At 28.1% G+C, this 144,179-nt stretch overlaps 9 protein-coding genes and 1 non-coding gene across 13 annotated transcripts; 7 read left to right on the top strand and 3 right to left on the bottom strand.

The window, feature by feature from the left end:
- Window positions 1-355: 355 nt before the first annotated feature.
- On the top strand, window positions 356-8,899 carry LOC112691676 (histone deacetylase 6). Of its 2 annotated transcripts, XM_025566025.1 has the most exons (19): window positions 356-590; window positions 1,369-1,375; window positions 1,976-2,098; window positions 3,862-3,992; window positions 4,052-4,235; window positions 4,353-4,450; window positions 4,535-4,708; window positions 4,760-4,952; window positions 5,010-5,069; window positions 5,146-5,235; window positions 5,294-5,400; window positions 5,470-5,681; window positions 5,745-5,826; window positions 6,470-6,557; window positions 6,626-6,808; window positions 6,893-7,050; window positions 7,124-7,319; window positions 7,386-7,515; window positions 8,502-8,899. In XM_025566025.1, exons 2-19 carry the CDS (start codon window positions 1,373-1,375, stop codon window positions 8,804-8,806), a joined length of 2,517 nt encoding a protein of 838 aa, XP_025421810.1. In that variant the 5' UTR covers window positions 356-590; window positions 1,369-1,372; the 3' UTR covers window positions 8,807-8,899. The 2 variants fall into 2 exon arrangements, with proteins under 2 accessions (XP_025421810.1, XP_025421808.1); XM_025566023.1 differs by lacking the exon at window positions 356-590 and having other exon boundaries at window positions 621-1,375.
- Window positions 8,900-24,700: 15,801 nt separating this feature from the next.
- LOC112691646 lies at window positions 24,701-27,880 on the top strand. Of its 2 annotated transcripts, none has more exons than XM_025565986.1 (7): window positions 24,701-25,405; window positions 25,740-25,914; window positions 26,448-26,491; window positions 26,554-26,617; window positions 26,689-26,819; window positions 26,919-27,023; window positions 27,289-27,880. In XM_025565986.1, the coding sequence occupies exons 1-7, from the start codon at window positions 25,355-25,357 to the stop codon at window positions 27,463-27,465; spliced, it is 747 nt and encodes a 248-aa protein (XP_025421771.1). In that variant the 5' UTR covers window positions 24,701-25,354; the 3' UTR covers window positions 27,466-27,880. The 2 variants fall into 2 exon arrangements, with proteins under 2 accessions (XP_025421771.1, XP_025421769.1); XM_025565984.1 differs by having other exon boundaries at window positions 24,714-25,405; window positions 26,683-26,819; window positions 27,289-27,878.
- A 2,823-nt stretch (window positions 27,881-30,703) lies between these two features.
- Window positions 30,704-35,320, bottom strand: LOC112691647 (sodium/potassium-transporting ATPase subunit beta-2-like). The gene is made up of 7 exons (XM_025565987.1): window positions 35,017-35,320; window positions 34,261-34,401; window positions 34,060-34,173; window positions 33,805-33,986; window positions 31,420-31,524; window positions 31,115-31,283; window positions 30,704-31,028 (listed from the first exon to the last, which is right to left on the bottom strand). The coding sequence occupies exons 1-7, from the start codon at window positions 35,150-35,152 to the stop codon at window positions 30,922-30,924; spliced, it is 954 nt and encodes a 317-aa protein (XP_025421772.1). The 5' UTR covers window positions 35,153-35,320; the 3' UTR covers window positions 30,704-30,921.
- A 2,465-nt stretch (window positions 35,321-37,785) lies between these two features.
- Window positions 37,786-39,910, top strand: LOC112691665 (28S ribosomal protein S18b, mitochondrial). The gene is made up of 5 exons (XM_025566011.1): window positions 37,786-37,901; window positions 38,627-38,765; window positions 39,106-39,203; window positions 39,262-39,392; window positions 39,766-39,910. Exons 1-5 carry the CDS (start codon window positions 37,818-37,820, stop codon window positions 39,896-39,898), a joined length of 585 nt encoding a protein of 194 aa, XP_025421796.1. The 5' UTR covers window positions 37,786-37,817; the 3' UTR covers window positions 39,899-39,910.
- Window positions 39,911-53,036: 13,126 nt separating this feature from the next.
- On the top strand, window positions 53,037-66,715 carry LOC112691645 (sodium/potassium-transporting ATPase subunit beta-2-like). The gene is made up of 7 exons (XM_025565983.1): window positions 53,037-53,506; window positions 61,961-62,101; window positions 62,702-62,818; window positions 62,909-63,090; window positions 63,230-63,331; window positions 65,163-65,331; window positions 66,449-66,715. Exons 1-7 carry the CDS (start codon window positions 53,356-53,358, stop codon window positions 66,556-66,558), a joined length of 972 nt encoding a protein of 323 aa, XP_025421768.1. The 5' UTR covers window positions 53,037-53,355; the 3' UTR covers window positions 66,559-66,715.
- An 11,062-nt stretch (window positions 66,716-77,777) lies between these two features.
- On the bottom strand, window positions 77,778-84,979 carry LOC112691619 (Golgi apparatus protein 1). The gene is made up of 17 exons (XM_025565934.1): window positions 84,377-84,979; window positions 83,466-83,783; window positions 83,150-83,395; window positions 82,900-83,080; window positions 82,626-82,846; window positions 82,437-82,558; window positions 82,105-82,366; window positions 81,854-82,023; window positions 81,662-81,785; window positions 81,343-81,564; window positions 79,953-80,153; window positions 79,703-79,888; window positions 79,162-79,362; window positions 78,980-79,099; window positions 78,626-78,875; window positions 78,429-78,538; window positions 77,778-78,238 (listed from the first exon to the last, which is right to left on the bottom strand). The coding sequence occupies exons 1-17, from the start codon at window positions 84,551-84,553 to the stop codon at window positions 78,077-78,079; spliced, it is 3,273 nt and encodes a 1,090-aa protein (XP_025421719.1). The 5' UTR covers window positions 84,554-84,979; the 3' UTR covers window positions 77,778-78,076.
- Window positions 84,980-93,408: 8,429 nt separating this feature from the next.
- LOC112691692 (probable DNA primase large subunit) lies at window positions 93,409-97,450 on the top strand. Its single transcript, XM_025566051.1, has 10 exons — window positions 93,409-93,565; window positions 93,958-94,112; window positions 94,202-94,317; window positions 94,671-94,889; window positions 95,600-95,818; window positions 95,986-96,126; window positions 96,383-96,565; window positions 96,636-96,831; window positions 96,892-97,089; window positions 97,154-97,450. Exons 2-10 carry the CDS (start codon window positions 93,968-93,970, stop codon window positions 97,219-97,221), a joined length of 1,485 nt encoding a protein of 494 aa, XP_025421836.1. The 5' UTR covers window positions 93,409-93,565; window positions 93,958-93,967; the 3' UTR covers window positions 97,222-97,450.
- A 5,624-nt stretch (window positions 97,451-103,074) lies between these two features.
- Window positions 103,075-133,127, top strand: LOC112691628 (protein artichoke). 2 transcript variants are annotated; one of them, XM_025565963.1, is made up of 11 exons: window positions 103,075-103,811; window positions 118,982-119,175; window positions 123,874-125,293; window positions 126,619-126,742; window positions 126,824-127,020; window positions 127,084-127,220; window positions 127,303-127,894; window positions 127,971-128,124; window positions 129,167-129,373; window positions 129,438-130,289; window positions 131,655-131,908. In XM_025565963.1, the coding sequence occupies exons 2-11, from the start codon at window positions 119,018-119,020 to the stop codon at window positions 131,813-131,815; spliced, it is 4,002 nt and encodes a 1,333-aa protein (XP_025421748.1). In that variant the 5' UTR covers window positions 103,075-103,811; window positions 118,982-119,017; the 3' UTR covers window positions 131,816-131,908. The 2 variants fall into 2 exon arrangements, with proteins under 2 accessions (XP_025421748.1, XP_025421747.1); XM_025565962.1 differs by having other exon boundaries at window positions 103,081-103,811; window positions 131,669-133,127.
- Window positions 133,128-133,997: 870 nt separating this feature from the next.
- On the bottom strand, window positions 133,998-134,071 carry Trnat-agu. Its single transcript has one exon. It is a non-coding gene; the product is annotated as a tRNA-Thr (tRNA).
- A 2,924-nt stretch (window positions 134,072-136,995) lies between these two features.
- On the top strand, window positions 136,996-140,523 carry LOC112691633 (calreticulin-like). Its single transcript, XM_025565969.1, has 5 exons — window positions 136,996-137,378; window positions 137,569-137,877; window positions 139,327-139,787; window positions 139,859-140,053; window positions 140,123-140,523. The coding sequence occupies exons 1-5, from the start codon at window positions 137,276-137,278 to the stop codon at window positions 140,282-140,284; spliced, it is 1,230 nt and encodes a 409-aa protein (XP_025421754.1). The 5' UTR covers window positions 136,996-137,275; the 3' UTR covers window positions 140,285-140,523.
- The last annotated feature ends 3,656 nt before the right edge of the window (window positions 140,524-144,179 follow it).

Genomic DNA, 144,179 nt, shown 5'->3' with positions numbered 1-144,179 from the left:
CGTACTCAGAAAACTATGTTTAGTGGAATTTCGTTCAAACATTCGCATACTTATATAATCCATTAAAACATATTTGATAATTTTTCTGAATTTCTTGGGAGGGGAAGGGAGGTTAAACCTCCTCGTACACGTCCGAATGTAACTATTAATTCGTTATTCGTATCATTATATTTGTTATAAAATCGTTTAGAGAGGTTTTCTTCTGTCGGAACAAGGATTTTAGTGATGCACGATGCAATGCAGTGTGTTGGTGAACATTTCTCGAAAAAAATATCAACACTGCTAAAAATAAATATTTATTACCTATATATTCCACAATAATCTCGCAGTCGTCTTCCTTATCTCTCTCTCTCTCTCACTCTTCCTCGATTGTTGAATAACGAACACTATATCATATCGTGGTAATTGGGCCCCACTTGACACTTGTCGATTCCGTGATGCGCGAAGTGCGTCACACCGCACAACGGTTTAATTAATCAATCACTGCGATCGACGACGCCACCGTTGGCGATCCTAAGATTTCCGTTCGTTTGCCAACACCGACTGTACGAGCTAAGGCGTCGTTGTTCACGGGCGACATAACACCACAGGTATACATCCGTACGCTTCGTATTGTTTTATCGTTACAATTATCGTTGTTATTTACGCGCGACGACCATGCACACCCCGTACACTCGCGAGGGGTGACCTAGTGTGCCTGTTGTTGCACGGCCGACGATGTTTTTGCGAAAACGCCGACCGGATCGGGCGGACGCGCCCCGCGCTACGTTTTCCGTTCGTTTCAAAACCGCGCGTAATCCATGGCGGGACGGTTTTTAAAAAAAAAAAAAAAAACGCGTTCGGCAAACGCCTCCAGCGGGATGTGACGTTGACGCGTGCTGTGGCGACGAACGTTTCCCTCCAAATCGGCCGGACCGGTCTCCGAACGGTCACCGGAAGAGAAAAAAAAAATATATTAAAATAAAAAAACCCCAGTACTCCGACGACCCACCGCTGGCCCCGGCCTGTGTTATCTGTTCATTTTCCTCATGTCGCGATCGAGTGTTAACGATAACCGACCGCAATACCGATCGTCCAAACATTACTAGTATTATTATTATTATTGTTGTTGAATCATATTCCGCCTACCGCTTTTTGGTGCGTGATAGTGCACTGCGTTTGAACAGCGCGAACGATCGTTCGACCGTAAAAGGATTTCCGTCCGTGTTCGTTTGTATATTATTTTTTTGGTTTTTATTTGGTTTTTTTGTTGTATTTTGCTTTGCGTCACTCTTTTCACGTGTTCCTGACGGGACATCGGCATCGCCGGACCGCTTTCCCGCAACGATCAAATGGTATTGAATGGTGTCACGACCTTTGGCCATCTAGACTAATGGTAAGAGTTTTTCATCACCAACACCAAATCTCACGGGTGTGCGCCTGACTGATATCCTTTGTGTGCCTTGTTCAAATCTTGTCCTTAGCTTAGTCGAGTCGTATAGTAATATAATATTGCCAACTACCTGTTTTGTCTAACTGCGTTTCATTTGACTTTTTCCGATCTAAGTAATAGCTCTACCCTCATTTTTTTTTTAGAGCTAGAATCATGTAGCAGCTACTGAAGTATTATAGTGGTGAATAAACAACCACTTACAGTTTGGTTACGCTAATAACTGCCAATAACTAACATTTTATTAACACATAATCAAATCGCAAATTGTTTATGTTGTACCATATTGTTATTAATACTGTCTGAGATTTTTGGATACTATAATCAGCAATGTAGCAAATATGTGCTTTCCCTCTAGTATGTCGGTTATCATTAGTTTGGACTAGGACTACCAATGCATCTGGAGAATATTGTCTACAATTTACCGTTTATGAATTGCAAAATTTTTATAAAGTCAATGTCTAAAACATTTGACATTTATAAATTATTGTGATATTTTTATTTGCCAAATCAATTCTCATGTAATGATTTATTTTTCTATTCCAGGAAAATCCAACTAAAACTAAACTCACAACTAGTGATCTTATTGCTGCAAGGAAAAAAGAATTTTTGGAAACAAATATGAACAATCGTAAGATGTATGATCATGTTCAAGATAATTTCAAAAATGTAAGTTCTATTCATAGTATTAAGTCATTTCTTACTTAATTTTCATTTAAATTCACATTTTAGATAAACAAGTATCCAATTAACTGTTTAATTACTTCAATATAAATACTAATCAAGTTGATTTTTATATTAAGATTATTATTTACATATTTTATATATGTGTTCAATTATTATTACCAAGGTTATTACCTTCTACTAAATGTTCATGTTTTTAAATATACATGACTTTAAACTAGGTTATCAAATTTAATACTATGGTATTAACAATTTTTAAAAAAATTACTTTTTATATTATTCTATAATTTTAAAAATAAAAAATGAATATTGAATTTCTATTACTATGAGTTCTATAAATCTCTTGTTTATTAAATTATCTAATTATTCTAAATATTATGGTTGTGTATCTAAAATAAATATAATTTATTATAACATATCATGATTCATTATTTATCTTTAAAAATAAACTACTTAATAGGTAGGCACAAAAAAAATGTATCTTTAAATTATTTATATAAATATATATATATATATATATATAAAATATATCTTTTATTAATTTATCATTGTTTAAATTATAGTAAATAATTAACCCTTCTCTATCTTAAATAAGCTGATATATCATATACAAAATAGATATACTGTAATTTATTTTATTATTTTTCCTAAGAAAATAAAAATAAGAGTAAAGTATATTATAATACTTAGTTTTGAATAGTAAAGAATATTTTAATATTAAAACCTAGACTTTTAAACCTTTTGAATTATAATTTTTATTCAATTTCATATTTTTTTTTTTACCAATATTGGAGTTATTTGAAATTATTGAAACCAAATTTTTAATAAAGATCAATCAATTTTATCATTGACATTCAGTATACATTTTAAAAATGTTATTAATTGTATATTATTGGCTCACATTATATGTAAATGGTTAATTTTCATAAATAAATATTATATAAATATAAATGTAAATATAAATAAAATTAATAAAAATAAACAAATAATTTATATAGGTATAGAAATAAATAAATAAATGCTTACCCTGAAATATTATTATAAAAAATAAGTACTTTATAAATATAATACTCCTTGCTAAGCATTTATTTATCAGTTTTTTTATAATGCCTATCAAATAAATTAATTGTTTTTTGAGTTATATGTTTTTACTTTAATTATTCGAATAATCTGAGTTCATAATTTTTTTTATTAATATTTTTTTTTTATTTTTTTATATTTTATTTCTAGATTATTTTAAAATGGGTGTTCAATTTTTATATTAAAATAAACATCATATGATGTACTAAGTAATTATATAACTATCATAATATGTATATTAGTGTTTCCCAACTTTTATGCCAAGGTTGCCCCAAAATGTTCTTTATGTTGTGTAAACGACATCCCAGAAAAAAACCTAGTAAGCTTTAATATTTTAATAACTAATAATTTTATTATATATAAATAATTCTATACTTTAATGCAATACTGCAAAATTGAATTCTGATATAAATAATATAAATATAATTACATTTGATAACTAAGATATTTTTCTTGTAATTAGTTTGTAAACATCAATCCATCAAAAGTATTTTCCGACCCATAGATTAAGAAACACTGATGTATATTGTATTTTACATAAGACAATATATAAAAAAAAAAATCTTGTCACCTTAAATTTATAATATGTATTTCTTGTTACTTAATATATTAAGTAGAATTGTTTTTATTATAAATATCTATTATATACATTTTTTTTATATTTATAGGCTAGAAGTTTTATTGAAAAAATAATTAAAAAAACTGGTATTATATATGATGATCAGTTTAGTAAACATTTATGTTATTGGGATCCTAACTATATTGAAAATCCACAACGATATGAATCAATCATAAAAAGGTAATTATAATATTTTAAAATGCAGTAACATTTAAACTTATATGTTTAAATATGAACAGGTGTAATGAGTTAGGATTGATTGAAAGATGTACTAAAATTCCATGTCGCCTTGCTACTAACGATGAATTGTTAATGAAACATACACAAGAAATCATTGACATGTTAAAATCTACTGAGGATTTGAAAGATTTTGAACTTTTAGAAGCATTATCTTCTAAGTTTGATGCAATTTACTTTCATCCCGTAAGTAAGGTTTAGATTAGAGTAACTATTCAAAAAGTATAATTTTACATGAAAATAATGTTTACATGTACAATTCTTTATAAATTATAAATTTTAACACATAATTCAATATTTCAGAGTACATACAAACAGTCTTTATTAGCAACAGGAAGTTCGATAGAACTTGTTAAAGCAATATGTGAAAACAAAATACATAATGGAATGGCTTTTATCAGGTAGGAAATTATGTAATTTAATTACTTTTATTAGATTATTTCATAGTTAATAAGTTATCAAAGTATTGAATACTTTTTGTTTAGACCTCCTGGACATCATGCTATGAAATCCGAATTTTGTGGCTATTGTTTTTTCAACAATGTAGCAATTGCTGCAGAATATGTTCTTCGCCATTACTCGGTTTCCAAAATTTTAATTGTTGACTGGGACGTTCATCATGGACAAGCTACACAACAAATGTTTTATGATGATTCAAGGTTAGATTTAAAAAATATATTTTTTACTTTTATAACTAATAATTTTTGCAGAGTACTATATTTCTCTATTCATCGATATGAAAATGGAGAATTTTGGCCCAATTTACGAGAAAGTGATTGGGATTATACTGGTAATGGTGATGGTCAAGGTTTCAATATAAATGTACCTCTAAATGCTACTGGTATGAGAGACACTGATTACCTTGCTATTTTTCATCAACTCTTATTACCAGTTGCCTCAGAAGTAAGTGCATTATTAATTATTTGAATACTATCAAATCTGATTTACTGTTTATTTTAGTTTCAACCTGATCTTATTTTAATATCCTCTGGTTATGATGCTGCATTAGGATGTCCAGAGGTAAACTCTATATGCTATATGCTCGAATATGTTACATATGTTTTATTTATTGAAGTGTATATTTGTTTATATTTAGGGAGAAATGGAAGTAACACCTGCATGCTATGCTCATTTAGTTAATTCTCTTATGGGTCTTGCATGTGGTAGAGTTGCTGTTTTTCTTGAGGTAAATTGTATTTTTGCTCCGAGCTGTTTGAAAATTGTGTACTAACAAAAATTTTAAGGGGGGCTATTGTATTAAATCTTTAGCTGAAGGTGCTGCTTTAACACTTAAATCGTTACTTAAAGATCCATGTCCTTTGCTTGACATGACTAGCAATCCGTGTATTAGGTATAATTTAAATATTTTATTTAAATTTAGAAGAAAAAAAAATTATATTTATTTTCTTTTAAATTTTAGTATTGTGCAAACAATACAGAATGTAATTTTTGCACATCAAAAATATTGGAAATGTTTTCAAACGGACTACATATTAAGTCCAACGTATAAGGCTGTATCAATGTATTCATATGATGGTGAACCACAAAGTGAGTTTCCAACTTCTGATTGTTATCCACTTCAAGATACTACAAAAATTGATGAATTTTCAGTTCTTCAGCATTTAATTTCTGGTAAAGATATTTAGATTGCATTAATGTTTTAATTTGTGTTTAGATGTTTAGTTTATTTTTCAGAAACTGAATTGTTAAATATAAAGAACAAAGTTTGTGTTTCATTTGATTTGATCATGGACCGAAAACACGTGAGCAGCGAAAGGTAAAATCAGTTATTTATACATATAATTAATGACCAAATTTTGATGGCTCCATATTTATTTTATTTTTTTCATTACAATTAAATTTTTGATTAAAAGTTATTTATTTTATGCAAAATTTGGTTTTAATTACTATATAACTGGTTGCAATAGTATGAATGAATGAGGTGATGTAAATTATTTTTTAATAGATGTTTCTTTAAATTTAGTGATTTTCTATATTTCTTTAATGTATTTCAATACTATAAAATAAAAGTTGTTAGTTAATATTTCCTTTATCGATTTAAATTGAAAATATAAACACAAGTTAGTTAGAATTGTGTGTTTTAAAAATGTATGTCATGTGTGATTTTATTTTATGCAGTTCTTATACATTCAATTAATTCTAAATAGATTGTATTTCATTTTTTATATTTAAGTGTGTAAATGTAACTAACAATTGTTTTATAAACTATTGAATTTATATAAATGTGTTATATAAATTTCATGTTTAGAATAAATATTTTGTGAAAATATAGTGATATATTTTATTGTATTTATAAATGCATATAACGTATATGTATAATGTATATAACTTATAAATACATTTTGATATTTAACAAATGTGAGTTATTAGTATTTGATTGTGTGTTTTTATTGTTATAGTGGACATCCAGAATGCCCAGGTAGAATAAGTGCAATTTTAAATATGTTCAATGAGTTTCAATTGACACCTCGGCTTTTAGTTTTACCAGTATGATATTTTTGTTATATATAGTTACTAAATATCTTGATTTCAGAAGTTTTATTTTAAATGTTTAGTCTAGAGAAGCTGAAGAGAGTGAAATACTCACTGTGCACACTAAAGAACATTTTAATAATATGGCCAATTTATACAAATTATCGCTACAAGAATTAAGTTCATTAGAAAAAACTTTTGACTCTGTATACTTGACTCCAGATACATATAAAGTTTCAACACTTGCTTCTGGGTGTTTGTTGCAAGTATTTACACAAATTAATTTCATCACAAACAATATAATTATGAACTAAACTAAGATATAATAATACTTTATATTTGATTGATAGGTAATTGATTCTGTTATGAATAATGATAGTGCATCAGGTGTGGCAGTGATACGGCCTCCTGGACATCATGCTGAAGATGATTTAGCTTGCGGTTTTTGTATTTTTAATTCTGTGGCTATTGGAGCAAACTATGCTTTAAATAAGTTTGGTCTTAAAAGGTATGTTGATGATTGGACTGCTTAAATGATATAAAATAGTGCATGTAATAAATCTGTATAAATGTTAAATTAGAATATTGATCTTGGACTGGGACATACATTTTGGTAATGGCACAATGAAAACATTCTGTTCAGACCCAAGAGTCCTGTATATATCAATTCATCGTTATCATAATGGAAAATTTTTCCCGAGTACCAAAGATGGGTCCCATAAAGTTACTGGCATAGGAAGTGGAGAAGGTTATAACATTAATATACCATGGAACAAAGTAAATATTATCTAGTTTTACTGTTCTTAAAATGCATATATTATGAAATGTTTTTAATGTTTTTAGAATGGCATGGGAGATGCTGAGTATATGTCAGTTATGCAAAATATAATTTTACCTGTAGCTTATGAATATTGTCCTGAACTTGTTTTAGTATCAGCTGGATTTGATGCTGCTGTAGGAGACCCACTTGGAGGTGAATAATTTTATTTTTTTATGTTTACACTATATTTGTCATTATTTACTCAATAAGTGTTTAATTTTTTTTCAAGTGCTTTAATATACACTAAATACCAATAGTTTATAATTTAATTGTTTTAGCGTATATAATTCTAGTGTGTTATATTATGATTTTATTTTAAAGTTAAATGTTGATTATTGTGGTACAAATTATTTTTCTAGATCTAATATAACTTACATCCGTTATTGTAGTATATATAAATTATTATACAAAATTCTTAAAAGTCTTAGCAAATTTATGAACCAACCAATACAAAGTATTAATATTTATAATTGCTTATTTATCTATAATATTATTAAGTTAATAAATAAATACAATAAAATAATAATAAATAATAATATTAACTATATTCTATTGTTAAAAGAATAATAATTCTATGTGTATTACTGATTAATGTGATGTAAATATACTTAATCTACAATTAGATTTAAATTTTACACAATAATCTTTTTTGTTTGTCATAATTTGAATTATGATGAAATTATTTATTGTGAAGAAATTTTTTTAAAAACCAATCTCCGGATTAAAAAAACAAAAAAAAAGTATTCAAATTAGTTACCTTTTGTATCTAATTTTAAAATAGTATATTGCATTTGCGTTTTATATTTATATTTACAAACGAATACATTAGAGGATTAATTGGTATTTAGATTACTTTGGTTTTTAAATCTATTAACTTTGAACATTAATATATCCGATAAGGAATCTTAAAATTAAAATATATTTTCCTCTTTTCATGTCAAATTATTTATAATTAATTTACTTTTAAACACTCAATTGTTAGTACTCCGATCAGTTTTTAATTTTTCTGGGCTTGGATAAGTTTAAATGTATGAATTATGTATACTATGTATTTATCTTATTCCAATTACTTTTCAAACATTAAAAATTGAAAATATACTTTTATAAATTTAAAAATTATATTTTTTTTTTTTTTTTAGGTTGTAAAGTAACACCTGAATGCTTTGGACACCTCACTCATTTACTATCATCATTGGCATATGGAAAAGTCATACTTGCCTTAGAAGGAGGTTACAACATAGATGCAGTCTCATACTGTATGACAATGTGCACTAAAGCTTTACTTGGAGATCCATTACCACCTTTAAACTTAGAACTTCCCATTTGCAAAAATGCTCAAAGAACATTGAAAAGAGTCATCAAGGTACAGAAAAAATATTGGTCCTGTTTAAATGTTTTTTCTTCTGAAAAGAAATATAGAAATTCACTTAGTGTTAATGATTGAATGAATATTTGTAATTATTTTGTTGATAAAATATATTTATAACAATTAGAATCTCTTTAATTTAAGCCAATCTTAGAGAATCTAAATATTTATTACTTTCAATATATATATATTTTTTTAAATATATTTTCTCACTAATGTTATTTAATTTTTGATGTAATTTTTACTATAAATTAAAACCATTGTTTTTGAATTGTTATTATTATACATTAATTAATATTTAACAAATAGTTATAAGAACAGCAAAGAAAATATGACGTTTATACTAAACACTTGTTTTCTATCGCTTTTTGCTTAATATACTGATGTTAGTTGTAATATAGTTGGTTATCATTACTTAAATTATTTTTTATTAGCTATACAATGATGTTTTTATTTTGGTCGTGCTGATTTAAAGATTGTTACCAAAGTTATATATAAACATTGTAAATCATCCTTTAACCTTTTTATTTTATTTTATCAAATACAAGAACTTGTTTTTATATTTTACAACTGTCCAAAAAACGCTTTCAAAATAATATTTTAATTATAATTTCTCTCAAACAAAAGACCACTGTAAAACATATACACATTCCTTATTTTACATTCAGATTTAAAAATACTGCAATTGATGTTTTATTTTTTAAAAAAATGTTATTTTAAAATTATTAATTACTTCTATGTCTGTTGTGTAACCTAAAGTTAAATATTTTAACATAAGGACAAATGTAATATATTTTTATTAAATTTGGTCTACAGTACATTTATCATTATTTATGTTAAACATGTATTAATTATTGTATACAAATGCTCAAATTCTGATTTAATATTCATAGTATTAATTATTCCAAAAATATTTCTTAAGCTTCCAAAATTATTTGAATCTTGCCATTTATCTTCATCTTCTATATTACTTTCACTTGAACCGCTTTTATATTCTTCATAGTCTTCTTGTAATTTAACTGATAATTTTGTTAGTAAATTTAGATCTAAATACTTGATAAAACTCTTGAATAGTATGTAATAATTGATACCAATCAAATCTATGTCAATAATTTAGTTAACACAATAGTAATCAGTAGCTAACCAGTAGTGTGGACATGGTTATTTTACTAATCATTTATTTGTTTCCTTGTACGTGTTGTGAAACTATTATTAATTAATATACAGGGTGTTTATAGTTCTATTGTTATCTAAGTATGCTGTACGCAACACAGAACAAAAATTGTAGTTAGAGATGTTTTTTAGTAAGAGTAGGCTTTAATTTTATAATGAAGCTTTCATAAAAAAGGCATCCAAGTATCAACCTAATATGAGCGACCCTATCCTATAATTTGAAAAGATGTCAGGCCAAGGCCTGACTTCAATATAGAAATCGGCGCCACTAATTCTTTAGGTATATTTATGTTATTTTTGCTTTAGATCGCGGATCAAGCCCATATTTAGGGGGGAACACGGGTAGGCACATACCCGGGGGCGTCAAGTCTCAGGGGTGGCAAAATATTTTAGTAAAATTAATTTTAAAAATGATGTACTTAATGAAAAAAAATAAAATAGCATGTTTTATTATGTTATTATTTGTAAATTAAAAATTAAAATTTTATTTTTATTTTATTATAATTTGTTATTTAAAAAAAAAAAGGAAATTGTATGTTTCATTATATTATAATTTGCTTAATTTATTAATTAAAAAAAGTATTAAACGATTTTCATTTATAAGTTATATTTTAATATTAAAGAATCTCGATTATGGACGAAATAATAAATGTTATATTATTTTTTTTTTTTGAGGGAGCATAAATTTTATGCCCGGGGGCGCCAAATTTTTAAATACGGACCTGTCGAGGATGGAAACATTTTTTAAGTTTTTAATATTTTAATAGTGAATAAATTAAGCCATAATGAACCACTTTGAAAATAAAATAATACGAATTTTATCAAATAAGATTTAAGCAATTGACCAATGGAAGAATACAGTCGATATTCTTGAATATACTTTAGTAAAGTTATAAACCGAATGTCAATGAATTATAATGTGATTCTCTTAAATGAAATTTCCATTTTGTCTTCTAAATAAATGTATTGAAATCAATTATCTAATGGCATGTAGAAAGATGAAAAAAATATCAGGTAATTTTTAGGACGTAGCTTTAAAAAAATTTCCCACCACTAATATAGATTTGCAATGAACTTGTATAGGTCGTAAGCGATATTTGTAGAGTTGAATGAGTTTTGTTTTTCGATGTCAAGTTCAAAATTTGGATATTTGAATTAGGCCGACTACTTAAGAAAAAATTCGAGTAGTTGAAAAATGTCAAGTATGTGTACTCGATAAATGTGGTTGCCTATCTGTATAAAATGTCGTTATTGTGATAATAAAATATCAAAACAATGACAATTTTTGTTATTGATTAATACCATCAATCTTCCTGATATTTTCTATTGGAAATATTTCGACCACAGTCATTTATAATTTTAATATTTATTTTTCAATTAAGTTGTGAAATAAACTCGAGTAATTAATTCAAGTCAAATACTCGATTAAAGTTAAATAAAATCGACCACTCGTATTTACGAGTGAATACATTTTTTTGTATCGAATAGAGTCGAGTATTTGTACAAAGCCAAGTACTCGTCCAACTCTAGATGTTTGTAAAGTAATTAAGTCTGTTCGTTGTTCATGTAATCGTCAGCCATGTCCATATCATTATGTATGATGTTTATTGATTAAAAATATTATATAAATTAAAATAGGTACCATCATTACGCTGCACTGTACACCGTATTTAATGATATAAGTTTAATAAAATTCTTTATAATAATCTAATAAATTATAAAGAATACGATGATTCTTTAATGTGTTTTGCATACTAATTAAAAAAGTAAATTACTTTTTGAAACTGAGGTGAGTTAATATTTTTTTCCATATCAACTTCTAACCGAAAAACATAAAACAATTGAATGTGCACCATCAAGATACATTAAATGTTATTCAGCAAGTTATACGCTATCGGAAGAATGACTTGAAAATTGAACTGTATTGTTAAACAGACCTTGAGCCCTCGTCATAATCGATATAATTGTTCACAGTGAAACGAATCGAATAACCCAGTTCGGCGAAATACGATTACGGAACGCTGTTCATCGGCTCCAAAAACAATACCTACGATAGCCCTTATCGTGTAAGTGTACTTATAAACGGTTTGACCGTGATCAAAACACGAGTAGACGTGGCAACCTGGCACGGAACATTTGAATGTATAGAAAACGAACACGGGTATGCGTTTCCCAGTTTAATCAAGAGTGCAAAAGTTAACCGCATTAACTTGGAGTTTCGAGCAAGCCCGAAAAGCCCTAGACACTGGTCCGAGGACCGTCATGAGCACTTCACGACCGGGCCCGAACTGACCCATCGGACAATCGGATAAGAATTATGTTAACTTTATGATTTTTGTACTTTTTTGTTACCTATTGACTTCCATTATTCCTCTCATTAACAAGTACTAACCCGATGGTCTTCAGGACTACGTGATTGAAAGTTTTTTTATTGTTTTGTGAAAACAATTATTTATACGTTACACTTTACACTGGTTTTTGTCAATAGTGCGTTTCTAATGTTTAGTGTTCTAAAAATACCGCGCTATTACGCAATGGCGCACCAGTATAAAAAGAAAACTGATTTTCAAACTTCTAGTAAAATATTTTAAATATTCAATATTATAACATACCTATATAACCTATATAACCTATATAACCTATATAACCATTTATAATCGAACATACAAATCAAAATTTATTCATTCGCTCGGAATGTCTATATAGGTATTGGTAATTGATATCGTTACGCTAGAATGTATTAATTAATATGATTTTTTGTTATTTTTTCCGTAGATACTAGTATAATCGTATTTTTTACTTCCTAATAAAACATGTATTGACATTTGATATTGGCAAATTTCGTGTAATAATATTTAATTATACGTTATATGAACTTTTGAAAAGCATAGAAACGCGTTTTTTATTACATAGAATTGCGTTTTATTTTAAATACACTAAAAAAAATCTGATATGTAAAACAGATTTGCATAATACATATAATAATTTAGTTGACGTTAATATTGAAGACAAATAAATAATGGTAAATCTCGATAAACCTAAAAAATCTAATAAAGACGATGTAAATGGGGTTTTAAATAAGGTTTAAAATGTACCTAACATATATTAACAGAGTTTAATAAATGTTATATACAGTAAAAAGAATTGTATATTGTTTATAAATATCTACTTAACCTGCCACTCACACGAGTGACATATGAACGATCATTCTCGATGCCAAAACTTTTAAAAACAAGATTGAGATGTGAACGAGATTTTTTAAACCTAGTCGATAGAAATCAAATAGTTTATAAAATGTGTTCTTCAAACCAAGAAATAAATCGATTAAATTCACTCTAAATTATAATAACCTTTTTTTCTACATTTATTATTTTAATATTATGTAAAAATTAAATGTTAATTGTATTAAACAAAGATTTACATACTACACACACACACACATTATTTACACTATATATATGTATATTAAAATTATATTTATTAATATATATATATTTAGTACGAAAAAGCTAGCACAGTTTAAGTTTTTTTATTTTGTTATCTATTGTACCTTAACCTAAGAATTAAATAACAAAAATTTAGACACCCTTAAATGCTTTTGAAACCACCCTATAAGAGCAACCACGGCAATACGGGGCTGCTCACGACTGTTCGTTCCTTAACAAAGTTTATACTACTACAGCAATACTGAATTGATATGTAATATTAATCTTTTTGATGTAGATACAACTATGACTTATGACTCTATTAATGAAAAGTAGGTATCTATAGTATATTTCTATTAACAACGTGCATTTATTCATTGACCGCATTATTTATTGACCGAACCATAAGAAGTAATAGTAAGTAATAGTTCCGTATTTCGGCGGTAAGAATTTGTTTATTCATTATAGACTAACTAATTTTTTTTAACTGAAATAAGACAACTTTATCAATTTCTTGTCTGAAATTTCTTCGTTATATTCAATTGTACAATTTAATACTTCTTATTATAATACTGATAATTTTGTTTTTTTCTACACAAATTAATTGAAGTATAAAACAAGAAAGAACATTTTCTGATAAGACACGAATAAAGTTGTCATCTTTACAAATTTTTTTCTAGGATCAACCAAAAAATATCTACCGATGAAATTCGATGTTAAGGTTATATAAAAAAAAAATTAAAATTATTATTAATTTCAGTACGAGCGCTCGGCCCACGTTGGATGCAAAAAATCTTGGCGTGGCACACAAATGAACATTTTATGAGGAAAAAATACTTCAAGTATTGCTAACACTTTGTATACTAACGGCAGTGATCAAATCATAATCTCTGATACATTGTTTTCTAGAAGCTCATATTATGTACGCCGTAGTTTAGATAAATCTAGAAATATGTTGGTCACATTTTCTTATGAATGTTTACCTACATTTTAGAATTGTACGCATATTTCAAAAGTGTTACATAACATTATTGTTCACAGAATTCGTGATCTTGTTCATAAATATTAACTTTTCTACTAAATCTAAAATGATTCGGAATCGATTACTAAGAATCTTTACATGTAATTATTTTTGAACGTCGTTTCTATTTTAGGATTTTGAACTGTTATGTTACATGAATCATAATCATATACGTTTTTATATGTCAACGTACCTATAGTATTTTTCCAATCGCCTTGAACGCGTCAAAAGTACAAAAAATTATAAGCGCGAAAGTTGTAATGATCCATTTTCAAATCCAGTGTATCAGTCGATCTAATTAAGTGTATTGGATAACAGTCCTAAAGCAGCACAATCAATTCATTTTATCGAAAACAATTTTTTCGTAAAATATGCGTATATTCACAAAAACGCTATAAACAAAGGAAACAAAACAATGTTAATAAAACGGCGAGAAGTTTAAATATTTTTCTAGAATTCTTATCTCCTCATTATATCGGTCCATTTTAAATTTAAATATTCCTATTAATTTAGCTCAAAAATAGTTTCTCTTGTGATCTTTCTGATCAGTATTACATTTATATAAGAAGTCAAATGTAGTTTTTTGGATTCAGGTATATATATTTAAAATAGTCCTTACATTTAAAATGTTATAACATAAATAGGAACAATTGTTGCATGTGAGTGAGAACACATCATTTTTGGAATTCGAATAATATTTTTTAAAAAATGGCATTTATTATTTATGAAAAATGTAATTGTTACACAATTCTATAGGAATATGAATCTTAAAATGATTTTTATCAAAATATGCAAAAATAGGCCATTACAATAATTAACCTCCAGAACTTGTACATTACGTAACGTCGACATTTGAAATTAAATTTATGCATTTATAGAAAAAAAATCGTGTCTTACTAATGATACTGAGTTGAACGATTATCATTATTTTTATATTTTTTACAATTATATAATACATAACGTTCGTCACAACACATAAAACATTTATAGAAACTTCAAACTCGAATTTACATAGTGCACGGTCCTTAAAATAAATGTACCTATGTAAAATTACACTAATCTACCTAATATATCGATCAACATTATTTTTACATGTTTTTGTAAACGCATAAATATCTCGTCATTAAAACTATTACGACCAATATATCTTCCGTTAATATGACAGTTGTCCGACATAATGTACGAGTATATATATATATATATATATATATATATATATATATATATACATCTACTCGTACGTTATATAGGATTTCATGAGTTTTGTTTTAACACATTATTCTCTGAATAGTTGTATGATGTGTCCAGGACCTTTTAACGTGACCACACAATATCATAAAAAAATTATATTCATCACATCCATTCGTCAATACTACAATTGATAAGATTTTACTTTTAAAATGTTTTATTTTGAAAATCATTATAATCAAGATCCGTTTGTGGGGCATTCATGGAACAAAATGGGTACATACCGTTTACTTTTCAGCACAAAACATTTTGATCATATGCAAATTTGAATTATACAAACGCATTGAAGTCATACGAAATATAAAGGTTTGAAACATCTGTTTACTATAACGCTTTTATAAATATAAGATCGTATAATAATTGGTTGTTTTTATCACACCATAGCAAATAAATTAAAATTAGTAAAATGTATCCCATATTTTTTGGTTTTTTTTTTGAAATTATTTTTACAGTTAACCAAAGTTTAGTTATAAAGTAATAGACAAATTTAATATTATGTAGTAAGAGTAATTTTTTTTATAATATATTGTCAATTGAATGACCCATTTTTTGTAAATATATTTATTGTTTTTTATTTTATGATATTAGATTATAGATGATATATTCAGTAGCGTATTTACGAAGGGTGATATAGAGGATATTGAGATTTTTTCTTCTATTTATAACATGTTGGTACTATGATCTCTATCAGGGCAATCTAATAAATTATTAAAAAGACTTCGACGTTTCAACGGTCGTTATTTATACCGATTTGCTGGTGAACGCATATGCAACGTGATTTTAAACAAAATTTTTTTATTTCTAAAATCAAATTAATCTCTTTTCACCCGGAAACCAATGAATTAATCTACATGCGATAATATTGAATTGGACATATGCAGATAAAAATGTGTATTATAATATAAAATTTTTGATTAAAATATTTTTACGCCATATATTTTACTTAATTAGTCGCTATTATTTGTTTGGAAAAATTAAACTAATCACTTTGTATATGTAATAATAATATTAATCACTACATTCTTGAGGGTAAGGGAGCGAAGCCCTCTTCAGGTCGATGAAATATTTTCTAATTAATACCCCGTTCCTTCATAAAATCCTATATACGCTGAATATATTTGAATATAATTTGTAGATTTTACAAACTGTAATTAACATTACTACGAGTCATTACTACGAGGAAAAAGGAAATATAATAGAGGCAAGATTCTATTGGGTGATCATAGAAATGCAAATTTAACGGATGACGATAGTTCAAACTCAGATTTTGATTCTGAAAATATTCCTCCTAATAACAGTAATAGAAATTATAGCAAACGATTAGAAGGACCTTGGGTTTTTAGAATGTGTTGGCGGCATGATAGTTTTCTTGAAAAATGTTTTTTTGTTGTTGAACGTCAAGATAGAACTACACTTATTCCAATAATTGAAAAAGATATACTTCCAGGAACAACAATCGTGTCAGATGAATGGAAACCATATAAATTTCACAAAATTTAGGTTATAATCACTTTACTGTAAACCATTCTGAGAACTTTGTCGACCCGCTAACAGTAGCCAACACCCAGATAACAGAATGCGTTTGGTCACATCTTAAAATGAAAATACTTCGAAAAATGCATAGCACTACATCAGAACTTTTACATCGTCACCTGATGGTGATCATTTAATCCTCAAAATACTTTTTTAAAATTTTTAAATGATACAAAAAATTTTTATTGTAATTAAAATTATAATTACCTACATATGTTTGGATAGTTATTTTTTATTTTTATATTTGACGAATATTTGTATAATATGATGTACTCGAGTAAAAAATATAATGTGTTTTTATACTATTAAAACGTAGATCATCTGCTACACGAATGCCCTAATATGTATGTAAATGTTTATTAATGTATATTTATATACAATATTTTAATAAATTGCCATCCGCGCAGAATAATATCTGAATAATACGTCACATACAGCAAGGTAAAAGCGATATACGAAAATAAACACATAAACTGTATCAATAATGAAGAAACTGATTGTAATAATATTTCTTATACACGTACAATGAACTATATAAATTATACTAATTGATAGTATTTTCCCTCGAAAAAGTTAACGATACTGTAATTTTACTGCAATAATAGTTATAATTTATAATACCAACATCATTAAATCCAAATTTCAATTTCACATAATTTACATGTATTTCTACCAGTTACCTAGAAACAAAGTATAAGTATACTTGGTATCTGATATAAAAGCAATAATTGTTTTTTTAATTTAAGAGTCAAGATATTGACAAAAGTGTGCTTAACATATTATTATACTTCTAATCCACAATCAAGAGAAACGATGATTGCGCTTTCATTCTTTAATTTTTTATATGTCGTATATGGTGTATCGTATCATGTATTTTAAAATTCCTATTTCATTTATTCATTAGATATTAATTAATAATTATTTTAATACGGAGCGTTTGTTGTCGACCGAGACAATTAATTTTAATAAATCGCCTACTATAGAACAACAATTATTCCATTTATAATATTATATCCATATTATAATGTCCAAAATCATCGAATAATCTATAGATGACTTTGTGATGCGTTTAATTCAGTTAACTAACCAATATTTGTTGAACTATGTTTTTTTTTTATCGATAAAAATAATGAATATCCACAAGAATAATTATCAGAATATTAATAGTTGTATACGTTACCTTTTCTTTTGGATTACAATTTTTCATTTGCAACACACCCCTGTCTAAAATCTATTATTTTCTTTCACTTTTTGTTTAAATTTCACTTGATAAAAATAATTTCAGAGTCTTTTTCTCTTTCAAAAAGCAATCAGATTTCAATAAATAAATAATACAAATTTTAGGGATAGACAACAATATAATTTTGTATATGGATATCGTATCGAAAATATTAAAAATACACATTTTAAGTATTATCTACCTACTTAGTACTTATTAGTTATTACTTATTGATAATTATTAATTTACAAATTTGTTTTATCTAGCTAATTTAAGATAAGAAAAAACTAATTACATTCAGACAAATAAATATAATGTTAATTAATTACTAGGACGTGGGTTTTAATGCCCTAAAAAGTACCTTAAAATGCCTTAGAAAAATGTAATTACTACCTAAAAAATGTACTGAAAATGCTACATTTTTAAGAAATATGAAAATTATGTCCTTAAAAGTAGTGCTTATAAACTGGTTCGAATATAGCTGTTTGATAAATATTATTTTATAAATATTTTTTTATTTTTTTTTCACAAGTCAATAGTATCAGTAATATTAACTATTACATTTAGTGTTATAATCTCAAATGTAATTAGTCTTTATAAAAATAAACTTAATCGTTGTACCTTACACGGCGGAAGAAACTTGAATTATAAATACTAAATAGGTATTAGTTAAATACATCGGTGTAAAAGTGTTATTAAACGGCTTCACGTACTATACCTACGTATTATGTATATAAATAAAATATTCATTGTACATAAACCTTCTACCGGCTTTATATAATTATTACACCGTGATACTTTTGTGTGAGATACGTGTCAACTGGTATTTTGATCACATTTTAATAACTGGTAGCCAATAATGCACAACCAATTCCTGTGAACATATAACAAGCAGATAAAAAATTTAATGCAACACTAATTACAAACCACTGTATTTGGAGTTAAAACTAGGTGATGAGCTCTTCAAATGTATTTTTTTATTTTTATTTAAGTTTTAAAGTTTCACGAATATCTTATTCATGACGTTAGAGAAATTCGATTTTCGATTTAAAATTCATACTGGTCTTCGCTTGTAATTTTGAACCCGAAGATTTATCGTTGTTATTTTCGAATTGTACGGTATTTCACGAAGAACATGACACAGAACGAGCTCTTGGAACAAGTATCTTATGGTAATTATTTTGCTGTTATTTGGATTCAATAGAAATCTACTGGTGAAATAAACGAGTCTACAAGTGACAGGTTTATATAATATGTTTTTTAGTTGCAAAAAAATAAAAAATAAAAAATAAAAAAATATTTCAATTATCTCAATGCAGCCTAAACGCATCGACCAGTGAGTACATAAAATTCTGTACGCTGTAACATTAATCTAAACGGTAGATACGTATGACGTGGTTAGGTTAAACAGAAAACTGGAAAACAGAATTAGGAAAAATTATCAAGTGACGACTTTCCGTTGTAATCGTTCGTCGTGCACCGACGTCATACACGATTTTCGGCCTCGCAGTCGATTTAACAACAAAAGAAAATCGTGTCAGTACCTGTACATATCTACGCCGGGTGCAATGCCAAGTGTACTGCGCGCACTTTCCCCGTCACCGTTCGGTCGTCGACCACTGTTGACGTGTTGTTAAAATTACAACCCAATGCCTAGGCCTAGTTCACACCGCGTCAGCATTCCGATCTACAAGCGGAACGTCAAGTGCGCGCGAGCGAACCGACCGAAATGTCAGACTCTAGTAGTTGCGGCGGAACACAATTTCGTAACCCCGACGGATCCGTTTCGTTTGATTTGTCTACGTCTAAGCAGTTACAGTAGGTTGTAAGTGGTACGTAGTTGCTAAACCGTACTTACCGGAGGATTCGAGTGCGTCCGGCTGTTTTCAGGGCCGTAACCGGACACTTTTACGCTCCTCCTAAATCGTTCGGATAGTTACCGTCAGTGACGATGGCGCATTCGCGATATACGTATTTGAATTGAACCCTCGAAAATCGGAGATTTTCAGTCGGCAATTACCCACCGTAACCAGGGACGGTGTGAGGGGGTGGAAAATAGGGACAGTTGCCCAGGGCCCTGCGCCTTAAATTATAATTAAGGCCCCGGGATTCTGATTTAACTGAACTTAAAATATTTTATTAATATAAATTATAAGACCCAACGTTAATTTTGCCCAGGGCCTCGCAAACTCTAGCACCGTCACTGACCGTAACACACCTACGATTCTGTTTTATTTGGTTTAAGAGTCTGCACGGAATAGAAAAATTTTACCTTCTGCGTCCGATTCGCCATTCAAACCGTCTTCTAAGCTGCAGCGCCCGAATCGTTGTTGCGCATTTTATCATTGGACCCAAAAGCTTGATCGCAAATTAATAACAAACGAAAACAACAAAAATCTATCGAACATTACTAATTATTCCATCGGGTTGGCACACAGATCTTTGACAGATATGAATTGCGATACCATAGGGGAAATGGGTAAAACGTTTCGAAAGTTTTTAAATCAACTCTTTGGTGGGGAAAAAAAACGTAGACGGAAACAAAACTAATTTTTGCTGATGAAACGATAAACCACCAAATATATATATATTATATTATATATTTTATATATTATACATATTATAGTGTTGAGACTTATTTAGATATAAATATAAACTTTATCTTAAAATACTTTATGTATAATATTTATTGTGTTGAATGCAACGAGGACTTGGGGATTTTTCCGCACATCGCCTGGGTAGTTGAGATAAAAACATTCAATAATAAAAACGTGTAGTTAAAATAAATATGATTAATTACGTACCTATATTATTTTTTCCGACGAATGCTAATGAGTATTGCCCAAATGAAGCTATTATTTAGTGCAGGTATATACATACAGTGTATATATAGTGTATATTTAGTGTATATATATACAGAGGCGGAACTAGGGGTGGAAGACGGGGATAAATCCCCGGCCGTAAAATTTTAGTGAAAGTAATTTTTGTAATAATTAACAACTAATTTGATATTTTTAACTTTGTTTAAATACTGATATTAGTTTAAAACTCAATAAGTTTAATTGTATATTAATTATTAGAAAAAAATGATCAAGGATAGTATTTGATTATTGGTCTATAATAGGGTGTAATTTTAACATTTTCTCCGGGCTTAAAAATTCCTAGTTCCATCTCTATATATATATATGATCTTCACCAAAAAAAACCATGTATAATAATGACAATTATAGCTTTTTAGGTAAAGGATAATTGTTACAATTATCGTTGTCGTCTACTATTTCTTGGTAAAAACTATTAAAATCTTCTTGAAAATAAATTCTTTGATTTACACGTAGCACATTTATTTTCTTTAACTTTATACTAATAAAATATAAAATATCATGACGCGCTAAACGCAGTGGCGTAGCTATACAGGGAAGGGCCCCTTATGCAGTATGGCTCTAAAACTGATATTATCCTTACATGAAAATTGAAAGTATACACGTTATATTGTTTTTTTTCTTTTAATGTGAATAATTATTTATTACGAAATGATAAATAAAATTAATTGCCAGATAATTAACGGATGTGCAGAGTAAAAAGAAAATGCCGTTTATTAGGAGGTACCTATTATAAAAAAAAACAGTGTGTGTTTTATTATTATTCTGCTTCAATACTAATTGTTACTGGAACCACCACGTACAATTAGGAAAGTTAAATACCATCAACATTGTTAATTATTTTAGGGAAGTATAGTTTCAGAAATATTCAAAGTGCCCCCTGTGCTCCGGGGCCCCAGGGCACTGCCCCGCTTCGTCCTATGATAGCTACGCCACTGGTTAAACGGCCAAATGGGTAAACTTATTACCATCGCCGGTGGCGTATTTTTCGGGGTGGGGGGGTGTCCAACATTTAATGAACTTCACAAACGAACATTTTAGAATTATATACTGATGTAAAAAAACATCAAACTAACTTTTTTTAAATTACTAAGAATTATCAAGTAATTTGTAATTTGAGACTTAGATACATGGTATAATAGACACATTGGAGGTTATTACTTAATACTAATCACTAAGATTTATTCTAAAAATTATTTTTAATACTATTGTACAGATACTAAGATATTAAAATCTATTGTAATACAGTCAACTCGCGATATAACGAATTTTAAGGGACCGAGCAAAAAGTTCGTTATATCGAAAGTTTGTTACATCGAAATTCATTATATCAAAAGCATAAATCAACAAAATTTGTTTAAACGATATTTAAAAGAAAATTTAGATTTTAATAGATCATTATAATTACATATCTACATACAATATTAGATTATTATTAAATATTTTATTAGATACATTCATACATTTTTTGTTTAATACATACATTCTTATTTATTTTTGTAAAAATAAGTTTTTTTTTTGTGTGTATTAATGCGCTTACGCGATTAATAGTGTTGTCCAAATTTAGAATATTACAAAATACTCTGTCGTAAATATCATGTCTTTATAAAAAACTTAAGATGACGCGGAGATCTAATTTTGCTTCATTCGAGCTTACGGGGGGATCTTCGTCATCAGCTTTATTCAAAATCTCATCGTCATTGAGAACTCCACAGATAATCAAATATTTGTCGATAGCAACAAATTTTAATTTATATTTAATACAATTTACATTCAATATACATGTATCATATAAACGATAAATGAACATCATTTTATCGCATAAGAATGGCCGAAACAAACTCGTAAAATGTGCAGTATCAATCTCCAAAATTGTAAAAATTCGTTACATTGCGTGAACTTAAGCTAAAAAATCTTCGTTATATCGAGGTGACCAAAATACATTTGATTTTTTGTTATAGCACGAGGTTTTCAAGGGTCCGGCAGTTTTATACGTTATATCGAACTTTGTTATACCGCGAATTGACTGTATTACAATAAATTACAATATTATTATTATTTTTATTTATAATAAAAGATCTAAGCGCCTCTTCTTTAAACTAAGTTCGTCAATCACTTCATTGACATCAATTATAAACTCTCTGTGGACAGCTAAGCTCTAGCATAGCTCAACTATTTAACCACCCTTGTATAAAAGAAAAAAAAAACTTAAAAATTCATAATTAAAAAATAATAAATTAACCAATATTGAATTACTTGTGAAATTATGTATCGCAAGTATGTTTTTATTCTTTTCAAATTTGAAAACGACTTTTCACTAGATGCAGTTGATTCTTAAATAGCAATTTTGTAGAGTTATTTATAAGTTACTCGGAGAGAAAAAAAAATTGAAATAGGTTGAATTTTAAACGAATAAAATAAATTTGTGATTATAATACATAAAATAACATATTATCACCATATTGTGAATAGGAAAGGACATAGTCCTCAGTTTGAGCAAATGTGGTTTGATATTAATCATTACTTAAATACTCGTATATTTATTAATTAATTTACTGTCACAATATGGGCCTAGTTATATTTTTTTGTTTACTTTGTTGTACTAAAATTAATTAATTTAATTAATTATATTCAGAATTAATATTAATAGAATACACAATATCAAACGGGTGATTGTTAGTAATGTATAAGGACAGCGCAGGTAAAAGGAAACGAGTAAAAAATCACTAGTTTCAGTAAAATATATTAATATTTATATATTAATACTTTTTGTAGAATAGTTAACTGAAATTCTTATACTGATCAAAGTTACAAAATAAAATAAACTTTTACATAGTTATAAATGGCTTTTTAAAATTTACTTATTTTGTAATATGTATTATATCGAAACACATTTTAACGCCTCAGACAAATACAAAATATATAAAGAAATAAACAAATATTTTTTTTATATAGAAATAAATAAATAAAAGTTTAGCCTTTTTTCATACTCGGTCGCAATTTTATTAACTCTGTATTTACCTGATGATGAACTTTTAATTCGAAACCAGTCTTACTATGCAAATGTAATAATACTCCAGGCTAAACTTTTATTTATTTCATTTAATTTCTATTCGTAAACTACATGTTTATTTATTTATATGTTTAAATTTTTTTTCGCGATGATCCTGATACTTTTTTTTTTTTTTGATAGTCTATATATAATAAAAGAAAATGTATTAAACCGTCGAGTTTATTCTTATCGGTGTCTGAATAGATTTTCGGTGTATTACGGTGTACAACGCGCGTGTACGGAAAATGAATCCGGTCGTAAACCAACGTGTCTTATAACCGGACTTTGGCGCAAACGCTTGTGTTGTAACCGCGGTTAGCGTAACCGTGGTAGCGCCGTGGTCCGTTCGAAGTGTCGTGGGGCGCCGAAAACGCGGCGGACAAGTGGAAAGCTTACCAGGAGCAACGGTTCGTGGACGGTTAGGCCTGCGGTAAAGCCGTTCTCGCGCTCCGGTGTAAACTCGGCTTCGACGACGGCACGTAATCGGTGGACAATATTGGTCCGGAGTGCGCTCGTCGCGCGTGTACGCGAGTGTTCACACCGCACCAGCCCGGGAGCGCGCTCTCTTGTTTTTGTTGTTGTTGTTGTTGTTATTGTTGTTATTACCATTATTATTAGGCTTTCGTTTGCCGCCGCCGCTAACTCGACGGTCCGTCGCCCGTGACCAGAGAGACACACACGGTCGTCGACGATTGTTTTCCGCTAGTCGAACACCCGCCGCCGCCGGTCGTAGTTGTGCAACGCTCCGAGTGCGCGTGCCCGCCGCGGAACGAAAAAACGGGTTTCGCCCGGAGGAAAACGTACGACGACCGCAGAGTTTTAGAACCGTTTGAGTAGGGGCGCGCTCGAAAGGTTTTCGTAATATTATCCTCGCGCGCGGTTCGACGTCCGCGTGTCGCAACTTGTTATTCGCCTGGTCACGTCGTCGTTTTCACGTACCTACCTCAGCGCTCCCGCACGGAGATCGTTTTTTTCTTTTTTCTTTTTCTAATTTTCCTTTCCGTTCCCGGTTCTCGTAAAAACGCTGCTGCACGGCGCCGCCATCGCCGCCGCCGCGACATTCATCCGCAACCACCATGTCGGCCGAGTCCCGTGAGATGGAAGAAAACTTCGAGACGATAAAAGGGGTAAGATATTTGCGTTATACTAAACCGTTGATAATAATACGATGCTGACACCCGCGTTGTTCGGCGCGATGCGATTGAATACAAGTATATGACATCCAACCGTGAACATTGGGTACTATCCTACAACGTCTGATTTTCGAACGTACGTTCTTCGACGGAAACCGAAATGTAAAATCGTGTGCGATTCGAATTCACGCGAAACGATTGTAATTGAATGACTCAATATTGGTATAATCGTATCGTTCCAACACCACTTGTCTAGTGCTCAGTCGTACCGCGTGTTCGCGCATTTTCTACCTAAATATTATTAATCCACGTTTGTTTTCGTCGATAGCTATTCGTCAACATGACCCAAGCAATAATGCAGAACGAAAAGCAACAGCAAAAATTGGAAAAAGACATAAAAATGCTCGAAGACTCTAACAAACTTCTGCACGAGTCCAATGACAGATTGTTGAGAGTGAACGAAAAACAGCGGACAATGCTTGACACTTTGGATAAATACAAGGGTGAGCCGTTTTTTGAGATTCGGTAAATTATTAAACGTCGAGATACTGTACATTTTTAACTGTATTAGATGTATTTGATTGAGTATATATATTAATGTTTTCGTATCGGGTATTTGTACTTTTATTTCCATAAATAATATTTTGATTATGCTTACTTATTTGTCATTTGATCATGGCTAAATAACCAATTATATTTTAAGGATACACAAATAATTAAAATTATCAGATTGTTAACAATTTCACAGCAAAACAAAATTAATATAATATGATCTACACATTTTTAGATTGTTCACGATTATTTATCAATTATTTTAATTAATAGAGTTGTTTTTAATTCAAAAGATTTCAGATCCATAAATTTTTTTCATTTGCCGACTAAATTTAAATTATCGAGCTGTAGCCCCTACCCTCCATTCACCGGAACGGCCCAATCATATCATTTCTAAAATAATACTTCGATGTAACCATTTCTTCACACTCATTATTACCTGTTTATAATTGATAACTGTATTAATTTTAATCCTACATTACAGATAAAATTAATTTGCTAAGCACTGAATTAGATGATGTGAAAAAGGTATTTATAATGAAAATGTTTACGGAACTTAAGTATGACTATTTAATTTGATTAATTTTAAGGAAAATATACGATTGAAAGACTCGATTAATAACAGACCTCAATGTGTACCACAGCCATGTACCGGTAAGTAAATATTAGCACAAGACTTAAATACAAATTTTAAATTTATCACAAATGATTGTGTTAAGTTTTAGATGCATGTTCGTCAGACACATTAAAAATCTACAACGGATTACTTCAAGACAAAATTGTTGATCTTGAAAAACAGCTTCTGGATAACCAAAATACATCATGCCAACAAGTCTCTAATACTCGTATTTATGATGCAAGTTGAATACTCACACTATGTGTAGTACACGTTGTGTACCTACATTTTTTTTTTTTTTTTGATAACTGTTACCTCTTAAATTATTTTCGATTTTAGCTTTTAAATCAAATTTCCAAATGTAACGTTAGAATCAACACATTACATATGGAAAACAAATCGTTGAAAGAACAACTTTCAAACTTCCGAAACATGCATACTCAGGTAAAAAAAAATATATTAATTGAACGGATAATGTTAAATACAAATTCCATTAATCTAATATGGGTATACTAGGTAGGTTAGGTTCATTTTATTGACAAAAATAGCTATAACTATAATGTAGTACATTTAATTATGATGAGACATTCAGTTGTTAATAACTCAAGTTATTAAATTGATTAATAAATTAATATTACATTTCAACATTATTACCACGATTAAAGATAGTATAGTTGTGGCTAGTTATTTAATGTAATTATTATTTTAGATAATAGCTGAAATGCAATTAAATAATATCAGTAATGCTAATGGTGGTGGTCTACTGGAAAGTACTAGTGATGAAAGCATTCATCCTATGATAATTGATCAAAATGATGAAAACGAACTAAAACCACTTCAAGTGAATATTATAGACAGCGATGCAGATGAGTCAACAAGTCCGTAATTTTCATAGAAGATTTGATCGGTACCATTTTTTTTTTTTTAACTACTTTCTTAATTTGTTATTCATTACTATGTTAATTTGTTAAAATAAATGTATTCATTAGCTTATAGTTATTCGAATAAGTAGCTTCATAAAAATATATATTAATTATATCAAGAGATTTTTTTTTTTTTGGTTATTCAATAATACATTTTCTGCTCATTGTTTATTTTTCGACAGAAACCTTTAACTGAGGAGTGTTACTTTATTAGCTTTATTAACTTAAATATCAAAAATGTTTCAATGGTCATAAATAAATTTTATTACTAGATATTGTGTTGTTAAGATGATTATAACAATGTGAAATTTATATCATTGCTATTAAGTAAAAGGTTTGCGCCATTTTTAAATATTGATGATTATTTGCACCCATTTATAATGATTCGATTTCGATTCATGTTTATGTTATCCTAATATTGCAGTAATATATTGATTTTGATTTAAATTGATATTATTGGTGTTAGAAACTTGTAATTATTAATAACTTACATACATTAAGTTATACAATTATAATTGTACGCTTTATGCATAAATATTTAAGTTTTTGTTTTGCATTTATACTACCAGATAATTATTGTAAGATATTTTATAAAAATTAAATTAAAAGAAATATTTAATGTATGTTAAAGTAAAATATTTTTAAGTATTACATTTTAGAATAGATAAATTCCTGTTTATTTCTCTTCTCAATTGCTATTTAATTATTAATAATAAATAATAATATGATGAAATAGATTTTATCAATAGGTACTTAAAATTTGATTAGCACAAAATATACAATTGTTACCACAATATTCTCAGTTTTCAGTTACTTACTTACATAAATGTTGATATGTGTAACGAATGATAAAACAATTTTTAATAATTAGGGAACGGATTTATATGTAATACAAATACAGAAATATGTAATATGGAAGTATAATTTATAAAATATGTACTAAAAATATCCAAATAAGTGGGGAAAAAAATTTAATTAAAAAAAAATATACAATTATTAAATTATCAAAATTATTTGTTTCATTGAATTATTACAATTTCTTTTAAATATTCGCATGTTAAATGTCACCTATTAGGTCTCAAAATATTTTTAAAACGGTTAAATGATCGTTTCACATCAACCGATGTAATTGGAGTATATTTGAAGCGCATAATATCAGAAGGCGATAACTCTAAATTTTTAGAAGGGTGTCTGCCACTCATTATGTCATTAATTTTTCACGTAACACACAGTAAAACTTGAACAGCGCTCTTTAACGTCTCGTTTGGAAATTCAATAACTACCGAGAAACTTTGGACAAAATACTTTAACTAATATTTGACATTTTTGAAATTTGTGTAAGTACATACGATTACGGCCAATTATTTACTATAAAAATATATTGCTATCGCTTATCATTAATTGTTAATTGTATATAAATGTATACTTTATTAAAATATCTATTATATCTATAAAAAGATAATAAGATTAGGGCTATAAAACTAAAGGTAACTTTAACTAATAAATATTTGCTCCACGATGAGCGTCAGTTAATAATTATTTAATTCATAATATCTATTGGCTAATAATAATAGATGAATTTATATTTAATGTTTAAAAATAATAATTAAATCGACAATACACCGAAAAATAGATGTTTTTGTCCACCGCAAAATGGCTTGAAAACGTATGAATGATAAAATGATAAAATATACTTAAAAATATTTACAAATTAGTAAAATACGTAAAAATATGTAATTATACCAAAATATGTAAAATAAAAGAAGCATAATTATAATAGGAATGATTTAAATCATGAATATTTCTTATTGAATCTTAAATATCTTGTTTTAATAAAAATATGCTTTTACATATAAATCCATTCCCAAGTAATAACTATTAAAATAATTTTTACAGTGGTAAAATAACAGTGTACATGTAATTCACAAGAACTTAAATGATTCCAGCTTGGAGTAAAAATAAATAGGTAAATCAATATTTATGAATGAATGTTGTTTTTAAAAACTATTGTACAATAACATAATCATTTGTTTAAAACCGATAATCGATTTTAAACTAGTAACATCCATAAATATTAACAATAGTCTGTGCGGTGTTGTATATTTTCTCAATTACAAATTCTATAAGTTTCTATCAAGGAATAAAATTAATTTTACTATTACATATTTATCTACATAAATAAATTGATATGTTGTTCAAATTATTACGAACCATAGATCAAATCAAATAATTCAACAGTACAATTTGTCCAGAAAAACCATAGAATTAAAACGCAGAAATGTATGTGCATTTAAAAACAATTTAGGCCATTTCTTATTGGAAAAAAATAATTTTTGTTTTATTTGTGTGCTGAATATTTACTACAGCATTGACAAGATACAATTAAATTGTTCAATAAAATGTTTATTTAAATTTAACATTAATTCATATTTGGGGTTAATTTGAAAAGAACATAATAAATTAATTAAAAATAGATGTATTTTATTATTAACAATACACAATAATAATGGTTTACATAGAAAAACATTGGTATTCAAAAATAATTATGAACTAATTATGTATATATATATTATACTTCTTTAATCATTTAATGGAATTTAAATAATTACTTAATACTGTTTTGATACATACACAAAAAGAATTTCTGTTTCTGTTGCGAAAAAATAATTAATAATCATAATAAAGATAAATACTAAAATATAAAATTGGTAATTGCAATAGGCATCTACCATGTTTAACTTATATAATTTTATCAAAAATATAAACGTCAATTATTCACTTAAACATATATATCTCATATGCGTTTAGTATGACAATAATAGAATATGTACTATACAAATGTCAAATATATAAATTCTAATGGACAGATCTTGTGTTCAACAATATAAATTGTCTAACTAAAGAACACATTGAACACAAATAGTATTTTTTTTTTCAATCATATACAAATAGTTTAAATAAATTGATCATCTTTAAATAAAAATAACTTCTACATTGTTATACAATTTAACAGCCAAGTTACTGATGATATGTATACAAATGTATATATGAATGATATATAATATATGAATTATATTGTCAAAGAATCAGTCTTGACGTTTTTTTTTTCATTCATAACAATTATAATCTGTTTTATTATTCTTTTTTATAATCAAGAAAAATAATAATTAATACAAACAGAGATCTTAATACTAATTGGACGAATTAAATTACTACTCAGTTTCTTAAAAGAACTACTTCAAATAATATTTAAATACATATACTTATAACTTAGGAGTTTATATAAAGTAAAATAGCTGTTGCAAAGTTTGATATGTGAAAGTAAAAATAATGCATAATATAAATAATACTTGGTTAGTATAAAAATTTATTTAAAATACTTTTTATACCTTTGTGTAATGTTTTTTGAAAATATTTTATCAATCCATCATCAATTCAAAATGTACAGATCCTCTGTTAATACCATTCTTTTTATGAATAATATTTTTCGCCCATGCTTTGCACAATACGTTGATAACAATGCTCTCTTAATTTAAATAGACAAAAAAACAGTTTATTAAGTAATAATGTATAGTTAAACAATAAAACTAAACAAAACAGTAAACGACTCACTTGCTGGCCTTTCAAAATGTATTGCAACCAAAGGACTTAGATAGCCCTCTGAATTTTCAAATGGGAAAAAATAACCTGGAAATCCTGGAATGGGCCAGTAGGACATCGGACCAATTAGCTCTTTGTCAGAAACAGTTTCACCTTCACATGACACCCAAACAGTTCTTAACTAAAAAAAAAATTATGACTAGTTTAAAACAATAAACATACATTTTGAAATTTTTGAAATTGATATTAAAAAATGTTTGTTTGTCAGATATTATTTACATAAAAAATAAAATCTACACATAACATGAATTACTAACCTCTTCTGGATTAGTTATTTGTTTAATTCGTTCTTTTAAATCTTTTGGCATATCATGGGGAAGATCATTAGGATCATCATAAAATATTGGGTTCCAACCATAAATCTAAAAGAACAAAAATTGGTTGTTATTATATAAAAGAGAAATCAAATTTAAAATAAAAAAACTAGAATATCAGAGGTTCTAATAATATTAACATCTAGATTTAATTAATTATTTATATCAATCAGCAAAAAACAGAACCTATTATTAAATGGCATTTATAAAATAATATTTTTATACATTAATTTAATTTATAAGTATCTCTAGAAAAAAGCATGTTATACAAATATATATATATATATGAACATAGTACTTATATAAAAGTGATTTGAACACTTAACAATGTTACTTTAAAAAAATGAATTAAGGATGAATGTATCCCATTATCATTACTAATTTGTTGTGACTCATTACTGTGAATAATACAACAATAAAGTGTTTTTATAATCTTTTACTATTAACAGTACAAAACATTATCTTGCGTTGAATTTGTGTGCAAAATACCAGCCAATTGACAACTAATTACCGATTGTAATATGATACTTCTATAAATTAATAATTATGTTTAATAATATTTTAATGTATTAACGCTGAATTTGCAAATCTATAAATACATATTTATTTTTATTTTTTAAAAATATAGTTTATAATTGGTATTAGAATTTTAGAAAATCAAAATATATTTTTGTTTCACTATAGTTATAAACTTCACCATTTTAATAATTAAAAAAATTATTGTAATAGTAAAAAGAAAAATTTTTAAATATTGCAGGCACACTCTAAAGTAATCATTTTTAAAACCATTTTAAGTTTGAAAATAATGATCAAGTAGTAGAAAAGTTTACAGAGAATATATTAACATAATTAAAAACTACTTCAATTTTTTTTTTGAATTTAATAAATATTAACTATATATTTTCAAAATTTATTATATATATAAATTAATAATATAATATGATTTTTTTTCTAACAAAGTCAGATTATATGTGAATGTAACAACCATTGTTATAAAATTTAATCCTCCCAGATAATTGAGTTGTTTCCATCGTCTTGTAAAAAATCTTGTAAGAACACTCTAAAGCTAGTCATTTTATGGTTATAAATAAAGACCGGATGTAATTGATATTACAACTTTTTATTGATACCTGGTAAATCAAGTCTGATCAAATATGTATACGAATCGGATTAATTACAGTCTTCCTATTTAATTTAATAAGCAATTTTTGCAATTATTGCAATTTTGTATACTTCGCTTGATAAAATATACAAATTATTATTTCTAAAATAATTTTAAAATAAAACTATAACTATGATGTAAATTTTTAAATGTATTTTAGCATTTTTAAAATTATATTTATCTGAGTTATCCACAAAACTCACAAGTTTAGATGAATCAAATAATCAATTACTTAATAGTGTAAAAATATTTAGTGAAATTGAAAATATTTCGATAAATATTCCCGGTTTTAATAGGAAAATAGTTAAATATAAATTAAAATATGCCTTAGAAAAAAATTAAGAATATAAAACAATTAAAACTTACTCTGAGGTGATAACAAGAAATCAAAGTGTAAATTTGGATATAACACCAATTTTTTAAAATTATTTTAAATATGTATCGATAAAAACTGTAGACGTTGGACATACTTACATTTTTATAGTACAGATTATATTATTTAATACAATATATATAATTTTTATCATAGTTATAATCAGAATTCAGATTTTACAGCATTGAAAAGTACTGATATTTATTCATTATAGTACAACAAAAAAAACTTTAAAATATGTCCAAAAAACATCAATATGCAAAAATAATTTAAATCAAAATGAAATTTAGTTTATCTTTTACTGAAAGTTTATCTTATTTTTTTGAATTAATATTTATTATGTAATCTTATGAGTTAATACACTATTAAATAAAAACATTAAATTGCCTTCTGTTAACAATTTAAAGAACTTACTATTTATATAATACTATTTTTCTTTTGATATAAACAAAATGTATGAAAAATACAAAATAAAGCATTATATTATTATGTAAATTAACAAAAAATAGCATCGAAACTTAGAAAATAGTATTAAAAATCTAAAATAGCATTTAGATTTAATTTTTGGTGATCTTGGTGCATAAAACAAATATATATCCCACTTAACTATTTTCATCTGTATCCTATAATAATCCTATAAGATCCGAATCCTATTTATAATTATAAACTGGTAGTACATTTTAAATTTAGAAATAAATTTTTATGACCATTTGCAAAGATCATTAAAATAATAATTTCATGAGACAAATATTAGGATACCTAAATATTATTTTATAATTTTTGAACTTCTTACTTTATTTAATTTAAGAAAAATACAAGGTCCTTGTCGATGAAAGTTGAAACGCTGTTCTTCAGTACAAGTATCAAATGCTTTTACATCAACATCACAAACTTTTCCTTTGCCAGGAGGTTGATTATAGTTACATGTAGCAATATTTTGTCCTCTTCCTGGAGTCAAACCGGGTTTTTTGTACACTGGACCATTAAATGATAAAGAAAAATAATTAACACATTATCGATAATAAATTTAAAAATATAAATATACTACCATCTAAAAATTGGACAAGTCTATCCATCCATACTGAATAGTCTTCAACAGATTTACTATTGATATGGATTAGAGTACTATGAGTTTCATTAGACATAGGTCTGAATCCTAAACCTTAGGAAAGCATAACAAATAAAATATAAGTAAGTCTTTTCATTTTTAATTTAAAAATAAAAAGTCTATTATAATATAAGTAAGTACCTGGATTTGTTCCAATTAGTGAATGCTCAAGTTGTCTAGTTGGAGTACGTGGATCAAGAGTTTGGAAGAAAACCCACAAAACTACTCCAAACATAGCAATAAGTGACAAATATAATCCCGTATAAAATATTCCAACTTGAGCTAAGATAAAAAATAATAATAATAATAATATATTATTGTGTATTGTTTCCCAATTCAATATTAATTAAAGTAATAATTATTAAATTTCCTTATACTAATAAAGTAGGATGTCAGGTAATGTTTTAAAAATAGCAAGACTAATAATCTATGAACTAACACATTTAACGTTAAGTTAATGATATAGTAACTGAATCGAGTTTGATATTCTCCAATATTATAGTCAACTCATAAATATTTAAGGAATATAATAGAAATTTATGTTTATATATACATATTTATATTATAAATAATACTTAATTCTTGTATAGACAACATTTTAACTGATAAATGATCTGCAATGTGATATATTGACATAATTGACCGTTTCATTTCCAATATGACAAACTACTAGGGTGTAAACAAGGGTAATTTATTACGTCCGAATCAAATCAGATTAAAAAAGAAATAGATTTTTTGACCAAGAAAAACGAGTGCTCTCGGTATTGCAGATCCCATTCGATCGGAAAATAATAAACACGTCGTAGCGACGGGACACGCCCAAACGTCGTATGACGAACGAGGCGACGAGCGTCCGCTGTAGTAGTAAACCGTTTTAAGTCACAAGACGTCACTCACCCCAACTGGACGGCGTACGTCCGAATATTTCGCCATTGTCCTTGTCATAGGCGTACAACACGATCCTCTTAAACAGTGGCAATCTACGTTTGTCCGTGTCGAAGCCCATAAACGTCGTCTTGCTGCCGTAGTTCATCTCGCCGGAAACGTGGTGTGTACGGGAATAAAACCTGAGCCACCTGACGATGGGGAAAGAATAACCGCGTCGCGAATAATATGCCGTTGGGGCTGTTTCGCACGAACGTTGCGCGGCTATCGTAGAGATAATGAATTTTAATTCGTAGACCAGCAGGGGCGAGTCCGTTATCACGATCGTGGGACGCGCGCCGCCCGAAAATTAATCGGTTCGCGCGGGACCGTTGTCGTGGAACTGTTGTCGTGGGACCGAACCGACGCGGACGCGTCATTACGTCACCGACGAGAAGTTTTTTTCCACTGCTGCCGACGACTCCGTATGACAAACGAGCGGCTCACGCTTCGACACCAGGTGTGGATCCAAAAATATTTTTTTCGGATGGGTACATAAATATTTAACAGTACAATTTAAATTTTATACAATATAGTTTTTATTTATTTATTTAAAAATGTATTTATTTTATTTAATTATTAATAATGATGTGAAGCACATCGCGACTACCTTTCAATTTTTTCATTTTTTCTGAAAATATATAAATTATTTTTTTTACTTTTTATAAATTTAATATTTCTGTTCAACCCACGAATATAAAAATTAGATCAACAACAATTAATAAAGGCAATATTTCGCAGTAGTATACAATAATAAATAACCATGAAAAACGCTATTATACACTGAAATCGAGTAGCCATGTAGGAATAGATTAATATACATTTGTATATTTAGTGTTTTTTTTTCTAAAGTACGAACTTAAAAAACGTTACTGTAGTGCCGACGGACTCTACCGAGTTTACCCGATCTGGCATACAACACTATGGTATGGTGTACGTAGTTCACGGATTAATATTATATATTATTATTGTATATTAATCCGTGACGTAGTCTAAAAGATATTCCGTAATAAATAACGATCTTTATCGCGTTCGTCGTAGAAATTGATAAAGCATGTATTAAAATACGTGTAATGTAAAGTTGTAAAATGCATTTTAAACATAAATAATTATAACAAACATTGAAATATTAATCAGAAATAAAGAGTGACATTTGAAAACAAAACAGACAAAACCTAGGCCATCATATTTTATTGTATGCAACTTAAATATCAGACTGCAAAATTTTAAATCTTAGTTTGTTTACATATATATGAACCACTTTTGTAGTATTTTAAGTACGATTTAAAGTAATATTACGGTATAAATATTTATGTGTTTCCATCGTTTCCAACCTACATAAAGTTCAAAATATACTCCTCCCATGTGCGTATATAAATAAGGTACCAACTGCCAACTTGTATATTTTTATTTCAACTATCGTTAATCACATTATTTGAAATTCGTACTAAAAATATTTTAATCTCATTTATAATTGTATTCGTCTCACGAAATTATCATATTTAAAGGTAATCTAACATTTCATGACAACATAATCTTTATAACAACAAAAACAAATTATTTTTAAGAATTTTTTGTAAAATACAAGTTTTTAAATTTTCAATCACCTTAAATTAAATTATTACCTTGGAGTACGAACGAGTGAAATCGATGAATAGTAAGCGATGGACAGATACTGTAAAATGTGACATTATAAAAACTTTTACGGATTTATTGGAAGTACAAAACAATAATTGTCAAGAAGGGTTGGATGTAATTTTAGATGAAGAAAAGCAATATATTCATGATTTGAAATCAAACGTTAAAAAAATCGCTTCATAATGAAAGATGATTAATGATTTTAAGGATAAAATGTTATCAAATAGGTACCTACTAATAGGATTTTATTAGAAATATACAGACATACTGTATGTCACATACACAATCGGATGAAATTAAATCCAAAATTAAATGTTCTATACATCAAATTAACTATTTAAGAATTTACGGTGCGGGCTCGGCGTCTCGGTAGACGACAGTCGTCATTTTTTCTAGTCATCTTTCCCCTCGTTTTTACATTACATTTAATAACGGACATAGAAAATGGTTCGCGACGCCACTGCGGACAATCTACAGAAGACGGCCGAGCCGTTCCTCAGTCAACATTCGGGCGACACACGGATCGTTCATTGTGAAGTTACGTGTGTCCCGGACCTTAACGCGAATACTACAGACGTGTGAACTCATATCAACTGTTGTAGTATGGCAGTATAAACAATACTTGATGTTTCAGAAAATTATTATTATTATTTTTCTTGCATAAAGTTCTATTTAAAACCTATGGGTTTTACTCAAAGAAAATAAATCTTTATTATACAATGTATGATGTAGGTACCTAGATATCTATGTAAATAATGTTTAACGGGACTAAAAAAATACATTTAACTCATTGAAGTAGAGGTTATTTTGAAGAAAAGTGACTTGTTATGTAATTTAGTCAAAAGTCATTAAATTTAGTAACTCGTCATTGCCCAGCTTAGGATTTAAGAATTTGAGGGATTTCTGAAGGGTTTTAGGAATTTTTTAAACGTTTATGTTTTGGCTGTACTTGCGTTTGGAGCGTTTATCGTCCGAAACAAGATCCTCCACTTAATCACAGAATCGGAACGAATGCTCAACCTTATCTGTGCAGACCGGGTTAAGTGATAACAAGAAAAACACATTTTTTTTTAACATTTTAATTACAATTATAATATTTTTTCAATTTTGTCGATTACATTCAGCGCTCAATAAACATGTTTTTAAATTCCATTCGTACGTTGTCCTGTATATTATACAAAGCGCCTAACAGCATTTCGACTGGAAACAACTTTGCATTCGTAAGTCAACAATAAATGTTATTTAAATTGTACTGATTATTACGGACATTCATAAATGAGAGCTTTTACGAATGTCACTACACGAGGGGATCACACGAAGTATTAGAATAATTCTTATTACAAGCATTATATATAGGCTCCAGTAGTATGGTTGTAATTTCTAAAAGATTATGGAACAAATAATAATACATAAATGCAAATCACACGATGATGGCATGTGAAAGGTTAGTTATGTGATTCACAGAAGTCACGATGCCAACCACTTAAGAATACAATGAGTAATCAGTTTAGAAACGCATTTTTGTGAACTGGGTATTAAATGTAAATGTATAATATATGTTAGATATGAAATATTACTTAAACATAACTCAGACCATGTGTGGGTTAAGAGTATTAATTTCTTGGAAGGATTACAGTATCATACAAGAATGGAGTATAAGGTATAAATTAAGGTAGTTTTGAACAGATTTCATTGATTTTATTGATAATCAAATTAAATGTTTGGACTTAGGATTATTTACAATATAGTTATTATTTTAAAGTCAAGAGTTCGTTATTTTACACCTATAAAATAAATATATCGATATATAAATATATCAATTGTTTGTGCTCTACTTTCGTTGCACTAATCTGTACACATTGACCAGCTCGCAACATAATATTGTAAAGTTATTGTTTTTACATGTGTTATTTCATCAATAATCAATTCAATTTATTCTTTTCAGAAAAATGGAAGAAATATATGTACAAGCTTGGTGAAATATAATGAATCTTTGATCAACAAAGATGAAAAACAAGTTTCACCAAAAGATAGATCAACTATAATTCCTGTTGAAACCAGTATTAAATATCTAAAAAGTGAAGGTAAGCAAAGACATATTAAAAATGTATCATCGTTTTTTTCATTAAATGATTCACTTGTATATGGTTTATATTTTTTTGTGATTTTTATAAAAACCCTGTTCAAGTAGATTTCTACATTTTCTATAGTGTAGTCTTTATTAGCATACATAAAGGGTATTTAGCATACTTTATTCAATTTTCTTATATTGCTGTTTTATAAAATTTTTATTCTTTACTCTATTGTGTTATTTTATTAATAAAAAATAAACAGTAAGGAGATTTAAATATATAATAAGCGAATTTGAGTATATATTACTAGTATAAAATTAATGATGTATTGTGTAATTTGAATTCTTGATAGCATATAAAATTACATATGGAGATAATGAAGTATGGAAAGAATATCGACGAAATCATAAAGGAAGTATCCCTCCAAAGAAGACTAGGAAAATGTGTATTGTGAGTTATACCAAACCTTATAGACAATTTGTTTGTTATCTGGTGTATTTTTATATAGAGAGCTAATATGATTGCTACTGGTAATCCATGTCCAATTTGTCGTGACGAATATTTGGTACTCGACTACAGAAATGTGGATCTGCTTAAACAATTCATATCGCCTTATTCTGGGAAATTGTTATCTTATTCGTAAGTAAAGTAACTAAAAATTAATAAAAAATTTGTTGGTAAGCTCTTGAATATTTTATTCAATGTTTTTCAAAACTAATACACAAATTTAGATATGTTCTCCAAAAATAATTCAAGTTTGAAGTACATAATCATAAAATAAAATTATCTATATTGATAAATTTTTAATATTGCCATGAAAAATAATGAATTTTTATAAGTTAACTTATAATAGCTATTGTTTAGTTTTTTAGTTTTACACAATTGTTGTGTAAAACTTATATATTTATTAATATATTATATTTATTATATATATTATATATTATATATTATATTATATTATATTTATTAAGCTTATATATTATGTATTATTTATTTATTTTTTTTATTACAGATTAACTGGACTTTGTCAAAAACAGCATGAAAAATTAATAATTGCTGTTCAAAAAGCCAAAGACTGGGGATTAATTAAATTTGATCTTCCAGTAAAAACTTATAATTATGATGATTATAAAAATTCAAAATAGTTACCCATCAAGTCCAGATATTGTTATTGAATTTAAATTGAAACATGTTTAATAATATTTTAGATACTTAGATTTTCCTTTTACTGTTTTTTTATAGTGTAAAAATATATATTTAAGTATGATTAAACTAAAATTAAAATATAATATTTCATTACATTTAAAAACATTAATTATGAAATTACATTAATTAAATATATATATGTATATTAATTTAATTTACATAGCATTTTAATATACTATTTCTATGATATGAACTATAATGGTAAAATTATTTGTAATCTGTGTGTACAATTTTTTACTTATATTCAACTACTAAATTTTCATTAAATAAAAATAAAATTTCATAATATTACAATTTTTTTTTTTTATTGATGTAAATAAATATCAAATATTTAATTAAACATTATTTATATATTTTATTGTTACTTATAAATAGGCTTAGAGACTTCTAGCATTTGCATACTTTTTTTAATTATTGTTAAATGTAGCAGAGTGCGAAATAAATTTGTTTTTCGATGTCATGATATCGGATCTAAAATTTGAATGTGCATATTTTTACATATTTGATAGATTTTGTAGAAGAGTGCATATATTAAAAATGTTATGCTTATTTAACATATTTTGACAATTTTTTCAAATTTCAAATTAAAAATTATAGATACATGTAACTATGTATGTATGCATATTTCAAACGATCGAAAAAAAATGTACTAAGAGGACTTAATACTTCTAGTAATATGCTATCTGGAAACTACCTCTCATATCTCGTTATAATACTTTAAACTCGTATCGATCGAATAAAGCTGCGTCCAGACTACACGACCAAGGCAACCGAACGCCAATGTCTCCACATTCGGCGTTGGCTGTGTTTAGATGTGAGAACATTGGCATACCGTCTAAACTCATTCCGAATTCGTCGTTAGTCCGCGTTTGGAAGCCTTCGCTGGTTTAAACTGCGAACGCACACAATTTATTTTTTATATCCGATCGGACCAAATGTTGACGAAGACCAAAATATCAACAAATCGTGTCTAAACTGATAACGAATTCCTTTGATGTACCCCTCCCCGAGTGAAGGCTACCGAAGGCACATTCGCCGTTGTCGTTCATTCGATCGCGCTGTCTACACCTAGACCAACATCACCGAATAAGGTCGTCACATGCGCTTTCGGTACCCTTGGTCGTTTAGCCTGGACGTGGCTTAACCCGCTAGATATCGACCGAATGTCGATAAAGATAATAGTCGATATACAATAATTATTATTCTATTATCTATTATTGATTATTTATTTAGTTCAGTCGATTATTATCCATCGTTGTTTTTGCGTCTCTCAATCACGCAACGTCGAATCATACGTAAAACGTCGTACGGATATATTTTGTAGCATTGTGTAATGCCGAAAATACAACAGTCTACGAGTAGCTGACTACTACACCTATGGACATGTTTTATTTTGTGTACTACGTGGTTATTATTTTTTTTTAATGTATATAAATGCATATTTTAATGATTTTAGAAGCATATTTGTGTATTTTTTAAAGCTATAAGTCCCTAAGCCTACTTATAAATTATTTTGTAATTAAAAAAATATTTAAAATTAAATATTTTTTATATATATATACTTGTATAGGGTTCTTATATATATTATAGTTTATTTAATTCATAAAATAAGCTGATTTAAACCTTTTTATTAGAAATGGCGTGTTTAAGTTTTATACATTTTCATGTACAACTATAAAAATATTCTTTTTCAAAGAATGTTTTAAGTAAATTTTATTTGCAGGTAAATAATTTAAATTGATACCTATATTTATATATCAATATTTCAATTGATATCTAGTTAATATTTTTCTAAACTATTTTCTTTGTATGCCATTTGATGAGAATCATCGATATAGATATAAAGAGTAATATAAATAAAAATGAATCCCTATTTTCCTATTTCAGGTTATAACTTGATAACGCATTTATTGAATTAATTTATATTTTGGTACAAGAATAGATTAGACCTAGAGAAAGCTTTTGTCTTGAAAAGGGGAAAGTGAAGCATTAGCACATCTGATAAGTCCCTAACAGGTAGTTGTTAATACAACTGAAAGAAACGTTAACTGAATCATCAATTATACCAATTATTGATAATAATCGTCAGGTACCTATATAAAGAGTAAATTTCTTTTAGACTTGTAATTTAATACATTTTAATGATATAAATTTGATTAATTACACGCTGCAGTGACATATATAAGAGGGGGCGATCATATTCTCACAGCCCCCCCCATGGAATATTATAAAAATAGATATAATTTTTATGAATGACGTATCTTTTTAATTCAATAACAAAAGTTTAAATTTATAAGATTAGAAATCATACTACCAAATTAATATTATTTATTTATTAACTATTATTTAACCTATTGTTTTTAGAAAAAATGTTATTGCAAACACCATTAAATTTAATTATAATAATTTCTAGGAATTACATGGTTGTTGAATTTATTGATGAAGTTCAACTAGTTCCCATGCAATTGGATATTGTCCAATCAGAAAACATAATTTTACCCAGAAAATATTAACTTTAAGTAGTATGACAAATTGGTCTTTAATACCATTCCATATAAGTCTACATATAATACGCTTTCTACAAAAAAAATTGTGGTTCTTCTGGAATTAAAAATTATATTAATATGTATTATACAAATAATAAATTATCATTTTTATTATTATTTAGATAACTTTATAAGAGCTAAACAACAATTAAAAATTGCCTTGCAATTATCTGAAGCTAAATATATTATAATAATATGTTAGAGTTATATATAAAGTGTATAATATATATTATAAAAATAAATAATTATTACTTATGTTTTGAATTCTAGTACATTTCTCTATATTTTCATCATCCTGTTATTTTTCTAACAACAAAACGATCTATAGTAGTATAGTACTGTAATACTATACTAAATAATGTTTTATATTTTTCGGTTATAGTACCTAGTTAATATAAACTACAAAATTGAATTAAAATAATATAAGATAGCTATCTAGTAATATCTATAATAGTCAAGTGGACCAAAATCAGAAAATATTATTTTAAAGTTTTATTTTTTCTGATAATGCAACTGTTATCAGAGTTTCGTCTAATTTATTTATTGTTTAGTTATCATAATCATTTATCGTGTCATGGAATAATTGGATATTTCGCCGTTTAAATTTTTTTATTTGGTGGATTATATGCAGAAATTATTTTTATTTCATAATTTTCTGTTGATATTATTATAGTAGTTACCTCAATGTTGATCATCTTGGGAAAGGTTGATTGATGATGTTTGATAATTTTCTTAATTAATATTGCTACTCCACCAGAGGAGTGGGTAGAGTTTCTGTTAGTTCTATATATATTAACAGTGGCATGGCGAACTTAACAATTTTCAGAGGCAAATACATTTTGTCGGCACCCACCCACATGACCGTATCTGAGGGGGTTCAGGGTGTCTGAACCTCCCTTTCTAAAATTCTTCAATATTTTACGAATGTTTAAAATATTTATTTCAATACCAACATAAATATTTTCAGTCACAAATGATTTAATCTCCAATTAATCATTGACTGCTTTAAATTTTATATCATAATATCATATGAAAATATGATATTAATTTTAATAAAAGAAGATTAAATCTTTTTCTGTCTTATTTTTAACCAAATATCAAAAGTTAAAATCTTAATTCAATAAAATTACAATTTACATGTTTTGGACCCCTCCCGAAAAATTTTTTTAGATACGGCCTTGCCCACTCACCCCTCAAAAAACTGTGAGGCGGCCGCTTATCGATTACCCATATCGCCACGCCACTGTATATTAAAACCATTGATTTTGAATGAATCGGTATTTTTAAGGTGGATCTCTGTAATACAGGCTATATCTATTTTATGGCGTGATAAAAATTCTACTATTGTTTTTATATTTTATGATACTGGTATTCCAATAAACAAGTTTGATTTCGTTTAGATTAATTGTTGTCATTATTATGGAAATAGATAGATTGTTTGTAATTGAGTGGAAACTTGAACGTTTTTCACGTTAAACCTTTAAAGCTTTCTTAGTGAGCTCTTTTGGAACGCTTGACCATTTGCTCTAAATAATCGTCCACTTTAAAAGTTACATACAAACCAATAAAATGTAAATACATATATGGATACACCACTAACTATAGTTTCTAATTATTATTTAAATTAATATATATATATTTTTTTTAATACAGTACCTATTTATTAAAATTTGATATATAATTTATCAAATTGTATCTTATAAATATTATAAAAAAAAATAAGTACTATAATCATTTTATTCACACAGTTCTAACATGGATTGAACAGACATAGGAGTAAAATTTCTACCATCTTGACTGACAAATAAATCTTCATGGTCAATATATGCTTGAAGCCTTGGTTCATATTGATAGACTTTTTCAGCTTCTCTAAAACGATTGGCAATTGGTGTCCATAAAATACCTCATTCTTCACAGAACTTTTGCACTAACTCTTTGAAACCATGAGACATCTGTGATGCAGTATCCACAGCTTCAGCTAAACCACCTTAAAATTGAATAATATTAAATAAGTATAATCTTAAGTCATAATAACGGTAACTAAATTATTTGTTTGTCTATATTGTAACATGGACATAATGTATCGAGACTCTACTTGAATTGAAGGCGGCGGAGGTAGTAATAGCATAGAAGGTCATTCGACTGCTCGGCTCATAATATCCAAAGCCGAATGTAATCTTCCTTTAATTGTTAGATGTTCTACAATAATAGCAGGCAATAAAGAATTCCATTCTGCATACCAGTTACTTATTTTTTCATGATTAGGGTTCATATTTATCTATATGGTAAGTGTTTTAAGCCATTTTGGGAAGAATGTTGGTCTTTTTTTAATATCAGAAATAGCATGATATCCAGATAATACTCTTTGTTCTGAATCAATCATACCAATCACTTTAACTCTACTTAGTTCACTAAAAAATATTAAAAATATTGTACTTAAGTTCAATAATTACATTTAAATAAATTATAATATCTATAAAAATAAATGCGCATGGTAAATAAAATATTCATACTTGAATTCTCTTTTATTTTTTCCAGATATTTACTTTCTTTGATTACTTCTTCAGCTGTCTTATAAATACAGGGAAACTTCCATATAACGAACTTCCATTTAACGAAATTTTCTATTTAACGAATTATTTTTGAGAACCATGACCTTCATTGTTAATTACACGTAAATTTATCTCCAAATTAAGAATCTGATGTTTTTATATAACAAAATAATTATTCGATAAAAAACTGGTTTTTGTAAATGTTGTTACTATCAAATTTTAAAAATAGTTCTAAAATTGTACATGAACAATATATCCAATAAAGATAAGACACCGAAGATTGGCAAACTGATTAATTTTACTGCAATATTTCAGTTCCGATATTGATGCGAACGTGTATACATGCGAATTTTTTCTAGTTTTCTTTTCGTCCGTACAAAAAAAAATGTCGAAACGTTAATGTTTATTTATCGCCGATAAATTTGAAATTTTAAACAAAGTCGATAAGGTGTTAAAAAAAAAAGATATTGCCGAAAAATATAGTATTCTTACAAGTTCTCTATCAACCATTTTGAAAAACCGTGAAAACATAACCAAGCAAATGCAAAATTCTTCTCTCCTTAGCAATAGAAAATGAATGAAAATGTGTGTGTATGAAGAAGTTGACAACGCTGTTCTTAAATGGATGACTTGTATACGAAATAACATTCTGCCTATATCAGATTCGTTAATCAAAGAAAAAGCAATTTATTTTGCTCAGAAATTTGGTTTTATAGATTTTCGTGCAAGCTCTGGATAGTTAGATAAATTTAAATCGAGACATAATATTGCGTTTAGAGTTATTTGTGATGAGAGTGCTGATGTTCAAGAAAATGACTGTGATACATGGAAATTAAATGTTCTACCAAAATTAATTCAAAAATTTGATCCAAAAGACATTTCTGATGAAAATGTTTTTAAATGTTTACCAAACAAAACGTTAACTTTTAAAAATGACAAATGTTTCGGTGGTAAGCATAATAAAGAGCGAGTTACTTTGATGGTGTGTTCAAATATGACTGGCACAGAAAAACAAAAACCTTCTAATCATTAGAAAAAGTAAAAATCCAAGGTGTTTCAAAGGCATAAAATCACTTGAGACAAAATACGATTTTAATAAAAAAGCGTGGATGACATCTGAAATTTTTGAAAAGTGGTTACTTGATTTTGATAAAATATGACTTAAGAAAAACGAAAAATAATTTTACTTGTGGATAATTGTACTGCTCATCCTCGTACTTTATCTATAAAGTTAAAATCTTTAACACTTGAATATTTACCGTCGAATACAACAAGTAAGCTCCAACTAATGGACCAAGGAATAGTAAATAATCTTAAAGTGTATTATCGAAAACGTATTTGGAACAAAGTAATTTCAAATCTTGAATAGAAAACAACAATTATTCTACGGTATGTATTTCTGAAGTATCGAAAGCTTGGAGTAATAATATAACGTCTAAAACCATAAAAAAATGTTTCTCAAAAGCTGGATTTAAAAATGAAACCGATATAGAAATACCAGATGTACAACGAGAATGGGAGTTAGTTCACTGCAATGGCGTTACTTTACAAGATTATTTGAAAATTGATGAAGATATTGCCGTATATGAATCGCCTACTGAAGAAAGTATTCTAGAAGAGGTTAGAAAAAAAGAAAATCCTGGTGAATTTGTAGAAGACGAAGAGGAATATGCAGAAGAACAATCCAAACTAACAAAAGAAGGCATATTAAAAGCTTTATCTGTGGTAAGAAATGGTTTTAGACAACAAGCAAATTTTCCTGGTGAAATTTTTTTTAAAACTTAATGATATAGAAACTTTTTACGAAAAAAGTATAATTTATAAAAATAATAAGCAAACAATACTCACTGATTATTTCTTTTAGATTATTATTATAATTATTTAGATTATTTCTTTTAAATTACATTTAAGGTTAAAAATTAAATTAAACTGTATTTTGATTTTTTATTATTTTTTTACATAATTCACTAATTATTTCTTTTGAATTATAAAATTAAAAACTAAATTTAACTGTAATATGATATTTGATGTTGTTTTTTACATAGAATATACAACTTAGAAATACATATATACATACATACATACATACATACATAATTAAATTTTAAAAAAAAAAGTTGAAAAAAATACATAATTCTATTTAACGAATTCCTCCAAATTACGAATTTTTTTTGTTACTTATTCGACTTCGTTTTATGGAAGTTTCACTGTATATTGCTTTTTTTCTGTTTTCAAAGCTTTTAGCCATATATTTGCTGGTACTTTATTATCTATTATATCTAATTATCTCTATCTGTTGTTCGTTCATTACCTATCTAATTTCATCAGTTTACTTTTAGATTCCAGACCATATGCACTTAAAAACCAGCAAGTCAAAGCTGCCTACAAACGCTTATTAGTACATAACAGTAGATAATATAATACATAATAGTAGGTTCTGTTCATGGAAACTATTCAATTCTTGAAAATACAAATACACTGGCAATAAATAAAACCAAAAATATAAAATAACAAAATTTTATATAGGTACATATATATTTGCTGTCTAAAAAACATATAATCGACCATGATTATTTTATAAATGTACATCGTCTAATTCCTTACATTGAAAATATTACAAGATATTATAATCTATATTACATGGTTTGTTACAATGAAGGCAAATAAAAATATTAATTGTTACTTGTAAAACGCATTTGACGACAAAAGAATAGTAATTTAGCAAACATTAAAAACACAGGTGCTCTAATTAAACCTAGTTCTGATGTGCAGACTTCGTATTGAAACAGAAAGAATTTTTAGACAGTATACTTATGATATTATAACTAGTATTAGGAATAGATAATGCAAAATTTATCTAGATAAAGATGAAAGATAATATGTCCAAATCCATCTAGATAAAGATAATATATAAAAAAAGTTAAAATATCTAGATAAATATAAAAGATAATTTCATTTTTATCTAGATAAAAAAAAGATATTTTCAAAATTTTTTATTTTTTGGTTAATATTTCATATTTGTAATAATATCTATAAAAACTCAATTATAATCATTATTATCAATAGGTACCTAGGTGTTTAATGTTTATTGTAGTAATGTAGTGTACCATTAAGCAGTATTTATATACAATGTATAATATTTAATAATTGTTAATCGCTAAAATGTTACACAAAAAAAAAAAAAAAAATACATATCAGGATGAATACAGAATACATGAAAAATTATTTTAAGTTAACAATATTGTTTTCCATATAATCTTAATTTGATGATTTTCATTATTATATAAGTAGTTACGACTTTACGGGTTCCAAGATTGAAATATTGACTATTCAGCGTATGAGTTACATGTGTTTACTAAAATCAAATACCTACTATATTTGGAACTTCCGTGGAAAAATAACAAATTAAGTTTAAAAATACCAAAAATATTTTTCCGACATGAAAATACAAACAAAATGTCATACCAAGAAATAATTACTTATTAATCCTACACGAATTATGATTATAAATACAAAATCTACATATATATATATATAAAAGAAAGTCGGGTTAGTTACAGAATTTATAATTCAAGAACGGCTGGAGCGATTTTATAATCTCTGATTTGTTGGATTCGTCTCCGTACAAGAATAAAAATAACTCTAATCTTTCAAGAATACAGACAATTATCTAGATAAGTCCCAACACTGATTATAACTATCTGTATCCTGATGATTTATTTAATTAAATTTGTTTATACTTATTTAATATGTTATAACATAATATTATAGTCATACCACTCATACCTATCATCAATTTGTAATATTTATTATTTTGTATAATTTAAAGTTAAATACAAATAATAATAAATTATAAAAACTGATGATAATAATATCATTATATAATTGGCTGCATCCGAATTGGGTCCCAAATTTAAAATTACTACACTAGTTGGGTCCCGGATTTTTATAGGTACCTACTACACTAGTTGAGTCCTGAATTATTTTAGGTATTACACTAGTTCCTGAATATTTTTTGGTAAGTACTACATTATACTAACATTTTCCTTCCCATTTTAACAGACTTAGAACTGTCTTTGATCTATTTAGACCACAGGACCACATTTTTTTAAAATTCTATAATTTATGTAATAATATAAAGTATTAGTACTTAAATAATAAAAGTATTAAAAATGAAATATTAGTAATATTAAGTAATAAAAATATCATAATAATTAAAAATATTACACAATAATATTAATACAATTTTAATATTTTTAATATTTTTACCAACACAATTCTAATAATTTATATTTTAATGAAAAAAAAAACTATAAAAAAAAAAAATAAACTATAAAAACATTTTTAACCATGCCTGAGGTCTAAAGAGATCATAGACAGTCCTAAGTCTGTTAAAACGGGAAGAAAAATATTAGTATAATGTAGTACTTACCAAAAAATATTCAGGAACTAGTGTAATACCTAAAATAATTCAGGACTCAACTAGTGTAGTAGGTACCTATAAAAATCCGGGACCCAACTAGTACACTACCTGCGATCAATCCCTAGTATTCAGGACTCAACTTGAATGCTCTGATATAATTACATAGAGATACTTCATTTTTATCTAATTTTTTTTGTCATTAGTTCTTATTTTTAATTTAAAAACTATTTATATTTGATTTTGATTAAAAAAAATTAGGTAAGTCTTTCCTAAATAAACCACGTTAATCTAATATCATGTTGCAAATATATTATATATATTAGTCAAGTATTTGACTTATATCTGATTTGACATATTATTTAGATTACAATTTTATATTATCAAGATGGTCAAAATTAAAGTTGCATTGAAATATCGAACTCATTTATTAAGATGATTAAATGTATGTCTTAGAATTTTGTCAAAATAATAATACGCACAACTACAAGGAAAAATGAAAAACAGTATATAGATTTTAACTTAACTAACTACTTAACTTAGCTTATTTTAGTTATAGTAACTTATTATAGTTAGTTTAGCTTATTCATTACAAATAACGGGAAACACGATTATTGTTAAAAACATCTACGTATGGTAGATGATCTGCTCTCTAATAATAATAGTAATAAAAAATTTATAATAAAACCTAACGTCGAGTTTCTAAATGTATTCTACAAAATAATGAACAACAAATTATTATTATTTTAATCATAATAATTTTGAGAAATTATAAATAATCGGAACATAATAAATAAATAATAAATGTATGAGTAAATAATATATAAATAATAGATAATAATCTGATAACAAATTAGTTAACGAATTCAATTTAGCGTCTATTGGATTTGCAATGGCTATAAATTATTGAAATACGTATAGAAAAAAATTATGATTTGAAAGCTGATTGATTTTTGAGAGTGGTAAAATAAATCAACAGAAAATTAGCGAGTAAAGTAATGAACTGAAATTCAATTATTATTTAAAGTTATTAATTATTTTAACGCAACAATTAATAGTAAAAAAGAAGATAGTCGTGTTAAGAAAAGGTATTAATTATCAAATATGGGGAAGTTAATGAAAATAATTAACTCGATTTAAGTTAAAAGAATACAAGAACGATAAGTTAAAAGATTACAGTTAACAATTCATAAATTTAACATGATAAGTAAAAAGTCAATAAAGAAAAAAATATTAACTTAACTCAGTTTAAAAAAAGTTAAACTAATTTTTTTAATTAGTATATAGATCACATAAAAAGTGACTGCGTTCTTTAGAAAGAAATAATTTTCTAAATTATAATAAACAATATTATTGAATTTTTTTATCATAATATACAGCTAATAATATTAATTAATAATAATAATAATATAAAATATATAATATAATTTATATTAAATAATAATATAATAGCATAATATACACTCACTACCGTATTTATTTATCTTTATAGTTAAAATTCTTTACACATAACATTCTGTATCCGTGGCCAGAACCAAAAGTGGGCCACCAACCTACAAAATCTAATATGACATCTGATGTAAAGTGTATGCGACCATTTTACATTACATGATTATTATTTTATTTATTTTTTTATAAATGTAGATGTATGTATTTGGTAGCATCAGACGAGACTCAAAAAAGTTTTGCTACCCCGGTTATATTCTGAAGTCTATCGTAATACGAGTGTACGCGTAAAATAATATAATTTATGTAGGTATAGTTTTGCATATAATGAAATCACGGTTAAAACGGGATTGTTTTGTTGACTCGCTAAAGATTAAATTGGGCGCATTTAATCCCATTTTTTTTAATAGCTGTTCTGTTTTAATCCCGTTTTTTTTTAATTTGTTGTTTAAAACAATTGCGGTTACTTATATGTCGTACAGAAACGTACGAAGTAAAAAAAGTCACGTTAGGCGCATCTAATTAAAATTCAACAATTTTAATTTTAAAGTAACATTATTTTGTTTTTAAATGTATTTTATGAAATAAAATAGCTCCCGGTAATCCTTCGTGAAAAAAAAAAAAAAAACTAAGACAAAAGTACAGTTTTAACATAGTATGACCATCGTGAACTACATCGTACGCGACGTAAACCGCTTTGCCCGTTATTATAATCCAATACAAGTGTATTCGTATTCGGACGTGTCGACAAATAGACGGATTAACTACGATCTACGTGAAAAGTGCAAAAGTTCATTAAACGGAACGAGTGTGAGTGCGCGAACGAACGCAAAAATGAAATTAACAAACGGGAAAAAAGAACGAAAATTGCGTGTACGAAGGACGTACGCCGAAAAACGTATTTATCGATAACAGGAGCGTTCGTGTGTTTTCAGAACCTCCCCTACCCAGCTACCACTTGAAGCCTTCACCCTCCTCGACATCACGGTTCGCCGTCAACCATAAAACGTCGCGTGTACAATAACGTATTGTAATAGGTATATTACATAATATCTCATCGAACGGTGCGTGGGCGGCGGGAGGGGGTCTGCGCGTACCGCAACAACCTGCAGTAGGGGCTGAAGGGGTGTCACAGTGGCCGACTCCGTACGAGTGTACACAGCGCACGAGTACACAATACGTAATGCATTTGTTTGTATACAAATACATCACACACATGTATGCGTGTGCGCTTGCATTAAAGTACTTGTGTATATGTATAGAAATAAATATAAAAGCTTAGCCTGGAGTATAATTATATATATATATATATATGTAAAGCACGACCGATTTCGAATTGTGAAAACTCATTATCAGATGTGTACAAGATGAACGAAATTGCGATCGAATACGAAAAAATAAAATTGCAAATATGTTCGTATCCGGTCGCAATTCTACTCGCTTTGTACGCGTCCGACGACGAATTTTTAATTCGAGCGAACGCTAACACAAATATCGTGCGTAGACGTGCGCGTGTACATGATGTACGACACAGGGCGTTCAAGCGTAAGCACGTGAAACACGGAAGTCGTAGAAAGGAAAAAGCCACGTGACGCCGAATCGTAGCTTATGGAAATCGAATGCCCAATAGTCACAAACGTTTTTCACCGTTAAAAGAGGCAGGGTTCACAGCCGATTGTTCGCAATCCCTCGGTCGGCTTTTACTACCCTGCGCCAGTCGCGCGTCGAGTCATTACTCTCGAAAGATCCTGTATAACGTGGTCACAAACGCGCACGATCCGGGCCCGGGCCGAATCAATAGTGGCGTGTGGGTCTTTTCGCGTACATATACATGTATATTATATTCATTATACCCGGCGAGAGTACTACGCCGGAGGGAGAGGAGAAAATGAAAATCGGATCGACGGAGAAATGTGTGCGCGCGCGCCAAGAACTTGCGAACTTGCACGGACTCGCTGCGGGGGCAACACTGCATCGCGCTGCCGCCGCCGCCGAAGCGGTCTTCGCATTCCGTCGCCGTTTGTCGTACGCGCGCGCGGGGCGGTCTACTAGCGGCGCATATGTATATTTATTAGGCGCGCGCGCCCGTCATCGATCGTCGCCGCCGCCGCCGCCGCCGCCGCCGTCGACCCGCCGCCGATACCATTTTCACCGGTCTCGCGAAAGCTGACCGTCGCGCGTTCCTCAGTCCGGGCAACACAGTCGCCGCTGCCACCGCGTCCGTCGTACGACTAGTACCCGACGCCACCCGAACGGTTAGTTCTCCGGGTTGCACGACTGCAGACGCGTTTTCGCGCCAGACCATCGGCAGCAGATCGCCGTCGTCGTGACCGGTACCAACCAGGTCGACCTGGTCATCAGAAGAGCACGTAGGCGTAACAGTCGAGCGGGCAAGTTGACCGCCACCGCGTAAACCGTACCATACGTGAACCATGGTCAAGCACAACACGGACACGAACGGCATCGGCTACGAATGGGAGTACGCCAAGGTGAAGGACGACAGGACGATATGGCAGAAAATCCAAAACGGCATTTACAACCCTAGCTCGCACGAGTTCCTCGGCCGGTCCGCCAAGAGTTGGGGTAACGTACATTTTAAAATAAAACATTTCGACGTCATATCCGTACGTAAAAATATTACTATACGCGCACGCGAGCGCGCGTGTGTATTAATGTACACGTTTTTATCTGCTTTCAATCAATTCAGCTCTTGTGTGCGTAGCCCCACATGTGTCATTGTACACATACTCGTACGAGTTCTGAGATTACGCAATATCCACGCAATGTGTAGGTGTTCAGCGCGGAAGATGTGTCAAAGCCGTATGTCACAAATAAAATATCTGGCATTTCGCATAAAAACTTATCTAATACCGAAAAAAAACGATTCTAGCAAACATTAACTGTCTTACATGAATGCTTATTATTTTATGCATGACACGGAACAGTCCTTATAAGAGCATTTGCCTAATTTAAATTATTTCCGAAAAATTAAATCGGTATGACGATTTATACAGCTTTACGCGTTATTTTCACGTTGTAAGGAAATTTGTTAAAAACTAATCTCCGGGTTGAAAACAAAAAAAAAAAAAAAACACGTTATGGAAAAGTTTATAACATTACGTGCGTAGTATGTTTATTATTACGCGGAACCTTACTCGTAAATGCATAAAATGCTTTTTTTATGACGGGAGGGCATAGAAATTGATTTTCTCTAACGCGTGCATTAAGTAAACATGTCATGGATCATATCACATGTATTATATGCTATGTATAACATATCATTCTACGTAAACAATGTGACGGGACCCATCACGGTGAGAGATTTGAAGTTTAAAAGCGTGTAATTTTACCAAAGATTTTTGTATCAGATTCTGTCATCCGTTTTTCTACTATTGCAAGGAGTTTCAAATAAAGCATAATATTTGTGTTTTTCCCTTGTTAAACGTATGTTAACAATTTAATTATTTGAAAGATTTGCGAAATTCAACTCGTTTAATTGGTTGGTATTTGGTATGAAAAAAAAAAATCTGCAATCTTGAACAACATTACATAACTAGTATCTTTAATTATCACCTATCACAATATTACTGAGTAAATAAACACGATGGTCATTACATATTTTTAGTATAGTATTAAAATATACTTGACAGTTAGACATTAATATAATATAATATGATTCATATTATTATTTTAATAATTCTTCTAGGCTGATATATAATCTAATAATTGTCACGGCCCAGGGAGAAAAATCTCTCCAACTCCCCTGGCAAGTTGACTGGTATACAATATACTACACTCATATAAACTATAGTGGTGATTCATGGTAAGGTAAATTTTATAAAACGATTGAGGGGTGATTTTATTTTATTACGTTCCTCGTAGTATATGCAACACGCACGTATACTCAAAGTTTGCGCATAATTATTATCACCTTCTCCTTGTCCAAATGTATTCAACCTAATCAAGTATTATGGTTTAGTGTTGAAATATTTTTATTCTTCATTATAATCTATATCCAAATTTACCAAAAAGTATTTTTTCATCGTTCTAGAGCAGTCCATTAATGACTTAATTTAACACTAAAGAATTTACGATATTAATAAATGTGAGCGATAGTAGCCGATGTCGGATTCTTATAGTAAAATTACACACACAATTACAGTGAAAACGGAGGGTTTACACGAGTTGTATGTGCTTAATGAAACAAATGTTTTTTTGAAACTAATTCGACAAGTTTCGTGAAATTTATACGTGAAGCACGTTCGGACTACCTGCTCGTTTAGGAATCGATAAAGGAGTATTCGACCTACCAATAAAAAGCCGCTAGTTATTTACATGCCTCAGACCGTATTATCCATATTTTTTATTTTTACGAAAACAATTGAACAATAAATTCATATTATACGCGTCGTTATGCGTACGCTGAACTAAACAATAAGAAAAAAAAAACCCTAAGCTACCCGTTTCACGACTAACAGTTTTATTATTAATCAATATTTTTTATACAAATTTAATGAAAATAGGTTAAGCTTTCTAATATAATAAATTTAAAACCACAGTGAAATACTTGCTTAAAATATTTTTAAAAAAACATAAATTTTGTATCAACATTATTTTCTTGGTGTTTTTTTTTTATACAATAATTTTTTTAAATAAAAATTAATTTTTATGCCTCGATAATGACTTGTGAGCTAGGATATCTCATAAACGTGCGCATAGGGGTGTCCGGTTTGCCCATGCACCACCCGAAATGTTGTAAATAGAGCCTTTAATAAGAGCAGTTTAAGTCTAAGAGTAAGGGATCCATATTTTAGCTAATATTGCTCAAATTAAATATAATTTAATGTAATATATCTGGAAAAATAAATTATGTTTCGTAATACAAAAAATTAAACAAAATTTATATTAAATTTTCTTACAAAACTTTTATGATAATATAAAACCTCTAATTTGCTGCAAGAGTAAAAATCAAAAATAAAATTGAAGCTAACTGAGAAGAATATACGAGATTCAAGAAATACATTTTCATTGATATGTATATACCACAATATTAAATAAATTATTAAAGTCATGTTTATTTAATCATTTATACATTATAATTTATTAAATATATCTACACATTTTGTTAAGAAAGAGCCCAAAAGTATTGTAGGCATCCCTTGAAATACAGGTCTGCGCATTGTAGATCTGCCTATAGGATATCTGATAGATATTTAAAAATATACATCTTAATTCTTGAACCGTAGATATTCGGTACCTAAACAATTACACATCTCTACAACAAAATTTTAATTTTTATTGAACATTTAAACATTATTAAAATATTTTATATCGTAGGTATAGTATGAAAACGTAATTATAAAATACTCTCACAGCAATATTTTTTTTATACTTCACAACTTTAGGAGTGATAATTTTTATGAATTACATATATATTATATTTAATTATACATAGAAATAAATAAATAGGTAAATAAATGCGTAACCTAGAATATTAGTACGAGTAATTTAGGAGTATTAACCGTTTAATAATTTTTAATTTTAATTTTATTATATTTAATTATTTTCAAATGGATATTTAATTAAATACTATAATTTGTAATTCATGTTTATGATAATAAATATAAAAATAAAATAAAATAGTTATATGTCTATAGAACCAAGCTCGATTATGTTTTCTGTTATGTGTTCTTTTGAGCCATAGTCAGCTTGACTGACCGCAAACATTCATTTTTATTACAGTTGGTACCTACCAAAGAAGTGTATGAGAATTAATATAATTTTTTAAATATAAATTATCACAGTTTTTAACTTTTAAGATATAAACATCTTTTTATATTTTACATTAGTTTTATAATCTCATTTCTGTAGTCATTTATATTCATATTTGCTAATACAACTTTACAATTAAGGTACACATTTATTATAATTTATGCAATGTATATGTTACATAGGCGCATGTAATTTATATATATATATATATGTATACATGCACTCCAGTGAATTCGGGACGTACGACACTCGATGAGTGCGCACGCGTTTGCCCGTTGGTTTTTTATATGAGTAAACGCATCCGTTGCCAATTCCGTCTAAAAATAGAAGAAAAACACACGCACGCGTTTATATATATTAAATTGTGTTTAGCAACGTTTGCGCTCGTGATTTCGAGAAGTGTGACTAAAAGTGTTTCTAATTTTAGAACAACCTCTGTCCGCAATGTTATGAACGACGATATTGTTTTATATGCATTTCGAATGTCTATAAAAAATATAGGTACAATATTTTACATCAGCCCGTTGGCATACTTTATGAAATAAATATTATGATTATACCCTCATATACAGCATACTTAACGAGTTTAAGTAACTAACTTAATTTATAAATCTTCACATTTTATCCGCAGTCGCACAGTATTAGGTACTTCCGCAGTACTGATCATTGTGATTCGTAAACTTGATCGAGTTGAACATTTTTAGATTACCGGTAAATATTAGGTATAGTATGAGACCCCTATATAAAATAACATATAGAGCCGCGTGCAGTTTTTGTCTGTGAACTGAAAACTAATTGTATACAAGTTATAACAAGTTTAATATTAGAACATATTATTTATGATTAATATATTTTATAATAATAGCGTATTAATAATAACCATACTCTCTCTCTCTCTCTCTCTGATGTATTTATAATTTATAATAATATACTGAAAATCTATATACTGACCTTCAAATTGCTTACAATACTTTTACTAAGTAAAATCTAAGTCTTATACAGAATACTTATTAAATAACTGTTGATATAAGTTATTATCATTGTATATTTCATTATTATTAGTTTAATAATTAAAACTCTACTCGATTTAAGTACATATTTTATACAATAACTTTAAGGTATATTTATAGTTCTATAAATAATATTATTGATAGTGCATTCTGTTCGCGTTTGAGTGGTCTCAGATGATTTAATAATATTCGTTCTGAAAGAAATTCTCTATATTTATTTATTTTTCTTCTTGATGGTTAAATTGACTGAATTCTGTAACTTGTCTTATTTTTTAAGTAGTAATCCTTATATCCATTCATATTCTTGAAATATAAAATGTAATAATTGATCTCGTAGTATAATCTAAGTTACATTTTTTATGTCTATTAATACTTAATAAAAAGGACCTAAAATTTCAAATTTACTTTTATTTTATATAAATGACACGTACCTCTATGCAAATACTTAAAATTACACCTGATATAGAATCAAAAAAAAATTTAAAACAGTCTTATTAAAAGATACGTTATTATTAAAATATTAGATCATGGTTGTTAATAATTTATTATTACCCACTTAAATTATTACATAAGTAAATGACACTGTGGAAGTTTCTCCCTTTCTTTTTGCAATGAGTATACAAACATACGGTGTCATTATTGATTTTTTTAAAACTGTAACTGCAGGTCGTTTCAAAGCAAAATTTTCTGGGACAAGGAAAGCAGAAAAATTATAATCCATATAGCTATGAAACCGAAAACAAAATACGATTTCCATTTTATTTTATGTATTAATTAAATTTGTTGTTGAAACCTAAAGGTAAATTTTGAATTGTATTTAAATTCTTAATAATTTATTACTAAAATTAAATTAAGAAAATTTTATTATTAATTTGTGATTGTAAAGAGTGCAAAAAGTCTGAATTTTAAGGAGGCGTAATATTTTTAACCTATAACACTTAGATACAGATAAGCGTATTTTCTTCAGATCAGTGGCGTCATTTCAACTTTTGAAAGGGTGAGGCAACTGATTAAATTTGCCGACTACATAAAATTTAAAAAATTATGGTTACCTATATATTTAAATGTTTAATATTTATGGACCATAGACTATCAATTAAATATTTTTTCGGAACAAAACAAGTACGGATTTGTAATGAATAATAATGTCATGATGCATTTATGTTTTTTATTTATCATGATAAATAAAGAACATAAAACGTTTCAATTTACCCAATTAAATAATAACATTAAAAATAGTAAAACATTAATTTATTTACTTGTCCTATAGGCTATAAGTTATCTATCAATAGGTTTAATGGAATAATAATATTAATCTAATTAAATAAATAATTATATATTTATTATTTGCATATTTAACACTTTACAGAACTTATTTATAAAAACATAAAATTGTATCTCAAATATAATGTACCGTAGTTTGGGATGAATAGGAACGATTTTAATGGTTTTTTTTATAGATAATGAGCTCAATTTTTTTTGGTATTGATATCACGAAAACTGTTTGATAAAGATCACATATATATAAATATATAATATATCAAAAATAAAGTTTATAAAGTTCGCGTAATAACGATTTCATAAACTGGGGAGAAACGAGTGTTTTCCAACTTTTAATAAACCGTGAACGTGTATTTAAAAGAAAATACTATCTGATTTCTGAGTGCAAAATAAGTAAATAAAAATTTACTATTTACCGATTTAAGCATTTGATCATCGAACATGGAATTGCCGACTTTTTGAAATTTCTTAGAGTGGGGCATTTGCTATAGTCTGTGCCCCCCAAATGACGCCTCTGCTTCAGATCAATAAAAAAAAAAGCTAGAATTGTAGGTCAATATTCAACATAATTTTAAAGTTTTCTTAAAGTTTTTATTAAATTACAAAAATTACTAAGGATATCGATAAATTACTTCTTTCTAAATTTCTTTCGTTTCTAAATGTATTTTTTATCAAGCATGTACTGATTTACTACCAAAAGTTTTAATCATAGGAAGAAAACATATTGATATTTGCTCAGGATCTATAACACAAATAATACTCTAATAATAATATTATAATATGAATAATTGGGCTAATTATCAAAAATAACCATTTAAATATTAAGTATAAAAATGTATTTTCTTGGATGATGAAAAAGGTAATTAGCTATAGTTATTAATTATAAATAATCTTGAATGTATTTATTAATGTTTCTTTAAAAATCTTTAAATATATATGTGTATATAATACATGAATTTATAATAGAAAATTGTTTAGATGAAGGGTTTTTATTCTAATAAACTCATAGCAATAATTAATTTCATATTTTTTTTGCTAAGAAAATGAGAAAATACACAAAATATTTACCTAAATATATTTTAAATAAAATTATTATTTTAGTTACTTTAAATGTATTAAAATAGATATTTATGTTACCAAATGTACCATACATGTAAAAACACATGATAAATAATTTAACTTCTCATTTTTATTTATTTTAACTTAAATAAAGTTTAAATAAATAATAATAACATTTCTTTGTATTATTCTTTATACAAGTTATGTAATTTATATTTGTGATTTTAATATTATGTAACTAAATAAGTATTTGTGTTAATGTTTGTATAAATATAATATAATTTAAACATATTTGTGTTAATATTTTTTTTTTTGTCAACAAAAATCAAAATAAATTAAAAATAAAATAAATTATTATAATTATTAATTTAGGAAATGCATAATACCATTGATTATAAATACTAGTATAGTATATACTAGTATTTATAAGTATATAATACTTATATAACAATATCTCTTTTATATTAAATCAAAAAAATACACAATTTATTTGTTTAATAAAAGCATAATATAACAGCTATAATGCTCAAATAAATCATATAATAAATAATAACAAAACTGAGGTTTAAACATGTTGACTTCATTCTGTTTTAATTTTTTTATAATTTTTTTTCTTTTAAATCTTTGCAAACGAAATATTAAATGCGTAAAGAAACATTTAAGTAGAATAATAACTTGGGTTGTCAAATTATTTTCAATTATTTACCCAATTTCTCTAGAGTCGTGTTATTTTTAAGATTTGATTAAATAAATATGTACTTAAATTGAAGTAGTAGAATATATTAGTCGATAATTTTGCTTTTCTTTTGATTCTCTCATAGTATTATTTAAATCAATATTTAACAATTATTAGCTTGCAAAAAATGAGGATTTTTTTTTAACCAAAGTAAATATAAACTAAAAAAAAAAAAAATTAGGATGTTATTTTAGATTTTATTATGATGTTTTCTTATTGCTTCTCTATTGATTGAAACTTGAGCTAATGCATGTAATATGATATATTTTTAAACGGTCATTTCCTGAGTTTCTCAATATTATTAGTATACTACGAGTATACTTCGAATTTTTTAAATGATCGGTAAAATCGTTTTACCCAAAAATTATTTGATATATTTTTTAGTAAATAAATTAAATCAAATGATTTATTAGTGAATAAACTTCAGTCGAATAGTTTTTAAAGCTCGATAACTTATCAGGTAAATATTAGTTTAGTTTTAGTCACGACCATCGTAATGCCCAATTTAAAATTGATCTGTCCACACATGAAGAAGTTATTTATAAAATATAAATCTCAAATATTTTAATTATTTTCTGAAGAACTGGTTTGTTTAAACATATTTTATATATTTTGTATAAATGAACTAAATTTGAACTATTTTTAAAATAAATAAACTTAATTTACGTATTTATAGTTTTTTTAAAACGAATATTTTGAAGATGGAATATTTTAACTGTTAGATTTAATAAAATTAGTAATTCACATGTTATTGAATATGTTTACTATATTAAATTATTCAAATTGTATTGTTTAAATATTTTAACTCATAATACTTAATCAATAATTCTTATGAATGATATTCAAAGAAATCATTAATTAAATAATTGATTATTTTTTAGTAACTATGATAAAAAATGTATTAAAAATATAGTTCATTGATAATTTTAGACTGATCTAAAGGGACGTAATTTTAAATCAAACTTATTATAAAAACGATTAAATATTACAAATTTTATCTTAAAACATTGAATAAAATGTTGTCTGAAATAATAGTGTGATTGTCATATCGTTATAATTTGAGTATATATATATATATATATATATATATATATAATTATTTTGAAGTTTCATTAAAAAGATATTAAATTTATAAAAATATAATGAATATAATCTAAATTCCTATTTTTTATGTTACAGGAGGTATTCTGCTATTCTATGCCGTGTTCTATTCGAGTCTAGCATGTATGTTTGGTATCTGTATGAAAGTACTATTATCCACATTGAATGATCATACACCTCATTTCACTTTAACCAGCTCTATAATTGGTACAAATCCTGGTACGTATTAATAATATTCTTATTATTTTAAACTTTTAACTATAGGTATCTATTGATATTTCTTTTATGCTGACTTGTCTTAATAATTTTTATTCGGAACATACATTATGTCAAACAATTCATAACTTTATGTACATACACATTTATCTGATTATAAAATATACATCTATAAAATGTATAAATTAGTTTTAAAAAATGTTGATAATATTTTAGTTGTGTTATACTTGAAAATACATACACACTTAAAAATATTGTTTAAGACAAATAAATATAATAAATATTTTAAAGTTTACAAAAAAACAGATAATTTATCTCATCAATTGAATTGCTTAAAACTTTGATGACTTCAGTGTATAGGAACACATATACAATAAATTTTAGTTTAATGATAAAAGTAATAGGAACATACTGGAAGGTAGAAATAATTTTTTTATAAGTTTTCCTCTGAATTTTGGATACTTTTAATATCGACTATAATGCATTATTGACGAGTAATGCGTAGATTACATATCTACGTATCTACATGAATTGATGTGTGGCACTATGCAAAATAACACGAAGTGTGTTCATGTACCCGTATTTATTAAATATATTTTACAGGACTTGGTTTTCGGCCCATGTCACCGAACGTTGAAGACGGATCATTAATTTACTATGCAGCGGACAACGCAACTAATGTAGAAGTGTGGACCAATCAATTAGATAAGTTCTTGGCCGGTTAGTTAATAAATCAATTGCATGGCACAGTGTATTTTTGCTTTTATTTGGTGTAAAAACAAGATATAGAGTAATTTTGAATGATTTCAGTGTACAAGAACAAGACCTTGTTGCCAGATAAGGGTAACAATCAACAAAAATGTGGTTACAATACGCCACCGCAAAAGGATAAGGTGTGTGATGTCAGTCTAGCTAATATGGGACCGTGCTCATCCGAATTCAAGTATCAATATCCAAAAGCTCAGCCTTGCGTTTTTATTAAGCTCAATAAGGTTTGTATACATCGCGATTTATATGAAAACTTCATCTTATTATTCACACTTGTAAATTGTAATTGTATTTTGTGAAAAATGAAATAAATACTAACTTGTTAATAGGTAAATTATTATTATTATTTTGTAAACTGTACAGATTTTCGACTGGGAACCAGAATTTTACATTAACAAGTCAGACATTCCAGCTGATATGCCAAATGAACTCAAAGAAAAAATCGGATCAAGAATGAAACACGAGGTAAATATTTAAATTACTTTTGTTTTATGCACATACCCCAATAACACGAAGGTTCTCGTGAGATAGTCCACTGATTTTTCAAATGAAACACCAATCAAAAACTTCTAGAAAATATCCAAATGTTGCCTAGCTAAAATACTAGGATTCTCAATACTGATCTTGTACAGTTATGGAGCACTATTCAAGAAAATAATTCGTTCTGTGTACCTTTGTTATATTTATGGGGCATAGCTGTAAAAGATAGATTTGGGACAAATTAATCTAACTAGTCATCATTACTTCGCACTCATATATATATAATACTATTATACAATATTGTTTCAGCCCATTTATTTCAAATAAACGTTATGTTTAGTGGCGCCAATCCTTATATCCAAGTATGGCGATTACCGCAGTGAATTATACGATCTAAGAAAAATGGACGCGACCGTTTGGGCGCGGAGGGTACATTTGGACGCGAAAAAAACATAAATAATAATACATTTATTTTATTCGGGTGTATGTAATTTTATTCAAATATAGCGTCATATATAATAATATATATAAAAATAAATAGAAATTATATACATATATATATATAAAGTATATAAAAATTTATATTAATATATAAATTTATATATAAATATATAAAAGATTATATTAAAACAAATACAAATTACTATACATACAATACAATTTAAAAATGTAATAGTTACAAAGTTACTGTACATAAATATTTTGAAACGAGTAGTACGACTAATAGGCGTTTGATTAAAAAAAAAAAAAAACAGATAAAAAGAAGTTACTTAATACAATTTCATAACATCAATTATGATAAATAATAATATAATTTTCCCTATAACCGAAAAAAAATTAATAACATTTATGTATTTTTCGCGTCCATATGTCCCTGTTCGTGAATTATGGGTGGTTGAGTACTGGGTAGTGGGTATGTAGCACATAATTTAGTATCCATAGCTCATGTGTAATCATTATAAAAGTATAAAACTATTCAGAATAGAAACAACATGATCAAAATTCGAAACTATTTAACATAATGACATAAAAACACATCAGTTGTGTACCCCGATTACAATACAAGTCGTAATCCATGATAGCGAAGCTGATTAGAACTACGATAGGGCTATGTGCTGTATAACTTAAATATTTTATATTTGTTCTGTGTACATCTATAGATGTAGTTATATCCACTGGCTATAAATACGGTCAACATTATTATTATTTACCAATAATTTACAAAATTATGTGCATTGACTATTATTATGGGGAGGGATGAGTAGCTGGATAGTGGATGAGTAAGTACTAATACAATTTGATATTCACTATACTAGATTTTTTGTTACTTGGCGCCTATAGTAATGTTAACTGAAATAATTAATATATTGTTTATCACAAACATACAAATGTGTGTGTATGTGTGTGCATATTTTAATAATTTAAATAATTTATTATTTTTAGCCTATATGCCATACATATATATTGAATACTATAAGTGCCATATTTATTATATTAATTTATGGGAAAGTATAACAGAAAAATGAATTCTCCTTGGACATGTATAATGGGTATACAATGTATATGTAATGAATTTATCAAAAATCAATGAAACATTTACAGATTGCCCGTCTTAAGTTATCCATCAGCCTTTCTTATGGCATGCATTTAAAATCTGGAAGGACATTTACGGATTCTTACCGAAGTCCCTATAACTCTATAATATTATAACTCAAGATTATTCTATAGAACTCTCAATACTACTAGGGCATTTCAGAATAATATTAATATAATAAAACTGTCATATACAATAAAAATGTTATTTTCACATATGTAGTTATTTACCATTTGGGTTACCTGTGACGGAGAAGCACCAGCAGACAAAGATAGTATTGGACCATTAAAGTTGTATCCACAAGACGGATTTCCAGGCTACTACTATCCATACAGAAACAAACAAGACTACCTTAGCCCATTGATTGCCATACATTTTCTGAATCCAAAAAGTAAGAATATTAATATAAATGTATTACGTTTTTAACTTGCTTAACTAGCTATATAGTTTACATATTTTACATTATATTTTAGTGAAGTATATAGTGTAGGAGTGTATAGAAGTGTTTTGGCGTGATTATGATACTTGAGAACTTGTAAATCTTTATTATTTATATAAGTAAGCCTTAATTAAAGAATGTCAGAATGAATTTCATTAACTATAGAGTATATTAAATGTACTCGTATGTTATGTAAAAATCGAACTCATTAAGTTGGATTTTATTAAATTAATTCATACGTTTTTATATTTTTACCACAATCATTAATAATTCATATACATAAGTTTCATTATATTAATTCCAATAAATGATAATATTAATATAGAACATTCTTAAATATCCGCTGAGATTAGAAATCACTGAACATTATATTTTAGACCATTATGGTTTAAAAATTATCAAAATTGTTTTTGTGAACTTTTATAGTTTGGTGCTTAAAACATAAAAATGTATTTATTGCTCACATAGTTCAAATCTATAATAGGGCCCTACAAATTCCAGGATTTCCTAGATATGAATTTTCTCGACTCATTGTAGAAGCCTAAACACTTTAGACCAGTAAATTAATGTTTATTTAATTTGAAAGCTTTAATTAATGTATACAACTCAAAAATTATAAATGATGTTCCCGCAAAGCAGTAGATACCCTATTTTTATAAATTATTCGAAAACTCATTGGAAAAAAAAACCAAATTTATTGATAAAGTAACGCTATCACCATGTGTTTTGCACTCAAAAATTGCTATATTTACTTTATTTTTTATATTTGATGTCGTAATTAAAGACTTTTTTTACCAGTCAGTTCGTCAACATTTTTCAACAATATAAGTTTAATACTCGATAAATGTTGTCAACAGTCTTATGAAAACTCAAATCAATTTATTATTAAAATAATTAATAAGAATAAAATATTTTTATATTTATTTTAAGCATCCTAAGAAATTGAATATGTGAGATACATTCTTGTTCGTTGCAACGTTATTATTAAATATTAAACTTTTATACAAATAATATAGTTTTTCTTATTTTATTTTCTTAACTAATTATTGATTTTCATTTTTTTTTCCAGGACATACATTGATCAACGTTGAATGTCGTGCTTGGGCAAAGAACATATTTTACAAACGGAGCTTGCAGAACCGCGAAGGTTCCGTTCACTTCGAATTGATGATCGACTAAAGTTGCAGGCTTAATAGTCGACAAATACGCTGCTAAATCATTTGCTTTGTTCTTTTGTTTTTTGGTGCATCACTAAACACAGAACATAGCCGGTTTATTTTAGTACTATACAACTATATTGTTGTATTATTAATTGATTAAAGTGAAACCCCAACAATCGCGTTTAATCCTTTTATAAAAAATAATAACTTTAGTTTTTTTTTTTAAGTAAAAGAATAATTAATATATTATGCATTAATGTATGCATATAATACCTATATATAATATATATATGAAAATTAATACATTTAGAGCACAGAAAAATTGATAATGAACAAAATAAAATGTTACTTATAACTGCGAGTGTATACGCACTAGGTTACTATAGGTTTATACACACCGAATAAACTTATAATTATTTCAGTATTCATCCGGCGATTCTGATGAATATATGTACCACTGCCTAAATTTGTGTATGTCTTAATTTATAATGATAATTACTCATTCGTTTCAAACACTCTGCATGACTTTTCAAATTCGGATGTGATCAATGCAAGGTAGGCAATATATTTAGTATAATGGTAATACGAAAACGTTTTCCGATATACCAATATTTCAGATTAACAGGAGACTAATAATAGGTCGTTCAATATGTTTCTTCTACATCGAAAATCAATCTTAGGTGTAATGCTGTATATTTACAGTATTACACCTAAGATGTGTATTTACAGCAGTTTTTAGAAAAACTTAAAAAATACCGCGGCTTATTTTCTTTTATATTTTCTCTTGATGTGTCGTTTTTTGCGTACTTAGTGTTTAAGATATTTAAATTTTTCGTGTCAATGCCACGCTTTTATCCCCACTATTCAAGTGAAAATTCCAATATTGATAATATTTGATGACCAAATATTATGATATTGTATAATTAATGGTATATATTAGATTCAATGAAAAATCCATCCATGTTATATTGATACACACAGTAATTATACTATATGGAACGGAATAATCGCATTTGAGAAAACTACTAATTATTACCTATTAATATTATTATTTTTAATATTACTAATAAACATAGGTACTTACCTATTCATCGTATTGATTTAAATTTTAAGTTTTCGTTGTAATGTTAATGTTGCATTATGTAATGTTGTTACTCGTAATTATTTTACATACATTCGTACATTAGATTAAAGTATTATTATTATATATTGTAATAAGGAAGTTATCGATTATTTAAAATTTTAAAGAGTTGATGTTGCAAGCTAAACAAATGTAGCTTTTTTAGGATAATTGTGTTTTGAGTATAACATTTCTGTTTTGTTATACGCGATTAAGAAAAATAATATTATGTAATGTGTACGGTATAATATATAGTAACGCGGAGTCGGTGGTCAAAAATTATGTACACAGAATTATAGATTATAGAGTTCTGATTTCGTTAATATAGATGTAAAATTGTTTTAATTGTCTACTTTATTTCACTGCAGTTCAGGTATATGATTAGTAGCAAACTAAAATGGATTCAAATTGTTTTTGGCTCCTAAAAATGGTATTAATGAGCGACGAAAAAGAAAAAAAATTGGGTGAAAATAATGTAATAAGTACCAATAAGTTATTAGTTATTACATATTATATGTACCCATTGGTATTTACTATAATAATGGTCATGTAATACATAATACCATATGTTATCTAGACTGGATATAAGCTTGTCAAAATGTTATAAGTTCAGTCATGCACGTACACAAAAAGAAATTTTGTAGTATGTTATCTTAGTGTAATTTTATAATAAAATAGCAATTTACCTAAATAGTATAAAAACTAAAAAACATAAGTAACAAATCTCCCCTCTCTTAGTACAATACCGTACGATCCATAAGGTACGTCCAGAAAGTAAGTTCCGTTGGGCAATAAAAACATGTAAATGTGTAAATTTTAATATAAATTTTATTTGAATATAAAAGACAAGTACAACTTTATTTTTCAACATAGTTAGCACCATTATTTAAGCATTTATCATGTCGAGGTACTAGTTTTTGTATCCCTTCATCATAAAAAGATGACGCCTGTGATTGTAACCATGCGCTAACAGCCTTTTTCACCTCATCATCTTCGTTGAAGTTCTGGTCACCCATAAATGATTTCATAAGCAAAAAAAATGTATTGATAATGACGTCATGGTGAACCTTCTGTTTTCATGAATTTTTTTTTTCGACTTCTTGCACCAAAACATCATTAACCAAAGGTGGTCGCCCAGTTCGTTCTTTATCGTGAACATTTGTAAGGTCTTCATTGAAAAGTCGCACTCACCTCCTAACCATTGAATCACTCATAACATCTCCACAAACTTCACATATTTGACGATGAATATCAACTGGTTTGATATTCTTTGCATTTAAAAAATGAATCACAGATCGTACCTCACATATGGCGGAATTTTCTACTCTATCCATTTTTAAACACTCGCCACGTGACATACGTACACTAACTAGTCACGGAATGGTTTAAAAATGTTCCAAATAAGTAAATGAAGTAATCGGATATGACCATAATTAAGATAACATCGCAAACGCGATTTAATAATAAAAATAGAAAATTACTTTCTGGACGTACCTCGTATATATATATATATATATATATGGCTGCATCCGAGTTGGATATGAAAATAATATTAGTTTAACATTTTGTACGAATTGGGTCCATGTGTTTTAAAAAGATAAAAACAAGAAAATCCTTATGAAAGGCCATAATGAATTAAAAAATTGTAAAGAAACTCTAATACATAACGATTGTACTTAAGAAAAAATATGCACTATTCTAGAAAAAGTGTTCAACCGAGTATTCATAAAAGTCTAAGCGATATTCAAAAAACATAAAACGATTTTAAAATAAAAACAAATCGTGAAGAAAACATTGTATTCATTAATGACAGTATATATAACTAAATTATATTTTCAACAACTGAAAATTTAAAAATCTTTTGTAAATCTAATACAATTTATGTGGATAGTACATTTAAAAGTTGTAGTAAAATTATACACAAATGTTCACAATTCATATTACTTACAACAATAACTATATTCCTATTATACTTTATTTACTATCTTTTAGAAGTACAATGTCATACACAAACTATTACACATATTCTTAATGAATGCAATAAACGAAATTTTAATTTTATACCTGAAATTGTTGATTTTGAAGTGACTATTAAATTTTTGGTCATAAATAAATATTAAAGGTTGTAGATTATATCTAGGCCAAAATTGGTGGCGAAAAATTCAGAATCTAGGATTAAATAGTGATTACAAAAAAAAAAAAAGTTAAGTAATTACATAAAAAAAATGTTTTGGACTTCTATTCTTATTTCTTCACGAAGATGAATGAAGAGTTTTATAAATGAATTGGTAAGTATTCAACTAGCTGATGAACAAATAAAAATGTTCACGGAATATTTATTAAAAAAATTATATTCATACTGACACAACGTTCTTTCTAAAATTATGGTCTGAATTTGAATTTAAGCCTAGTATAATAAGAACAATGTAATAAGCCATGTTCCGTCTATTGAGACTCGTTATCTTGTTGATTTGGTTGATTTGATTTGTTGGTTATTTATCATTAAAAAACCTCGAATTACTCGACAAATTACTAACTAAACGGAACCAACCATTTTCCAACCTCAATATTACAAAAAGCAAACTATTTGTGAATGTTATTGATGCTGTATTCTCTCTAATGTTGAGTGAAAATAATTGGAATTTATAAATCTCCATGTATCACGGTCTATCTATTGACGCAAGTGAGCTTCTTCTTCAAACATTGTTATTGGTTCACTAAAGCCAGAAGGTTAGAAGCCAAAAATTAAATATTAATATATAAGAAAACAGTATTTCAAATATGATTACTATGGATCACTGAAACTTATAAGCTATTGGATATTAATATTGTATATCATATTACTCTTAACATGAAATAAATATCGAACAGATATTATAGAAATAAACTTTATTTTATGTATCTGTCACTGTCTTTTTTTTTTTTTTTTACTACATTTTCTTATAACGAAAGACATAAATTTCAAATTTTAACCAACAGCTTGATTTTCAATAAAACCTTAATTCTATCCAGGAAAGAAATGAATCATCTTACTGAATTTATATATTTTACACATTTTTTTTTAAAATTATCTTATGATTTAAATAAATATAAAATACTATAAAAATAAATGTGAAATACAATTGTTGTATGTAAATACAAATGAAATTGTTTAAAGATATTTTATCATAGCACAATAGCTATTAGTATGGGAAAGTAATATAAAAAAAAACCAAGAAAACATCTTTTTTAGTACCATAAAAATTTCAAATGAATGCACTGATAAAAAATAATCAATATCAATCATCTAATTTTATCTCTCTGGACGAAAAATTAATATTTTTGTAATTCCATCATAATTAACAAATACTACACTTTATACAAAATATTAAAATATACATTATATACATATTTTTCATCCTTTTTAGTCCTTGGGAGATTTACTTCCAACCCTCCCTCATTATAACACCTCCGATAGTAAAATATCCTTAAAAGTTAAAACAATTCTTAATTATAACCAGATATTTTATAAAATAAAAGTGTTTTAAAAAAATTAGAACCACCCTACTAGATATATTACAATACGATAAATATACAAGTTAAAATATTAGAGATGAGTTAATTTTTTTCTTATACAAATTTGAATCAATATAAGACTTGAAAGTTGAAATTGTTGCACTAAGTTGAAGTCTCGGAGGTCCAAAATTGCAATGAATACGAAAATACGAAACAAGAATTGCATTTTTGCATCTATACAACGACTATATCATCTGGCAACACATTACCGGAGTCCGAAACAAAGAAAAATAATTTCAACGAATTCCTACTATTATCTAATAACCTACGAGTACTCCTTAGTTTGTAATTCCTATACTCTCTGGTTAGAGTGATTGCAACTGCCACACATGTTATTATGGTCCCCTATGTACAATGTACATAGACAAAGAAAATAATTCATATACAACTGACATACTGACAGGGTTGATTTAACTATTATAAATATATTGTATATATATATATATTTATATAGTAAATTTTACTATAAGTCAATAACTAAAACTACATTGTGTTTTTCACTAAAAAGATGTAACCGATAAATTATGGCAAGCAAATGTACAAACAAATATTTTGGGAGGTTTTAGAATATAAATTGTCATAACAAAGTGTAAAGTTCGGCAAAATTTAATACTTCAAATATATGTGTACAGTTGATACTCGAAATATAATGTTATAATGATTTTCAAAATTATTAAGATAATTATTTTTATAACTTTCATTCGTATACGTATGCGAGTGTTTGTGCACAACAAGAGATTATATAGAATCCTCCCCCCCTCCCAATGAAAGGTTTATATAAACTATTATTATTTCGTAGAATACGAAATGTTGTGGTTCAAAAAGCTCGAGCGTCAAAAAAAACCGAAGAAAATAACAGATTATTTAGTTTGAAATGTTCAGTTTTAGTTCAGTAGTGTTTAATATGGAATGTAATTTATATGCAGTGTATTTATGTATTATCTTTTTCTGATAATACACACGTTGTAAAATGCATACGTTTGTTGAAAAATGTCTGTTAATCGTCTGTTCGATTAACCGTCATAGTCCTGCTTCCGGCAGTGACGGTTGATCGAGTTTTTACTGTACATGCATTTTTGTAATATTATAATATCACTTTTATTTTAGAAACATTAAAATCTCCCCCACCACTCCTTACGAAAAATTTTAAAATACGCCACTGATATAGAGCATGGACATTCAATTATTGCCTGCCCCGGGCCCCCAAAGCGTAAATCCGGCCCTAAGAGAGCGTTCTAATCTCTGTCACATTTTTACAATACAAGTTCATAAATAAATTACTTCTAACTTTGATAAAACAATTTTAAAAGATGTCAAGCAAAAAGTATTGAACGACTTATATTTAGCTATGTACATACCGTATTGAAGCATCGAGCAGTTCAGTAAACAAAGTTATTTAAGTTTTAACTAAGTATTGATAATGAACGTGAAAATAAAATTGTGATGAAACCATATCGCTTATTTGCTACAAGAACGACATAACACGAAAAATCGTCATTTTTGAGGTGTTTGCAAATAATAATTTTGGAGTGATTGGCACTTGTCCGAAAAATGATAAGGACCTAAGAAATGATAAGGTCCGAAATTTGAAAAAGCAGTACCAACTGACTAAATCGAAAATTACCAAATCCAATTACTTAATTTCTATTGATAAAAGTTATACAAATTTCCCCGATTTTCAAAGCGGGAAAAATACTAATAGTTTATACTGTTTTCAACAAAAATTTTAATTTTTTTCATTTTTTTTGTTTGAATATTTTCAACAAAACTTTTTATTCTTTTTTTACTTTTTTGTTTGCATATTTTCAATAAAAATGGACCAAATTTTAAACAGCTATGGTAACATATAATTATGTAGGTATAACATTAAATCATGGATATGTTTTCGAGTTGAAACTTTGACTTGTATTATTTTAGTAACCAATGTAATTAGAGAAGGGTAATTATTTTCTGTTCTTGCAATTTTTCTTAATATTCATCAAAAAAACATATCCATGTTATAATTCTATGTAATATATCATGTATGTTTATAAATATCTAGCTTAATATTTAATTTTATGTGAACCTTTCGAAAAATATATATATTTTTCATCATTTTTTTTTAATTTTCTATATACTAGTATGTAAATAGTAGAAAATATTACATGTTTTAGTTTTAAGTATATAGTAAAAAATAAGTATTCAAAAATGTATAATTATTTCATATAATTAATACCTATGTTTATTTTATATATAACTAATTATGTTATTATTGTCAAAAAATAAATTATCATTCAAATGAAACAGTATAACTTCTTAAACAAAAAAATAATTTTATAATATAATTTTTAGTAATTTTATGTTAACAACACATTTTATGCCGCCGTCTTTCGATTCCAATCCTTATCATTTTTCGGACAACTGCCCCCAACTCATAATTGAGTTGGTACTTTTCTTTATACTGCAAGAACGAAATAAATGATTATACAAAAATTAGCCGCTAGATGGAAGTTATTGAGTTGCCATCATATCATTGCAAATAAAATTTTCAAATGCGTTTTGTGTAAAATCATGTTTTTCGTGTTATTTCATTGTTGTAGCAAACAGGCAATAACCTAAATACATGACATCCGACAAATTCAATCGTAACATGTAATGGTTTGGCTTGTTGGACGGAGGGGGTGGGGAGAATGATCCGCGTATTATAGACGCTATTGAAACTGGGTACAATTTAATTATAAGATGATTACGAACCAAAAATCTCAGTTTTTGTTAAAATAATATATTCCTTTTATCTACTTAAATGTTTTATTTGTCCATGAATATAAATACATTATGCCATTATTGATGTACGGTTGTGTACCTGTAAAATAAGTTCTGTAGAAAATATATACAAGAGAAAAATGTTAATTTTTTTAAATTCAAAAAAATAATTTTTGGCCAACTATTTTAATTTTCAGACCACTATGCGTAGTTAGTCGCTGTACACCGACATCTGCGAATTCGCAGATAAAAAACATTGCAGAATTGAATTAGTTTATAAAAAAACTTACAATTTAATTAAATTAAGTATTAAATATAATTAATTTTCCAATAAAAGGGGTTTTTTTTTGTTCATTGTTGTATGGATTTTATGTTAAATAATTGAAGTATCCTCAAAATATTTACTACGAACCGCTACTGATAATTAAAGACAAGATAAAGAGACTAAAATCCAATCGATTAAAAAATATGTTACCACGACAATGTTTATTTGTTTATTTAGATGAACGGTTACTCAGTTAGAGTGCACATTTATTAATATAACATTTATCTAAGACAAATCTAATCAACAGCTGAATAAAATCAAAACCAAAACGGATAGGTAGGTACTACAACATGTGGATTTGGTGTTTAAAGAATTCGTTGTTTAACAAAAGAATTATAAAGTTATTACTTAGTAAAAAGCATAGTTAAAATACCCAACGATGTAATTATTTTTTTAAACAACTTTAAATTTGAGTTTCGAGTTTAATTGTTTTCTATGATACTAATCAGTTCATTATATATTAACTATGTAATTGTATAGTTGTTATGTTAATTGCATTTTTTTCTAATTCAATTCTGAAGATTAAAAATTTTGTTTGTCAACAAATTATCGAAATTATAATTTCGGAAGTGATAATTATTTGATGTATTGTTAATTGCATTATTTCTGGACACCCGATCACTTACATTCAGAATCGTTTTTTTTTTTTTTGAGAGCCATGGTACATTGATTTCAAATTTAAAAAATCAAAATTAGCAAAACCATTTACCTATCTCTTCCTGACCGTGAAGTTTCGTCCAACTTATGAGTCTCGCTCTTTTTCTATACGTGTTAATAAAAAGTTAATAAAAATAGAAGGAACTTTAAACTTTACTTATATTTCTCAAAATTAACTTAATCAAACGAGTAAAAATAATTATTATTCATCTTTCCCATATTTGCTATTGTTTTTACAATTAATTATTATTTTTAAATAATACCGTGGATCGCATTCGTAATATAAATTAGTATTTTAAACACTAATTCAATTTTTTTTTATAATAACATACATTACTCAATTTCAAAAACACAAATTATTTATTTAGGATTATTACAACATATTGAATAGTTTTAATTTGAAATAATAAATAATTAATATATATATATATATTTTTAATGGAATATTTTACATATAATTTAAACACAAATATAGCTTAAGCATAAGTCTTAAATTAAGCACTCTGCATTTTATATCAAAGAGATGACTTAGAACCGTTCACATTTGATTGAAATATAAAAATAAATACAAGACGAGCAGCAGATCGAAACCCCAGCCGAAGACTATTATAGACATATTATGCAAGTATTAATAAATAATTATAAATTATTTGCATGTTTGATAATCAGAGAAATTAAAAAACTATTTAGAATTTAAGAATACTTTTTTTGTTTAATTGTAGAACAATTCGCGCACCGGAACATTTGTACTTAAAGCGCAAAACAAAAATTGCCATTAACTTAATTTCTTCGAATTAATATCAAATATATAGAATTATATAAATAAAATTGTCATATAAAGCAAATTCTTCATAGAAAATCAAATGCAAATTATTGATGATTTAAAAAGGATAAAAATTTTTCACGGTTTTATACTAAGTATTCAGATGCTTTTTATTCTTAAATGTCTAACTAAAATATCACAAAAATCTATTAACTAAAGCTGTATGTCGCATATTTATTATATATACTAAAAATAATATATTGAAAAGCCTAAAGAATCGATTTTAGTGATGATGTATCACCTTTTCTTGAAAATAGATAGGATTCTTGGTCGTAAATTATGAAATTAAAAAATTACAATATCGATGAAGATGAACTTTTGATCGCAAAATTGGTAAATACCAAACACGACATTTCCAACAGTTGGACGGAGTTTAATAATTAGTTTACGGACACAATGGGTGTGTAATTAATGACCTGAAAAAACATGAAAAAATGGACCAAAAGTAAGTATATTGTATGGAAATAAAATATAAAATAGTCTTCTTATTTAAGTTTCATTACTCAGGTTTGTGAATTATATACCCGCATATAGTATATATGTGGATATATATTTGGAAAAAGTTATAATTTATAATATAGATCTATTTAAAAGCATAATATGTAAATTTATCATAACTTCATTTGTTGGATTTATATAGCACGTTTTATCAATAAAGAGTAATATAGTACATTACACTATTACAAATTTATCAAATTTACAATTTACACTGAATTAATGATCTTTTTTCGTTGTATCAAAATATTAAAATCATTACTATTATAATAGTTAACATTAATGTACCTAACATTAGGGATATGTTACACTCGGTTCGTTAAATAACCAATTTCTTATCCATTTCATCAATGTTGTATTTAAAAAAGCGTTAATTTCATGAAATGGGCAAATTCTAGTACTCAGAAAATTATTTTTAATGATTTCAATTGTTATAAAATAATAAACTCTAATAACTTGTAACGTAAATTACATATTAGGTATCTACACATGATTCATAGTAAGTCAACAAATCTATGGCTAAAATTAAGTATTTCAAGTTTAAAGTAGTAATTGTTGCAGTATTATCTAATAATCAACAAAATAATAAATTATTTATAATAAAAAAATGTATAAAATATTATCAATTAATTTTAAAAAAAATATGATAAAAATACAGAAAGTAAACAAATTAAAAATTATACTAATTTGAATTACAATTGTTAGTTGCAATACTTGTATGTGCAATATTTTTTACAGAGCTATTTTAAGTTCAATACTTGCATTAACTTTTTTTTTTTATAAGAAATTCAAATCAAATAAAAATTAATAACTACATTGTTTTATTATGTACAGTGCTATGTTAACATAACTAATACATGAATGGATTTTAAACGATTGGTTTGAGCAAATAGGTTGTCAATTTAACATACTAGCAGAGCCAAGTGTCCATAAAGCATTAAAAATTAATTAGTATAACTTTTATTACATTCATCTATCCCTAGTCTTAAATTTCTTTATTTCACCATATTTACTTTGGTTCTTAACATAATTTTTGTTTTTCATAAGAGCCAGTGCTTGATTTGGCAAAATCAAAGAAGGGAGAATCTGTCTAATTTAAAAAAATAGCATTGTTAAGTGACTTGTTAAGACTTGTTAAGTGTTATAATTATAACGTAATAATAGTAGGGGGATGCTAAAATTTCTGAATATTAGTTAAGGTACTCTGTCCCCCCCTAAAGTCTAGGACTGCTAAGAGCCAAGGTAAATCCATAATAACACCTATTAAACCTAATAAATATTTAGATAATAAGTTTAAGGTAATTTTATGTAAACTAATAAATATTGCTATAAATGATTATGGTTTTATCTCATCTTGTACACAACCAATTAACAACCAATAATATAAGTCATAAAAGTGGCATCTTAATTTATTTCTTCAATATTAGAATGCTATAATATATAGTTATTAATATTTTTGTATTGATATCTTATTGAATTAGTTACGGAGGTAGACTAAATTAGTTTGTGAATTACAATGTATACATTCAATGTAAGATATTATATTGATAATTGCGAATTGTCTAAGACACAGTTCATGAAATAGGCAGCATTTTTCATTTTTCATTTTATAAATTGTGCAAGTACTGTCTCTTACATGAAATGAATAAAAATAATCATCTCAGACAAAAACTGGTAATTTTACGAACCGGTTGTAACAAGTACATAAAATAACAATTCTATGAATACAGATATAAAAAGAAAAAATTCACAAAATCATTTCTTTTAAATAAAATTAAACTAACTATCAGTTTAAGTTGATACCAATGATAACATATCATCTACTTTTTTTTAGAAATTGCACTTCTTCTACTAACACGACCACAAAACAAACCGACAAAGAATATTAGTCCCATGATCGTGATCAACACCACTAAAAGGTATTTTTTCGATGGTGATTTAGTAACTTGTCCATACAACTGCTGTATGCTCTCAGGGTAAATCTATAACATTCAATATATTAATAGTTTAACTAGAATGACAATCTAGTTGCAATAACTCAAACTTTAATTATTCTTAATTCTAGATTATTCAACTATTTTATAGTTCTTTTTAGTTTTGAATTATTGTAACTTGATTCGAATTAAATTATAATTTAATATTAACTTTAAGAATAAAAAATATTTTCCTAACCAAGGCTTTTGCATTCTTAAACATTTCCATCCTCTGCATAAGCATTTCGTGGCACTTGGGATGAAGTGTCTTAGTTTTTGATTCAACCACAGCTTGTAGACATTGTAAATCTGATTTGAAATAAAAAAAAAATAATGGTTTACAGATGATTTAGTAAATTACATAATTTGTGTATAACCTAATATAAAGAAACTCACGTCTACCAGCGCCTTCAGGAACTTCATCACAGTACTTTGTAATGTCTAGCAGACATGCTCGTTGTAATAATGGATCTACATTTATATCAGCCTTAGATTCTTCAATCAAACCGGCCACTTCTAAACGACAAGCTCGGTTCTCTATTGAACCATGACTTAAGGCTTGTTTCAAGCACTCTTCCACTTGTCCAGAATTTTCTATACCACCATTGCTTTCATTATTTTCTTCTTTACGACATAATTCTTTAATCTATTGACATGAACAAATTAATTAAAATACATTTTTACTTTACAACATCAATAGTAAAGTTCAACTTATGATGGAATATTGCATCATAAATACTTTCAAAATACCTCAGATGTGCAGAGACTACGCAACAATGGATTCAATTTGTAATTTAATGCAGCTTCACGGAGTGTAATTGATACTTGTTTCTCACATTCGGGTTTTAGTTTTCTTTGCCGAAATTTTTCCTAAAAAATTTACTTTCATAATTTAATTACAATATAATTAATAAAAATATAAATATGCTGACCTTTAAACAGTGCAATACTTTTCCATTATACTCAGACTCTGGACGTAATTTAGCTAATATTTGACTACAATATAATTGTATATCTGTTTGACAGTTGTGATGGAGAGCTGGATCCAATCTATAGTCATCACTTTGTTCAATCATTCGTTGAATAACAAGTGACTGGCATGGTTTTTCAAAGGACGAATCATGTTTGAATTTCTGTTAACAGATTACACTTGAATATAATATACAAACAGTAAAAATCGTTAATAATTATTGTAGGGATGCTCAATATTTTATTTTATTTTTAATACTCTATGTTTTCGACTAATACAAACAATATGTTTCAAATTTTTTTATCAATTCCTCATACTTGTACATACATTATTTGTTATTAGTTTGATAAAGTAAAACATTTTATCAATTATTTAGTACACGGAAAGATAAGATCATACTTTTGAATATGTAGGTAGGTTTCAAAAGTTTAAAACATACCTACATATTAAAGTATTATATAAAAAATACCACTATGAACTGTAAGAAATCTTTATCTAAATACCTTTAAACAGCTTAAAGCTCTTGAAGAATTTTCTTCTTTACAATAAAGTTGTAACATTTTATGACATTTTGTCAACAATACATAATCAGAAGAGCTGTCTGTTAAATCTTGTCGCTGAATCAGAAATATTACATGGTGACATTGGTCCGAGAGTAAGCTTTTATTCATTTCAAGACATACGAGAATCTAAGATATCAAAATATATATTATTTTATTGTTTGGTTTTTATTTTAAAGATAATATCCATTACCTGTGCTGAACCAGATTCCATGCCAGAACAATGTTTGATAATATCATTTTGACATGCTTTTTTTAAAACCGGATCTAATTCTAAATATTCACGCTGTTGTAATAATTGAGCTCTAAGTTGTTGTCTACATGGTTTTGTTACTTTATGTTTAGAATCTGTAATAGTATCGTTTCGTACTACTTCACTTAAACAAGCAACAACCTAAAATAAAAAAATGGAGTACTCATATATTTCATAGATATTTAGAGATGGGTAATTGAAGCGCTTGGCTGAACAACGGGACAAGTGCCACTGAGCGCATTTTACAATGGAGACGTTTACAATATTACGGACAATTTTCACGACTTAAAACTAAACTTAATATTGCCTTTTAATTAATTTTATTGTAATTTCAATGCCATAGTGAACATTACAATAAATTGTACCCGTACCCCGATATTCCACCGATAAACACAATATTGCCGAAACTTGCGCTTGTCCTGTTCTTTAGCCGAGCGCTTCAATTGTAAACTCCCCTAAAAAGTACAATAGTAAATTTCCCTAAAACCATTTTCTTACTGCATTATACGTATATAAACATTGTAAATACCCCTGAAACATATTGCTGTTGAATTTATGCTAATTATATTATATTATATTAGGTATTCATATTTTTATATTAGAACCATTTGACGTTTCCCAGAGCACACCACGTAGAGGCAGTTCCATTGTTCTCCAATAATTGTTTTTTCTTGTATTAGTATTTTTAATTTGGATACTTGTAGCTATATCATGATATAATTTTTTATTTTAATCATCAATAGTTCTTGTTTATTTTGTGATATTAATGTTTGAATGAGTAATAATGTGAAATTGATTTCACATACTGGAACTTGATAATTATTTGTTGTTTATAATTTTCTATTACTAGTTTTAATAATTTATGCCATATTTTTGCGTACCTTTGCGTATATTTATTATGAATGCTTATGGTATGGTCCACCTTTTCAAATTGTAGGGTTTTAAAACAATATTTCATATTTTATAGTAGCATAATGTATTAGTATGTTCTACAAAAATCCGGATTATTTTTGAATAGTTTATTCATTATATAGAAACATATTCGTTGTACAGAGGAATTTACTCATGATTTACAATGAAGACCAAGGTTAGCAAAAATATTTTGTTAAACATAAAATGAGGTTAAATAGAAGTTTGTAATAGGGCAGTTTAAATTTTAAGTTTAGAGAAGCTTATATACATGAAATTTAGTAACAACATGTTTTCAGGGGATTTATGTACATATATGTAATTGAGAAGCAAAATATTTTTAGGGGAGTTAACATACGCTCTTTACAGATATAATAAATTTTAATTTGATTTTTACCTTTTATAATTAAATTGTACATACCTCTGGTTTAGTTCGAGATTTAGGACAATATCTAATAACAGTTGAGCGACATGCTTCTTTAAATGATAAAGTAAAACGATAATCATTCATAGATATCAATTGAAAATGTTCAACAGCAGCACGGCACTTTAACTCAGTCTTCATTTCTGGATCATTTTTATTTTTTATTAGACAGTCCATTACATCATTTTTCCCTATATCATCTTTAGATATAAGTTCAACCTAAAGCATAAAATTAAGTATGATAAATTAAAAGTAAAATAATTAAAAATAACTTTGTTGTTATTGTCTTTATTAAAAATAAATTTAATGAATTTACCGAACAAAATTTTTGTATGAAAGGTTTACAATGTAATCTAACTACAGGATTCAACTGAATATCTTCAGCTTGTACTTCTGTCCATCGACTAATTGATTCTCTGCATTCTTTGGTCATTTTTTTACTAAAATAATTTATATTTTGATTAAACCATTACTAAAATAAGTAATTTATGAATAATAAAATGATTACTTGTTAAAATTATCTTGTAGGCACAGCATTTCTTCACCTACACCAGTTTTTTCATGACAAAAATTTGGCAGGTCTTTAATGCAGGCCTCAGCAATCTCTGGATTGAGATCAACACTAATAGCTCGTTGTATCATCACTTTTCGAACTTGATCTTTACATTTTGGTTTTAGCTATCATAATAACAAAAATATTTTAATAAAACCATTTTAGTTTAGATGCTTTTACATTTATTTAATCTTGTTGATAATAACCTTGTATTTAGCTCCAGTAGTTGATGATGTAAAAGGCCTGTAGTATTGAGCAAGACATGGTAAAATCAAATTTTCCTTTGATTCTTTGAGCCAATCATTGGAAGCTTTACATATCCTAGATGCATCTGAATAACAAGCTTGATATAATGCAGGATCCAATGTGAAATCACGATTGATAAAATACTGAACTGGCATTAATGCATTCTTACAATCGTCTTGAACTAATCCCACAATTAATTTTTCCAATAAACAAGACATTACCCTAGATTAATGAAAATTCTTTTAGTACACAATATAAGTAATATTATTCATTTATCAATATTGGTAGTTACCTGTTATAACCAGGCGATCTATCAGAACAATACTTATCAACTTCAGATTGGCACATTTCTTGTACTACAGGATCTACTCTCCAATCTTCACCAATATTTGTGATTCGCATGAGTTTTTGTAACTAAAGTGATTAATATTTAATTATTAAAAATTAAAAAGAACAATTTTCTTAAAAGTAAATAACAAACCGCTTTCTGGCAAGATTTTTCAATTCGATTTTTTTGACGTGATGGCTTAGAATGGTCCATTAAACAATGAATTGTGCGACTACCGATTTTATTATTTTGGCAATATTTTTCGATATCATTTGAACACATAGAAACAACTTCTGGTGATAAATGATGATTTTGTAATAATAACTTTCGATGTTCCATTAGTTCAAATTGACAGTCTGAAGATACTTCACTTCCTGAAAAATTAGTTTCAGTAAAATAGTTCAATAATTAAAGTAAACAACTTTACCATTATGTAAAGCATTTTCCAAACATAACAAAAGCTGCGCTAAGCGAACATCCTTATCATCGGATACTAATTTCCGACAATGGTATTTACGAATATCTTCTCTGCATGCCCTAGTTAGTCCTTTACTGACTCTAATATTACCAGTAATTAATTTTTCTCTCCTCCATAATTGATTTTGGCACTATAACAATGAACAGAATATAGAAAAAATTATATTGTAATAAATATTATTTCATTAAAAAAAAATTACCGGTTGCGACATTTGTCCACTACCAATATGTTTGGAAAGACAATTGTAAACAAGACCATTTCCAGTTGCGACATCTGCACACAATTTCTCTTTATCTTTTAAACAAGCCATGTGTAGTGAATAGTCAAATTTGATATTTTCTGCTTGCCACTCAGACAACTTATAAACCAACGGCAAACATTGTTTTGGAGAAAGTTTGTCAATCTTAGATTGCAAACATCCTAATATGTGTCCTCGATACAATGCCTGCAAAATAATTAACACGGATAGTTACTTAGGTGATAGAAATAGTTATTTAATTACTTCTAATACTTACATCTGTGACTGAATTATCAAAACAATGAAATTTCTTTATGTCATCTTGGCAAACAATTGAAAAATTTGAAATGAGTCTAAAATCAGAGAATAGTATATTTTCTACTCTTAATATCAAATGAAGGCAGTCGGAATTTTTGACAATGCTTTGTTTTTTATCAACCAAACAACCAAACCAATTCTTATCTCGTTCACAATTTGATTTTTCAATTTCAGATCTACATTTTGGCTTTAATACAGCGCGTAGATTTTCTTTTGCCATAAATTTTTTTAAATGAGTCCATATGGTTCTTTGGCAACTGACCGAAAACTCTGAATCCTAAAAAATATTGTATGGTAATAAATTGAGGTATGATTACAATTAGGTACGAAAACAGTTTTTAAACTTTCAATTTAATTTGTACTGGTTATTACACTAAGGACAGTAGAACAGTAAATATTTTAAATACTTATTTTTTAAATAAATACTGCATATGTTTTTAAACTTTTTTTTTTAAGTATTCATTAAATATTGAATAAATTTATCTAAGCTGCGCGGGAAATTGCTTGTATGTAAACATACAATGGCATATTTAAGAGGAGCGATGAATGTAGGTATTAACTTAATTAACTGTTCAACAGATTTAAGTAAAACAATGTATTTTCATTTTAACTCAGAATCCAGAAAATGTACAATAATACATTGAAAGGGACACCAAGAGAAACCACGATCAATGCACAGAACAAAACATTTAAATAATTTGAGATTATTCTGCACTCGGTCGCGCACACATTTGGTTTGAGGGAGAGGTACAGCGAACAGATGGCAATGTGTGCGTTGACCTCAACCATTCAACCGAAAAGTGACGTTTTGAGGGCAAGAGTCAATCGTACACTTGGTCAAGCGCGGAGCGAACGCGAAGACTCGATTACCTCGTAGAGCTGTATACACTCCAGCACGTCGAGTTCCGACACGGCAGCCGTGCCGCCGTTGGAACATTTCAGCTTCAGATCGTTGACGCACGACGGTTCGGCTAGCAGCGAGCCGAACGCGGCCGAGCGGCCGGCGCGCAGCAGCACCAGCAGCAGCGGTAGCAGCAACGGGACCATCGTTTTGACGCGTTCAACGGTGACCGGACTGCGACAACATGTCCGCGGCAGCACTACGTCTTCCGGACCGCGGGGAACACGGTGCGGGAATGGCGATCGGCAGGGCACCAGCTCATTCGGACGATCACTAATTGCGCGTCCGGACGACGCGTTCTTATCAGTGTCACGGGTCGCCGGTGCACGCAGCACCGCCACAATCGAATCGCGATCGAACGCGTTTTGCGCGCAACCGTTCGCCGCCGCGCCGGAACAGCAGCACCGCGACGACGCACTCCTTATCACGGAACGATACGGAAAACGGACGTACGCGGCGGAACCCTATTTTTTTTTTATTTTTCTCTTCAGACGGACGGATGGAATGGCGTTTGTCGATAAGTGTGCGGTGCCGGTTGGCCGAGCCGGGTCGTTAGTTTCCGACCGCAATGGAAATCCCGTTGCCGTTCGACGGAGTTCGTTTCGTTTCGATAATGTCAACGGACGACGGGAAACGTTTCGCGCGACAACATATATATATATATATTGTCTCGTTGACGCGTCCGTGCGGCGATTGATACGAACGCGGAGAACCCCTGGTTTTCTTTAATCGCGCCGCCGCCCCGATCCGTCCGGAGGTTATCGCCGTCGCCGGACACGCGAATTAGACGTCAAACGTTTATCATATGCAGTAGCGGCTCGTCGTAAATATTCTGGGCAGACTTAAATTATTTAACATAAACTCCGTGCATCAACGAACAAGAAAACCTCTTTTATCGGTAAATGAACACATACTTTAATGTTCAGTTATAATATTTTCAACTTAATTCAGTCGTACATCTATTAATGAATAACTAATTCAACTCTGCATTTTTTTATATTTTATCGGCGAATTCGCAGGGACGGCTTACGGTGACTGGCACGGTGGCACGGGAATTATTGTCGTGTACCCACTTTCAATAGCGTCTAATATGCGCCGATTTATTCTCCCCGGCCCTCTCTGTCCAACAAGCCGAACCATTACATATGTTACGATTGAACCTGTCGGACGTCAGTTTCACTGAAATGACGACCGCCGTCGAACTTACTAAAATAGTGGTGTTTCCATTGAAATAACTAAAGATTTTATATTATGCGGCCTTAAATTTATAAAAATAAATATAGAAAACGCTAAAACATATTTTCAATAAAAATAAAAATATATCCATACATTTTTAAATAGTAATTATTAACAAGTAACTGGTTTTTTTTTTTTTTTAAAGAGAGACGCAGTCTCAAAGTCTCCCCTAACTAGCCGCCCCTGACTATAATAGTGGATTATGGGTGGACCGCACGCCGCGTACGCGTGACAAAAACGACGAGAACGCGGACAATCAAACGTTTGGTAAGAGAGTAACAATAATATTTCACTGCCCGGAAGGAGACGTTCCGCGTGTTGTCATCGGTCGCGGCGGTACATCTCCGACCGACGGAAATTATCGTTGTAAGAAACAAAACCAAGAAATTGCATCTGGATCTGCATTCACGGTGCATCGGTAATAATGCGATTGTTGAGAGACGTCGACAGGTTGTACTTATAGTGTAATCAGAGCCGTGTCAAACATTTCAGCGCCCCGGGCAAAATTTTTTCTACGGGGTCACTGGGCACAGGTAGCATATTAAGTGCAGATAAAGACGCCCCCTCACTTTTGAAAAACTACGGTGCCCGGGGGCAATTGCCTCTTTTGACCCCCCTCTTAACACGGTTCTAACTGTAATAGATTATCGTCCTGCTGTTCGTGTTCATCAATATTCTGTCAAGTTACACCGGAACATGCCGATGAACAGAGATTGATAATCTCGCCACGGGCAGTACAATTGTTTACGATCTTTAGCGAATGAATTTGGTAAATGGTTGTTGACAGGAGGTTCCGTTTACGGGCAGGCACTCAGAGCAGTTCATTTAAGACTGTTAAATAACAACATAAGCTTGCAAATGTTGATATTAATATGGTGTAGAAATATTTTTGATTCACTGCACTTAGAGAAATATTATTATTTCGACTTTGTCGTTGAATATTCGAAAAAATTAGACCGTTTAGCGAATATGAACATAATTCTTGTCAAACAGTTGACTGTCAATTATTTAAACAGTGTGTTTTGTATTAATTCCTGATTCCATTTTCTATATTTAATATATAAATATATTTAAGATAATATTCACTGAAAAAAAAAATTAGGTTAACGTTAGGATATGTATTACTATAAAATTATCTAATACAATATCGCAAAACAACTGATATATAATTTGTGTCATAAAATTAATTTTTTATTACTTAACTTTGAATTTATTTATATATATATATATATTTTTTTTTTTTGTAAGGGGTAAGGGCGAAAAAATTATTTTGCCCCGGGGCGCGTTTATATTGAATGCGCCACTACCCGTTTCGATTGGTGGAAAAGGCTAATATTTATTCATGCTATTGCCGCCGCCGTTCAATGTTCGTTATCCACATTTTTCCCGAGTTTATCAGCTTATTCAATAAGACACGCTATTGATGTCACTCTAGTTGACCACCGTATAAATGATTTTGTATAAATGTTTTAGTTGGATAAATAATAATAGTATGGAAATCGAAGTAAGTTCTTTGAACCCGGACTCGCCTAAAATACTAATTGAAACACATTTATGTATCCTTCTCAAATATGATTTTTAATTCTTCCGATGTAGTTTGTTATTTTACGACAAAGCAATTGCATGTATTTTAATCTTAATGCACAGTCAACAATTGACACGGGCGACAGACTGATATTTATTGTTACACTCTTGGTCCTTGGATATTAATGGCCCGACTTCGAACACATTTTTATAAGGTATCTATAGAACCTACAACTATATAATATATTATACAAAGATAATACATTAACGCATTGTCAGAAAAAAAAAAAAACATTACGTTTACAATGTAGAAGATTGACACTCGGATAAGGTGACTGTTGTAATTATTTCTCGAAAGACAATGACACAATTTCAGTCTATTTTAAGAATGTGTACAATATAAAACGTATTTCACGCAACCACAAACATATCTGATTAATTTTATACATTCATTGGTATTAAATATGAATATTATTTTAAGTATAATTTTCTTTTAAAAATTATCAATTATTATGTTACAGTTATTATTAACCAATTGGCAAAGACAACGAAATATTACAAAAATCCTATTTAAAATTAAATTAATGATTGAAGAGTAATAAAATATTCTAAAATGCACTGTACTCAGTGCCGTATTTAAACATTTTGCGCCCCGGCGCAAAAAAAAAATTGGTGCCCCTCTATGGGACCTACCTACCCGCGGAAAATATAGGAGATAGATCCTCATGAACCTTTTAGATATTCTAAGATCAATGCTATTTTTGTGCAGTAGGCACGCCATCGCTAACCTAACCGCACACGATAACATAATACGTCGCAGTGACGTATATAGGAGGAGTGCATAGTGGGCTACAGCCCCCCCCCCCACGAAATATTTCAAAAACTTAAAAATTATTTTAAACGTTTGTTATATTTTAATGGTGCTGTGGTGACGTAAACAACGCGCCACGAGTCGTCCGGGTTGTTTACAATGTTGTCGGTGGATAAGGGGAAATCCCATGTTCTAGAATATGCGATGATTATTTCGTTTCGAGAATGTTCTAGATAATCGACGCGGATATATTTATACCGGCTGGTCAGACGCTCAATCAATCAGTCCGTGAGAGTATAATCCGCGACACACCGTGAATTACACTCCGCGATATATTCGGCAATTCCTCCGCAATAGTAACGCGTATCGATATTTGTACATACATATTTATATAATAAAGTGCCTATTTTAATTAAATTAAATTGTGAGTGATTTTTATTACTTAAATCCCACAGTGCTCTATGCTTATTTAAAAATAATTTTATAAAAAAAAAAAAAAAAAAAATAGAAAAATGATTTTAACCGGGTTGCATTTATTGTATTCAATTGCACTTTAATAGTTCATTGAAATGTTTTAAGGTTCTCAATTTATGGTTCAATGCTTATTTATTATTAATAGTTAATTATATAATAATAAATAAATTATAATTGTATAATACAAGAACATTTTATTCATAGCATATTTTTTTATAGAAATAGTCTAGTAGACATATATATTAAATAGTCAAGTACCACATCATATATCATTTGTTCATAAATACAGTATTATTCTTACTATAGAAAATACATAAATAATGTGGTCAGTTGAGACAATTTTTTTTTCGGGACATTCTGTAAATAGTTCAGTTAAATTAGGAAAAAGATTGGAACTAATTCCTCGAAAGATGAATTTTGGTACACTATCAGTCTATAGCTTACTGATTGACTTATTAAAGGTCCCCAGACATGTCCCTTGTGCATAGCTCTCCATCCCTTAAAAAGGGGGTGCGTAGGTACCCTTTTTTTCAATTTTACACTATAACTTGTTTAATTTTGAACTTATAGCTGAAAAGTACAAAACAAAAATTAAAGGCCGTAAAATTGTCTTTATAAATATGTCATTTTGTGTACTTAAATGATCATGGAATAGCGGTAAGTAAAATTTTTTGAAATTTTTTTTTATTATTTTTTTAAACTTTAATTTACGAGCAAATGACATTAACTACCATTGAACGTAACAAATGCTTATATAGTGACACAAAATTTGTTTTTCGTCAATACAAATAAAACTACGTAAGCTGTTCGATAAATAAGTTACAAAAATATACTGAATAATGAAAAACTGATTTTATTAATTTAAAACTTTTACATGATAAATAAGATATGTTTTACTATTTTTCTATATAGTCACCATATGCATGCATTTTTCTCAACGATGGAGTGACTCGAAAAAGTAGCACATTTTCCATCGAAGTACTCAGTAATGACCTCCTCCTAATTTTAAAAATAAGTTCTTCCTACATGTTTTTTTTAATGGACCAAACAAAACAAAAATCTTAAGGTACCAGATCAAGACTATATGGTGGGTATAGAGTTGCATTGTTATGCAGCAGTTTCACATTTTTTGACCATACAGTCATGACAGATGACTCTGATATTGAGGAATTGGCTAACGAAGATGATTTGGGTGATACTTATTGTCATAAGGATATGAAATTACTTGAAGGTAGAAGTGAACATTACGCCGTATAACGCATGGGATTGATATAGCTGCAGTTAATTCGTGGGTGGAATACAAAAAAGAAGCAAAATCTTTAAGACCACAAAAAAAAAATGTTTGACCTTATACATTTTCGACAGTACCTGAACCATTAATATTATCAGGTAAATCAATTATAAAAAAAGAGGTCGTCCTAGTAATAGTCCGTCCCCATCTTCTTCAACACCAAAAACTAAACAGCTAAGATGTGAAATTCGATGATATAGGACACACACCAGTATTCCTGGATAAGAAAGAAGCTGGAAGATGCAAAAATTTAGGTTGTAAATCTAAAACGTATATAAGTTGTAAAAAATGCAACGTCAATCTATGCATAGCACGTAAGCAAAATTGTTTTGAGTCATTTCATTTTAAATAAAATATGATTTTAAATATATTTATTTAAATTTTGTCCATGTAATATTGTAATGTATTATAATTTTAATTTCATTAATTATTAACTAATAATATAAACATTTTCTTAATAAAACATTCTTAAAGTATTATAAGTATTTAAATATTGTCGTATTTTTATATTTGACTTAGATAAATACCTTTATGTCATCTTGTCCTCTTGAGAGGACGCATTATATCTCAGGATCAGGCTGTCCGATCAGTTTGGGACAAACTTTAAAATTTTTTTAAATTTAAGTTTAATTTAAAATAGTCAAAAAAAAAAATTTTTTTCTAAAAATAAAAATGTATGACGGAAAGGGTTAATTGGACAATATAGCAAAGCTGACGGTGTTGATATATTCCACAAAAAAAAACCCAGAATTTCTGAGAAGAAAAAAAATCGAAAAACACTGATGTCGGTACCATAGATCGGTTGTGCAATGTTGGGAGATGGCAGTCTCCACAAGTAATTTATGAAAAATGGCAACACACGGGTGTTATTTTACCGCGCCGTAAATTTACGGCGCATTTTGTTAAAATATATTAAATTGAATAGAAAACAAAAATTTATGCATGACATTTCAGAAGCTGTCGCGTGCGCCTTAACTTATCGCACGGTATAAATACCGCGCAATCTCAGTGGAAATGCATTAAAATGGTAGATAGAGAACACACACGCAGTAATTAAACGTGCGACCGATTAGTATTTTTTTTTTTCAATATTCGTCCATTCGTCATTATCAAGAATTAACAATTAATGTGTCGTCAGAGGAAGAGTTTGAAATTTACATCTCAAATTTGACACCTCAAATTGATGTATAACAGAATAGTCGGTTAGACAGCTATTAATTTCGGTTATTTATTGAAAACAGACTTGTTTTATGGAAAAAGACGTCAGATAAGTTTTCAGACCGCAAAGAAAAACGAAAAGCTTGAAGGGAAGTGTTTGGTTTGATACAACAAGGGTTTTAACATCTCAATATACAGACAAAAAATTGATAGGTATGTAAAATACACTATTAATAATATAATAATTATATTATATATAAATAAATATGTCTTTCTCTCTTGTATACTTTATTATTTTATCTATATAAATTATTATATTATACGATTACTAGTCGAAATAATACTTATACTAATGTTGTCATTTTTATGTCATATTTTGAGTAATTTGTAAGCTTTGATAAATTTATATAAAATATTATAGTAAAATAAAGTAAAATATTTTAAAGAAATGTATTTTTATTAATTTAAAACAAATATTTATAATTTTATTAGGTCATTTTTTAATGATTTTAAGGTAATCAAAATTTCGAGCCCTAATTATTACTGATGAGTAGACTTAGGGACTTATAGCTTTAAAAAATACACAGATATGCAAGCAAATTTACTTCTATAGTAATTAAAATATGCATTATAATATGCATTTATATGCATTAAAAAAAAAAAAAAAAAAAATGACCACATAGTACTCAGAATAAAACGTATCCATCGGATGTAAATGTATCTTTAAACCCCAAAACAAAACTTTGTAGTCGGCTACTCGTAAACTGTTGTACTTTCGACATTACACAACGTTACAAAATACGTACGACGTTTTATGTATGATTCGACGTTGCGTGGTTGCGAGACGCAAAAATAACGACAGATAATAATCGACTGAACTGAAAACTAAATAAATAATTATTCTATATCAACTATTATCTTTATCGACATTCGGTCGATATGCAGATACGATCGATACGGGTTTATAGTATTATTTATACTTAAACAAAAATTATAACGAGAAATGTGAGGTAGTTTGCAAATAGCATATTACTGGAAGTATTAAGTCCTCTTAGTACATTTTTTTTCGGTCGTTTGAAATATGTATATAAAGTTATATGTATCCATAGTTTTTAATTTTAAATAATAAATTTGAAAAATTTGTCAAAATATGCAAAATAAGCATAATAATGTTAAAATATGCATTCTCCTGCAAAATTTATCAAATATGCAAAAATATGCATATTCAAATTTTAGATCTGATATCATAGCATCGAGAAACGAATTTATTTTGCACTCTGCTATATTTAACAATTAAAAAAAGTATGCAAACGCTAGAAGTCCCTAAGCCTACTGGTGAATGACACAGTAGGGTCGGTTAGATACCGAGAAGAAAAAAATAAAACGGCCCACTTAGATATACCAAAGGTATAATGTGTAGGCGGACATTTGGTTGAATTTTTGGGGAAGCTATAATAATTCAATGTAAAATAATCCGCAGGGGTTTCGCCCCCACACCCTCTAACCATACATAAGTAAAAATTATTACTCTTAAAAATATAGATATGTTTAAACTGTATTAAAAAAACACTAAATAACGTATATTTTAAAAATAATTAGTATTTTATTTTAATGGCAAATAACTATTTGTATTAGCAAAGATACTCAAAATATCATCGCTTTTTATATTTTTCGATATATCTTTTTTAATATACATATAGTATTGAAAGATCGCTGAACCTATCTTGATCAAATGATGTCCTTAGCCAAGTTTTTATTTTTTTCATTGCACTGAAACTTCTTTCGCTAGTAGCCGAACTAATTGGTATTGTTAATGCTATTGTAAATAGTATTTTATTATTTATTATTTTACGATTTCAAAAAAACGAACAGATAATTATAAAAACAAAAAATAACATTTCTAACAAAGTTTAGATTTTAAAGAGGCTATTCAAATATTTTTGTGGGCTAAGCCCCCTCCCCGATGTCCACCTACGGTATAGTGAAGACAACCATAAAAAATCGTATATTTTCTTATAAAACGATTGTATATTATTTTGAGAATTTGAACACTTCATATAATCATTAAAAATTAAAAGACCGTTCATTCAATTTTAGACAGTTTCTAATGCAATCGCGTTAGAAAATGGGGAAGTCAATGTTTGTCGACACAAAGAGCTTAAACCGATAAACCTGAAAAAATACTTTCCAACGAGTACAAGCGGCCCACTGGGAAGCTCCTAATTTCCCAATGAAGTATCCCGCCTGGCCAGTCCGGCCTTGGACACATGGTTCAATTCAAACGTAGAAACATTGAAGTTGCAGTTGCGTACGAGTGCCGATCGCGGAAAACGTAAATCACGCGTGTGCTTAGACGATTACAATGTAATAATAATGATAATTGACAGTCGTGTTGGAAAAAATACGTGCGCGCACGCGCGCCCAGCTGACCCTTGGAGGCGGTTCGTGGAGGTACACTCCTCGCGCGTTCGTCTGTAATCTTGTTTTATCGTTTCCCGCCAAATACGATACAGACAAAAGTGATACTGGCAATCGTACGGACTCCGGGAACCTACATTTCACGCACATAGTTTTTCTTGTTCTACGAGTTCCCGTCAATGTCCCCGCTGAATATCCGGCAAACGGTCGTTAAACCATTTCAACGGCTCAACGAGAATCTATTTGGTGAGTACTCTGAACTGCTGTTTTCATTCGGTTTGTGTTCAGCACGTTTGCAACCGGTTCGTACGACTCCTATGTAATCATTTTTTATTCGTTTGATATCCGATAAAAAAAACAGAATCGAATCGTATATAGTCGTCACGTACGTATTCAATACGCATATAATCAATGAACTATAGTAATTGCGATCAGTACACTTCAACACCGTAGTATTTATTTTTCTAAAAATCAATACATATTCTTTAAATTTTGTTCATACGCGTACCACTAACAGTGAACATAATTGTGTTAATCTTTTTTTGCAACTTAAGTAATTTAATTTCATCAAAATATATTGTTTTTGAATTCTGAATAGGCTTAGGTAATTAATATAATATTATTTCATATTTTTAAAGAATACCTACAATGAATTTTACACCGAGTAGAAAAAGTCTTGGAGTTTCAGATGATAAAAATAAGTATGATCACGATCTGCAACTTTATCGTGAAATCCCTGATTTAGATATAAATTTGGACGAATTTGAAGAATGGGCAATTGAAAGACTGAAAGGTAAGAAAAGCAATGCTTCATATAATTTTATTTCTCTCAAAATTTTTTTTTAAGTTAATTTGTATTTATTAATTCTATGTTATCTTTAGTTTTACAAATCCTCGAACAATTGAGTTTGAAAGGAAATACAAATAACTATGAAGATTATATTAAATCAGTACTTCAAGAAATAAAAAAAGAAGGACTTAAACACATGTTTAAATTGGTAACTTAATAGTTTTAAAATAATGTTTTGGAATTTTAACTTCGTAGATACTAATTTTTATTTGAGTATCTTTTTTTGTCAACACTAAATTTGTATTATTTAACTATGAATTTATTTCTAAACATTTTAAATAATCACTTGAGTAAATTATTTGTTTATTCATAATAGTACATTTAAATATAGGTGGTATATTTATCGATTCTATTCATTGAAAAACAATGGATTTGTATCTATGTTGAATTTACATAAATTTATATTGTGTATGTAAGTTTATGTGACAATTATTGACTACAATAATCATAAATATAAAGAAAACAAATAATTTTGTTTATTTATTAGATAATTTCTTCTAGATAAATGGTGGTGTATACAAAGACTATAATGAAAACTGTGAAGCAAGAAAAAGAGATTTATGCTCACATTTTATTCTTAGACTTGTTTATTGTAAAAATGATGAGTTGCGAAAATGGTATATTAACAGAGAAATAGAATTATTTAAATTACGCTGGTCACTTCTATCAAAATCTGAGAAATTAAAATTTTTGTCATACAATAACACAAATTATTCTGCAGTAAGTACTGAGTATATTATTATATATTATTTTATTATTATTTGGAAATATTTATTAATATATTAAATTTTATAAACTAGTTAATGAATACATTCTTGAAGACAAAGGCTTCACAATGCTTGACAAATATACTTACCTATTTCCAAAAATAATTCGATTCAGTTATAAGTTATGCCTTTTAAAAAATATAATTAATAAAAAAAAGCATATCAATATTTTTTATTACTAAAAAATAATGTGGGAAACTTAAAAAATGTATTATTAAATATTATCTGGTTAAAATATTAAATACAAATTACAAAAGTACAAATTATTTTTATAAAATGGCTTGTGTTGAAAAATGAAATAAAAAATAAAAATAATTAAAACAATTTTAGTGAAGTATTTTATCATGAAACTAAACAAAATAATTTACAAAATTATGTAATTACAGTATACATATTATTAATTATATCAAAATGGTTGTAATCATTTCAAGTTTTGCATATCCAATCATATATCAAGATTACAAGTTAAATTTCTACATCATTTCAGATTGTAGTGTCTTCACCTAGTCAATTCATTTAGCTTGATTACCTATTATAACAAATCATAAATATTAATATATTTGTTAACTAAAAAACGAAAAATATTTTGTAATCATAATTAATAATTAAATTATATCAATAAAAATCAACTTTAATGACGTATGTTTAATCAATGATTTTTAGGTTAATGAAGAAGAACAAAATATATTGACTGAAAATATGCGTTCTTTTACAACTTCTGGAAGTACTAATGAATACTTTAAAGTTCATTGGACACAAGTGTTAGATTTAGTCCGTAATAGGAAAGTTTTCTTAAGCGATGGATTTGCTTATGTCGTACAAAATGATGTTATTTCAGGAATTTGTCAAACATTTCGATCTGAGCTTTCCCAAGAACTTATTGTGAGTTTTATTTTAAATTTTATATTTATTAATATATCTTATTGAATTGTTTCCTTTAAAATATTGTCTGTTTGTAATAATTAAATTTATTAACATGCTATTATTTATGTCATTAATTTATTTTTGATGAATGGTATAACTTATTATGTAATATTTTTATGATTTAGAAATGTTTTCAAAAATTCAGTGTCATATGTGAAGATGAACGATTTGGAGCTTTTATTAAATACTTACATCAATCATACATGGGTAAAAATTACTCTGTTGCAGAAAACATGTCTACATTATCTATTAGTACCATTGATCATGTGAGATATATTATTATATAATTGAAAATATATTATACCAATAAATAGAAATAATTTAATTGAATAAATAATGCCATAGCATTCATTTTTTCATGTAAAAAATAATTAAATTATGATGTTCTCATATAAGATTCATTTCATAGTTTAAGTATTTTATAGAGAAATAAACATAATATTTGATTTTCTAAAATATCTATATTTAAAAACAAATTAATGTAATAAAACTTATGATTTTTTTTAATTTTTTAAACTCTAGGCATCCAAGGATTCATTTCCTTTATGCATGAAACGTTTACATGTAAATTTGAGAAGTGAACATCATTTAAAACATCAAGCTCGTCAACAGTATGGTTTATTTTTAAAAGGAGCTGGTTTGTCTCTCGAAGAAGCATTGGTATTTTGGAAATCAGAATTCACTAAAAAAATGGATGCAGATAAAGTAAAAATTTTATAAAAGTTTAATAATGATTTTATAATAATACCAAATATTTATATTATTTTATATTTAGTTTGACAAACAGTATAGTTACAATATAAAACATAATTACGGCAAAGAAGGTAAAAAAACCAACTACACACCATACAGTTGTATGAAAATAATTATGGGTGCAGTAGGCATTGATGAGTATCATGGTTGTCCATATAAGCACACCAGTAGTCAAGCATTGAAACAATTACTCGAGACTACAAATATTTCAGCTCAAAGTATGGACAGTATTAGCTGTCAATTATATTTACATTTTAATTTTATATTGTCATGTTAAGGTATTCAAGAAATCCTTAATCTTTCTCAAAACGGTCATTATCAAATTGCCTGTACTAAGTATTTTGAAGCAAAACATGGTATATCACCTCGTTCTACAGCTATAAACCACCCGAATCAATTCTTTGAAGAAAGTCAGAAATTAAAAGGGCGTACTAATGAAGAATCTAATCATAATGGAGAATCTTTTCTTAATGATTGTGAGTTATTTTTATATTTTATGATATTTTATTGTTAGTCAAATCTAATTATAATATATTACAGCTCTAGTCAATTCTTCAGTTATGGATGACCTATCAATGGCAGAACTGGAGGAAAGTATGGATTGTTAGTAATATATACCTAAACTTATTAAACTTATTTTAAAATAAAAAAATTAATTTAAGATAAAACTGTTTACATTGTTTGTATTGTTAAACTATGATTACTGTAGTTTTTATCATTTTTATATTATTATTACTTGAATGTATGATTATTATCCAGTTCCCCAACTTTTTTGAGTCAGCCAATTCCAAAATTAACTAAAAAAAACTTAATGAATCCTCCAACAAATAAGTATACAAAATATTTTATTATTTAAATATAGACAAATTATTGTCGATCTTAAAATAAATATATGTTAGTGTAATACACAAAATAAATATTTAGTTGATGTCTTTCCCATTAAATGCTTCCACCTCCTAAGGGAGGTACGCCTCAAAGTTTAGGAACCACATTGATCTATAGAACTATGATAAGAGGGAAAATGTAATACATTTTCATTGATACTTTAACTGAAAATGTAAAGATGATACAAATTTTACATCATCTTATGGCTTAAATCAGTGTTTCTCAACTTTTACCCGTCGAACCCTTGGAGGAACTTCAATAATTTTTTGCGGAAACTTTTTTTTTTTAAATAAGATTAATGAATGCCAGATATTAAATGTCTCAGCCAAAACAATTTTATTATAACATTATTATAGAACAAATACTTTTTGTGTAGATAAAGTAACGTCCCAAATGAAAAGAGGATTAGCCCTCTTTAACACCGGTCGATTCATCTATAGATTTTAACGATAGATTATTATGACTATTACCTATTACAAGAATTTCACATTTTATTCTGAATTAAGTAAGTAACTTACTGGTTTCACAATAATTAGTGTTATTTTTCCAACGGTAAAATTTTTCTAAAAACTCGAAATAATATTTGCCATTATTTTGGCAATAGTCCATAATAGTACTTAGGTTTTGGATATTTTATTGTTCACACCGAACCTGCTACGTACATCTCAATAATATTTAAGGATCTGTGATTAAATCTTTATATCGTCATGCTTAAGATTATTCAAATACTGGTAAATCGTAATACACTTAATCATTTCTCTTGTACAGAAATTTTACTAAAATTATAATGTTTTTAAGTATTTATACCACTTCCTTATTTGAAAACTATTTACTGAATATAATAAGTTTTTGTTATTTTCAAATGTATTTCAACTACCTATTGTTTCTCGTATAGCATTATTATGTCGATGCGTCATGTAGAACATTTCCATTTTAAATCTGAGTGAAGCTAGAAAGTTTTGGTTTCTACATTATGTATTTTTTCAATTATTTAAATATTTTTACATAAGATAATTGTTTTTGTTGTTACCTTTAAAAGTGTCATATAATTCAATGGAATGCAGACTTAGTATAAATACTGTAAACAAGTATTTTGTCATAAATTTAGTCTCTTAAAAAAAAAAAAAAAAATTGGTGGTTTACATAATACTCCGATAATTATCCATCACTAAGTATACCATTCAATTTAAAAATGCTAGAGTATCCTAATGCATAAGAAAAGTAACTTATATAAATGAAAAAGCTTAGTGCTGGTTGTTTGTATAGCGCGTGAGCATTTTATTCTGTTGCTATTATAATGTGATAACCAATTATCGATATCATTATTTTAAAGAAGTCCATTTTTTTGAATGATTCAATATTTTCTTTTAATTACTGTCAAACTTAAGGAGCAACCGTTTTTAATAAATTGTATTTCACTTCGATTTGAAAAAATAAAGTCTTTAACTTTCAATTCGTGGTTAGCGGTTATTATTTTTTCTAAATACTTACACGTTAATAGTTCCCAAAAAATATTAAGTTAACGTAAAACAACTTTTTGTATTCAAAATCAAAAGACCGTATCTGAACGATATATATATATAGAAATATTCCGCTTTTATTGTCTGCAACTGCTTCTCATACTTTTTTTAAACCTATCTGGCTAACCAATGTTAGTAAAAAATATAAGGCATCATCATTTTTTGAAGATTTTTTGCCCGAAAATGTTTAAACAATCAAATACCTGTCAAATAAATCAAATATCAAATCAAACCAAATACCTAATCAAATATCCGAAACTGAGGTATCAGATAATAATATAAGTGATGATACAAAGAATTTTTTACTGATCTGAAAACAAATTGAAAATAGGGGCGATTGTAAACTCCGCCAGAATATCGGTTGAGTAGAAAGGTAATAAAAGGTCTAATGTAAACTCCGTCATTTTTTTTCTTACCTGTAATGGGTATATATAATTCTGCCAGTTTTTATTGTGTTTTGCCTGTGAATCCTTTCATGGTCATCTATAAAATTAATTTTATAAAAGTCAATTGAATGTTCATATTTTTAGTAAAGTTCTTACCGAATTTCAAACCCATACTTATATCAAACTAAATGGCATATCTCAAGTAAATAAGCTAAAAAAATCGAAAAAAAAATTACAGTGTTTCAGGATACTATAAATTGGTACACTTATGGAGTAATACAAGACTTAGAATATTTACAATTTGTATTACATAATTTTAGTTTACATACATGACATAAACATATATACTTGGATTATTAGGTATAACGATTATTTATTATGCTTTTTTTTAATATGATTTAAATATTTAATGTCAACGATATGATATTATATTATATTATAATTTTTTTTTAATAATATATCATATTAATTTTATACTACTACTTGATTTTCTTCACTGACGGAGTTTACATGAACTCAATTTTACCTGTTTCTTTTTTCTGCCGGAGTTTACAGTAAAAAAAGGTACTTGTAACAGAGTTTACATGCACTCGAAAAGTAAATCTTTCCATAGAGCAAAAAATGTTTAATTTTTTATTAAAAAGTTCTGAAAAAAATCTAAAATTTAGATTTTTTGAAATACTAACATTTAAAAATGTGTTTTTAAATTTAATACACAATTCACTAGCAGTACTGCAGTCAAAAAATAAATAAATAGGTATTATGATAAAAATGTTGAAAATGTATTAATGTTAAAGTGTAATATATTATTTATTTATTAGTTTATACATATATAGAATGCAATAGAAATAATTTACTTAAATAATTTAATTAATTAATTATAATTAACTATGTAATATCTTTTATTGTTTTATATTTTTGAGTATTTTTATTTTTTACTTGGATATTATATGATTTTTGTTAGTTTAATATTTAAAATAAATATAATTTTAATAAAAACACAAGTGAGCACATGTGTAGGTTATACATCGGTCAGTTCTTTTGGTTACATCTAGTATACAAATACTAACTATTGTACTCGTATTATAACTGTAACCAGTGGTTGAATTGGGGGGGGGACGCAGAGGGTCTGAGCTACTCTTCATTTTTCTTCATATTATAGCGTACCCCTTAATTTAATTCATCAAGGAACGCAGGGGACGCAGCGTCCTTCAACAATTACATGAATATGAATTTGTTTCTAAGAAAAATTAAATAAATATGAAAAAAAATTGGAAACGATTAATATTTTATTTAATTTTTGGTATTAGTTCGTAATCTGTTCATTATTATTAGCACATATGTATACTAGGAACGCAATAATAAAATATATAATAATGTTATATAATTTATGTAACACGTTTCAAGTGTTTCCACTGCGTATTCGTGGTATAAGCTGCTAAATTGCTAAAAATATAATTATTACGAAAACTTCCCTGGGTGTACCGATATAACGATCCTTAGTAAACCATTGACAATAATAATATATTGACTCCGTATTTTGAGAATCCGTCCGTTGTTTTAGTTATCGACGATTAACAAATGGTGATCCTTTTCAAGGAAAATTAAATATTATTTATATTTTATTTGGAAACGAGGTGCGCCACGAATGAGTAATCAGTATTATGTTAGCTTGTCGCGTACTCCCGTATGTAATTTATAAATTGTAATTTTGTTGAAAATAGTAAACACCTCAACCGCACTCCTACAGTCCTACATGTCACGTCAGCAATAAACAAATAAACATGAATAAACGTCAAAAATTGTCCATATCGGACTTTTTCAATAAAAAGAAAAACAATAACCAAGGTAATTAAAACACTTTAATTTAATAATAAATCATAGACGTGCGCAGATTCCTCTTACCGGTGTACTTTTATTTTTTTTTGATAATCCACCCTCATAAATCCCGCCTTAAAAAAAAAAAAAAAGTAGAAATAAAATTTATTAGAAAAACTGATGTACAATCTGATTATCAATGAACGTCAGTCCCGGCAATTTTTATTTTTTTGTAATTTGATAAAATTTATAAAAAAAACTTGATTTTCCAAAAAAAGTTATTAGCCCTTTTTACTTAAGTACCTAGTACCTACCTAAAAAAAAAGTTAATAAATACAGTTAAAAGTTCATTAAATTTTTTTGGTCATACATTTTATCATACATGATAAAAATAATTATTATTTAACTCTCAGCAAATCTTAGTCCTAAAAATAATGTGACGGGATGAAATAAATTATTTGACTAATATTAAACTTCAAATATTAAAATTAATATTGACAAAAAAAAATTAATATACTAATTAAAGAGTAACATTTATAATCTATAAATTTAATATTTACTTTTTGTAGGCAACAGTAAAATACATGAATTATTTTAAATTGAAAGTTAATTGATTAATTAATTTTATCATGTGGCTATATATTTACATTTTAGATTTTAAATTTGCTAGACGTGTTGCTGTGTTGATAGAATTAATACAAATAAATACCTATTAGTATTGTTTATTATTTGTTATAGATATCTGTGTTAATCATTAGATATATTTAATTATTTATATTGTAGATGCATTTAGGTGGTGGGGGGGACAAAGTCCCCCACGGTTTTTTTTAGATTAATTTGCTTTGGAACGCTAATTGTTCAGCTACATTTAGAGTCCACCTTTATTTTTTTTTCCAATTCAACCACTGACTGTAACCAAATATAGTATTTAATTTCAATACTAAAATCAATTGCGAGTATCTATCATTGTTCATTATTAAGTTTTATAAAAAAATTTACATACTTACCGAATTTAATTTTTAAATGATCACAATATTACAATTTTAATTGATATCATTTATAACTAATATATGTGTGTATGTTATCAATTATTTTATTCTGTTCACCCATAAACATCGAATTGAAAATATTAATGATTTAATAAAATTTGAATTATTATTTTTGGTATCGATAACTACAGAAAAAAATAAAAAAATATTCTAAATATATTTGGTATTCTTTCTGCGAAGTATTTCAAATTCTCGGGGAATATTATTTATCATAAATTATTCGAATGTGAATGTTGAATTTTTTTTTTTATTTATTTTTTTTTTTTTTTGATTACCTACTCGAAGTATGTACCCAAAATCCTTAAAAAAAATATTTTACTCAAGTCTGTCGGATTCCCAACCGGAATCATACTAATAGTGCAACGTCGATTAGAATATGCTCGCATTAGGTATATGTAATAACAATAATAATCTGATGTGCAGAACGCGTTGCTTAATTTCATTTACGAGCGCATAACATAACACTATATTATAGTGCGCATTTTATTTCGCACCCGCTCTATAGACAATGCATTTGTGTTACATTATTACGATAAAATAATATTTATTACGGCGAGGCACGACTTTTCCGGACGTTACGTCACCGTTACACACGTCGCGGCGTTCGCGTAAATTTCCAAACAGTCCGTCCGCGAAATTCTCCTCGTTAATTATCATTAATGTGCGCAACGTATGTTATCGGATTCATACTGATTAAACAGTAATTACGAAGAAATAAAATAATAAAACACAATGTACCGCTTATAACAATAAATAATAAAGTCTTATTCATATCGAGTGCCTCCTGTTTAAAAACAATAAAAGCAGAGCGCGGTCGCAACCACCATTGTGCGCACATTTTTATTGTCCCGTAAAAATATTATGCAAATCACAATCACACATCATACGCACGTGCACAGACGTGTGCACGGATACGCTTTTGTTGTCAATATCCTCATCATTATCATCATCATCATCATCGTCATCGTTATCGTCGCGATCACCGTCGTCAACATTGTTCGGTGACATTTCTGTGTACCTTCCTCGTTACTTATTAGCCGAAATCCGGTTATCTCTCTCCGAGTAATAATAATGCGCCGAGCACTGAAAACTAGAGCAACCCGCGTGGTAGGGAAATCTTTCACGGTCCAGTGAAGCATGGTGGAAAGATGGGCTCTTATATAGTAAACGATATTAAAATCAGTCGCGTGCCGGTGTTTGGCTTGTGTTCGAGAACGTACCTACGGCTGTTCCAGGACATAGTCGATAACGTGCTCGTCAGATTCGTCGAGTTTTCAACGGGGGTTTTTTTTTTGTCCGCTCGATATCGCGTTGTACGAAAATTTCGGTAGTTTTTTTCAACCGTTCACGCATACTTACGTCCTTCCGGGCGTCGTTCCACTGATCATTTTTGTTCCCCTTTTTTTGCGAAACAAGCTTTCCAACAACGTTCGAGGTCTACACACCTGACAGAAATACACAAGTTAATCCGGTACTCGTACCGAATGGACAAATGAGATAATATTCAATTCATAAGACGATCAAGACCATGCTGTACAAGGTAAAATGAAATGTACTATACATAATCGATAAACCATTTTACACTTGTCGAAGTATTTTTTCGCACATTTTATTTTGGTGACTCTATGTGCTATCAGTAGTGATTCATTTGCGACCGAAAGTGTTTTTTTTTTTTTTTTTTTGTACGGATTAGAGGTTGTTGTTTTAGTGACCCTATAAATTTGTAGTGATTTATTTACCACCGAAAGTATTTTCTAACTATGCTTAGCATCCATGCAGTATAGATGATTACTTATAAGATACGTGCACGTACGCGCGAATTCATGTCGCGCGCATAATATAATAGCATTTATATTCGCGCATACGTTTAGTAATTTTTAACGCTTTTACTGCGGGTAAAAGAGGAGCTATTAAGGTATAATTTGTTTAGTTGCGACCAATAATTCGTCAGTGTACGTCTAGTGCCCTGCTGTCGGAAGCCGTACACTATTTCTATATCGAAACTTAAAATCATCGTACGTATTTGGTACCACCAAATGGTACGTAATTTTTAAACATGTTTTGAATTATAAATTCGACACACCAATCACGAAAGTGTCTACAATTATTAACAAAAGGATTTTCAATCATGAAAACGAATACAATTCAACATCAATTTGTCGTGGATGGATATATCATATTCATAACGTATACATTTGGACTGGAAAATACAAATCATAAATTTACAATGTTAATGTGACAAATTACCTATTTATAAAGATGTTTAGATTTGACGATAAAAGTATAAATTGTTTAACTGAATGTAATCATGTAATAAATATCTGTACATAGTTTGATACATTCAAATGTTTTTAACTATGCATTAAGTATAAGCATATGAAATCTGTAGGAATGTATTTTATATATACAGATTATAACGTGGCAATTGAACACAACCCGATTGCCTCCATTCGATCCATTACTATAACATCATTTTTTTACTATAATATTAAAATATTTGATAAAACTTAGTATTAATAATTACTATTGATTTTTTAATCATCCTAAAAGATAAATAATTGTTTGTAAACAGTACCCGTGTAGCTTTTATCGGTTATTTATACAATCCAACATGGTTTTACAATTATATAATGATTACATACATAACAATATAGCACTATAACTGTTAGATATTTCATATTTTTAATTTTATTCATAGTTACGTACACGTTTTATTTAAATGATCTGATAATTAATACGTAAGAGTATGTATGAATGATATTAAAATCAGTTCTTAATTAAACATATTTGTTATATTATTCGGTCATAATTGTTATTAAGCTTAAATCATTTAAAAACATTTAAAAAAAATGTAATTTTCTAATTAAGCATACCGCTTCATTCCTACACTTCAAATGGAGAATTAACAGATATCAACCCTTTAATAATACTGGTATTATTTATTTATTCTGGAACTTTTGTGGTTTTTTTTTTTTTATTAGAAGATGTAAAATTCTTTTTTTTTTTATATTCAATCAAATTCCTTTGTGTATTCTTTATCGACCTGTCTTAATCTATCAATCACTAAAAATATAATCATTCAATCTTTCAAATCAAACGTGCAAACAGATATTATTTACACTGATTTTTCCAAGGCATTTGATAGAGTAAATCATTAAATTCTAGTAAAGAAATTACAAGCATTCGGTTTCTCTGGTTCTTTACTTCATTGGTTCCAATCATTTCTTTCTAACCGTAAACAAATTGTTAAACATCTTAATTTCCAATCTGCCCAATTCCACGTCCCTTCTGGTGTTCCCCAAGGAGACCACCTGTCCACTTTACTTTTTAATATATTTATAAACGACCTTCTTAAAGCTATTAAAAACTCCGAAATTCTTCTCTTCACTGACGAGCCTAAATTAATAAAGATAATCAAAACAGAACAAGACGCAATTAATTTACAATCTGATAACAACAACTTAATAAAGTGGTGTAATTTAAACAATTTATCTTTAAATATTAATAAATGTAAGTTTATGCACTTTTACCTAGTAAAAAAATCCAATCAACTTTTAATATTATATATCTGATTACAAAATAGAATTCGTTTCTCATTTTAAAGACCTGGGAATAATTTTCGATACTAAATTACATTTTTCTCTTCACTGAGAAATGATAAAAAATAAAGCTATGCGAATTATAGGTTTCATCAAGCGTACTTGTGGCTCTTTTTCAGATCCTATTTCTCTGAAATTACTTTATTGCTCTTTAGTTCGTTCTAATTTAGAATACTGTCCTTTAGTCTGGTTAAATAACACAATTAAACAAAGTAGAATCTGTTCAAAATATTTTTTTACGATTTGTTTCTTTTAAATTTAATATTTTTTGGCATTCCCATAGTTATTATGACGTTGTTTTAATCTTTCTTAATCTTACTTCATAAACTAATAGTCGTTTACATCTGCTATCAAAACTTTTACATAAATTATTAACTGGTGTTATTAATTGTCCAGAACTGCTGTCTTTAATTAATTTTAAAATAAACAATCTTAATTCAAGAAACCCTTTGTCATTTTACCCAATTTTCTCAAATATAAATTATATTTTAAGTTCTCCCCATAATATTTTGATGAACGCAAGTAATACTTATATATTTGATTTTGTTTAATATTTATATAATATTAATTTGTAATTATTTCATTATATATATGTTAAGTTAAATAATAGTAGTTAAATTAATTTATACATATTTAATAACAAACAATGTAACCAATATTATGTATACATTTTCACACTATGTAATACGACACAGCCCGTAATAAAATAATATTGTAAATAAATAAAGAAAATTAATTTTTTTGTATATCGAATCAAATTTCTTCATGTAATCTTTATCGTTGAAATACTTAAATTATTTAATAAGTACTTACGAAATTAACTTAAGTACATATTTATATATTTGTACTTTAACACTTTAATAAGACATACATGACATTGGTTTAAATCACAAATCGCACGTACTAACATTCTTTTTTCACTCAAATATAAGAAATAGTTTCCGCAGTAAATTTATTTTTAATTAACATCCCAAGTATGTGGAAACATTTGAATTAGTTGCTCATATATTAATATTGATGCAACAATTATATTTTAAACTGGTTACTTTTTATATGAGCTTTAAATTATTTGAAAAATAATAGGTACCAATTAGTATTAGGTATATATTATGAGTTATAATAAAATAAAGAAAGTTTCGTTTCGACTGGTGTCACAAAAACAATCGTGTCAGCTAAGTTAACAATTTCCTCAACAGAACAATGAAAGAATGTTTTTTTTATTGTATAATAGTCGATTTTGTTTGGTTTTTTTTTTTTTGTTAAAATAATTATAATATCACTATATGTAATATATGTTTTTATCCATGTATTAAATCAATGTTAACTTAAGCATAGTTGTATATACAAATGTATCTACTTTCTAACAAACAAATTTCGTAATAGGAGTATCTAGGTATGATAAATAATAGTGCATTATAATTGATACTCCAATAACAAAGTTTTAGTATTTCTTAAGTTAATATGTTAACTGGTCAAATATATTTATTGTTTATAAAATAAGAACTATAGGTGCATAATGAATATTTACAAGGCTAAACTGCTTAATGAATGATTAGTATTTCCACATTTTGGCGAGACGTTATTAATATTCCTTGTACTTAAACTTTTGCTTTTCAAAAATTTTGAATTTTTGTTTCATTTTGAGTTTCATCTTATGTGTTATGGTGTACATATTAATAATGTTAATATTTATAAAGTAACATTTTTTTAATACTTTTTTTATTTATTTATTTGACTTTGATGAATTAATATTTATACAACTAGTCGCTTTGCCCAAAAAAATCATTAAAAATATATATACATATATATATTGTATATAATTGTATTATGGAAATTATTTTATTTATTTTTTTTTAAATTTCTTAAATATTATATCTTACATTATTTGAATAAATAATCAAATAATATAAAAGTTATAAGGAAAAGCTCAAATAGCGTAATTTATTTTCCTCTGATTTTCAGTTACAATAAATAATTAAACATAAATTAAATGAACTAATAAAATGTACACATCAAGAGTCATTTTTACACGGAATGATGTGGAATCTCTCATTTGATGTTAATTTTCAATTTATGACAGATCATCCATCACCGCCTTTAGAACCCTATTTTCTGTTGACGATTATCGCAAATACGTGTTACGATTTCAAGTTTTGTACTACATGTGAGATGACGTTTCGTCGTAATTTATTTGAAATCCGCTATGCTCTACGGGAGTACGTACGATGAGTACGAACGTCCCAACAGGATTTGTCGGCCGTATGAAATTTGATAAACAGTTAGTTCATGAAGCGTAACTCGAATGTGTTTACATTCAATTTTCGTTACTTCCGAAGCGAATAGAAAAATAGTAGTTTTACGTTCTCCGTCCGAGCACGCATAATAATAACGCGCGCCGGGCGTTTACGGTTAGGTCATGTGCACTATAGGTTTTCCGCGCTGTCCGACGGTTGCCGTTTCGAAGACACGTGAACCGAAAAAGAAAATTCGAACATGTGTTCGCGACGCACGAAAAAACAGCTATGCGACATCGATTTCAAATTGACCATGAATTTGTCACCGTTCAGCGCCCGAAGTCGAGATGATTTTTCGTTCGGTATAAAATTCAGATCCACGGACAGTTGACGGCCGAACGCGTTCGTCACATGTGTGACCGTGTGGGCAAGGAGGCAGACAGGCATGCACAGTAGCGTACGCAAGATTTTAGTTCGGTTAGGGTTTTCGCTATTGGTTGATCAGAGACCCGCGAAGGACTTCGCTCCCCCACATCTCTTGTTCTACAGCTGAACTAGTCAATATAGCCAACATTTTATGACGCAAAATAATTCTTTCAAATTCCTATTTTTGGATTATCTTAACTCTTAAAATATAAAGTGTTTGGTAATAACATATCATATACTGTAAATAAAATAATAATACAACTAAACAAAATTCGTACAATTTTAAAAGTCATTTAGGACCACTTCAGGTAATACACTTACATCTGTATGGATGTTCAGTAATGCTAACCCATTTAATCGAATCTCACTTGTTTATCATCAATTATAGTGTGAAACTGTAAACCAAGGATTAAAAAAAATAAATAAATTGTTTATATGGAGTACACCCAGGTTGTCGGCATAGACCTAAATTTCGGGGGGGGGGGGTTAGACCCTACCCCTACGTACGCTACTCAAGGGTGGATCCATAATTATAGGACTGTTAGGCCATTTCATGAGACCACTTAGAGCTGAAAGTGGATTATAATTGATCATATTTATTTTATAAGTTTGTAGATATTCATAATTAGGTATCATTGTAAAAATGTATCTTATTATATGGAATCTTACACGGGATATGGCATAGAGATGTTTTATTTTACCATGCAATTAAACCAGTGGCATAATTTGGAGCGAAGGAGGGGGGGAGTGAAAACCGGGAATTTGCCAGTTTAGTAATAACTTCAACTTATAGTCGGCGCACTTGAAAAATATAAGAAATCTTCCAAGGCCAGTTTTGTCAACAAATATTAACTGTGGGTCAGTTGACTTCTAGAACCTTTCCTAAATCCGCCCCTGTGTACGAGCACGTGGTGGTGGCGTAATGGTAAAGCGCGCACGTGTTGAAACGGCGTTTGCCGGAGTACGAGTTTCCACGGGTTCGTAGGTACCCGTGCCGCGGTGACGCTGAATTGCGTTCGTCGGTCGGCGGGTTCCATTCGCTGAACGTGTCCGGAACTCAAGTCCGATATTGTTATTATTGCGGTACTTTTCCCCACATTAATATGGACGTGCAATAAAAACATTTGAAACAGTGACCCAATAACTGTTGTTTAATTATATTGTTGTTCGTACGCCATTTGCGAAACGTGGCGCCCGTGGACCGTGTTACAATGTATTATAACGTTAATGCACACGTCGGGCGGTGAACGGTGTAGGCGCCCGTCGAGGTCGGTATTGTAATAATAATAATAATAATAATAATAATAATAATAAAATTAATAATAATAACACTAATATGAATAGTAATAATCAGGGCTCGTAAGTTCATGCCCTAAAAAATGCCTAAATAAGCATGCATTTATCCACTTAAAATTGGCGAAATATGCTTTGAAATATGCCTTAAAAAGTTCAAAAATATGCATTTATATCCACTAAATATCTAAAATTATGTACTTAAAAAAATCATAAATGATTTCTGAAATAACATGAATTATTCATTTATTTTTTTTATAGCTATATTTTATTTTTTTGTGTCACAATTAAAAAAAAAAAAAAAAATTGATTTTAAATAATTTTCTTGAGCATTCATGAACTGCGAATAATGTACGTCTTTGTCAGTAATTCATTTTACTTTTTAAGCAAATTTATTCATAAAATGTACGAGTATCAAGAAGATAGGAAAAGAAAAGATAATAAAATTTCTATTTTTAATTTTATATATATTTTCCATTTAGATTTTTGATAGATTCTAATAGAATGTTGTATAATATGCCCGATCGAATAGAAATATGCATAAATATGCCAAATATACAAAAACATGCAAAGTAAGATTTCACATATTTAACCGTGGTACCTTGAAACGGATTTTTACATCATCTAGAATTAAATACAACATTGCAAGATTCATATGCAAATGCATAAACTTACAAGCTCTAGTAACAATGATTTGTTTTTCGCATGGGTTCCAGTGGTCTCCCGCGATAGGCTTGTATGCGAAATGACATACTTCTTGTTATTCATAATGCGCATAAATCGCACGTACAAAAAGCACACGCATTATCAGAGAAGGCCCGTCTTGAGTCGTTCTAGAAAGGCCATTACTGTTGTTATGTTACTGTTATTACATTTGAAATACGTAGTTGTGAAAATATTAAATCCTCCCCGAAAAAAAATGTCTAGGTACGCCCTTGACAAGCACACATTTACTATTAATTGACAAAAATGATTTTTAATAGAATTTAAAATGAAAAGACGGTAACTGTGCAGTGAGTAAATAAAATAGTTTTTCTTTCACTAATTTAGGTTCTACTTATGATGATTTTCCGAGTTATGGTATACGAGTTCTCGTGCGACAGATTTTACAGTTTAAATTTGTGAAAAAATATCATTTCACCTGTCATATATTTATACATAACAATTTTCAAATAGTTTATCATTTTTGACGTATAAATATTACATATTTTTTTTGTCTATACGCATAATTTGAATGAAAAAACTTTGAGTTTAACCTTTGCTTTGTAAAAAATAATCGATAAGCACAATTTGATCATTTTAAACACACGGCTGAAATTTATTTACGGACGCCACGTAAAAAATTTGCGGTCCGTAGTTTGATAACATTATTTTAGAATATGTTATCTAGAAATACTTCTCTAATATTCTATTCTCTTTCGGGCAATGATTACTAATGTCGAAGATATCATCAGAAATATAGTTAATTTAAAACGTAAATAAAATAATTGGTTTCTATAAATGTCAAACCTATATAATTCTCGATTCAATTTTATACTCGAAAAATTTACAAATGTCGAAGCAGTGCGATACACCGGTTTCCGACTGGTATGATAACCCACCAACTTAATTTATTTTAATTTATACTTAATTTACGGTGGTTTATTTCAGTAATAACTTACTTATATAGGTATGTTTGTAAATATTATGGTGCCCCGTGTTCATATATAAAAACCATACAATTGTAAAAATATTTAAATAACAATTATTATTATGATATAAGGAGAGAATAAAAAAAAAGCAACAGATGAGTTTATTGTTTTTTTTTTTTTTTTTTATTAATCGTCGACGATTTCTAAAACGCAAGCAATATGCACAAAAACAATTATTATTATACTGGAGGCTGAGGACTGATGATTAGTGCCGACAATGAAATGGGCAGGAATAGCAGGAACTTCGGCTCAAAACACTCGTTAACACTTTCCCTCACCGATGATAATGATAACGGTGTTAATTATGTATGTCAGTCGTATTTTGAAAAAAAGCTTTTGTTATTCTTTCTACAAGTATGAAATCGTTTACATTTATTTCCAACATCTAATCATTTATTTACAATTTATTCCGCGATAATTTATTTAAACGGTGAACAGAATCTGAATTAACTCACATCACGATGTTTTCAATACTACTTATGATTATCGTCCGGTGTATCTACATAGTGTTTATTCTTTATAAAAACAATCACAGATAGTCAACGATTGTTCATACACAGATGTGGAAATCAAAATTGGAACAGAGAATTAATTGCCACGGTTAGTATAACAGCACACGCGACCTAAATCAATTGAACACATTATAATATTTACGTTGTATGTATACAAATTGTACAGTGTTTGAATAGTATGAATACGATTTAAACGATTCGATCGAAAATAAAATTTCTATATAATTTATCATGACCAAATTTTACGTTTTGGTTTGTAACAGGTTATTTTCAAATTCATAAATAATGATAAATGTGTAATAATAACGATAATAATAACAATTACAGTTGGCCAACATAGATTAACAGTAAATTTCTCCCAGATATACACACTAATAACATTAATTTTTATTATTAATAATAAACGTTAATCTAATATATATATATTTTTTTAATAGGTATAATATGTATAAAATTGTATACATTTTCTCGAGAAAAACTATACATTTAGAAAGTGAGTAACACAAAATGATTAAAATGTTAATATTACATTTTTTATGGCAACATTTTATCATTTTATTATATGCTCAATAACTTTTTTTTAATTTATTGTTAAAATTATTGTGTATATACCTAAATATAAGTTTAAAAATATAATGTATAATTATTTACATAGGTCGTGGATATGGCACATCAAAGTTCTCAATTATTGTCGCTACGTTAATTCTAAGTGAAAACTGTTTCAGAAAGGAAAATATATGTTTATTCATTTCCTCTGAAAATGATTCGTCCACGTAGTCTATAAGAATTTATATCATCTAACGACTGTGCTAAATGATTTAAATATGTTTGTTAAATACACGTTTTGAATAAATACATTAAAATATGTTGTTAAGGCTCGTTAAACATGAGACTGTAACACATTGTGTCCTCTAGTTAAGTGAATTATAAATTATATATAATATATAATATCTAAAATAGCTTAATTTATTTACGGAAAAGTATAGATATCTTTATAAGAATGTATAAAAAATGTAAGAATGTTACGCCTTTATGAATTACTATTTTCTAGTTCCTTTCTATCGTAACTCAAATAACTATTTTTAATTTATCAACATCGATCAGTTAATGAATTTACTTTTAACATTTATCTTCGGAAGATTAAATTATAATTTTCAAACATTATATTACCAATATTAAGTTCATTAGACCATTTATAAATATAGGTATAGTACTAGTTGATTGAACGTTTATTAATGCCACACGCAAATATTATGTGAGGATATGGTTTATAAATGTCACTCATTCTATCCTAAAAATATGTATGAATGTATAATAGTTGAACATTGTTGATTTAACTAGTGCATTTTTTCTCAAGAAATATTTTACTGAACTGAGTTACTCAATTCATAAATGTTTTATTAGTATTTGAGTTCTAACAATAATAAAATACATTTTGAAAATATATGAATAAAAAAAAAAAATCTAAATCTATTTGAAAATAACTTATTAAGAAAAAATTATTGAATTATTTTCCAAGCTTCATCACTAAACATATTCATAATTACTATTTTTTTTTATAAAATAGTAGTTTTAAACCTTCCCGTAACTTGGTTTTACAAGTATTACACAGGTTAGCAGGTATTACAAATATCGAGGTAATTTTTCAGTTATGAAGTGCCATATCTGGATTTTGTAAACATTTTCTAAGCTCAAATGATATTGAAGAGCAGCGATGTTTCTATCAATTTTGTTGAGTATATATTACCTCGAAGAATGTTTGAATTTGGACATTTTTATAATTAAGATGGTGGTGGCGGGAAAGAGTTGTACATTTTAACAAAACAATTGAAGTGTATACATTTTTATTTTTATAGAAATAGATATTAAAAATATTTAAATAAATTTATGCAGTCGCAAATACATATTATACCGTCAATAATTACTTCGTAGTAGTTCACTAATAATCTGAGGAAAAACTGAATGTACAAAATAAGGCCAAATACATAAACTGCAAAACTGAATACATTTAATACTTTACCGCGAAGTGTTTGACACATTATGGCATACGTAGTATACCCATGGATTTTCAAAATAATTTTGATAGTGTATGGTGTATATGTAGCATATATTTTTGGAACACCACTGCAAGAGAGAAATGTATATAATGTATTCTTAGCTCTGTATAATTTACATAGGTTGACGCAATAATTTTCTGTTGTGTTGTACGAATGATTCTTGAATCATTGGATGAATCTAATATTCACCCTACATTTTTTAATTAATAATATTTCGTACATATTATTTCGACATTGTAGTTTTTGTTATCCATACAGGTAATCAACATACGCAGATTTTTTATTATATCTAATTAGACTTTTTGGTATATGCATCAACGTGTACTAGATTATCCGCTTTATATTAAATTTAATTTGTTCTTACACGTTGGTAGGTGAACTAATATTTTATTTTATTATTAAGAATCATTTCTTATATTAAGTTAATCAACAACAATAGTATATTTCAAAAGACTTTGAAACAGAATAAATTGGGTAGGTATTTATTGCTAGTTTTCTCGCAATTGGTTCTATGAAAATAACTTCGAGCACATAAAAGACCATTAAAAGATAAATATATTGTTAAAAAAATACATGTTACATTATATTCTCAATATTTTGTAATTTTAAACATATACTCGTAATTATATACATATATTATATAGTTTTATATAAAAAGACAACGAAAAATGTTAATAGTAAGTAATTTTTATTATGTTTAAAAAATAATGAAATTTATGATTTGAATATTCACGAATACTAAAGTTTAAAAATAAATGTAAATAAATTAAAATATTAAATAGATTATTGAATTCCTAACATGAAATAGAATAATTTCGTATTCATATTAACCCAGATACAGTGGAAAATATAAAATTATGGATATGGATAAAATTTGAAAATATTAACTAAATAAATTATCATATACCTAATAATAAAAATAATAATTGCTTTATTATTTTCAATTTAATTGAAACTTTTAATATATACAGTCGAAGTATCACGTACAAAAATACCATAATAATAATAATAATAATAATAATTATAATACAATGTTCTAGTAATTATACGGAAAAATTAAGAAGTTAAATTGAAAATTAAAAATATTATACTGTTATCGCCTTAGCAATAGTAGAAATTCATGATTTGAAATATAACATATAGCGTATTGACTATAGGTATTCATGATGTTTATATAATTTATCGCTCAATCATATATTAAGTTAAAGAATTCGTACAATTAAATTAGTAATTAGAAGAACGCGAGATTGATAACAATAGAAAAAATATTGGCGCATTTAACTGTTAAAATAAGTTATATGATATATGTTTAATATATTCATTAAGTTGTTCTTGATTCAACGATAGTTAAATGCAATAATCTTCTTTTCCCATTTCCATACAATCATAGACATTCATTTGTTGAGAAATTATCCATTATATTTAATTACTACTTACTGACGCTAACTGTTTTATAATGTAGTGTAATTTAGTTGAAACCAACAATAACCTAAAATACGGAAACGAGTGTTGAGATTTGAAAGATTAGAATTACGGTGAAGTTTTAAATGGTGAGATGGAATATGTAAAGTAACTAGCAATCGTAGATAATTTTAGTGTACAGTAAATTATAGTTTACTAGTATGGATCGGTCCCGAAAAAAATTACATTATGAAATGTAGTCCATAATCTATATATACTTTTGTTTGGTATTACTTTTTTTTTTTTTTTAAATGATTATTTATTGATAATTTATAGAGAGACTTAGATAATTAAGACGCTTTTGTGCTAAAAGGTTAGTAGTAGACGAATTTTACACATAAAATTACGCGATTGGATGGTGTAGATGACCGGGATTTGGAAAATTAAGCAGACAACTTAACAACAATTTAATAAGAATAATATAGTGTGGTTGACCCCACTCATTTTAAATTCAATTTTATAGGTTGAAAAATGAAAATTAATTAACAGTTTTATAATATTAGGTGTGTAAATAATTATACCGGTAGAATAACAGCTAACTGTAGTGGCTACTGGTTAAACTATAATTATTATGTGTTCAATATTTAACATAAAATTGATATTAATTGTTAATTATTAATATGCTCGGATTCTGGAAAATAAAAATAATTATTTGACGAGTCGAAAGTTATTATTATTATTATACTTAAATGCAAGGATTTCAGTTTAATGTTGCTTACGAAAAAATAAAAGATAAGTATTTTTATAAAATATCCATTAATTATTATTTTAGGTAAAGTTTTGAATAAAAAAAAGAAAAGCTTATTGATAAAAATGTACACTTTCTTAACGATGTATCAATTTAAATAATATATAAAATGTGAATTGATTAGTTTTAAATGACTCAATGATTTGTTAAACATGTGTACTTTCTCTAAATATAATATGTAAGTATTTTATCAATTAAGGTGATTTAATTATACTTATATTGTACATTATAATGATAAAGCACGAACGTCAATTCATTATTTAATTTTTTTTTTCTATAAAAAATAAACTAATAAAATATGTATGCGATAAAGTTTTTAAAATGAGTTTACGTAATGTATAATAGACAGTTGAAAAAAATGTAGGCATTCAATTGCTATTTAATGTCCATTATTGATCGGTATATAAGAAAATCTAAAACTACTCAACTAGAACAAACCGACTACTTTTCATTTATTTTCGCTAAATTATTTCGCAATATATTGGGCTGTAGAATATGTTTATCATTAAAAATATTTAGTAAACATGAGAATGATATGACTATTAATTTGCATGTACAAGTAATGACTTATGTGATCTCATTTTTTCTAAACTATTATTTATTACGTTTATATTTTTGGTAAACATATAGAAAAATTCAGTTATACTATCATCACTCATTACATAATATAATCAAATACTCAAACACTTAATTTGAAATGGTTGAAATTTTTTGACTAATATTAATTATAATGATTTTCTATTACAGTACTAGATAATGCAATATTCGTATAACTATATTTTATTTTTGGTGTGTATATAATGATTTCTTCCGGCGAGGAAGCATCAGCCAAAAATTACAACTAGAACTAATATCCAACGATTAATTACGTCATAACTGTCTATCTGCTTGTACTTAACTTGAAATAATTCATTAAAGCATACCATATTCAAATCCGTTGTTAATAAATGTTTGTTACGTAAAAAAATAATAAAAATAAAAAAGTATGTATTTAAATTCTTCGATCAAATAAAATGTTAGTGGACTATGTATGTACACTGTGACTAATTTTTTCAAGTACGTATTGTGTAACATTTTGAAGTTTTCATCAGTTTTTCAGTATATATTAATGAATATGAAACATTTAATTTTTGATTTCATTAATATTTAAAACACTGAATATTATTATTATTATTAAAAATAATGATTTTCATATTAATAATCGTAATAGGTATAAATTTAAAAATCAAAATCGAAGGATACTGAATAAGTTATGGTGTATAGCGTATAGTATTAATTGAAATTAATAAATATACAAAAATGTATTAGAATATTACATTACCGATATTTGAATGTGAGTATTAAATAAATACAAAAAATTTAAAGATTTGATGGAAAATAAAACACAATATTCAAGCATAATACGGTGAATATTTTTGCAACGGTATATGCAATGACGATTCTGAAGATGGTACATGGTTATATATCAGACGGTTTTAAGCTCTTGCAAGGGCTCACCAACAACTGTGGACCGTATATTGACTCTAGGAGCTATTCATGAGACGCAGAGATCTGAAATATGCATATCGGGGTGTCAGAAGGACCACCAATCCCGGGATATCATGTCGCTCAGATGTAAAGGACCCTTTATCATACGATCGCGGGTTTCGTGTCACGACGGTCACCTTGGTCAGGCCGAAAGCTATCGTTCTTCCTCTGTCCGGTTTTGGTTGCAAAGAACATCCGAATGTTTATATTTCAATCGGCAAAGCGGCTAGATCCTCGAGAGGTTCACCACGGCCTGCATCGCGCAACATTTACGAGGGGTTTTCAACCCCCGCAGCCGTGCGTCGTGCCGACTAGCAACTATTATCAGAAACTGGATGAGCATTGACCGTTATCCATTGACCATATCAGTTGCTCCTAAAACAATCACTACGACACTTCGTAGTTAAGTTAGTTAAGTTTAGGCTTAAGCCCCTCGGTGGATACCTTACCAAGTGTCAACCTGTTGTGCATGTCCTGTAGGGCTGCTGCCGCCCGTGATATCGTAAACTCCCCCATTTAAGTGGATTAATCTCCGGTCAAGACGTTCATCTTAACGATTGTACCAGTATCGCATTTAAAAAAAAGACTTTTTATCATCAGTTTTTACCGTCCCCCGATTTTTGACATACGTACAATCGCCCGTGTGTAGGTATATGCATGTCAATTTCGTACTATACTCAGTAGCTATTAGTTAACCGTTTGAAAGTAAGTACTATAAATAAATAGGTTATAGGAAACCCGCATTAATAATTACTTGATGATCAATGAAGATTTATTTATGCACATTTTTTATTTGGTATAAGAACAAAAGAAAATCTAAATCAAAGAAAAATAAATTGGAATAAAGAATACCTAAATTATTACAATTGCATCTTATTGTATCGATAGTTGTTACACGTAATGCTACAGTGCACATATTTTTGAGTCTTCGGAACACCTACAATTTCGATTAAAAAAAACCTGTAGTTGCTTGATCTTCAAGCGATATAGAGAATAAATCGAATAATAAATGTATTTCGTCGATGTGCCTGTTCTGTGTCCAGTACACGTCTTGTGACGCGCAACGGCATCGATCTCATTTAAATTAAGTCAAATCATCCTTCCCGCCAACACTGTTGCCCCTTTTCGCACTTAACGTTTTGTTTTATCACATGTGTCGCAGGAGACGACTGTGGCCGGTTGAGGTCATGACGACGCAATGCGGTTTAAGGACGGTCTGCTGGCACTGCTATGGGTCATCACTGCCATAGCCGTGACGGCCAGGACGCCGCGTGCCGCAGCGGCCGCGTGCCCACCATCGAATGACGCCGTCCGACGTTGCAAGTGTTCCAGCCGAGACAACGAGATTCAGATATGGTGAGTATGTTTGCGTCGATGTTTCGCATTGTTACATACAAAAACGTATCCGTTCCTTCGACACGTGAACGAATCCAATTATTTTATCCTGGTTGAAAAATAAATATATAAATATACATTAAAATGGGTACAACAAATATTATACCTAATAAATTCGATAGATATTATACTTTATCGGTTTATAAATGAGTTTGTAGTATATTACACTTGGAAAATCGAACTAATAATACCTCGTTACATTTTTTAATTACAATTATCTTTTAGAAAATCTTATCCTAACCCAATAAAACTATTTTTAACATTAAGCAATCTGTATTTAATGAGTATTTAGCTATACAAATAAAAATATATTCAAATATTGAATATATATATATAAATTAAACAAAGTTAATTTACTAATAAAGTTCACTTTTAAATTTTAAAGATATTTATAATGAAAACAGGTTGTATTTATAATATATATATATATATATATTATATGTGTTACAGTTAAAGTATTGAATTCCATAATTTTATGAAATAACTAGGTAGTTCAAAAATTACCTACGAATGTTAGTTAAAGTATGAAATCATATATGAAAATAATACTTTAACTAGTTATTTCATAGAATGTCTAGTTATTCTATACAGTTTTAGTTTGATGTATGTTAAAGTATAAAATACATTAAAATTTAAAATATATCATAAAATATTATTTATTTTAAATTGTAGAGACTACAAACCAACACTGAACGCGTAGTAGGACTATTATTACCTTACCAATTTTATTAAAAATCTTAATTATAATACATGTACAACGATAATTTTATTTAACACGATAAACGTTCATGAACACTGCAGTCACCGACAACAAGAACGTCAGTTTTATCTAATTTATTGCTATGATGGACAGTAAAATAACGATATTGTATATGTATGAATGTATCAATTGGACACATTAACAATGTGATGTCAGGGAATGTATAAAATAACTAGTTAAAGTAGAAATTATATAAATTACCTACACGTTTATTTATTTCATAAACTAATTGATTCAATAAATTAACTGTAACGTATACATATTTGGTATACATATTTATATATATTTGGCTATAATTTGATTAAAGAAGTAACTTGCAGTTCTGCCCTTTTAATTTTTTTTTAATACAATTTTAGGTTTAGAGTTATTAAAAATCTCACTAAATCTTGTCGTTTTAGCGATAGATCAATTCAATGGACTGGTGTAATATTAATTAATTAAATTTGCATTTCATTTTAAATTTTAATAAATCCATTACCATAATTTTTCACAATAAATAGTGTACGATTTTCTAAGTAAAATAATTATATTTTATTTATCTATGTACAATTGGTAATTCCAATAACTATAAAATTGATTCTTTTAATTTACAAAATTTATAGTTTTCATATATTTTATATTATCAAAATTATATTAAGTTCAAGGGTAACTAATAAGTTGTAATAACAAGGCGTTTTGATTAGGCATTCAATGTGACACGTATCTTTTGATGGAGTCAACGTGTGAAAAGTTAATTAATATTATCTCATGTAACACATCATTTGAGCATGTTACTGCTTAATTATATACCATATTATACCATTAAAATTGTTGGAATTTTATTATCCAAAATTCTTAAAATTCTTAAAATTAAAAATAATATAAGACATATATTTATGAGGATGTGTTTTATATTACATTAATTTTCATTGGTACTCATGTTTAACTATTCCTGAAACTGCTTAAATGTAATAATATTTAACAGATATTGGGTGATTGCATTAAAATAATATTTTATTATAATATAATATAATATATTATATTAATACAATTTTAAATTTTCTAAGCCAAATATAAATCAACGATCTACCAATAATTTATAACTACAATGCAAAAATATAACTGAGTATATAATATTATTTCCAAATAGCATAAATTTGTCTGCCAAATTTCAACTATTATAATCTACATAGATCGCCCATCTCCGAGCAATATTTATTATGAAAATCGACATATTTATCATGAGAGGAAGATTATCATAAGTATACATGATCAAATCATAATTTTTAATATTTTATAAATGGATTATAGATAAACATTTTGAGTAACGTTACGTTTTTCACATTTATTCGTAATATTGATACTTTAATATAAATCAATATTTTAACAAAAATAAAATATATATAAATTATTTTTACTTATTTTCGTATGAAACGAACATAATGCATTCAAAAACGTCCTAGTAGTGATTCAATCAAATAATATTTGTTCGATACCAATATATAAATTATTACCTAGCTGATATATATATTATTATTAAACATGCATAAATCAACAATTAATATTTAAAACAAGCGTTTTTCGTATGTCATATTTTAATTATTTTGTAATCAAAGTGTTATTTTAAATTTAAATTTTATACATAGAATTTCTTGAAATGAGGAAAAATGTTTGGTTTCGTGTAATTATGTAGACATAAATAGGATTTTGATTTTAGAGCATTATAAATAATTATGTACAGAAAATTAAAATACCTAATTCATGTGAAGAAAACCATTTTCTGCAATTTTGTTTTTATTAAGACGTTGATACTATTTACAAGATAATTTTATTTATTGCCACGTACCGTTGCCGATGTGATTTCTAAGAAACATTTTCTTATTTATTTTGCCTCGTGATTGTTCTGACACACCATTATTTTATTGCACAATAGATAGACGTAATAGGATAGATTTCATCGTCTATACATACGCTTATGTTGTTACAAATAGTACGTACCTACACTACGTACACAAGATAAACGAGACTTTCAATTTACATAAATAAATACATAAATCATATTAAATATTATATTTTTTTCATTGCCAATGTTTTATTTTATAGATGGTATTATTAGGTGATAAATATTGTAGGTATTAGATATTACACACTAAATTTTAGCTAAGAATAAAATTGTTTGGTTTACATTTTTCCTAATCTGACATTATTCAGTTATAAATTTTAATATTTTCCACAGAAAATGTTTAAATATGATACCTTTACAATAAGAATTACAATTCGTAAGGAATTTGGAATATTTTCTTTATTTATAATCAAGAATGTTAATAATATCACTACCTCCATTATTATAGTTGGTAGATCCTAATTTAAATCCATTTAATTCAACTTATTAATTCAGATCATATTTTAGTAATTAAATTTAAATAAATTTCACAACATTTTTTTAACGTAAAAACTATTAAAATACATATTGAATACATAGTTTGATATTTTTAAGATAATAATAGAGATCTGCAAACATTTTAACGATTTTAAATGCATTTAATGGTTATTATTTTTATGAAATAAAACTTACCAAAAGTATTTTATTAGCTATTGAGATGTTAAAATTTTTACTAGAACTAAACCTACGTATTTTATGTATGTTAAGGTATCACATAATCATAAAATTTTCATATTAGTTGCATACGTTTTGTTCCGTAAAAACAAATTTTTTAAGTGAAAAAATTTATATTTTGAGGACACCTGGATAAATTGATAAATCTAAGATTCAATATATTTTTAAAATATAATAGCTTAAGTTAAATAATGACATTTTACAAACATGGATAGAGGAACTTTTCAAGACTGTTCTAAAACACTCGTAAAAATGAAGCTTAAATATTATTTTTTTAAATAGGTTAAAATAAATATTTAAAGATACATAGGAATTCGTCATCATACCCATATACTGGGGTGATTGGTCATTTTTTCGGGTAAAGTTAACGTATGTAATTGATTTAATAAATACCTACACTTTTCATAGAATACCATGAATTTATTTAAAAATTTAAAAATAAAATTAGTATATCTACTCAGTCTAATAATTTATTCTTTATACATTTTAAGTACCTATCATGACTTTAGAGTTCTTGAGAAAAAATATATTCTTCATGATTACCAGAATCTTCATTAACTGTATTCACATAAGCCTAGCTTCTAATTATTCAAAAGATAAAATTAATTTACATTTTTCATTTCATTGTAACATATAGGTAGGTAAAGCTTTTTTTTTATAATTTCTCGGCATTATATCTATTGAATACAGTACACGAACTAATATATACTTAATATAAAACATAATAGGAAGACAATTATTTTATTATATGACGAGGTGAGTTGACGATAATCTTGGTTTTATTAGAATTATTCTTATTAGTAAAATAGTTGTGTCTATAAAATTAAAGAGAAAATAAACCAGGCACGTACACAAAAAAATATTTTGGGAGGAGTCTTAGGTTGTATATTTTCATAATTATATAATCTATATAACACTTTTATTACATAATAAATATTATATAAAAACATATTTAATAATTTTCCTGCATTTCGGGGGAGATTTGAACCCTTAAAACTCCTCCTGGTGTACACAGTTGAAATAAACTATAGTGAATAATACTGTTTAAAAATTTCTATCATTATATTTCAATAGTTATATTATAAGTTATTTTTTTTTTATGAAGTAAGTTCTTTATGCAATTTTTACCAAAAACTTAATTGGGTTGGTGTTTAATGGCAATAAAATTATGTATTATAATTAATCAACATTTTTTTTGTGAATTCTGATCGAAATTGTTATGTAAACGTTTATTTACGAAATATCTACCACTATAAAATGTAAACATCGAAAATATTTTAAAAATTATTGTATTTAATTTCAGGTGTAGTCATGGAGATTCTAAAACCATACTGGACGAGTTGAAGATATTATCATCAACGGTAACTGATCCAGTTGACGAACTGATATTGGAAAATAATGCCATTTCGTCTATGCCTGCCAATGCTTTTTCAACATTAAAAATTATGCGGTTAATGTTACGTGAAAATGGAATTCAAAAGGTCGCTTCCAATTGGTTATCTGATCAAGAAATGAGCATATTAGAATTATTCATAGTGGAAGCAGAACTTAGAAGTTTTCCGGAAGAAAGTTTAATGGTTTTACCTAGATTAGAAGCACTATCTTTAATTGCAGGATCATTAACACGATTACCAATTATATCTGGTTTGGCTCGATTGAGGTATGTTCAAATCGAAGCGTCTTCATTGATAAACATTGGAACAGGAAATTTTTTGGGACTTCCGTTTCTTGAACAGCTGCATATTACTGGTTCACCAAAACTGCAAAAATTGGACGTAGGTACTATACAAGATTTACCCCGACTATTTTTGTTAAACTTCACGGACAGTGGAATCACTTGGATGCACCCTAGAGCTTTTGCTCGTTTGCCATCCCTTATCGAGCTGTCATTGGTCGGTAATAGGTTATCTGATGCGTCTAATATCGGAGGAGCGATTAGAGATTTGACTTCCTTGACTACAATCAGACTCGATAGAAACGAGTTAGAATTCATAAACGAAGCTACATTCGTGGATATACCGACATTGCGTCATATTTATCTATCTAACAATAAGATAAGCGACATACGCCGGGGTGCGTTCCATCGCATGCCTAACTTAAAATTAATCGATATAAGTAAAAATCAATTACATCACATCCACCCGGAATCGTTCACACCGGTTCGTGATAATAACTTGGAAGAATTATGGCTATCCGAAAATTCTATCGACAATGCGATGACAATACGATTGATTTTAGACATGTTTCCAAAACTCCGGTTTTTGGACATCAGTAGGAATCAGTTGCAAGATATTGTTTATGGCTCAGTGCAGGGCCATTCAAGACTCGAAATGTTGTACTTGGAACATAATAAACTACAAAGAGTAGGCAGAGAAACATTCACCGCTATGCCAATGTTGAGGGAATTGAGATTGGCCAATAATTCGTTATCCAATTACTTAGCTGTTCCTTTGTGGAATTTACCTATGTTGAAAGGTCTTGACATATCGTTCAACCAATTTGACAAGCTTGAAAGGCGAATGCTAGCCACATTGCCATCATTAAGACGATTTGACATCAGCCACAATATTGTTTCTACGTTGGATCCTACCGCTTTCATTGATACTCCAAATTTAGAACATATCAATATATCTTATAATAATATAAATACTATAAACCCTTTAACATTGACACATTTGTATCATTTGTATGAATTTGATGCAAGTCATAATAGAATTAATCAAGTACGTATTTTGTTTTAGTTTGCAATATATGCAGGGCCGTAGCAACCAAATATTGCACCCGGGGTGAAACTTCAAAATACGCCTTTAAGTATTTCAATTTATAAAAAAAAATTCATAAGAAAACTGAATTTTTTTTTACAAATTTAATGATTTTTCCTTATAATTATGTAAGCGTTATTTAATTTTATTTAAATTAATAACTTATTAAAATATAAATATACATAATAGTTATAAGTAGGTACATAGATATAACATTATTATATTCATGATTGATATAAGTCATTACATACGTAAATACATAATATTGCTTTTACTTATAAGCAGGGCTCGGGAGTCAAAACATATGCTTATTTTTATGGATTGACTTAAAATGTAGCAGAGTGCTATAGATGTATATGTCAAGTTATAACACGAACAATTATGAAATTTGAAAGTGCTTTTTTTTTTGCTTTTTCATCAATTTTTCAAAAAAATGCTTATTTCCAGTTTTTCTGATTATTTTTGCTTATTTGACCCGTTTTTTTTTACGTTTTTATAGTTTTCTCCTACAAAGTCGTTTTTGATAGAATTAAAATTAAAATTAATTCTTATCTACGTTGTCACGTAGTTTATCATCGTCCAAGACATCGTTGTAAGGTTAATAAAGATATTTCAACGCTGAAAATAGAACTAAGTGTCAAATGTCAGAACGATCAAGAACAGAGAGAATAGTTTACATTTTTTTTTTTCAGAAAAATCCCTTAGAAAATCCATAAAATCCTTAAAGTCTTGAAAGTGAAGATTTATTTTTATTTTGTTTGATTTTTTAGTTAGAAATATATAGTTTTTTTTTTCTAATAAAAATATTTTTGTTTAATTTTATAGTTTTTAAATGCTTATTTTAGTGCTTATAATGATATTTTTAAGCACTTATTTTAATGATTTTAAGTGCTATAAGTCCCGAGCCCTGCTTATAAGTAACAATTAAACTACAAATTTTATATTTTTGCACTCTCCCGGAAATTGCGCTCGAGGCGTAAGCACCTCTAGCCCCCTCCCCTTGCTACGACCCTGAATATATGTACATAAGTGTTTAACATTTAGATACATTATTCCCATTTTGTTTTTAAGATAAGATTCATTAGGTAAATGAAACAACTTTTTTATAATATAGTTAAAAATTTACCGATAAAATTAATATTATTTTATTTTAAAAAAATAATTATAAAATTATTTACTAAGCTTTCGAATATTCAAAAACTAGTTCTTAATTATTTTCTTAAAATAAAAAAAAAAAAATTAATATAAGTTTTTCAAGTTCTATTTGTAATACATATGATTTTCAGTTTGTTGGTGGAATGCCCAGAGCCATCGAATACCTGTACTTATCTAATAACAAAATAATGAGCTTGCCAAGTGATGGCTCAACGGATTTACATCTACCCGCCTTGAAACTTCTTGATGTTTCAAGTAATATAATACATTTGTTTTTTATTTTAAAAATTATAAAACGCTTATTCATTAAATCATGAATTTTATTAATTTTATCAGATAATGGTATTCATAGAGTGCCATCAAATTCGTTGACTGCTTTAAATTTATTACGATGGCTTTATTTGGGAGGCAATTCAATGCAACAATTGGATAATGGTGCATTTAGTGGATTAAATCAATTACAAGTGTTAACATTGAACGATAATAAATTATTAAGTATACATCCGAACACTTTCAAGGAGTTACCTCTTCTGGTAAGTTCTAAATAAAAAAATTAAGTTAAGAAATACATATTTCTAATTTTTATTATGTTTTAGATTGAGTTAAGTTTAAAAGGTAATAGATTAGAGAATTTAGAATCATCATTGCTGTCTAATAATGAAAAATTGAAAAAAATCGATGTTAGTCATAATAGATTAACTGAAATTTACGAATCTTACTTCTCGGTAAACAAGTAAGTTGAATAAAAAATAAACATTAATATTTCCATGTTTAAATATACATATTTTACACTTTTCATGATGTATTTTTTGTAGGGAACTCGAAGAGTTATATATATCGCATAACTCTTTATCGGAGTTTCCATCATCATTAGCAGCGAATCCAAATTTAAAAGTTCTCGACTTAAGAAATAACGAAATTAAACAAATGAAAAGTGGAATGGTCTCATCAATGCCATACTTAAAAGAGTTGTACTTATCAGAGAACAACTTGAACATTTTAAATGAAGGGGCCTTTCAACAGCTACCGAATTTGACTATTTTGGAAATGGAAGGCAATAATCTTAATACATTACCTTCATATGGTATTCAAAACTTGCCAAATCTTATGGTTGTTAAGATGGCTAGAAATAAATTGGTATCCTTACCAAGCGCTACTATGGTGAACCTACCAATGCTGCAAATTGTCGAATTGCAACAAAATCAACTCAACGAGATAGCTAGTGATGCATTTGTTGGTATACCAAATTTAATTATGATGAATTTGAGCCATAATTATTTGAATGGCATGGAAAAATCGGGTTTAAACACTTTAAGAAACTTAGAAGTCCTCGATTTAAGCCATAACAAGTTAAAGCAGATAGCAACTAGAAGTATACAAAATATGCATTCTTTAATTATGTTGAAAGTAAATTAAAACTCTTATTACGAATTTTGTAGTTCTTTAACGAAATATCATACTATAATAAATTATATTATTCTAGCTCGACAACAACAGGCTATGCAATATTATTGGAAGTCCATTTGAAGGAATGAGCCGTCTCAGAATATTGAGCTTACGTGACAATAAAATGACTTCACTCTCTGAATCGACGTTCAGCAGTATCAAGCCCACTATATCTCGTTTAGACGTAGATGGTAATTATTTGTTAATTATTAACAGTGTTGAGCATTATTTAGATAAATTATCTAAATAAATTATCTAGATAAATAATTAATTATATTTTATCTTTTCTAGATAATAAACGAAATTAGTTATCTGATGAATTATCTTGGATGAATTCTTGAGTTATCCATTGTAATTCATCTAGATAAATAAATATGAGTATATTTATTCAAAAAATTCGAAAAATTGAACTTAAACATTAAAAGCTAATAAAAATTTAAAATTAATTAAAACATTATTAATATTATTAATTAATTGACTTTAAAATTAATAACTATTATTTTAAAAGTTATGTCACTGCAATATATGTTTAATTATATTATTTAAATTGTGCATATAAGTACTATTTTTAAGAATTGTTTACATAATTAATAAAGACAATTCAATTTATACTTTCTAGTGACTTTTACAATATTTGATTCATAAGAAAGATAATTAAATAATACAGATAATGGTTTAATTAACTTTTTAATATTTTAACCATAAATATTACTCCATAATAAGTATTATAATATTTATTTATATTATAAATGGTAATGAATTGTTTTATAAATTTATAATAACCTACATAGAATGTATTTTTTAAAACTAAATACCTATTATTTATTACTTATTTTCCATAGATAAATGTACATAATATAAATACTTTTTGTTAATTATTTATATTGGTGGTACCTATTAGATAAAAACTAAGTTAATTTCAATTCAATTTTATTTTTAAGTATAAATTTATGAAAAATAGTGTAAATCAATTAATAAAATAAAAAAAATATTATTTTTTTTATCCAGATAAATAGTATTTTATCTTTTATCTTTATCTAGATAATTTAGATTTGAACTATCTTTTATCATTATCTAAATATATTTTTAGTAATTTTTACGCAACACTGATTATTAGTCATTAATAAATCACAAATCATAAGCAAAACAGTAAAAGTAACATACATAGTTACATTAGAATAACAATTATAATTTTAATAATTAATTAATGGTATTTTATATGTATGCACGTAGGCAATCCAGTACACTGTTCCTGTAACATGAAGTGGTTACAATCATGGTTAAGAACAACAGCTGATAGTTTTGGTCCTAGATGTACCGATGGAACTTTACTTAGAGAAATGCCTTTTTCGTCGAAACACTGTGATGAAAGAGACATAAACGCTGTAACGGAAAATATTCCTGGTTGTGAAACTGAACCAGTCCCTCCTATTACCAATGGTGAGAGCAATACAAACGGTAATCTCATTTCGAATGTTTTATCATGTTTTTATAAATATTCCAGCAAATACTGGGACGTCAAATACAGTCAATTCATGGACAAGCAGTGAAGAAGCAGATAAAAACAAGCCGCTTCCGGAAGAAACTGATTATTTTTATGAGGATGTCGTTGACCTCAATGATAAAACAGAACTGCAAAGAGGTATTTCAACTGAAAAAACATTGCCGACAGTATCTCCAGCGGTTTTATCACACTACGTGTCTGGTGATACACCAACACTATATGCCAGCACTCGGCCGAACAGTTCATCCCACACCAATGAACACTCATTACAGACTAATGTGGGAGGTACTGCGTATACATTTTTCGGTGTTCCTATACCACCTATAAATTTGAACAATATTTGGGGCCAAACCAAAGGCACCGGCAAAAGAATCAAGGATAGCAGACGAAATTCGTTGCCCAAAAAGTCATCTACCGTGGACCAAGAAGGTTTTACTCCGATGTCATCGAGCACCGGTGGTTTCCGGCCGATAATGAGCACACCTGTTACGAGCATAGCGGATAATACGTTTTTTGGGGAAGAACCTGAAAACGAAGAAGACGTAGAAACGGTTTATAAAAATAGAAGCACATCAAATAAAAACGTAGGATCCAGTATCCCTCCACGGTATTTCAGCAGCACTACAGATAATCCACCTCATAGATATTCTAGCAACGATATAAGTTATACTAAGTTCTTAAATATAACGTCTCGTGATTCATTATTCGAGTCAGCCACTATAAACTCGATCGTTAGATCGACTGTAAAACCGAATCCAGCCAATGATCAGCAACCAACCGCAGCTTCGCCTACGAACTTGCAAAGCGATGTTATGGTTAATCAATCTGAGAGTCCGCCTAAATCGTCAACAGGTAATAACATATAAATTTAATTTAAACACAATTACAATATGTCCTACGTAAATTGGCGAAGTTACGTATTCTACGGTTAGGCGAACGCGTAGCGATGCAAACGAATTCGCATCATACATATAGGATATTGATCGCTGCCGCCGTCATGAAAATTTGAGTAAGATTATTATTAGTTGCAGACGGCGGTGCGCTGATGGTGCGTAATTAATAATAATTGTATTATATATAAAATATTTTGTGTTTAATATTTGTATTGATACTGACTATGAATCTAAATGTAGAAAAAAAAAACTATCACTTGAAAGTAATCTACTTAAATATTTATTATATAAAAAATACAAAAAAAAAAAATTAAAAATCAAATTCAAATACATTAATTTATAGTGATCGATTAATATTTGGCCAATTTACCGTTTATATTCTCAATTACGAAAAAACAATACCTTACTTCGTATTACACATAATATAATGTAATATTATAAAATAAATATTTAAAATAATATTCATACGAACGCAGCAATGTGCGGTGAAGAAAACAAAATGATTTGTTTTTTTTTTTCAAATCGCCCGGTGCATGCGAACGAATTCAATTCAACGCAACTCTCTTGCGTACACTGGAAACGCAAACATGTTATCACAGGCTTGTTTATTTTGGTCGCCCTACCGAATGCATTGTAACGCGTTCGCCGGATTTACGATGGACAAGGCGTAAAAACTAGTGTCCCACTCTGTAGTAAATATTAAAAACAATTGAAGTAAATGAAATGTATCGTGAAGTTATGTTAATAAACACATTATTCCTGTCTGAAGTTTAAACATGTTGTATTAACCAAAGACTAAAAACAAGAATCAATTATTTTTTTAAACACATTCATTTGATAATATTTTAGTGCTGGAAAACAATCGGTTACCAATAAACGAATCAGGATAAATCGTACGACGCCAATTTCTTATTTATCTTCTCGATTCGAGTGTATTGAAATCGGAATCGAATAGATTAATACTGTTAACCTTGATGTTATTGGACTGAAAAAGCAGCGTTTTCGATCTAAACATTTGTGCAGTCTTTTTAAAATATTAATTTTTCGATATAATATAGATCAGGATCACTTACGCATCCCGATTAATACTATCGGATAGATCTTTTATTAATTATCTGTCGACCCGGTTGTATCGAGAAACTGTCATCGGAATCATCGTCACGATATGCACGGTTTAAGCCCGTTTAAAAACCGCTACGATTAGACACGTGTCGCGCGGACAGATGCGACAACCTCGCGGCACGCGCAAACGTAGGCCCAAATATATTTAGTCGTGTTTTACTTATTCTTATTTCGTTGTAATGTACTTACTATATCCGTTAAGTCGTGTGCTTGCAGAGGGACCAACGGCGGCGAGTGCGACGACCCAACAGTTCACCTCGGTCACGCGACAGTCCACGACGGTGGCCACGGAGGAAACGTCCGGGCCGACAACTGCGGCCACGGCACCGGCTGCCGCCAACGTGTCCACGCCGTCGTCACTGAGCGGTTTCCTGGCGCCCGGCGGTCAACTGCCGGTGCACAAGGACGGTGGCGTGGTGGCCACCGGCAAACCGTCCATCGTTAAGGTGACGCTGAGCCCGCCGGTGCAACCGCAGCACCAACACCAGCACCACGCGCAGAGGCCGGCGGAGGATCGCGAACAGCCGCACGCGAACGTCAAGTACTCGAGGGTCGGCGCGAACAACCACCAGCAGGCGTACCACCAGCTGCCCACCACCCGGTCCACGGACTCGTTCCAGTCGACGCCGTTCAGGACGAGCCCGGCCAACGACTGGTACTACGCGAACTACAACCGGACCAACGTGGAGCCGTTCGTCAGCAAGACGGCCGCCGCGGCTTCCGGCGTCGACGGGCTGCGCGCGGTGGCCGCGGTCGTCATCGGCGCGGCCGCGCTGGTGCCCCGGATCGGATGATCCGACGCCGCTTCTCCGACCACTCGGCGACAACGTACAACACGCCCCATAGTAAAATGTAAATATACGCGCATGTGAGCGTACAGGGTGCTCCGTGCCGCCGGCAAGATGCGTCCGGTATGTTTCCTCCGTTGCACCCTGTACGCGTGCGTACGTCACACGACGGTAGGATCGTAGTCGAAACGTAGATCGTATTGCTATAAATAACGAGTTCGGACGCGCATGTCACCGGGGTTGGGGGGGGAGGTGCCGGAATCGCAGCGGCGTGTTCGCGAACTTTTCCCCGGTCGGTCGAACGGTGTTCCCCAATTGATACTGCACCGTACACGGTACCTTTAACATACTTACCGGATTGTTTTTTCTTATTTTCTATTTTAGTTTTAATTTACTCTTAAGATACATTTTTCATAAATCAAAAAAACATCGTGTACAACAACAATAAGTAGTCTCCCTCTTTTTGGTTTTCGTCCTCCCGCCCCAACATTGTATTTATACCCGGTAATCTTGTACTTTTGTTGTATTTATTTCGCCAAGATATTATATGATAACTATTGTAATAAGACGATGCGAAATTAGATTTACTGTGAACATACGAACCAAATACGGTTTTGAAATGTTATGTACACATTTTGGTTCACATAATACACGCGATCGTTTGCTAATTTTTTTGAATGTAATTAATACAACGTGTATCTATTTTAATTATATAATGTATGTACCAATGATGTTGGAGTGTACATAATGTATCCAATGGCAATTACAAAAGTAATTTTATCTTGGTGTTATTTAAGATTTTTTATGCATTGTCCGGATTAGAAATTTTTTAATAATTCTTTCCTCGCCTTTTTTTTATCACTTATTTTGTTAGCGCATTCGCTATGAACTTAGTATTGTAATTGATTTATTTTATATATATATTTTTTTTTACAAATTACAGTTAATATATAAATATAATTATCTTCAAAATGTGTTGTTACTTTAATTTGCACAATATTAACACTTACAAACCAAACTGGAGAATGTGATTCACATTTGAGTGTAATCATTACACTGTAACGTGATAAGACTTTAAAATGGATACAACCGATATTTAGTTACTCCGATTAATCAAACAATAAGTAATTCTGCATAACACATTTAGAAGTTGAACATTTAATTGTTATTATAATGTTATTTTGCGATAAACAACACTGTATACCATACCAAAATGTAGGTATTTTATAGAAAACAAATTTAAATAAATAACGTTGAACAGTTTAAATAGTAATAAGTAAACTGTATTAGCCTGCGATAGCTGAAAAAACCTTTAAATTTATCAAGCGAAGATTGACAGTTCAAAGACAGGAATAACTATACTTTTCTTCATAAACCATGTAGATGTAAATAATTTATTTAAATGAAAAAAATTAAATATTTTATATTATATTTATATAAACATTACATATTATATTTATATATATTATTATATACATTAAATGAAATAATTAAAGAAATTAAATTAATAATAATGCAACATATTCTTACAGAATAGGGCATGTTTTTTTTTTTTAAATAGTTTACACAAATTTGTTATTTTTCGGTATCAAAGATAAACTTAAAAATATTAATATTAAAAATCTATTAATTTTCTATGTTTAATTAAGAATAAAATATAATTTAAATTTAAACAATTTTCAATAAAAAAAAAAATACATGACGAAATCGGATGATGTATCGGCGGGCATAAGTAAAAATGTTGCAAAAAATTTACAAGGCTCCGGAGAGATTCGAACTCTCGATCTCCTGTTTACTAGACAGGCGCTTTAACCAACTAAGCCACGGCGCCGTTGTTATTGAGATGTTTAAAGATTAATTATATAAACGCTTTTATTACATATAAATTATTGAATAAAATGATAAATTACAGGTATTTAGCGACTTATTTATAATTTTTTTAGATTTACAATGTAAAATTGTCAATGTTCTACATTGACATAATACAATGTACGAAATATTAATTATCGAGGACTTTTTTGTAATGGAGTTTTTCGTCTCATACTAAATTGTTTAGCATCGAAATATACTCTGCCTGGCAGGACAAATTAAATTGACCAACGCAATTATGAATCAATTCAAATTACGAATACTTTAATAATCATACTTAAATTTATCTCTTTATTATTTTATCATTTGAAACTATGAGCCAAAGCAAATCACAGATACGATTGTTACTTCTGATCTTGATACCAACGTCCTAGCTACATTAAATTTAACGGGAAATGGTAGGTAATAACGTGCCTAAAAAAATGTATATTTTCATACTTACTTAACAACACACGTAAAACAAACCACTATTTTAAAACTTTTACGCCATTGTAATATTTTATTAATTTGGGATTTTTTCACTTAATAGTATGTATACTATGTATAGGGTGACCCTTAATTTTGAACTTTCGAATTTCTCATTCCCCACCCCTCATTTTATTCATTATTATAAAAATAATTTGAATTAAATTTGATCATGATCACTCACTTCACGTGCCACAAAAAGGTTGAAAATGTCCAAATAGAATAGTTTTTTGGTTATTTAAAATAAATTCATAAAGTATAGCTTTGAGAGTATAAAATATAGAACTTTTATCGTAGATCATAATATTATCTATGAATCGTGTTTTGATAAATTTTTCACGAATTGGTTTTTCACACGAAAAATTACAAAAACCAAATATTTTATTTATTTTGAAAAATTACATTTTTATTGGGAATGACTACATCCAATGTTTGGAATTAGTCCTCCATCCACTCGCCTAAAATCAAGGAAGATCTTTCTAAAGTGCACAAAAATTTTGGAAAGAAATCAGGATTAAGAAAGGATCGATAGATGGAAACTCTCCTTAGACGAGGAGACTAAAAATTGGATGATACCGACCGAACACCTACCTGTAGGGAACAATTTAGAATGTTCAACGTGGAGAGCAATTAATTAACTGAGTGTAGGAGTTGGGCAATCCAAAGAAAACCAAACAAAATGGAGCCTCTTCCTGATGAGGATACATATTGTGATTGTGGACAGTTTCAGACCATGTTCCACCTAATAAGCTGCCCATGCTACTCAACTTCATGCACAATGAATAACATCATGTCAGCGACCAAGGAAGAAATAGAAGTGGCCAAGTTTTGGTAAAATAGTAGGTATCTGAAACATAATTTTAAACATAACCATACTACATAATCGAATTATATTGACACCGAATTAACTAATTAATTATTATTTATTACCACTAATTGTTATCTATCTATTTATTACTGTCATTTATTTGCATTGATATATTTTATTTATGTTTTATTTATTTAATGTTACTAACTCATGGCTATTTATTTTAATTTTAATTAATTTAATCTTAGTCGTATTTATGTAAAAGGTTATTTGTCACGAAAAAATAAACATAAAGTTAGTTGTACAAGAGTAGGACTTATTGTTTGTAATCCAAAGTTTCCATTTTCTTAAAAAGAATACAGCAAACCAGTTTATATATACAGTATTTAACGCTAATATTATGGTCGTTGAACGCAGAAATAACAAACTGCATAATTGTTAGATAAGCAACTGTACCATTTGTATTTGGAATAATTTCATTAATACAATAACTGTATCAGAACACATTTTTTCTGCTGCTCGAAAATTAATTTTATCAAATGATCTGACTTTGTGAGAAAATATTTGTCTTTAGAGTAATTATCAATTAGACATTGTAAATTAATTCATGAAGCAGGATCTACCTATGGGAAAAATTATACTAGGTTTCAGAAGTCTTGTTCTTAACTTGGTCCTTATTTGAGGAAATACAGATTTGGTATTCAAGTAATGTTGAGTTGTAATGTAATAAAAATTTCCATGAGATTACCTCAGATTTTCAAAATGATCATAAGATTTACAAGATTACTCCATAGATTTCCAAAATAACCATATTATTTCTGACATTTCCCACCATAGATATCTGACTAACTAATAACTAATATCCAACTGATATCTGTGTTCCCACTACTTATACACCGATTTCTACCAATGATTTACCACCGGAAATCCCCGTCACGAAGTGACAATGGAATACCGTCAAGCAATAGATAAATCCGTGGCAGCCGTGGCTACAAGTCAAACTATGTATAAAGCGGAATACATAAAAATCAAATTGGTGATTAAAATAGGTATAACAGTTAATGATTATGAAAATTACAATTTTTATGAGTTTCACAGTTGACGGTATAAAAGTTATGATAATATGACATAATTTAAACTGAAAATGGTATAAGAATAGAATATTAATTAATGACAACTTTTTTTTTTTTAATAATAATAATAATTATTATGTTTACGTATGGTGTACATGTGGAAACAACCAGTAATTAAATATTCAACTCGAAACTAAAACTCAGTAATAATAATTTATTTTAATTTCAAACAGTAAAATTATTTTGTGGCAGATAAATATAACGAGGCTTTCTTGCAATAAAACCTTTAGTCCGGATTTACGGTGTCAAAAAAAAACGTTTGATACGCAAATGTTAATGTTTCATATAAATTGTCACGAAGTGTCCTCCAAAAGATATTATATCCTAAAGATTTCGATACGTTTCCGTCGCGGTGTAAATTAATCCCGGGCTGTTTGAATTTTGGCGGCAAATAGCCACCTGTCGTCCGCTGTCCGTCTTCGTACAAGTAGGTTATGAAACAGCGTCGTATTCAAACGGCTGTTGCAGGGACGGCGGCGGATGACCAGCACTGTGTGGTGCGCGCCGATTGGCCGGGCCAATCGCTGCGGTCCGTTGATGTTGTTTTCAAAAATGCGCAACGTGTGAGGTAGCCGCCGCCGCCGTAGCCCATTGTCCACGTACGCATAGCACATTTCTGCGAGTGTCCGTGCACCTGTCCCGATCGTTTTCGTAGTCAGTGGTTAGGTTAGGAAACGCGCTCGACCAGTCTGCCGTCGAAGATTCGTCAAGACATCGCTCTGTGTACCTACGCCGTGCTGCCGCCGAACAAATCTGAACGATGAGAGCACCAACGAAGCAATTGTTGTGCGCTCTGTTCTGCCTGTCCGCCGCCACCCTAGTCGTCAACGCGGAAATATACTACGAAGAGAACTTCGACGACGGTAAGCGACCGTGCTTGCTCTTCCGATATTTCGGTTATCCGGTTAATCCAACCTATTGTGTTGTCGGTTTCTGACCGCAGCATGTAAAACGTTCGAAATTTAGCCGTCTACGACAACCACTATACCTATAATAATAGTTATTACACGACTTTTTTTTTTTCATTCTTTTTTTTTGTACGCTTTTACGCAGATTCGTGGGAAAACGAATGGACGTACTCGGAACACGCTGGCATCGAGTTCGGCAAGTTCGTCCGCAGCTCGGGCGCTTTCTACAACGACTTTGAGGTCGACAAGGGTATACAGACGACACAAGACGCTCGGTTCTACGCGTTGTCCCGGAAGTTCACTCCGTTCAGCAACGAGGGAAAAAACCTCGTCATTCAGTACACCGTCAAACACGAACAGCACATCGATTGCGGCGGTGGATACATCAAGCTGTTCAACTGCGACTTGGAACCCAAGCAAATGCACGGCGAAACCCCATACGAGATCATGTTCGGTAATCATATTCAGTTCTAGATGTATTGTGTTATTATCTCAATACGGTTTATTTACTTCATTAGTTTTATCATCGGTTTCATAATATTTGAATGAGGAGTGTTGCATTGAAAATATTTGGTATTATGATCTAAACGCATTCAACTATGATTGAACTACGTTCTAACACACAGGAAACAGATAACATACAGCTCACTCATTCCTTCCTCTCGTAATTTCCTATTACATACCAAGTACAAACGCCGTTGAAAACAGGTGTTTTTGTCATATGACTGAAAGCAATTTTTGGTTATACTTAAATATTATGTAATTCATATAAATATTATAAACCAATTATTCATTGATGAATCATCTCATTTTTTTTTTTTTTTTTTTTTCGTAAAATATGAATCAATTATTAATATTACAAGTGAACAATTCAAATTACTTAAAAATAATTATAGCTTAGTATTAAATTTATGTACATCAATAGTGATATAAAGTTAAGAATATTAAATAAATAAAAGAGATATTGGATCTTAGATATCTGTGATAATGATGTTGTTCTATTTATATATATATATATATCTGTGTTGTGGATAAAATATGATATAAATATATGAAGGTTTCATATAAAAGAAAATATCTCGGCATGTAAAAAAATAGTTGAAATTAAAGTACTTACAAAAATAATTTAATTTTAATAATATTAAAATCCAAAATTTTAATTGATTTACTTAAATATTATTATTATTATTATTATTTTTTTTTATTAAATTAAAATAATATTGTGTTAAAATTATTTTAGAATAAATATATATATATTATGTAGTTTAGTCAATTCAAATAAATATTATAAACACTTTATACTAAATGAGTAAAAATGTATTATTACTTACCAATATTTATGTTAGTTACATATAATGTATTAATATTAATATATTTTATTAAGATTCAACATTTTTAATTGCTTATCACTTTCTTAGGTTAACTTAAGCAAGTATGTTTTACATCAATATCTTTATATATTAATGGTTAAAAGTTTTATTAATATAACTTTTTACACGTATAATAGTACAATATTTGTTTTTACAATTATTCAATAACTGCCATGTATTTTAAACAACTTTGAGTACTAAAATTCTACAAACTAGGGAAATTGTACTGTTTAAAATGTTCTCAAGTACAGGAATGTTAAATTAATATATAAACTATACTAATTTTATCTTTAAAGAAACCTTTAGTTTTAATATTTTAAATTGGACTGTTTAAAACAAAAAATTAATATTTATCATAATAGATTTCAGATATATATTAATTATAACTCTGATATTAAATGACCTAATTATATTATATTCAAGCTTTATAGTATTCTAATAAATAAAAAAATAAATAACATTTTAAACTAGGTTTTTTTAATACTTATTATGCAATTAAATTTATAAGTAAAAGTATTGTTGTCTTTTTTTAGGACCTGACATTTGTGGTACCGAAACAAAATTAGTACATGTTATCTTTAGCTACAATGGCAAGAATCTGGTGATGAATAAAGAAATTCGTTGTTTAGATGATATCTACACTCACATGTACACTCTTATTGTTAAACCTAATAATACCTACGAGGTTTTGATTGACAATGAGAAGATACAGTCTGGAGAGTTAGAAGCTGACTGGAATTTTTTACCACCCAAAAAAATCAAGAATCCTGAAGTTAAAAAACCTGAAGATTGGGACGATAGAAAAACTATTGATGACCCTAATGATGAGAAACCAGAAGATTGGGATAAGCCAAAACTTGTTTCTGATCCAGCTGCGATCAAACCAAACGATTGGGATGATGAAATGGATGGTATATGGGAACCACCAATGATTGATAATCCAGATTACAAGGGCGAATGGAAACCAAAACAAATTGAAAACCCTAATTATAAGGTTTTAATAGTCTTAAATTTATTTTTAAAAATACTATAAATGATTTTACAATAGTTAATAATTATTTACAGGGAGTTTGGATACATCCAGAAATAGACAACCCAGAATACAAATCTGATGATAAACTATATCTGAGAAAAGAAATTTGTGCTGTTGGCTTTGATTTATGGCAAGTAAAATCTGGAACAATTTTCAACAATATTTTGATCACGGATGATATTGAACTTGCTAAAGAAAAAGCTGAGGCTATCTGGGACCCAAGATATGTAAGTGCATAGTTCATATTTTGTGAAATTATACTAAATATAATTTTATAATGTAATTAACTCTTTTAGGAGGGCGAAAATAAAATGAAGGAAGCTTTAGATGTAGAAGAAAGGATAAAAAAAGGATTGGATATCGAGACAGCAGAGGACATTGAATTCGTAAAAGATAATAAAGAGGATGAAGATGAAGAAGATGATGAAGAATTTGATAAAGTCCATGATGAACTCTAAAAAATACTATGTAGTATATCATTATTTAAGATGATGTATGATAATAGTTTTACTGAATAATTTAATTTTAATTTTATCTTTCAGGACTGCCACATATTGTTTTCCGTTAGTCACTTATTCATACATATTATTGTTTTTTTAGTGTGGTATACAATTAATATTATTTTTGTTCCCTAATCATTTTCCTTCTTTCTTTTCATTAACTTATAATCAAAAATTTAAGCTAAGTAAAATAGTTAAAAAAATTAATATTTGTATTGTGTTTCATTTTAATCTTATCTTGAATAAAACATATGTGGCATACGTAATTAATTTTGTATTTAGTAAATTTTAGATTTAGACTAAAATATAAAATAATATCTTATAAATAATAAAATATTTAAGCTTAATTTTTTATTTATAATTTAAAATATTTTAAATTGAAAATATATTAATCATAAACAAAAATGTGTAAACATTAATTATTCATGTTATTAATTAAGTTAGATTAGAATTGTAGTTTTTTAGTTTTGTGCTATGATGTTGTAATCAAAATTATCCTTATGTTTAAAATATACTTGAGCTATAACTTTAATAAATGTGTACATATTTCATAAAACCAAGTGTCTAGAAACCGTATTATACAAGAATAATTCATTATGCTAAATATTTTTTCAGAAAGATCAACATTATAATTAATTTTATTTTATATAATACCATCGATTCTTGTTGTGTTACTTTATCTGAAGTTTGTTTTATTTATGACTAAATTATACTTAAGCTTGACAAACTATTTCCTTGATAATTGAATTCATTTTTATTAACCTTCCTTACTACCTTCATTCCTTTGATATATCATCAAGTTCCTAAAATTTCTCTTGATGTAAGAATTGCATTGTTATATTAATCTAAAAAAAAAAAACTATATATTCAGTTTTAATCATATGTTCATATGTTTTAGACGTTTTATCTCTTTTGTTTAGTGTTCTATTATCTTTTATTATGTCTTCATGGAATATACTCGTATGTTATAATCCTGTATCTCATATAAAAAAAGTATATTATCATTCTTATTTGAAGAATTTAAAGAAAAAAAAACTTTCTATGATAAATTAAAAATTTATGATCAAACTTGAATATACTCCAACTTTAAGAAATACATTTTTACATTAATAATGAAACATGATACTTTTATGACTGATCTAATTTCAAATTTTAATTTGGTAAGTGATCTGATAAGTATAAAATCTGTATTGGATATTTTAATAATTAGTAGGCCAGCTTTCTCTACACTAAAATAAAATTTTGATTTAATTAAATACAATTCTGCTGACATTAAATATTAATTATATTAACTGAGAAATGGCATAGTAGAGATTTAAATTTTAATATTAACTGATAAAAGTTATAGAATTCTTAAATTTTTTAAATAATGGTGAAACTATTTTTATTAGCGATAACATAATAATAATGGATGTTATTACAAATTGTAAGTCTTTAGGTATTAATTTTAAAATTAATTTACACAATTATAAAACAATATAAATTTATAGATTATTGGGTATAATAACAAAATACTATTAATAGGTTTTGATATTTATTTGATAAAATGGTCGAATATTAATAATAATTATAAAGTAATCATCAGTGCTAATATAAGTATTAATATATTAGACATTTCATATAAATAAATATTTAATTTCATGTAAACTAACAAGAATACTTGGTATTTAAAAGTCTTGAATGGATCATTCTTACTAAATATATAAACATACCTAATATTAATTTGTAAGAACAAATACTAAAGATAATTTTAGTCAGGCATTGTTTATTAAAATATACATTAAAAAAGTCAAATAATATTAAACAATTAATTAATTTTAATACTTTAAATACATATATTATAAAATTTATGAATTTATGACTAATACTAGTAAAGTTTCTAGTATTTCTAATAACAAATTAAAAAAAAAACAAATCAATTAGACACTGGATAATGGTTTTCTTATATCAATTAACAACAGATGAAAGTTGTATTATTTGGTTTGATAATACAGTTATTCCACTTAATGTGATCATTGGATAAATAATTAATTGAAATTAAAAAAGAAAAACCCGAACCAAATTTTATGTAACTGATGTTAAATTAACCTTTGATTATAGGGGAGAGCAAGGTACTAAGAAAATGTGATATCAAGAGAATTCCAATCACATTTGTTATTAATATGTAATATTTAGGCATAAATAGGTAGTAGGAGTATTGAACTATATTCCAGAATAGTTTGTAATGAATCAATAAAGTATAACCATAATAAAAAAATTATTATCAAAATCGTTTGATGTCAATTTGTTATCATAATTCATCTGAAATGTTGTTCTTTTTTTTCGAATCGGAAATTTAGAGTATTTATATTATTTTATTTTACAATACAGGACGAACCCTAAATAACACCGAATGTAGATAGTAATAATTTGATTTATGGAAACGAAGCTCAATTTTAGAGGATGAATGAAGGGTCGGTATTAGTAATGCGCATAAGACGGATGATCGGTGAGTTGAGATAGTAGTTTGAGGAAGAGAATGGTATATGAAAAGAAACAGATGTTCATTATTTCATTATTGTTTTTTATCACTATAGTTGTATTGTTAATTTAAAATAAGAGATTTAAATAAATCAAGAGTATAAATATAATAATTTTTTGTTGAAAATAGTAAACATTTTTTTATTTTTTTTTTTTATTTTAGAACATGGTCCATAATTATATAAAAAGAAACCTTAGGGTTAATTACATAATAGATCAACGGTTCCCAATCTTTTTAGTAGCGTGGACCACTAATTTCGTAGAAAATCTTTGAAGACCACCAATAGTAAGGTTAGATTATAAATGTATAATGTACACATACATCAGTTATTACAATTTATTTATTAAAAAATGAATGTTTATCAAAAAAAAAAAAAAAAACTTCACTGAATCAGATTATTCGAGAGTTAAACAATTTAATGTAATTTTTGATTGTCTCCAACGAGAGAATCAATATCTGAAATAAAATTGAAAAGTTTTAACTTTAAATTTCAAATTCAGTTTAAAAAATTAAGATAGAAAAAAAGTCATTTACACAGACACACAGGCTGTCGAAATATAGCCCATCAAGTTTATAAGTGCAATTTTATAGATTGCAAGAAATTCTTGCCAAGTATTTAGAATATTTAACTAAAATGGTAATAATGATGTAGTTTTAAAAAACAATTTTAGAGTCTGATCACATGAAAGTTTTATCAACATGGCAAATAAAAGAAGATATTCATACTGTTAAAAATAGATTTATTTTTTATGGACCTATTGACTATTGAGAATAGGATAAAAAATGGATTAGATATCGAGACAGCAGAGGATATCCAATTCGTAAATGATAATAAAGAGAATTATGAAGTAGTAGCACACACAGGATTTTTTTTCAAGGGGGGTTTTGCCATTAATAATTTACTACAATAATTAATGTTGTACTTAATGTTACATTAATGTTAATCTTATGGAAACATATTGTTAAACGTTGTACAAAAATAGTGTATACTATTTATATTTGTACATGGAAAATAAACCCCTAACATAATATTATTTGTTATTATTCTGTATACTTATAACTTCTTAATTTATCATGAACAGTTTATAAGGTCAACGGAAACTAAATGAAAATTGTTAACTTGTTATAATAGAATAATGTATAATATTCATAATATATAATTTTATAAATATAATGCCAATCTTGTTTGTAAAATTGTTTGTAGAAATTAGTTAGGTAAGGTTAAAATTTAATGAAGGAAATTATTTCAAGAGGGGGAGGTATGACTTCTTACCCACCATGCATGCGTCACTGTGATGAAGAAATTGATAAAGCCCATGATGAACTATAAAA

Source organism: Sipha flava, unplaced genomic scaffold, assembly GCF_003268045.1.
Source record: "Sipha flava isolate LNK unplaced genomic scaffold, YSA_version1 65_pilon_pilon, whole genome shotgun sequence".
NCBI classification, from domain to species: Eukaryota; Metazoa; Arthropoda; class Insecta; order Hemiptera; family Aphididae; genus Sipha; species Sipha flava.
Note: the sequence above shows the minus strand (reverse complement) of the source record. Positions and strands in the feature narration are given on the sequence as shown.

Excerpts from the sequence above, each read along its gene's own strand:
- LOC112691647 (XM_025565987.1), bottom strand. The coding sequence starts at position 35,152 with ATGAACTACGGCAGCAAGACGACGTTTATGGGCTTCGACACGGACAAA. Across the intron at positions 33,987-34,059 it reads ACTTGTCCAATTTTTAGATG|TGTACAAAAAACCCGGTTTG; the intron begins GTAGTATATTTA and ends TTAATGGTCCAG. Across the intron at positions 31,525-33,804 it reads TTTTTCTTAAATTAAATAAA|ATTTATGGTTGGAACCCAAT; the intron begins GTAAGAAGTTCA and ends TTGTTCTTTTAG.
- LOC112691646 (XM_025565984.1), top strand. The coding sequence starts at position 25,355 with ATGTCGGCCGAGTCCCGTGAGATGGAAGAAAACTTCGAGACGATAAAA. Across the intron at positions 25,915-26,447 it reads CACTTTGGATAAATACAAGG|ATAAAATTAATTTGCTAAGC; the intron begins GTGAGCCGTTTT and ends CCTACATTACAG. Across the intron at positions 26,820-26,918 it reads CTAATACTCGTATTTATGAT|CTTTTAAATCAAATTTCCAA; the intron begins GCAAGTTGAATA and ends TTTCGATTTTAG.
- LOC112691692 (XM_025566051.1), top strand. The coding sequence starts at position 93,968 with ATGAATTTTACACCGAGTAGAAAAAGTCTTGGAGTTTCAGATGATAAA. Across the intron at positions 94,318-94,670 it reads TTAAACACATGTTTAAATTG|ATAAATGGTGGTGTATACAA; the intron begins GTAACTTAATAG and ends AATTTCTTCTAG. Across the intron at positions 96,832-96,891 it reads TACAAATATTTCAGCTCAAA|GTATTCAAGAAATCCTTAAT; the intron begins GTATGGACAGTA and ends TGTCATGTTAAG.
- LOC112691665 (XM_025566011.1), top strand. The coding sequence starts at position 37,818 with ATGTTTTTAAATTCCATTCGTACGTTGTCCTGTATATTATACAAAGCG. Across the intron at positions 37,902-38,626 it reads CTGGAAACAACTTTGCATTC|AAAAATGGAAGAAATATATG; the intron begins GTAAGTCAACAA and ends TATTCTTTTCAG. Across the intron at positions 39,393-39,765 it reads GGGAAATTGTTATCTTATTC|ATTAACTGGACTTTGTCAAA; the intron begins GTAAGTAAAGTA and ends TTTTTATTACAG.
- LOC112691633 (XM_025565969.1), top strand. The coding sequence starts at position 137,276 with ATGAGAGCACCAACGAAGCAATTGTTGTGCGCTCTGTTCTGCCTGTCC. Across the intron at positions 137,878-139,326 it reads CCCATACGAGATCATGTTCG|GACCTGACATTTGTGGTACC; the intron begins GTAATCATATTC and ends GTCTTTTTTTAG. Across the intron at positions 140,054-140,122 it reads CTATCTGGGACCCAAGATAT|GAGGGCGAAAATAAAATGAA; the intron begins GTAAGTGCATAG and ends TAACTCTTTTAG.
- LOC112691676 (XM_025566025.1), top strand. Across the intron at positions 4,236-4,352 it reads ATGCAATTTACTTTCATCCC|AGTACATACAAACAGTCTTT; the intron begins GTAAGTAAGGTT and ends TCAATATTTCAG. Across the intron at positions 6,809-6,892 it reads CTTCTGGGTGTTTGTTGCAA|GTAATTGATTCTGTTATGAA; the intron begins GTATTTACACAA and ends TTTGATTGATAG.
- LOC112691628 (XM_025565962.1), top strand. The coding sequence starts at position 119,018 with ATGCGGTTTAAGGACGGTCTGCTGGCACTGCTATGGGTCATCACTGCC. Across the intron at positions 119,176-123,873 it reads GACAACGAGATTCAGATATG|GTGTAGTCATGGAGATTCTA; the intron begins GTGAGTATGTTT and ends ATTTAATTTCAG. Across the intron at positions 127,021-127,083 it reads TCAAGGAGTTACCTCTTCTG|ATTGAGTTAAGTTTAAAAGG; the intron begins GTAAGTTCTAAA and ends ATTATGTTTTAG.
- LOC112691619 (XM_025565934.1), bottom strand. The coding sequence starts at position 84,553 with ATGGTCCCGTTGCTGCTACCGCTGCTGCTGGTGCTGCTGCGCGCCGGC. Across the intron at positions 83,784-84,376 it reads AGTGTATACAGCTCTACGAG|GATTCAGAGTTTTCGGTCAG; the intron begins GTAATCGAGTCT and ends AATATTTTTTAG. Across the intron at positions 82,559-82,625 it reads AAAAATCTTGCCAGAAAGCG|TTACAAAAACTCATGCGAAT; the intron begins GTTTGTTATTTA and ends TAATCACTTTAG.
- LOC112691645 (XM_025565983.1), top strand. The coding sequence starts at position 53,356 with ATGGTCAAGCACAACACGGACACGAACGGCATCGGCTACGAATGGGAG. Across the intron at positions 63,332-65,162 it reads GATCAAGAATGAAACACGAG|TTATTTACCATTTGGGTTAC; the intron begins GTAAATATTTAA and ends TCACATATGTAG. Across the intron at positions 65,332-66,448 it reads ACATTTTCTGAATCCAAAAA|GACATACATTGATCAACGTT; the intron begins GTAAGAATATTA and ends TTTTTTTTCCAG.